Raw genomic sequence first — 118,036 nt, 5'->3', positions numbered from 1 at the left:
ATCCAACAAAAATAAAGTGTATTTTAAATATTATGACAAAAAAATTAAAATAAAAAATTATGTGAAATTTTTTAAGAAAAAAATAAAAAAAAATACACAGGAGTTACAAAAAATTATAAAAATGAAATCAAAATAAGTATTGAAATTAACATAAAATAATGTGAAGAAAAAATTTTAAAAAAATATTAAGATTAATTTTAAAAAATTATTTAAGTTTATATTTTTTTTAATAATGGGGTGTATTTATAAGTTTAAGGGGTGCAAATATCACTCCCCTTTTACCTTCTTTTTTAAAATCTATCATTTTTACCTCTTTTTTTAAACATTGTACCAATTTTGCCCCTGTCACTTCAAGATACTCTCCATGTGATTCTCTTATGTAAGGGTATTTTGGGTATAATACATATAAAAAGATGTATGTTTCAAATAAATATAAAATTATAGGTAAATTTGATTAATTGATGAATAAAAGAGGCATTTTTCAACTTACCCCGGTAAAATATTTGAATTATTTCATATATAACCAAAAAATTGCAAAAATACAGAATAGATTATTAAATATTTTTGAAAAATTGTACTTTGTACCCTCTAAAACGGGTTCATCGATAAACTTTTTATCTGTTTTGGTATTTGAGAGAATTTTTCAGTCCAATTTTTTTATGGTGGTCTACATTGTAATTATTTAGGATATCCTGCAAAATTTAAAAAATTTCAAAAAATGTAATACGCCGAAAATAGGGTTCAAACAATCTATTTCATATGCGTATAAAATAAAAGAATTTCAAATGTAACAGACTGTTTGAATCCTATTTTTTCGATGTGTTAAATTTTTTTAAATCTCTCAAAATTTTACATAATATTTTAACTACTACAACGTAAACGATCATGAAAAAAAATTAGACTAAAAAATTCTCTCATATGTGGAAACATATAAAAGGTGTAATGTAGAAGTATTTAATATTTTTTACGGATTATAAGTTTTCTTTTTACAAAAATATGGATTATTATTTTTACATTGTAGTCTTCTCTTGTTATTTTTATATTATTTGTATGTTGTCTTTACCTTATTTTCTTATTTTTATGTCATTTTCTTATGGTATTTTTTTTTTTTTTTTGGAGTTGCATACATTTGTAATTAAAAAAATCATACAATTAAAAAAAAGATTGTAAAAAATATAGTATATATTAGTAGGATGCATTGTAGAAACAACCGTTATAATAAAAAATACTCCAAACATAAAATTATTTAAAAAAACTACATATGACACCATTAGCATAACATGGGAAGAATTTTAGTACCAACATCAACGAATTTGATCAATGAGTTTGGGGATGCTTTATCCCACCTCTCAATCAACATCATCCCATATCTTTATCACTTTCATAATCAAAATGAAAGAAATATGTAGTTTTATTTACATTGTTTGAGTTATTACAAAATCTCATTTGGAGACCAATAAAACCAATGAGAGATTTCACTTGTGCATTAGTTTGTGGAGGTTACAGATATATTATATATATATATTTGGAATTTTACTCCTCAAAATAAGTAAATTTCCAGCCTTTAAACCAAATCTCAAATGCATACTACTTGATGTTGCTATTTACAACATCTTTACCATCATTGTGTAGCTCTGATCGGTCCGGTGTCTTCTCATCATCGAGTACCAAATCAGAAGGGATTATTTCATCATCGGATGAGGATTTAACTTCGTCACCATCAGAACCTAGATCGGAAGCCAATGCTTCTGACAGCTGATGTGTTTCGGACACTAGGGATGGTGAGGAAGAACGAGAGTTAATGAGATTAGACATGTTCTTCTCGTCTTCCTTCATTCTTTGTGCATAAGCTTCATAATCGAAACTCACTGAGTTTTGCCCCCCAAATGAAGATTCCAACTTATCCATATCGAAAAGCTCTTCCATGATCTTCTGGCTTTGAGGGTTGTTAGAGTATACAAACTTAACTTTCTTGAATGTCTTTGGCTCAATAAATGGTTTCACCATCTGCACTCAAAAAGGTATATATCATAACTTTGTCAACAACAAAACTTTGGACGCACTGAGATATTCATACAAACCATAACAAGACACTATCCCTAATTATCTACTTCTTCAGCATTAAATCACAGCTCAATTAATATCCCTGGAAGTTATTTTGTAAAGAATTATAGAAAAGAAACTATTATGCAATGTTATAATAAAAAAAATGGACGGGGCGACGGGGGAGTGCTTGGCGAAGCTATTTTGCCTAAAACTCCGCTCGAGTAAATACAAAATGTAGATAATATTAGAACTAAATACAAAGATAAAATAGCGGTGTGATATGAAAGTGAAATAAGAAATAAGCACCTTCCAGAAGGACTCGAATATTTTTGGCGGATTGTAGAGGATTCCAAAACCCAATCTCTCGGGGTAGTGATTCTGCAAGACATTTGCTGTTTCCCGAGTTGCCTTTATTGAAATGCTAGAAGTGTTCCAGTTTTGAAAATCGACTAACCATACCATCTGCTCCTGGTCTGACTTTAGATTCATTATTGCATTCTCCATGCAATAGACTAGATACTTGATTTGTCCACTTACAACGTTTGTGTTCTAAAAGTACGAGATAAAACAATCATAATGAGCTCAGAGTTATAGATATGGATATTAATGATAGTACATGATGAACAAAGACAAAAAATGTCAATCTATTTTAGCTACCTGGAAACCAGGTCTCATGATAAGAACAGCCCTTCCGAATTTGTCAAAATAGTTAGCTCTGTAGATTTTTCCGGTTTCAGCTTCACGAGCAATATCTTCCTGAAAAAGAGGGAAGAAACTATTTTGAATAAGCAGATGATGAGTCTCAATAGGCTTATTATTAGCCTACCTATATAATTATTTATAACTTAAATTGCTGTTATGCCTTAATATTAGTCTAACTAGTAAAATTGATTAGGATTATAGAAGCTGAGTTGTCTAATTCTTAACGGCTGAGATGGAATAAGTTAGCTGTGTTAATAGTCCTAAGGTGTTAGTTAAAGAAACAGTCAGAGGTGAGTTAGTATTTTTAGAGTAAAATATTGCTCTTAGGGAGATACCAAACAGTCTCGAAAAGTTTGGAAATTTGTAATTCTTACTTTGATATCAATAAAATGCCTGTTCTCTAATTGTTTCAAGAACTTAATTGGATCAATGGTGTATCAATTGCATTAGCCTTGAGTTTCTATAAAGAAGACCAATGATATTTCATGAGGAGATATTTAGCAATAAAAATAAAGAATATAGTATCATACCCATCGAATGTTTTCGGGTTTGTAGTCTAGCCTCCATTTGATGGTTTGTTTCAACATCTTGCCTGCCTTTGCTGTATTCCAGCTCCGTGCTCTGAGATACCTCAATATGGATGCCTCTGAACAGATATCTGGAAGCTTATCAGCAATAGAACCTATCATCTTTCTGACTTCATTGATCTGCAGAAACTCAAGATCTAATTTTTAGAAATAAGATGACAGTAAATTATGAGGCAATTAAAATTTGTATGATTAGTTTGTTTCATAGTAGCAAAGAATAGTAACAAGTTAAACAAAACAGTGAATTACTACTCCTAATGGAGTTTCTTTACATTTAATTTGCCTTTGTGTGTCACTGTGTTGCTACAATGTGCAATCAACAACAAAAGCAGACAATTGTAACCAACCATGGAAGCATACAGAGAAAGCAGAACAAGAGTAGAACAAAGAATACAACAAGGGGAAACACAACAATCCCACTCCATCATATTCACCCGATATGGATACTGTAATCAGACCCCAGAATAACGCATTGATTGAGATAATTATATCCACATACAATGAGGCTCTTGTTTGCTACATGAAGGGCGTGTTAACAAATATAACATCATGTATTACGACAAGGGAATAGAAAAGGATCAAAATCATAAAATGTGGGAGTCAAATGTACCTTTGCCTGCTGCTCTTCGGTGGACAAGCATTTCTCCATTGAGATTTGATGACACTTTTAGAGAGCCTTTCACGATTATAATGACACTGAAACAAACGATGCTATCCTGTTTCATGAAAAGATGTTAGCATAAATAAAAGAATATGACACCAAGGAATGTATAAGCTTGAAATGAACATTTATCTGTCCCTTCAGAATCTGTTAAGTTTGAACAGACATGAATTCTCAGTCATAACATTCAACTCATTTCAATTGGAGAAAGTTTCTTACAAGGCAAAAGATAATACCATTAAAAAGGTACAACCAAATTCCTTCACTTACCATCTACTAACCAAGCTCATACATCAACCTAAACATCAACAGCTCGTAAAGAATAAACGATTGACAACACTATCGTAAACTTAGCTCAGATACTTATTTTTTTAATTAAACTAGGATCCTCACCTAACCCTGCAATATTTGGGGACCAAGAAACTATACCAATTGCTATGTAGGTAATCAGTAGGGACTCGAACCTCAAACCTTATAGAAGCAAACCACATGCCTGACCATTTGAGCTATCCCTTTTCGGTTTAGCTCGAATAATTTTGTGTGCATTGACCATCAACACTATGACAAATCTGTTCCTAGCAAAATGAGCCATCTTCATTCCATTCCATTTTGACTATGCTAGATTAGGCTTCTACTAGTTAAAATGGTCTGTTCAATCCAATCAATGATCCAAAAATTTAACCCCTTTCCTATCTCATTCTAAATAAGATAAACAGTAAAAATCCCTAAAACCAAATTTTAAATTGAACACCTTTCCATCTCATCTCAACTCTTCCATTCAAAAAACCGATACGAAATTTGTAAACAAACACACATCAATAATCAATTGCATACAACAACAAAGCAATTTGCACTAATAAGATAAGAAAAATCAATATTGTGTCTCTTGTACTTCGTGGATTTCAGGATAAAATTTCAGTGCGCAAAATAAACTGTAAAAACAAACAAGTTCCATACCTGGATGAGATTGAGGAGGAGGTTAGCAGAAAAATCGAAGCTTTTTGAGAGTTGCAATGGTGAATTTGTTGAAGAAAGAAAGGGTTTTTGGATTTTGTTAAGAGCGCCAAGGGAAGGGATTTAAGCATAACAACAACTCGTCACAACTCACGAGTCATGACTCAGTTAGTCTTCTCTACCTAACTCTTCTCCCTATCCTATTCTATGTTGTTTTACCCTCTATTCTCATTTTTAATTAATTTTAATTATTATTAAATGATTCTACAATGTACCCCTTAAAAGGGATGTATTGGTGCACCTTTAACTTGTTTCGGCATCTAGAAAATTTTTTAGTCTAATTTTTTTTTTTCATATTCATGTACGTTATAGCTATTTAAGATATCCTACAAAATTTTGAAAAATTTGAAATAATTTACAGTATAGAAAACAATGTTCAAACAGTCTATTTTACACTCGTATAAAATAAAATAGTCACGCGTGCAACACACTGTTTGAACATAATTTTCGGCATGTTAAACTTTTCCAAATTACTTAAAATTTTGCAGGATGTCTTAATACTATAACGTACATGACCCATATCCATTTTAAGGATGTGCCTTGTAGAATTTTCATACTATTTTATTAGTTTAGGAAAAAGTTATGTATGTATTTATCATATTTAAAAATCACAAGTTATCTGGACCCCTTTTTGACCCATATCTAATTTTTTTTTACCCTAATTCAATTTTGCCATCCCTAATTTAGACTTTATTATAGCATAAATATTTCTATGAATTTTAATTATTATTATGTATTTTGACACTAAATTATTATTATTATTATTCTCTATGTAAACATTTATAACTTGTAATTTCTTGATCTTAGCTATAATGATGAGATTTTTTTTGGTGAATTATAATGATGAGGATTTGATTATAATAAATTTGGATTGGCTTCCAAACATTGCCTATTTTATATATTTGTTGTTGGAAGGGCTATGATCACATTATCATCTCAATTATTTTATGTAATAAATATAGATAGATTTTTTCATAAAATGATTGTGTTTTTTTTTTTAAATAAAATGATTGTGTTTATTATGATTGTACAAGAAATATTAGAAGGCACTTTGTGCTATTAGTGTTCTTCAAATTGTTATATCGCTATTAACCTAATTAAATATTAAGTCTTAAAAAGTTTAATATAATAAATTTTATAGAATATCGCTAACTAATCACAAAACGTCACCTTTAAGTACTGGTACCTAATCCTAATAACAATGTTCTTTGCTTTGAGAAATACTAAAAAATATTAGTAGCACCACTTTAAAAAAAACATCAGTGATGCTTAACATCTTTTAAGTTGTCATATTGCTATTAATGCAGTTAAATATTAAGTCTTATATAATTTTAAATAATAAATTTTATAAAATATCGCTAAATAATTACAGAATAAGCGTCACCTCTAGGCATAACAAGATCATAAAGTACAAGATGCAGGGCGACCGAAGCTCAAGACTCCTCATCCCAAGACTTTTTTTTAAATTATGTTTTTTTAATATTAGTCCATAAAACCCTCCAAAAATTATTAGTAGAAAAATAGTTTAAAAACTTGTTAGAATTTTGTTTTATATTTTGTCCTAAACCCCATAAAAACTAGAAACAGCCCTGCAAAGATGTCAAAATCCAAAACTTCTCAAAACACCATGATCAAGAAACATACCCCACAAAGAAACACAGTACATTTCCAATAATGTCAAAATCCAAAACCCCACCTCACAAATCAGACAATAAACCAAACCAACTCAACAACCATCACAACCACCAAAAAAAGAAAGAAAAAGAATCCAATGGCTCAATACATAAACAAATGCCCAGAAAAATGAAAACAGGAACATACCAGTTTCAGATCAAATAAGATACTTACCAGTTACAAAACATGTAATTTTCGAGTAAAGTTCTAATCTTTTCTCGCGATTGATGGCGTCGATACACATTACAACTCATGTGCTTGAATAGAATTTTCAAAATAATTAAACTTTAAGCTGTCCCAACAGTGTTAGTTGCTCAAGTATTGAGCCAACAGAATATGCAATCAAATGTGAGTAAATATAAGAAACAATAAATTAAACACAAGATTTCAGCAACAAGAAGAATCTTTGGCCTTTCTTAAGCTTGTAAAATTGTCATCTAAGGTAGCTGTTGCCTAGTTTTAAACCTTTTGATCTATCAAAAGAAGCCACTTTTTGAAGCCTGATTTGTTCTCTAAATTTGGCTATAAATTCACCAGCTTTCTTATCAACTTCATTAGAATCTGATGTTGCATCAATGACAGATTCAGCGTCAGCATCTTCTCGCGAGCTTGATAGAAATTTGTTATCCCCATCTTCAGCTTCACTCTTCGCGTCATCTGCTTCAGATCCTACAGAAACATTCTCAGAAGTTTCCTCCCTCTCTCTATTTCGATATTCAGCAGGAACTGTGTTCATTTTCATGGCTGAGGCCTTATCAAGGTTTGGCTTATTGCTTCCACTAACCAGGCTCTCAACACCTTCATGTCTCATTGTTTCTTTCCTCCCTTCTTCACCCTTGTCGTAAGCCTTGGAAGTTGTTCCACGAGATCTGATTGTTCGAACTGATTTTCCCCTTAACGAAGCTTTTGTGGGACTCGACACTTTCCTTTCTGATTTCAGTTCACTCTCTTTGTTACTCAACATGTCTTCTCTTCTACTCTCACTCGGTTCCTGTTGTTCATTCCAGTAGTAATCTTTTGGGCTAGCCAAATCATTTTCATATGAAGAACCAACACTATGTCCCCTTGCGTGAAATCCACTCAATGAAGCTTTGTCATTCACTGGTTTGGGTGGTGATCGGGGGCGTCCAGCAGAAGATCCTTGGAAACTCTTTGTTTTCCTCATACCATGTTTCACTGGCTTTGGTAGTAACCCCCGAAAACCTTTTGGTTTGCTACCATCTTGTTCTCTTTCCGAGCTCGTTACTTCTAAAGCTTGATCATTTATTGGTTTCAGTGGCGAAGGAAAACCTGATGAAGCAGGAGACCATCCATAGCCTTGTGTTTTATTGTCATCATCAACTTCCAATTCCGAGTTCAGTACTTCTGAAACTTCATCATTCATTTTTGGGGGTGAAGGGGAATCTGAACCAGAGGAGCCTTGAGAACTCTTTGAATTTCTTACATCCGAATTCTTCAAGTAGGGTGGTGATGGTGAATTCGAAGAAGTATAAGACCCTTGAAAGCTCTTACCACTATTGCTGCTACATTCGTCCTCAATTTTCGAGTTCATCTCTTCAGAAGAAACCGAATGTGAAGGGGAATCATTTGAAGGTGATCCTGTTTTTCTGAGAGATTCGAATTGAGTTTCATCAACTGAGAGTGGTCTAAAATGTGAAGAAGGACGACGATCACTACAAACTCTTTCTCTCATTCTCCTCCTCCTTCCAGATCTCGGACGCCATGGAACTGGGGAAGGTGATGAAACAACAACAGCTTCATTGAACTCAATGCCTTCATTTTGAGGAGAACACAACTCACCAAAGTAATTCTCTTGTGAATCTTTAACATAACTCTCAGATAACGAACTCTGAGCACTCGAACCCAAACCCGAACCTAATTTATTGAGCTCAATGCCTTCATTTTGAGGATAACACATTTCCCCAAAGAAGTTCTCTTGTGGATTTTTAACAGAACTCTCAGATAACGAGCCCTGCTGAGAACCCAAACTCGAACTCAAACCCGAACCTAATTTATTGAACTCAATGCCATCATTTTGAGGACAACACAATTCACCAAAGAACTTCTCTTGTGAATCATTAACAAAACTCTCAGATAATGAACCCTGCTGAGAACTCAAACTCAAACCCGAACCCAAACCCGAACCTAATTTATTGAACTCAATGCCATCATTTTGAGGACAACACAACTCACCAAAGAACTTCTCTTGTGAATCATTAACAAAAGTCTCAGATAATGAACCCTGCTGAGAACTCGAACTCGAACTCAAACCCGAACCAGAACCTAACTCATAATCATTAACAACATCTACACTTTCCCTTTTCCTAATTCTAGATTTCAAACTCCTTACAGGCAATCCTAAAGGTTTATAATCAGCTACCAATCTATTCTCACCATAATTGGGTTGAGCCACAACAACCATTGATTCACCCTGTAAATACTTTGAATTCCAACCCTGAAAACAAACCCCATTTTCACTAACAGACAAATTGGGATCAACAAACCCATCATCACAATTCGATGAAATCTGAAACATTTTAGACATATCATAATGTAAAGTTTCAACCTTTGGGGATGAAAGATCAGTCTCATCAAACCTAATTTCAACATTATTATTTCTTCGACTAAATAAGCCATAGGAAACGGCAATGCCAATGAATAGAAGGTGAATAAGCTCCCAGAACTTGGTGATAACAGATTCGTTAATAAATTCAGGAGCTTGAGAAGGGAACAATGGTAGAAGAATGATGAGTATGGCAACTAAAAGAGCTTTGAAAAGTAAGTGAGTACATGATTTACCTCCTCCTCCTCTTTCAACTCCTCTTTGTCGTCGTCGTTGTTGTTGATGTTGTTGTCTCATGGTGTTTGGATGAAGAGATGGGTTTAGATCTGAGTATGGGAAATGGGGTTGTGGTTGTGGTTGAGGTTCCTCCATTGATGAGGAAAGTGAGGTTGTTCTGTTAGAGCTTTGGAGTTTGTGTAAGAATAAAGACAAAGGAGTGGAAGACTTTGAAGACAAGTAAAAAACCAAAGAGAAGTGAAATGAAAAAGATAAAACAAAGTAATTTATTACTATTATATATTGTCAATAATAATTATTGGATTTTTTTTTTTGGTGAACAAGAAGTTTCCATTTGCCATTAAAAATACATTCTTACATAAATTATTTTAAATAGGTATAATTTAATGCGGAAATATTTAAGTTTAAGTGTAGTTTATAAATAAATATTTAAATTTAATTTTTAACAGTATTAATACATGAATTATATTTTTAGAACTTTTGAGAGGTGCATATTTTTTCTGTGGAGATGACCCTCATGGGGATCCGTCCCTAATGGGATGGGAATTCCCATTTAAATGGGGAACGAGACAAGGATAAGTATCATTTTTGTGGTTATCAATGCTCGAGTGTGGTTATCAATGCTCTCAATGGGAAGGATTCTTGCTGAGCGCTTGAAAACTATATCTCATTTTGTTCTAAGTCTTCTCCCCTCTTTATTAGTTGTAATTTTGCTTTTATTAGTAGAACCTGTAATTTTGCCGCTCATTATGTGGCTAGATGGGCGTTTACTCATCAGGTATTTGGGTCTATCCCGATTTCGGTTGTACCTAACAATATTTTGTGTAACGACCGAGAGGTCTAACTTATTTGAATCTATGATATAGACGCATTTTCTCAAAAAAAAAGTATCATTTTTGTCCTCGAATGTTAAACGGGGCGAGGACGGAGATGACACTCCTGTTCGACAAGGATCCGTTTAATATTTTTATTATTTTTATTAACATTTTATATTTTTTAATATATGTTTGTATTTTTTTTTTGAAATTTTTTCATGAAAAATCCTTTTTACACACTTTATTACATAATTACCCTCACACGCCTATTGCTACATTTCTACTTACAAACTTATTTTTATTACACATTTACCACTTACTCATCATACCATGCATACACGTGTGCTCTCCCCATGCATCATCAATCAAATCATACTCTCTTCCCTCTCTTTTTTCATTTTGTTTTCATTTCATTTTCTATTCTTCATTTCTGTTCTCTAAGTTCATTTTGAATTCAAGTAACCTCCATTAACCACCCATAATTTATCACGTTTTTCCCTCTTATTTTTGGTTCATCCACGAATTTTCAACTTCCTCTTAGCCCACGATTTAGCAACTGTTTTCCCTCTCTGTTTCATTTTTTTCAATCTTATTTATACCATGGCAATCACTCGGTCATCTTCATCCCCTTCTCCAGTTCTCAAAAAGAAATCAAAAATGGGCAAGAAATCTTTGGCCAACAAATCCAAGGGTAAACGCCCAATCATTGATGATTTTGATTCTGATTTTGAAGCTCCCATGCCGAAGCGTGTGAGACCCCATTCTTCGAAGAAATCGAAGCTGAACTTGGAGGAGCCCACGCTTCCAGAAATTTCTGGGAAAAAATTTCAAAAATCTATTACACATGCTGAAGATCGGACTGAGGTTGGTTTTTAGTTTTATTTTCGTTTCCCCCTTTCTTCCATTTATGCTTTACCCAGATTTTGGCGTTTTCATGTTCATTATGCTTTGTGTAATTTTAGGGTTTCATTTGCGCATTTTGTTTTATGTTTTTAAATTTTTTAGTTATTTATTGTTGCTTTTGATCATTTCATTTGATTCGCTTTTGGGTGTTGTTTCTTTAATTTTGTTTTGTTTTCTTTATTTTCGGTGTTTTTTTGTGCTTACAGGTTATGTGTTTTGTTTTCGTTTTTGGTTTTTCAATCATTCTTCGGTAGTTTCTTTTCGCCTTTTTAATAGTTTATTCTTGGTATGTTTTGATGTGTTTTCGATTTTCATTAGGTTTAGTTGTTTCAAGTTATATTTTAGATTTCAAAACGATTTTCAAATCTTTGCTCTATATTTTTCTATAGTTGTATATGTTTTTTAGTTTGTTTGTTGCTTTTAATATAGTTTTGTTGTTCTTTTTATACGCATTTTTCGATTTCTTTTAGGGTTAGTTGTTTGTTGTTTTTTATGTTTCCAAACGATTTAAGGTCTTTTCTTGTTATTTTCGTGTAGTTGTTTGCCATTGATAGTTTGTTTTTAGTTTGTTTGTAGTTGTATTTCGGTTTTCATCGTTTTATTCAGGATTTATAATTTATCTTGGCCCTTTTTGTTATGTTGCGGGTTTGGGATCGTAAATTTAGTCCTTCGATTTTTACGGATCAAAGTGTGTATGCACCGTTGTTTATTCCTGTGATAAATAATATTAAAAACACTTTATCTCGTTAATTTGCTTTCTTTGTTTCGTCAAACTCGGTTTGGGCATTTTACGGATATGCCCGAGTTTGTTTTTCATCCTGAAGTCGTTCATAGTTTATTACTAAGTGAAGTTTCTGACCTAATCCTAAGGAGTTTTGGGCTAAGGTTATTTGGCCGTTGCATACGGTTTAGTCAAGAATTTTACACGATCTACGGTTTAGATTGTTTCGGTGATTGCAACAAGTTGTTGTTTTCACAGGAAACAAATCAATTGGTAGAAACATGTTTCCGTGGTGTAAAAACTATTGACAACAAAGCCATCGAGGATGCTTTTTTGGGTAGTCGGTGGGGTTTGGATGAGTCTATTGGTTTGAAAATGGCTGTTTTGTATTTCATTCAGTGTTTTCTTCTTAGCAATACTCCTGACAAAGAAGTGTCTAGGTTTGTTCTAGATGTAGTTGATAGCGGTCGGTGGGATGAGTATTGTTGGGGTAGGGAATCATTTGAATTGACAATTGACTCATTCAAAGGTAGGATTGAGCATGGGATCATTATGAAAAATAGAAAGGCAGAGAAGGGAGGCCAATATGATGGCTGATATAGGGCATTGGGATGTCCTTGGGTTTTCACCTTGTTTGGTTTTATGAATGTCGTCCCCGCAATGGTGAACTCTTTCTGTAAGAGAGTTTCATCTTCTATTCCCAGGATTCTGAACTGGAGCAACACCATCGTCACCAAAAATCCAACCCTTCGAGACTTGAAGGGCAAGATTTTTGATTTACCTTTGGAGAAGGTACTTTATAGTTTCTTTACTGTTTTTTTCCTGTTTCTTTTCAGTTTTATATATGTTGTTGTTTTTTGGTTTTTCCAATTGTTTTAATTTTTTTTCATATTATGTTTGATTATGCTGTTCAGTTGAAGATAAAAAACATGCGTCCCTGCGATGAAGAGAGGCGGCGGCTTCAACTTCGACGGTCTATTTCTCGATGAATCTATTGATGAACGTGGTGTAGCGAAGAAATCCTTCGAGGGGGGCTCATCTTCAAAGAAGTCGATTCGGCGAGATATTGATTGGATGAAATCTAAGCCGGAGATGCTCATTCGAATCAATCATCATTGGCGAGGACTTCATTTCGTTGAGGTGTTTTGTTGATTTTAATTTCAAATCCGTAATGACTGTAATTAAGGATATCCAAGAGAAGGTTAATGCCATTCATCGTCGTCCTTCTGACGAGGTATTTATTCTTATTTTATTGTTTAGGTTTTTTTATATTTTTTTTTGTATAGTTTCTTTACTGTTTTATTTAAGTTTCATTTATGTTGGTTGATACAGGGAAAGTCATCGGATGAATTAGTAACTCAAGATTCTGATGATGATCCTGATGATGATGATGATGATGATGCCGAGGATGATGAGAAGCAATTGCCTGATCCAGAAAATATTGATTCCGACTCCGACGATGGTGGTGAGTTGGTTAAAGTTGGTGGGGATGCGATGATGCCGACAAGGCCGTTCTTCTTCGCCGATGTGAATCCTTCGAGGATGTTGGAGGGAGTGATAAAAATGTTAAGGATGTTGAGAAGCCGAAGGGCGATGAGTCTCGATTGAAGGGGGACGATTTCTTTGATGGGTTGAGCCACTTGTAATAGATGATGATCAAGTTGTGTTGGCCGGCTCGAGGAAATGTTGCTAAAATCAATGTAAGTTTACTTTTAATTGTTTTCAAAAAAACTAGGTTTCTTTTTGGTTGCTCATTAGTTTCTAGTATGTTTTGCAAGCTTGTTTTAATGCATTCTTCATTTTTTAGGTCCCCGCACCCAATCCGGATGTTGTTGGTGAAAAGTCGGATGCCCTTCATGCGATGAAGCGAGGATACCGTCTCGATACACCTCTCGTTGGATAAGAGGAAGCGTGCTCCGCCTTGAAATCTCCATTTGTTGATTTCGGGTTCGTGATGTTTAGCACTCCAATGGAGCTTATGTCCTCGGGTTCTCAATCGGGGGATGATAGGGATTTCAAAATGGTGACTTATGTGAAGTGGCCTTTTATGCTCTTAATGATGCTTTTGCGATCCCGTATCTCGAGATTGAGGTAAAATTTGACTTTTGGATTGGTCAAGGATTGCTTAAACATCCCAGGATCGTTCTTTATTAAATCTGTTTTTGTATTATTTTTTTTTCCAGTTTATTCTTTGTTTTAATGCTATTTTTTTGCCGTTTTTTTGTTGTTGTAGGCATTATAATTGTTATGAAGACGGCGCAAAGAAATTTACCCCGGGTTTTAGGCTAGGTGTTGATTATGTTGAGGATAAAACTTGGTTTTACCATTTGGCCACATGCGACATGTTTATGAACGACTCGGTAAAGTTTCCAATTTATTTTGTACTTATGGTAGTTTGTTTTTAGTTTCTTTATAAATGTTTTTTAGTTTTGATACCGCATTTCGGTTTTTTACGATTGTTAAACCTTTTCATTTGTGTTTACGTGTTGTTTTTTTTTCTCGGCATATGAACACCATATTCTATTACCTTCGGAAAAGGTAAGTATTCTTCCGCTGTGACGTTGAATTTCGCAACTACTGATTGTCTTTTTGATGATTCCATCCAAGCATTGTACCACAAATTTAACAAGGCCAAGTCAATGAAGACTAAGATGTCACACATTCACGCCGCCCACCCAATTGCGCATTACATCCGAGGTATGCGCATTCCCCGTTCCAAGCCTTGGTATGAAGCCGATCACGTGCTTTTCATCATCAATTTAAGAAGCGGAAAGTCATTGGGTTTTGGGCGTCTTGACGTGCACGAAAGGACGTTATTTTCGTACAATTCTTTGAGAACCGCGAAGATGAATGCGCGGCTAGGAATGCGATGAAGGCTTATTCCGTGTGTTGCGCCTTTGTTTTTCGATTTACTTGGGTTACGGAAGAATAGACCACAAGTTCCTCGCCTCGATTCGACCCTACCTCCATTGAGAATCGTGGAGCTTGGTGATCTTTACAAACAGAAGAAGTGAGTGTTTCTTTTAAGTTTCTTTTATGTTGTTTTTTAGTTTCTAATCGTTTATTTTTTCTCTATGTTTTTTAATGTTGATTGTGGAGCATATGTTGCCTTTGCCGAATTCTTTATACACGGAAAGGATGTCCCCGCCGTACTTTGACATCGAAGTTTATCGAACCCGACTTGCTTCACTTTTCTACTCGTACGGACAAAGGAAAATTGACGAAAGTATTGACAGCGAGGATGAGAAGCAAACCAAGTCTTCTAAGGCATCTAAATTGAAGAAATAGGATCTTTTAATTTGGTGGCTCTATTATGTTATTTGTTGAATCTATTTACTTGACAAGTTTTAGTGTTGTTGTTTCAATGTAGGTATTATATTTGATTTTATACTATGTAGCTGGTTTAAAACTTTTAGGATATTTGACATTCACTCCTTATAATATCTTTATTGTATAGGTTTGTATTTCCCAAAGTTGTGTGTTTTTTTAATTGTTCAAGTTCTTATCTACGGTCGCACAACTATGGAGAAACTATTAACCAACTAAATACAAACTATTTTTCATTTTTCCTAAATAGTGCTATGAATGTATATTTATTCTTCGTATTCCATTAACTCTTTTCCCTTATTCAAGTTATGTTTTATCAATTATTGTCGGCGCCTTTAAAACTCGTAAAGAATAAGTCATTCGTACTTAATATTTTACAAAGTGGTCGCAATCAACAAAACGATTTTGAAACTATTAAAAAGCTCAAGTTTCAAATTTCATAAAAATGAAATCCCATGTAATTAGAGCATCACGGATCAACTTTGTTTGAATTTGCACACAAAATTAAACAATTCAAATATTTCATATGTATCTATTTTATTGCTTGATTGTTGCATGTCTTTCAATTGTGTCCGTGTTGTCCACATTTGCCGCACCTGTTATGTTTTTTTGTATCCCATTCAGATAAAAACCTTCGTTTCCTTGGTCTTCCAGATCTTATTTTTTGGTTTGGTGGCAGAACAATGATATCTTTTATGTTTTGTGGCACATCCCAAGTTGTGTGATTGTGTACCGGATATGTTGAGCCGCTGTATGTTTCAAGCCATGTTCGCGTGGTGTAATAACCCGAAATGTAGTTGTAAACATTCAAGTTCATCTCTTTTATAAATGAGCGCATGAGCACACGGTAACTCATCAAGTTGGAATCGTTGCAACCGCATGTTTTCTCCTTGAGGTTGATGACCCATGATCCGGTTAGTTCAATGACTTCGAACATGGTCTCGTTTATTGGTTTTACCTGCGGATTAAGTGTAAAAGCTTGTTAATATGTATAACAACGAAAAACAAACTATAAAGAAACTAAAATGCAACTAAAATATTTAACATGTCATTACATTTTTCTGTCAATGATTCCACAAAGTTGTCGACTAATTTCTTTTCTGCTTTGTAGGTGTTAAAAATGTTGTTGTTTTTACGTGCTTTTTTCTCGTTTGTGTATGTCCATTGTTGAATCAATGCTCTCAATGACTCCATCGGTGTTGTGATTGGTAGCTCTCTGTTGCCAAGTTTGCTTTGCATTTAGAGATTCAACAATGTTTGAAGTCATAGTTGAATACTGTTGTTTTTTGCGATGGTATCTTGACCATTTCGTGGTATCCAACTTGTTGTAAATATGGTCTTACACGGATGTCCAAGCTGTCCAACTCGCTCATATGGTATTCAAATTTCCTCTCCGTGTATGCTGCGCAGCCGAAGAATGGTTTATCCAAACTTGCTTGCATTCTTCTTGAAGGTTGCTTTTAGGTTGCTTAACGAGGTGGTATACACAAATAGCAATGTGTGATTTCGGAAATACTTGACAAGCCGCCTTACTTATGCTCTCATGTCTATCTCGAGATCAAAAAGCACGTTCCTCTCTAATCCCATATGTTTCTCTCACTTTTGTGAAAAACCATTGCCATGAGTTGTTGTTTTACGAATCCACAACGGAAAAAGCTAGTGGAAAAATGTGCCCATTTGCATCACGTGTACAAGCGAGAGAGCGTTGTACCTCCATATGTTGATTTAAGGAAAGTTCCGTCAACAACTATTATAGGTTTGCATTTCTTCCATCCTTTTATTGATGCATCCGGTGCGACAAACAAGTACTTGCTCGTTGTCATCCTCTGTTTCCATGTGCATTATTGTTCGGGATTAGTTTTTTGCAACATGTGCAAAAAACCGGCAACAACTGTATGATTCGTTGGCTTTTCCCTCGTAATTCTTCTTGCGCGTGCTCTTTGCTTCTCCATGCTTTCATGTAGTTCATTCTCACCCCATACTTGTGTTTCATTTATCCTCTGATGTCTTGTGGCGTTTGAGTTGTTTTTATGTTGGTGAACCGTGACTTGATGTAGTTTCCAATCAATTTCGTTGTAGCTTGTCTCTTGTCGGCAAATCTGATGTTTAGATCACAAGTGTGTATCACCTTTACGTCGTACTTTCGAATGATGAATGACTTTGTTGGCCCGTTTGGATGCCGCATTAGTGCTCACTTGCATTTTGGATCCAAACAACAAATCTTGTATGTTCTTGCACATGATTTTTTAACTCGAATTGGAAGTTGTTCCTAATTGCATAGAAACCAAGCACACTCTGCAGTTGTTTCTTTGTCTTTGTATATTTGTGCTTCTTTCTATTTCCGGATGATGCGGATACGTGATTAGTAGTTCGTCATAATCCTGTGATTTCGGTTCCTTTTTTCTGTTGTTTTCCGGTTGCTCAACCATTTCCTCTGCCACAAGTTTTGCATAGTCCATGAAGTCAAAACTTTCTTCCCCAAATTCCAAGATTTCTTGCTTCAATTATATGTTGTTGATTTGTTGAGTCTTGTTGTTGCGCATTGTATTCGATTGGTTGGAAGGCGCTTCTATGTGTAATTAATGAATTGTCATTTCCAAAGAATGTTGCATCGATGGTTGTTGTTGGGTTGTTGATGACATTCACACACATTGGGTATGTTGTGAAGCTCGGGGTCTTTCGAGTTTGAGTTGTATGTAGAAATGCGGTGCTTTGATCATCCTTTATCCTCAATGGTCAGGTATCCTTCCTTCACTTGATATTTCGGTTGCAAAACGAGTGTTTTCTTGGTTGCATTCCGGGGCATCTTTGAGTTTCGTTGCAAATCTTCATAGTTACAATTGGCGAAATGTAGTGTCCATGGCTTCATAATTTTCATAATTCATTCGATCATCGAATTTTCCATTGTAGAAGACTAGGAATGGAATGTCTTTCCTTTCCCCGTGTTTTTGCAATGGTTATTAGTCCGAGTCAACGAATTTTTAAAACTCGGTTTTATTATGTTATGAAATAGAGTACAAACTTACTTCTATCTCTGTTCCTTTGTTCAAGCATTGTATTTCACAATGTCCCGATTCCCTGATTTTTGCCATTTTTTTGGTTGTTAATAAACTACAAAGAAACGCGAATAAAACTATTAAGAAACTTCATTTAAATTTTGGGAAGCTAACCATTTCTCAAACTCGTTCGTCCTCTATCTTTTCCACAATAAATTCCCGCAAAAAACGTAATGAAACTATTATTAAATGATTATGCAACTCGTAAACCAACCGAAAAACCACAATTATATCCCCAAAATTACATAGTTCTTACGCATTGTCATTTTTCATCATGTTTATTCGAATCAGATCGATTTACAACTATTATAAAACTAATTTGCTACGATTAACATACATCTTACCTTGTATATATGCTAGCTCTTGGTACTTGTCATATAACACTTCTTCATGATTTCTAAACCATTTTCAAACGATAATGCAACTGTAAGCCAACGCAAAAAAAAATAAAAAAAAGTTATTAGTATCCCTTGTTTCCTTAATCAGAATCAGTTCTTGTTTATTGGTTTTACCATATGAATTGCCTGTTGCACACCATTGAATCAACCAGAATGCAACTACAAATTCTGTGTATCATTGTTGAAAAAAAAAATCAGTTCATACCTTTTTTTTTGGATTTGAGAGAAGCTCCGCATCTTCAATACAGATTTACATTGCTTCAATCTGAATTTTCGACGATCGTTTGAGTGATATTGCACTATAAAAACCGAAATCAAATGTTGAATTTCAGTTTCTCCACGGTTGTCCGCTTTTTTTTAAAAAATTTATGTTTAGATCGTTGGATTTGATCGTTTCCTATTGAAATTCGACGGGATTTACAAATTGTTTTACGTTCGATCTGGTTTCATTATGGTTGCGTGGCCGACTGCATCGATGGAGCTTCATTCATCCTCTCCGTTTGTGACGTGCGAGTACAGAAGGTAAGTGGCAAGTGGTATTTTTGTAATATTTTCCCTTTTGGCCGTACAAATGTTCATTGGTAGGCCCACGATTGTTGTAATATTTTTCCCTTTTTAGAATATTCTGTTTTTTTCCTTTATAATTTTACCCAAAATAATTTATGTTTTTTACGATTCTTTTAGTTTTATATTGTATAATAATTAGTATATTAAAAAATAAATAATGTGTAATATATGCCTTCTATTTTTTAATGTGTAATAATGTCATTTTAGAGACGGATCGCATCTTAGTTGTTTTAAGCTATTTTTAGTTCGGTATCTATGCCTTCTATTTTTGGTTTATTTGTTCAAGATTGTCAATTTATTTTATCTTCTTTAAGTAACATTTCTATTGGTCATGTTAAACGGTTTGCTAACAAAGCCGCGCACTGTATGACACGTGGTGCTTGTTATTGGTCAGGTCGTCGTTTTACTGAGAGTGATGTTCCCCTTGCTCTTCAGTCTATTGTTTTAGCGGATGTTTCTGTCTAATAAAGATTATTTTTTATTCCAAAAAATAAAAATAAATAATGTGTAATATATTAATTGTTATGTAATTTAATATTTTTAAACATGTAAATTTTTTTAAATAAAATTTATTTTTATATTAGGAAATTCCTTGCTCCATTTGGAGATTTCTTGTCCAGTCCCTAATAAAAACAAAATATATGAAAGAAAAAAATCTTCTTAGCATAAGCTGTGGTGAAAATAACGGAAAAAACAACCACCCGTATTTTTATTAAACAAATCCAAATCAGTAAATATATTAAGAAAACGGTAGATCTGTATTTTTTTCCCTCTTAATCCGTAAGTTGCATACTTAATATTTAATATTTGTTCTTTCACTATTTTAACCATATTATTAATTTTTAAATTAAAGTGAATTTAGTAAATTTTTATATTTTTCTCTTATATAAAATTAAAGAAAAAAAATCCATAAAATTTCATGGTAAGAACCACACATATTCTTCTCCACTCTTTTAATCCTATCATCTCATTTCTCCCTAACCAAACAAAGTTTAAAATTTTACTTACTTTTCTTTTATTTTTGGTATAGCTTTTCTCCAAAAGTTGTGTGCCATATTTGAAATTCACCCTTCCTTGGTTGTATTTTTCAAAGCTAATAAATTTTAGCTATGTTTTAGTCAAATCAAGAATTGAAAACATAGAACAATGAAAATCATACTTAAAAATCTTTTTGAAATTAGGCAATTAAAATCTTACATAAGCCTAATCATAATTAGATTTAAAATAACTTAATCAAAATATTACAACTTATGAATAATATATTGATGGGAAAAAATGTTGTATTGCTACAAATTTGATGTGAAAATTTAAAAGCCTGTCTTGATGAATGGTAACAACAATATTTTTGTCTATATCTGAAATTAAAACAACTTGAAGTAACAACAAGGCAAAAGAATTCATAGCAAAACTGAATCTCCATGTAAACATATAACAACATTATTTGGCAGATTAAGAAAGGGGATAAAAAAGGGTATGAGAAGATGCAAAAACCGACGAATGTGGTCTGTTCGGGGAGGTCAAGCAGCACCCTTTTGTTTCAAGGTGATCTTATCCCCGAGACTCAGAGCAATACCTTGCGTTTTACTTCTTATCCTGATGTACCCGCTTAGCTTACCATCGGTTTGCTTTTCGATACTTACATTCACCAAAGCATCCTCCCCGAACACACTCTTTGCGTACAAGTTGGAGGCGAGGAAACCGCACTCCCCTTCCAGTGCAGATCTATGTACATCATTTAGCAGTGAGATCAAAGGTTAGTGATTGTATGAATGGTGGAATGAAACTAAAAGATCGTTTGTAGTTATAAAGGCGAGAACTTACAGAGGAGTCAGACACTTCATGTTTGTGGATTTTATGATGTGGTCTAGAAATTCCTTCTCGCTTTGAATAACGGTATTAACAGCAACCTGGATCAAAGAAATCGTCCACAATAGAATTATTACATTTAGAATCAAAAAGGGTTGGTAATAAACCGATCTTAAAGACCAACATGCTTCAACATACTTATGAAAAATTAAGCTTTCATTAAATGGATGTAAACAATTATTAAGGTAAGAAGAGAAGGTGAGCCATAGAGCACTAGCCATTTTTTTCCTTTCGAAACTATGATCCCCACCTAACCTTACAATATTTAGGAAGCAGGAAACTATAGCAATTGCTATGTAGATACTCAGGGAGGGACTCGAGTCTCAGACTTTGTAGGATCAAACCATAACGCACTAGCCAAATTGGTTAATATAATCCACCAATTCATTCAAATTGTAGGTTAGTTATCATTATAATACATATGAGTAGATAGTTCTTTAAAAAAGGAGAAAAGTCTCTATTTAACACATCAGACAGATCAATTGCATGAAGGAAGTCATCAGATTAATTTAAAAAATAATGTCGAAAAGTTAACGATAATAAATTTAAGAGGAATGAGATATTGGTGTTACCTTATTCTCCCACTCAAACTCAGCCCACATTGTTCGGAACGCCACATCAGCACAGTATGCAGGGGAGATGTAGTCCATGATATCAATATGGATGTCATTGAGGACAATGACCATTCTGTCATGTACATTTGAAGAGGTCTCATACACAATGTTACCAAAAATAACTCCTGTTTCAGTAGAGGATACTTTAATGTTGGCCTTAATCTGTTTGCTTGATTCAGGAGCGAGTGTATAGTTCTGAGGACGCTCTACAAGTTTGAGATCACCCATAGTGGCCAACTCCAAACATAAATTCTGGAGTGTCTCCTTGGTTCGGTTAATGACAGTAACATCTAGTACAATGTCATAATGGTGAACTGTGACATATGCTTCTGCATAAACAGGATCACTGAATCCTGTGAGTTGAATAATGCGATTGAGTTTATTTGCATCATCTCCATCATTTGTGAACTCTCCGGTAGCACGTTTGAGATCATCTTGAACCTCGTCCTCCAACTCAAGCTGGCTCATACCCTGAAATGTCATTTAACAAATGTTTCTTACTTGAAAAATATTAAAACAGATGACCGCAGAGTGTATCAACCCATATAAATAACATAAACATAAAATTCAATATTTAGATTAGATGTGTTTGTAAAACAGTTCACAATATCTAAATGAGTCCGTGTTCGACAAGGAAAGACATGTTAAATTGGGTGCAAACCGAAAATTAAAACTACAAAATCAAATGGGATGATGAATAATATTGAAAGAAACAAAATTTTTAATGCCTTTGAGAGAAAATAAACGAGTTTCCTAACCTTCCTGCTCTTCAAATGGTAGAAATCAATAAGGTCATCTGGTTGTGCATTAGATATTTGAGCCATAGCTTTCAATTCCTCTGTTTCACGACGCTGCTTATCCGCAAGCATTTTCACAAAGCTTTCTCTGCAGGACTGCAGCCATATCTTTCTAGCCTCATCACCCGTATTGCATAACAATCTGATACACAATACAATCCTCTCGTGAGAATCATTATCCATAGGTTGTGGAAGGGCTGAGGATTGACCCAATTGAAGCATAGAGACAAAGATCAACAAAACTTGTGTTGATGCTTTGTTAACTTCAGTTTTTAATGTCTGGACTTCTTCCAGTCTCAAGACAAGCTTTGTCAATGTGCAAGCCACAACTGCCCCAAGAAAAAAGTCACCAGAGAGAATAAGAGATCTCAAATTTCCAATGGAAGCCGAGCCATGGACAAGTGTCGGTGGAGACAGGGCTGTTTCCAGTACAGCACTCTGGGTTGCATAGGTACCATCCGCAAGAACCACGGGCCTCCTAGAGGACACAGTAGTGGAATTCACAGGCTGTGCGGTCTTCTGAGTATCCTGACCCTCAACATCCTCAGAAGCTGTGAAGAACGGTAAATCCCCAAGACATTGCTTGATGGTCGATATTCCACCCTCAACTTCCGAAAGAGACAGACAGTACTCGCCAATAATCCAAAGAGCACAAGCACAAACCCTGGAAGCACGAATCTGGTAAAAAGTATCCAACAACCTCGTAATAATAGAAACACGCAACTTCGGGTTGGTTTCAATAATCTCCCGTACAAAAACAGCCACATCAATAGCAGAACCGACATTGCTGTCACCCAAAAAGTCCATCAAAAGATGAACAACAGTGCTTGCAACCTCAGGAAACTTAATGGCACAAGTATGGATAGCTTGCACCAACATCTGCCTATACTCACCATTCTTCTCATGCTCACCACTCTGAGTCTTGACAACCTCTTTCTTCAACATAAGAACAACCTCATCTACATTTCTATGGTTAATCAAATCAAGCACAATATCAAGTGTCTTTTTCTGAATGTCAACATTCGGACTCGAAAGAGCTCTAAGCACATCCATAACCAATTCAACCATAATCTCCCTATGAGAAGCCTTAAGCTCATTAAGTCTATCAAGCACAATGAGCTTGACATTGTTATCACTCTGAGATAACAGAAGCTGGCAGTAAGTACTGGCCGCGGCCCTAACCGCGGTTGGGGCGGAGGAAAGCGAAACAAGAGTCCCAGCACATTCATAGATAACAGCACTAGAAGGTGCATTCAATAGAGATATAATAATCTTAATATACTTTCCTTTCTCTCCCTTATTAGTTCTACAAACTTTCTTAATCAATTCCAATACAACCATCTGAAGCTGTTCACCCCAATCGATAATCTTATCAATATGAGTAAAAAGATAATTAACAGCACGATCTTGAGCACAAGTAAAGAGCATGAGAAACGCATTATGCTTACTCGAATTATCCTGTTCCGAAGTGAGAAACTTCTCAATAATCTCCGGCGCATCAACCAGCATTTGGTCACCACCAGGAAGACGGTAAACAAACATAACGGCGAGAACCGCGTTACGACGAACATAGGGATGACGGTGCTCCAAATTCTGAAGAATCGAAGGAATAAGAGGCTCGACGATCTCCGGTTCGTTAAGACGGCAAAGGAATCGAAGAGTAACACCACGGATGTACTCATTAGGGTGCTGAAGATTGTTACGAAGATTCTGACAAATAAGAATCATCTCAGGAAGGATTTTACCTTTCGAATCAGTCTTCTCGATGATCTCCAAATACAAAAGGAGAAGCTTCTGCATAGTATGATCTTCAGATGTAAGAACAAAGCGAATAATGGTGATGAAGAGATTAGGAATGGTTTCGCCATTGAGAAGAAGCATGATAGCTTTTTTCATAGCGTCGATCTTGTATTCGATTTCGCTTCCTTGTAAGGCTTCATTGATCTCGTTGGCTAGAGCTGGAGTTCCTTTGTCGAAATGAACGAGTAAAGTACATGATTTCTCCATTGTCGTCGAGATCGAGTAAGTTCACCAGATCTGAAAATCGAATTCAAAGTTTCAGATTTTCAGATCTAGAGTAGTGTTAGCTTAGCTGAAAATTTCAGATTTGAGAGAATTGAAGTGAGAATTGTGAATGTATAGATTTGGGAATGGTGACCATGAGAAGAGGAAGAAGAAGAAGAAGAAGGAAGACAACAATGGAGATCTGGTCTGAGAACACACTCGTTTCTAAACAAGGAAACAGAATAATAAGTAAATTAACTAACTTGGTTTAATATTGTTTTGGGCTTAGGCCCAAGTCTTAAGATGAAGCACAACTGTTTCGGCCCAAATCCAGGTCCAGTCATGCACAGCACAATTATTTCATAAATACTCAAAAATGAAAGTTAAAACGTATTTAGGGATTATTTCATATGTTATTATTTTTATTTTTTTTCCTTATTAATTATGTTTTGTTTATTTGCACTTAAATCATTTTTCTCTCTGTGAGGGGATCAATCTTCACAAGCACAAGTTTCTCAACTTCATGCTGCTAAGACAATTCTCTCTTCTTTTTTTTGTTGGGTTTTTTTGTTCCTTTTGTAGAGAGTAATCCGGGAAATTTGATTTTCTATACTTACATATACCTAATATTTTATTTCTAAACTAATACATATCATCATTAAAAATATATGACCACTTTATCTAAAACCCAAAAATACCCCTCTCAAATTTTGCATACTTTTTTTTAATGCAAAAACATAAAAAAAAAAAAAAAATTAGTAGTTCGATGGGGTCCGATGGTAGTCCGATGGTGGTCCGATGGTCACCTGATGCTACTTTTGTATGTACAAAAACATAAAAAAAAATTAGTAGCAGATTTGGTCCGATGGTAGTCCGATGGGTGGTCCGATGGGTCCGATGGGTGGCCCGATGGGTGGTCCGATGGTGGCCCGATGGATGGTTCGATGGGTAGCCCGATGGGTGGTCTGATGGTGTAAATGAGATGATGTAAATAGGGGTATTTTAGGGATATCATAAAAATTGTCATATTTTACAAATATTAGTTATTATTTGTTTAGAAAAAAAATTTTAACCAAATGTAAGCATAAAAAATTAAATAGTGAGTATGATATGCACTAAAGATAGAAAACGAGATTTTTATTATTTGACTCTCAATAATAAAATTAATTATTATATTTAAAAAATAAAAAATAGAACGAAATCAAATATTTTGTGTAAAATTTTAAAAAAGTAATTAGATAGATTATTGTTGATTGGAAGAATGCCATTACATATATCTTTGAAAAATTAATGAAATTATTTAGAATTTTTATCTCCTAAACTATTAGTTATATTAGGTAGATAAGATAACATTTAACAGAAATTGTTAGCAATCATAAACATTGTATAAGAAAAAAACTATTAAAAATTCTTTTAGCATATATCCAAATTCTATATTCTTATAATCTTACAAATACAAGAGATATAAAATATATATTTAATCTTAACTTCTAAAAATTTACACAAGCTGAGCACTAACATTTATGATTTACCTCCAAACCTTGAGAATAAACTTGGTAAACAATTAAAAAAAAAAAAACCTAATTTAATATGAACACCTCATCCATCTACAACAAGATGATATGAGAACATTGCCAAATAGGGTCCCAAACTAGTAAAAATCATAATAATATTCTCTATAATATCAAGCAACTTGATTCCTCAACTCAACTACTAAACACTACCATTTTCATCATAATCCTGGTTTTCTTTTTTTCGTTTGCGATTGTCTCGCACTCGATTTCACTTTGATCTTTGTTAGTTTCGCTTCGAAATTTTGTAGCACCGGCCTAATCTCAAAGCAAGCTTTTAGATCCGTTTTTATCATTGCCAACATAAACATCTCTCGTTCACTTTGATGAACGATTTTAGTCGAGTTTGATCGACTGACTGACCGACTAATGTTTTTCCTTCAGCAATGGAATTTTTAGATGATTCTACCTTTTTCTGTCTGACATGGATGAGGAGACTATCATAGTGGTTTTTAGTTCATTCATTCATGTCAACTCAATCTTCGATTTTTGCAACAGAACTTGGTAGTTTCAGCTCGAGAAAGAAAGAGCTCGAAACCACAAAAACAGGGTTGCTCACAACTTGTTAATTTCCCTTAAACCAATTCTAACACTTTTATACATCCAGTCGAATTGGCAGCAACAACCATGTTTGATTTCCTTCTCCAACAGACGCTAGAAACGAATTGGCCATTGTCGTCGTTTGTTTCCTTTCCGGAAATGGGATCAATGGAGCCAAACTGGTGAGAAGTAATCGGCATAGGTAGAGATCTATAGTAAGCAAAAACCTGGTGAAAATAAAAAGAAAAATACAGGTAAGAAGATGCATTTAGCAATTGACCAATATTTTCGAGGTAATATGTTCCTAACTAGAAGAAAGTCGATTCAAGTACCTCGTTACTTTCTGAACCGCATGTTATATAACCGTCGTTAACTGACAAACCCACGAAGTTCTGAAAAAAAGAGAACATTTCAAATGGCTCAGGAAGAGATGTTTAGGATGTCAAAGCAAAGTAGCAAACATTAGGGAAAGATTACAAGGATTCTAGTATATATATAAAACCTTTTCATTATCGTGGCCGGTAAGGGTTAAGCTGCAAGCATTTGCAGAATGACTTCTCTTGAGATCCCATAGCTTTAACGTGTTGTCGGTGGAGGCAGAAACAAGGGTATCTGAGTCCAAGAATTTCACATAGCTTACAGCTTTGTCGTGACCAGCCAATACACACCACGGTGTTTTAGCGTATCTTAGATCGTAACAGTAGGTTCTGTAATCTGCAGACCCGAAAGCCAGTAAGTGGGTCGAATGAGCAGAGAACTGGACACAGCAGACATTTGCAAGGCTCCTAATCGTTCCTAAACAGTTTTTCTGCACATAAACAAATATGTATCTTTTTATTAAGGTAAGAAAAGAAAAAAGTGACAGAGTATAGCAGGCATATTTGGCCACAACAGCAGCATCCTTATACATTTTTCTCATTAAAGCTCTATTCGTATAATCATGTGAAAGACTCCAGTAGGAACATTTTCTAATTCCTGAAGAATATATCATACAAACACACAAACAATTTCTTTAGGTGCTAAAATTTACTTTGGTGTGAAAGAAAAAGATCCAAAGGTAATGAACTTTATTCTTGTTATGTAGACACCTTCCTAATTCAATAAACTAGATGCCTCATTACATAAACATCTCTCTATCTCACCTCTCTCTCACACACACATAAAGAGAGAGAAAGAGAAAGCAATAATATATATATATAGAGAGAGAGAGAGAGAGAGCATACCTCATTGATGCTCCACAGTTTCACACAGCAATCATCACTTCCACTGGCTAATTTTGTGGGGTATACTTTCGAAAAGTCGACGGACCATGCTCTCTTCTCATGCTCATTGAATTGAGAGAAAACCTGACCAGTACTAGCATCCCATAACTGAAAATTCAAGCCAACTATTTCATGAGAAAGTTACAAGCATTACTAAGCAAAAACAAATTTGTTAAATCCCCACACTATAATATCTAAAAGAAGAGAAACAAAACACACAAACATCCGCTCTTCACTTGAACACCCTTAAAATATTAACTCATAATTATAGCACAAGATATACAAACCTTGACTGCACCGTCATAATCAGAAGAAGCCATATAGTTTTTGATGTAGTGGTTCCAGGAAACACAGCTGATCTTTGATTTGTTTGACATCTCAATCACTGGATAATGAATATCAACAGAATCGCTAAGGAGAGCATTAAACTCAAATATCTTTATTTTCTTTGAAACTCCAGCAGCTGCAAAGTAGTCTTCATCCCTGTCGAAACTCAAGGAGCATATCACATTCAAAGCATTACTAAATTCCCCATTTCTCAAGACTCCACGCACTTCAAAATTACTGTAACGGGCATACTTGCACAACCCATCAAAAAAGTCTCCCAGGCGGTCAGTTGAACTTGGATTCTGTTCCTCTTCATCTTTTTGTGCCAAATGCCAATTATCCCGATTTTTCAATAACTCATTATCTTCGCGCAATGCTGCATCAGTCTCGGGAAGCTGAACATTGGACCTCATAGAGAAGTACGCATTTTCAAGCTGACTAATATTTTTCATCAATCTTGATTCACTTGTGTTAGAAAGTGTGGACAATTGAAAAAGTTTATCTGAACTGGAAGGCTCTCTGTGAGTAAATACATTTGTCCTTCCGTGCACAAAGGAGTCAACAAGCAAACAAGAATGAGCCAAGTGTTCTTTGGAAGGGTTTCTTCTCACGATTTCTTCAATATCTCCTTCTAAGCACTGTATGCTTTCCACTAACTTATAGGCATCCTTCTGCTTCTGTACTTGTAATGACTCGAGGAAATGCAATAATAATTCTGATTCGCCATCATCCTGCTCAATAGCTAAAGACAACTCCTCTGAACATGGTTCCTGCAATCCCTTAACTACTTCAGATTGCAGGATTTCCCTGTAGTCAAAAGCAACAACCAATGACTGAGAACATTGTACCCAAATTTACCACATGTCCAAGACTTCCAAAACATAAGGAAACAAAAAAATAAATAAATAAATAGCAGAAGCACAGGAATTGACAGCCAAACTGCATATTAACAGAACAAGAATCCAGTTACACAGGTCAAGAGGTTCGCAATTTGCATTATCGTTCATGAGTGACCATAGTAGGGCAATTTTGAAGACTAGTTTCCGAAACAGAGGACTAACTGTTGCACACCTGAAATATATCCTTAATGACCTGAGAGTATGGTTTACTTTTAGTAGCAACCAGAAAGCACATATTGACATTCACCATGTTATGGAATTGGGGATTGGTGGGTATAGAAAAGTTAGTTCTCATATAGTCATATTCTACAAAGAGTCATCTATATATGTGCTGCAAATTTTGACAATTTATCAGATCACAAATCAATACTCAGAGATGAGGAACCAACTTATGAGGATTCTAATATCCTGCAAATTACCATAGCCTAATTGTTAACAAAGCCATTTCAGAAGCTCATATCACAGAAAAGGAATTTAGTAATATTATCAATCAAAATTATTTTCTAATACATCAAGAATATTCACCAAGGCAATATGCCTTAGCAAATCTTAAGAGTTTTATTAAGAAAATATACACATCTCATCTCATCTGAAACAGCTACTATTTCCCATCTTCAAATTTATCATAGACAAGAATTTAGACCTTGTTGTTGGGCGTGATGATGGTTCGGGATGAAGTAGCCATAGACAGAATCCAGCTTCCTTGGGATTTTCTGAAAGAAAACTTGGAGGAAGAATCCTATACCGCAAATCCGACATAGCTGTGGCCAGTGTGCTATCCGAATCAAAATGACCAAGTAACTGAAAGATATGGCCCAATTAAACCCTCAGGGAAAAAACTAATGGAAAATAAGTACAGTAGAATAAAACAGTTCTCTTAGTTGCTTCTCTGAAATTGGAAACATTCACAATGTAGAAAAAAGAGATATCAAGAATAAGGATAAAAAGTAAACAAATGACATGGCTGCTTCCTGAAATGTGAAGCTCTATAAAAGATCCAATTCTTATTGAAATCAGGAAGAAAAAAATGTTCAGTGATGTTTTTAACCTGCTCAAAGTGCAAAAAAGATGTCTACAACCATAAAATTGAGGGGGAAAATTCAATCTCCGATAAAATAAATAAATAAAAGCTGGAATTTATATAACACTGCAACAATAATGAGATTATGCAGTACCTCTATACTTCACATAAAATGAAAGAATCTAAGTGTGCATCTATACTTCACATTATCAGCAGGATATAGATGGTAGATGCAACCAAGTGTGCATCTAAGTGCCTGCGCCTGTACATGTCAACCATGCTTCAATTGAAGAGAAAAAATTTGCTGTGTGACAATTTCCATACCTCAAACAAAAAAACACCCAAAGAGTAGATATTTGATAACATTTTGCAGCTCCTCTCAGTCAGTTCCTCGGGACTTCTATACCACTTCTCTTCCAACTGCTCACTTGCATATGTCATCTGTTCTCTTGCATTAGAGGCTGGGGGGCTACTAGGCTTGCTTTCCGTTCCATGTTTTGTGACTAATTCACCTGATTCACTATAGGTAATTTTTTGCTCTGTAATGCTAATGTGACTGGCATTTGCATTTTCTTGCTTAAAGCCTGAATTTGAAGGAAACTGGGGCCACTGTTTAAGACCTCTTGCATTCTGAATGAACTTTTGTTTCTTTGCACTTGAAACAATTCCAATTGAGGCAAAAGTATTCTGCTCCACTGGCCTCTTCTTCCTATGCAAACTTTTCTCAGAGTGAGAAGGATCTTGATCATTTGCACTATCTAATACCTCTTTCCTGTCAGGTGATCCAACATACTTGACCTTAACTGAAGGCAACAACTTGAAATAAGATGGACTTAGGTTCTGCAAGGCAACTCCCTCAGAGTGAGAATGATCTACAAGTTCCACAATCTGTCGAAAAATATACAGGCGCTCCCCTTTGTTAACTTTAGAGCCCCCAACCTTGAGCCATTCTCTCAAATTGACTCCACTACAATCAGAACCACCAGCCCTAGACCTAGTTTTCAACTCATAGGAAGGTGGATTAACAATTTTGGAATCCAGACCCTTTGATGTGTCAGGAGCTGCCACACTTCCAATACCAAGCCTGGATTTACTCTTTACTCTAGGCTCGGGATGAAAGGCAACTTTTGGCGGGCCTTTACATATTACCCCCTTGCCTTTCAAGGTACTTTTCACAAAAAACTCCGAAAATCCAGATTTAGATAGAATCTTTGTTCGGATAGAACCCGAACCCGGAGCATTACCTAATATCACCCTATTTTCAGAATTTCTAGGTTCCTCCACAACTTCATTGTGGTTATCATCACATGCCTTTTGTGCCAGAAAGTCATTGAAAGATGAGTAACCCGCATCATCCAAACCGCTTGTGGTTCTCTTGCCGTTATCCCTATATGCAATATTTGATTGTGAACTTCCACTGCCTGAACCACTTCCTAATTGGTATAGATGTTGCCACTGGGTTTGTCTAGTCTGCACCCTTCCTAAATTAGCTGATGTCCCAACAATAGTTAAATTAGACCCATTGACATTTCTCACAGTCAATTCTTCCACTGAAACACCAGCATCATCCATTGTGCGAGGACAGCTATCGTACGGGGTTTCTAGTGTATTTACATGGTTTAAACTCTGTACATTTTTACCATCTAACAGTTCTTCAAATTCCTGATGCGAGCTCCTACCATAATCGTTCTCACCTGGCAGTAGCATCTCCTGCGAGTTCAACAATTCTCCTGTTGATTTCATAAAAAATTCGACCTCTTTGCCTTGGAGGTGTCCACATTCAACAGTGCCCAGTGGACGAACCTCCTCCCCCACTTCATCATCCATGCTCCTTCTAACCAAAACTCATTCACTAATTTCGATAAACAAGAGTTGCACTCTCAGTCCAAACTCCCAAACCAACTAATCTCTACACTAAACACTTCTGCACAGGGAAAAAACCACACTGCCAAATTACAATACAAACAAGTTAAAAAAGCAATTATCAAAAAAAATAAAAACATTTTGAAAATATTCATCTTAACATCTTAGCTAGAAAACATATAAACCAACCACAAACCAATAATATGTCTACACTAAAACAAGAGTTGCACTATCAGTCCAAACTCCCAAACCAACCAATCTCAACACTAAACACTTCTGCATAGGGGTAAACCACACTGTCAAATTACAATACAAACAAATTAAAAAAGAACTTCCCAAAAATAAAATTGAAAATATTCATCTTAACATCTTAGCTAGAAAACATATAAATCCAACCACAAACCAATAATATGTCAATTTCAATTTTACAATCAACAAATTTAATAACACAGCTAATAACCATGTACTAACTATCATGATCGATCAATTAACAACAGCAATTCAATCTTCCGGTTGGTTACGAAGAAATACACAATTCAATTTCACAAAAAGAGAACCAACTCAAACACACAAATCACAAAAGAATTCATTTCAATTTCCTCGGCAACCAAACAAATTAAATTAAAAGGCATACCTTTAGGAATTCAATCGGACAAAAAAGGATGAAAAAGCAATGTGAAGGGAGTGAGAAGGTGAATTTACAGAGATGGAGAAACGCAAAAACCCTAAAGAGAAGGGAAAAGAGGAAAAGTGAAAGCAGTGGAGAAAGAAGAAGAATCCAAAAAACACAATCAATAAAGTGATAGATATTAGATAGAAAGATACAGAAGAAGGAAACGTATATGTTATTTACCAGAAACAAAGAAACAAAATTTAATATAAATAAATAAATATATTGCAGCCTCACATTTCATTTTTTTATTATTATTATTATTATTATTATTATTATTATTTTGGGAATTTAATGATTAGAATTTAGAAAATTAATTTTGGAGGAAGAAGGTGGATAAAGAGGAAAGAAACCGACTTCTTTTCTTTCAATAAGAGATAATAAAATAAAATCCATAGAATAAATAAATAGAAAAACAATTATGTCAGTGATTTCTTGGAAATGTATGTAGTGAAGTGAACCTCTTGAAGGGTTAAAGGGTTTTTTTTTAAAATGAAATTTGGGTAGATAATAAGCCCTTAAAATACTTATAAATTAGAGAACAAATAAATGTGACATCAATTCCGTCTTTGTTTTCTATTTATATCCTATTCCCGTCTTCGCCCCGCTTAATCCTGTGACAGTCAGTAGTCCCGTAATCCGTAAGGGGAAACACCGGGTAAGCTGTGCAATCCCACACCGTCTTGGGAAGGTCAAGTAGGATGATTCTGAGACTGTGTAGGTATGGGACTACACAGTTGAAGAGTGCTTAAATGGATTGATTGGTACTACCTATGTCAACAAGGTGCATCTTGTTTTTCGGTAGCCCATCTCGAAAGAACTCCACAGTTAAGCGTGCTTGACCTGGGGCAATTTTAGGATGGGTGACTGTTAGGTTATAATTAACCTATATTTCGGGTCTTTAAAGTTAGCATTATCTCGTCTATTGGTGTCTTTTGGAGCAGTTTTACGCTTGATTTTCATTATTTCAGGTTCCCGGGGTGTTAAAGTTCGAATTCAGTCAAATGGCGAAAAACTGGGACAAACTTGGAAAAAATTGGAAAATTCGGTTCCTGAAGCATCAGTAGTCGCGACCTTCAGAGAGCCAGGTCGCGACCCTGGTCGCGACTTCGTAAGTTAGGCAGAAACTCGGTTTTTCGAGTTTTGCCTGTAGTCGCGACCAGCTTAAATGCTAGTCGCGACTATGTACGGAAATCGCAGATTTGACCTAATTTTGATTTTTCACTCAATTGGAGGTTCACCACTCATCCCTATATAAGGAATACGACATTGAAGGTCAGATCTAAGCAAAAACAGACCTAATAGTGGAGGCAAAGTGGAGAGGAAGCTATCTTGAAGACCCGGAGCGATACCACCTTCTAGTTTCTTTCTTTTACCCTTTTTATTCATCTTTATGTTTGTTTTTATTTCTGAATTAATCATGGATATTTTTAGAGTTATTATGAACTAAATTTCCCAATAAGGGAGGATGATGATTGTTGTTTAAGTTTATGCCTAGTTAATAATTAATTGCCATTCCTTCATCTTATGTGGGAATACTATCTCTATTTGTGTTTAATTTCTTGTGCAAGCTTGATCACCTTTTACATGCTCTATGATCCTAATTCGAAATCTGAAAAGTGAGAATTAGGAATGCTAAAATTTAGATAGTCTAGGTTTTGATATAAAACGAAAGTATTTACATAGCCTAGTGACTAATAGATTATTGCTTAATGCTGATTTTGTGTTGATCTAATTAAGAAGTTAATTAGAGAACATATTATTTAGAACCTAAAAGATCTGAAAAGAGTTAGGTTAATTTATAATCTGTCTTTCACATTAAGATAAGGATAGCAATTAGGCATTGACATAGGTAGCTTATCAACAGGATTCACCTCCCTAATCTCTCATCTTGATTAATCTTCGTTTTATTTTCTCTTTAATTTCTGAGTTATTTACTTTTAAAATTGCAAACTCATTATTTTACCAAATAGAATCATAAGTATAGTTTAGTAGTACTTAATCCAATTCCCTGTGGTTCGACCTCACTTCCGTGAGATACTACTTGATACGTACACTTGCGTAATAAACAGAATAATCGTAACAGTGACCTCTTGGGAAGTTTTCCCAGGAAGCGTGCGAGTGAGGACAAAGCACGCTGAAAATACTCGTGTTGGTCTGTAGGGTCAGTCGTCAATCCAGAAAGCAACCAGAGTGCCGTACTCGTGTATAAGAGCCATCATTCCGTGGGGTGTAAGGACCCAATGGAGGCTTGAAGCGGGGACATTACAAATCCATTCCTCGATGTGTTTGGGGTAAGGAAATTTTCATTGGGTATGAGAAAATAATGTAATGTATTTCAAAAGAGAAATGCTAAAAAGCACTCGTAGTACCGAGCACCTTTATAATATCGTTATTGGTGCAATTCAATATCGAGTCTCACTTATTTTATTTTAATAAATATTAAAAAAAATCGTTAATCAATTATAAAATGACACTTCATCGTGATGCTAGGCACCATAATTACCTCATAACAATACTCATGAAAATAAAAATTAAGATATTGATTTTAAAATAAACAAATATTCTACCTATTAAAGAGTCTTTATTACACATTAAATTAGGGAAGATTAATAGTCAACCTTGTAAGTACAGTAACTTTAATACATAATAATTAGAAAACTATATATCTGAATCAAATATGGAGTGGGTAGTATTACCCCGACCCCATCCCGAACCCACTGTAGATATATGAAATTGCACCTCACCCCGCCCCATTTGGGGTGGGTACCCGCGGGTTAAATTTCCTTCACTAGTCGTTTTTGTAGACTTTGATATTCATTTTTTTTTAATTTAATTTGTTATTATAATTGCGTATGTTGTAATTATTTAAGATCACGTGTAAATTTTATTTATATATAAAGAGAGCTTCAGGTATTATTCTTCATCCTTGCGTTTTTTATTTTTGATACTTAGATATATTGAGTTTTAATTTTTTAATCAGTTTATATTATAATTATAGTAGTCATCATGTTCATTTTTGACAAATTTTAAATAATTTATAGTACTAAATATAAAATTTAAAATAAAGCTACACGTATTATTCACTATTTAAATTTTATTTTTAGTACTATTAATTATTATTTTTTTGAATGAAAATAATCTTTATTAGACAGAAACATCCGCTAAAACAATAGACTGAAGAGCAAGAGGAACATCACTCTCAGTAAAATGATGACCTGACCAATAACAAGCACCACGTGACATACAGTGTGCGGCTTTGTTAGCAGACCGCTTAACATGACCAATAGAAACATTACTTGAAGAAGATAAAATAAGTTGACAATCTTGAACAAATAAACCAAAAATAGAAGGCATAGATACTGAACTAAGAATAGCTTGAACAACTAAAATGCAATCCGTCTCTAAAATGACATTTGACTCGTTATTTTTCTTTATCCAACTAAGTGTCTCTTTGACACTTAGAATCTCTGCAATTTCGGGTCGGCAACTGATAGAAGAAATAGTTGAAAACGCCTCAATTAATCGGCCATCACAGCCACGTGCGACAAAACCAGTCCCGACCTCATTTGTGTCTTCGAAAACCTAGTATTATTAATTATTTAAATTTTTTAAAAAGAGAATCCTTATTATAATTATAATATATTCAGTAATAAATATATATACCTAAAAATTAGTTTGCAATTTCTTTATATATAGAAAACAAAAATAACTACATGTGTTACTTTTGTAAAACAAAAGTGATAATTTTACCAAAAAGAAGTGATAATTTCATATTTCTCTATCTCGTGCTGGAAAAGAGATCCTAATTAAGTCAGTTCTTCAATCTCTTCCTAGCTATGCAATGAATGTTTTTTTGCTGACTAAAGGAATGTGTCAAGAAATGGAGCAGTTAATGTGTAATTTCTGGTGGCGTACTTCGAATAAAAAGGTTAATTGCATACATTGGATGAGTTGGGATCGTTTGTGCATTCCCAAGGATCGGGGGGGACTTGGTTTTCGCAATCTCAGGGATTTTAATATGGCTTTACTGGGTAAACAGTGCTGGAGGCTGCTGGTTTGTCCTCACTCGCTGGCAGCCCGAGTGTTTAAGGCTAGGTACTATCCTTCTGGATCGTTCTTGGATGCTGAGATTGGTTCTAATCCAAGCTTTATTTGGAGGAGTTTATTAGAAGCTAAGCATTTGGTTAAATCGGGATCTCGTGTTGCTATAGGACCTGGTACGGGAGTGAGTATAATGAAAGATCCATGGCTTCCGGACAGCTCTAATCCTTATGTAACCACGGTGAGTCAATCCATTATTAACAAAAATGTTGATTCATTAATGGTTATGGGAGATAGGAAATGGGATGAAGAGATTGTAAGGGATGTTTTCAATAATAGAGATGCTGAAAAAATATTAAGCATACCTTTGTTTTATTCTGCTGGTGCGGATAAATGGCACTGGGGCTTTGATAAATCGGGGGAGTATACTGTTAGCTCAGCTTATAAGTTTCAGCAAGATCAGAAAAATGAAAGCATTGCCGATGTTGATACCTGTTTCTGGCAGCGGTTTTGGAAGATTAAAGTGCCTCCAAAAGCACTTAATCTTGTTTGGAGAGCCTTGACAAACTGCTTACCTACAAGAGTGCAACTTATTTCTCGACATGTGAGTGTGCAAAGAACCTGCCCGAGGTGTCAAAATGCAGCAGAAACTGCTTTTCATGCTCTGCTCTCATGTCCTCGGGCGTACACCTGCTGGTTTGCTGCTGGTTTGGCGTCCGGAGTTGTTGCAGATCAGACCTTTGGCAACTGGTTTGTTGCAGCAGCTGCTCGATGGAATGATGATAATCTGAGGTTAGTCGTGATGCTCTGCTGGGCTATTTGGCAAGCCCGCAATGACCAAGTTTGGAAAGGTAATTCTAGGACTTCTCGTTATATATTGGCATTAGCTGGAGGTAATCTTAATCAATGGAAATACGCTCAAGACAAAACTTTTGTTCCCTCTCAATTCAATTTGAAACCGAATGAGGGGGGGTGAGCTTTGGACAAAACCCGTTGGAAATACGATTAAGATCAATGTTGATGCCGCTATTTTCGAGAGTCAAAATCGTTATGGTTTCGGTTGGGTTGCTAGAAATAATGAAGGAAGATTGCTTTGGGCAAAATCTAGCAGCTTTTGCGGGAATGTTTCTGCTGAGTTTGCAGAAGCTTTGGGTTTGAAAGAAGTGCTGAGTTGGTTGAAGGATAATGATCTCTCAAATGTGGTGATTGAGTCTGATAGCTTGGTAACCATACAAGCGGTTAGGAGTTCAATTTCCTTTTCTTCAACATTTGGTTTTTGTGTCACTGAATGTCAATCGTTGCTTTCAAACTTGTGTGATGTTGATTTATGTTTTATAAAACGATCTGCGAATCGTGTAGCTCACCATCTTGCTAGAGCTTCCGTTTCTTATGCTGATTGTATGTACAGGGAATCTAATGCCCCTGCTACGTTGATGGATGTAATTCGTTTGGATATCTAATAAAGTTTTGCATCTTTATTCAAAAAAAAAAAATTATTATAAAAATTATTATGTAAATTTCCACAATTAATAATAGTGACAAAATTGGCATTTTCCATAGTTCAATTAATATTTTATCTTGTAGTGAACCATAGTTCATTAATATTTAGTTCTAAAGCTAAATAATATAGCTAAATGTTCTATTTATAGTGCTTTAAATATGTGAAATGTATTTGTATAATAACTCACTTCATTTCTTTAACTACATTTAGGTAAAGTGGCAAGTTAAACATATTTCAATGATTTATTTATTTTTTTCTCTTTAAATATATATTTGTTTATTTATTTTTATTATTTAATTAATAAAAATATTTAAAAGTATAATATTTTAATGATATGTAAAAAATATAGAGAAGATAAAATTTAAGGTAAAAAAAAAAGTGGAATTTTAGAAGATATTTTAAAAAGAATTGCTAAATAGTACTATTTATACTTTTTAGGGCTCGTTTGGAACGCCGTATTAGGTGGTATTGTATTGTATTGTATTATATTGAATTGTATTTTATGTAATATTTTTATGTAAAACTATATGTGGCATTAATTTTTATGGACACTTAAATATATAATATTTTAGTATAACTTAAAATTTGACATAGTATTATATAAAAATATAATGTATAATCTAATTCAATATAATACAATACAATACGACCTAATACGGCATTCTAAACGAGCCTTTAGTGTTATATTAATGTTGGTATAATTAAGGTATTATATAATTTAATAAAATAATTTTTAAAAAATATCACTGATCAATCATAAAGTGTTATCTATAAAAAGTACTTGAACCACTAATACTCAGCTGCTTCATTTTAAAAGATAGAGCACTCTAACTCATTCTCTTCATTGTGAAAATCTGAGTAGAAAGACCCTCCTCCAAGATAGGTTGGTTTTCTTCAATGTGATTAGAGAAAATAATCTTTTTTCCCTTAATTTAATCATATTCTCTACATTGTTATATGTATCAGATTTTTTAATGTAACTTTTATGTGTTGTGAACAGATTTTGGATTGTAACAATGGTGAATATGCTGCTACAAAAACATAAAGCCAATCACTTGAAGATAGGCACACCAAGTGTTTGACAAAATGCCTCTAAGAAACTTTTTTTGTGTTTAGTTTTGTTCATTGAAATTTCCTTTCAATGGTGGCCCATGTAACTTGTTCTCGTTTAATCTCCTCTTCACTATTCAATTTGGAACATTTCACCCCCAACAACCCAACTAGAAGTATTCTCTGTCATTTTTTCTCATCTAAAATTTCACCCCCAACAATCCAAAACTCTAATTTAGCTCTAGTCAATTGCCTTATACATACATTCAAACTCACTAAAGCTCAAGCCTTTGCTATCTCAGTTCCTTTCTCATCACTTAAATCCCCTCATAAGCTTCAATCAGCTCACAAGCTTCTCCTAGAACATGGTTTATCAGAAAAACACATTCAATCTTTGATTCTAAGCTCACCCAAGATCTTGTTTTCTGATGTTGATAAGGTACTCAGACCAAAGCTCCAAGCTTTGGGGAAGTTGGGAATGGATGGTTATGATTTGGGCAAGTTCATTTCGAAGAATCCAACGGTATTGGCGCGAAGCTTGGAGAAGAAGTTAGTGCCAAGCATTGAAATTCTCAAAGACATTTTGGGAAATGATGCAAAAGGTAAAGACTTCATGAGAATTTTAAGAAGTAGATGGATTTTGTGGGCAGACCCTCAAAGGTTATTGGCTAATCGCGCCTTTTTAGAGAGTTGTGGCGTCGTTGGGCCTCAACTCGTTTCGTTATTGAAGAAAGAGCCTCGCATTTGCCTTATGCAAGAAACCGAGCTTAGAGAGCTTGTTTGTAGAGTGTTGGACATGGGAGTTTCGCTCGGTTCAACTATGTTTCCCCATGCACTCCATGCAGCCGGGGGCCTAAGCAAACAAACGCTCGAGAAAAGATTCGAGCTTCTTGGTAATCTCGGGTTTTCCAAGGAAGAATCATTGGAAATGTTTAGAAGAGCACCACATTTGCTTAGAACATCTAACAAGAAGTTGGAGTTTGGAGTTGATTTCTTCTTGAACACGGCGAAATTCAACAAGTTAAGGTTGATTCGATCGCCTGCATTGTTGATGTTTAGCATGGAGGGAAGGGTGATTCCTAGGTACAAGGTTTTGGAGGTTTTGAAGATGAAAAAGTTGTTTAAGAATGGTCCTAGTTTTCATACTATGTTGGTGTGTTCTGAGGCTCAGTTCTTGGAAAAATTTGTGTTGAAATTCAAAGATGATGCAGATGAACTCATGGCTGCTTTTAGAGATCATAATAAGTCTGAATTGAATTCACATGAATAAGAATAAGACTTAGAAGTTTAAGGCTTTATATAACTGAAAATATTTATAGATAAAAATATTTTCTCAAGAAAAAAATATCACTTATAAATTATTTTTAGCTTCCCCTTGACCGAGAATATAAGATTTGTTGATTTTTAAATTAATTTTTATTTAAATTAGATTGATTACAAGAATCTTTTGTTAGCCATGAAGTTTAATGAAATTTAGTGGAGTGTTAATTACAATTTTTTTTTTTTTTAAATCTTTGTATTCCAAAATACATATTGAATTTTTTTAATAAGTTTTTTATAGGTGTGTTTATTATATTTAAAAAATTATTATTGTAGATTTTTGAAAAATTTTAAATAATTTATAGTATCAAAAGTATATTTAAATTTTTTTAAACATGTGTGATAAAGTATAATATAAGAAACAAACTATAAATTATTTATAATTTGTCAAAACTTTACATATCATATTGTAACTATAACCACTATTGTTATATATTTCTTTTAAAACAAAAAATATTTTAGAACACGATTTGAGATATAAAGATAAAAACAGATTGTAATTTGCACTCATCTAAAACTTATTCCAACAAAAATCTTATAATTTAAGAGAATTTTTTTACCAAAGAGCCCGTGATAAATGATTTGGTAAGTGGAATAGAGTAATAATTTTAAGAGTATTGTTATTGGGTACCAGTGGTACTTAATACTACCTAAATGTACTAATAATTTTTTAATTTGATAATTATAGACCAAAATAATAAAAAAGTACCCATAAAATTAAATAAATCTAGCAAGAGTAATTATAATGTATGTATAAATATTTTTTAATGATAAATAAACTCTTACAAAATAAAAATTCTGAGTCCGTCACTGCTAGTATTATCTTAAGTTAGATAAGATCTAATACTTAACTACGAATGTCAACAATATTGTTTAAAAGTTATTATCTTAAGGATAAAATCTAATAGTTAATTGCATCTACCATAAGGATTTAGTATATATATACTGGTGAGACGGCGTCGTTTTAGTGAATGTAAAACCCCATAAACCCCTTCACTCTCAATCTCCTTCTCATTCTGCCTTGCATGGTTTTGATTTTGAGTTCTTGGCAAACCCAACAAAACTTCACATTTCCAATCTCAGATTCTCCCAAACCGTTCAGACCCATCTCGTGATTCTCAGAATTTGGGTTATTTCTCAACTATGGTTTCCACAGATTCATTACAAGTTTCACTTTTGAGATAAACTTCTATTCTCTTATGTGCTCTGCTCTCAGGTTCAACAGCTATGCACACCATGTGTTTGAGAAAATGTCTGTAAGAAAATTTGGCTGCTTTTCAATCTAGCGTTTCTGGGTTTTGTTTGCTGAGTTGAACTTTCTTTTATTTCTTGAATTTTTGTGTCTATATCGTCTCAGTGAGAAAATGCTAACCCGTGTTACTTCTCGTTTATTGTACTCTTCACATTTCACTATGAAACATATTGGCTTTAACCCAACTAGGAAAGTTCTCTGCTTTTTCTCTTCTCAATCTTCATCTTCCTTAACCACAAACTCAGACTCAAGTTTGGCTCTGGTTGATTTTCTTATAAGTACTTGCAAACTCACCAAAGTACAAGCTCACTCCATATCTGAATGCTTCCCATCAGTTAAGTCCACTGATAAGCCACAATCAGTTCATAAACTTTTTCTGGAGTATGGCTTGTCTGACACCCATATAAGGTCTACTATTATTGGTTGTCCCCAAACATTGTTTGCTGATGCTGATAAGACACTGAGAGGAAAGCTTGAGGCTTTGATTGAGTTGGGAATGGATGGTGATGATTTGGGCAAGTTTCTTTCTAAGAACCCAACAGTGTTAGCTCGTAGTTTGGAGAATAAGTTGAAGCCAAGTATTGAACTTCTTAAGGATATTTTGGGAGATGATGCTAACAGCAAAGATTTTATGCGTATCCTTAGATGTAGATGGATTTTGTGGGCAGACCATAATAGGTTGTTGGCTAATAGGACCTTTCTAAAGAGTTGTGGACTTGTTGGTGCTCAGCTCGCTTTTGTTTTTAAGATGGAGCCTCGTATTTGTCTTATGCAAGAATCTGAACTTAGAGATCTTGTTTCCAGGGTGTTAGATATGGGAGTTCCGCTAGCTTCAAACATGTTCCCTCATGCCCTCCACGCAATTGGCGGTTTGAGAAAAGAGACAGTTACTGAAAAGTTGGACTTGCTTGTAAGTCTTGGCTTTTCCAAGGATGAATCTTTGCAGTTGTTTAGAAGAGCACCTCTTGTTTTAAGAACTTCAGAAGAAAAATTGAGGTTTGGAGTCGATTTCTATTTGAATACAGCTAAGTTTAATAGGTCAGTGTTGATTCGATCACCATGGTTGTTGATGTCTAGTATGGAGAAACGAGTGATTCCTCGGTACAAGGTTTTACAAGTTTTGAAGCTGAAGAGGCTGTTTGTGAAGGAGCCTAGTTTTTACACTATGCTGCAGAAAACAGAGGGCCAGTTCTTGCTGAGCTTTATATCAAAGTTTCGAAATTATGCTGATGAACTTTTGGCAGTTTACGAGGGTTATAAGTCAGGCTCCATTGGTAGTTTAAAAGAAGAAGAAGAAGAAAAATCTACAATGGCTCTGATTTAGCTGATACTCAAATCTGTAGAATGGTATGAGAACTTATTCTTTCCATTCCTTTCATCAACAGAATTGAACTGAGTTGGCTTGTCAAAATCTCTGTTATAGGTTTTTGACTGAAGAGAACAAGAAGAGAACACTCACAAACCTCATCTCAGTAAGATTTTTTCCCCTTGTATTGATTTCTTCATAATTAGTTGATAGGTAGAGTGGTAAAAACAAATTATGAGGAAATTTGGGGAAAAAAGTCTGTCTTATATTTTTTATTGTTTCATTCTATTTTGTTTTTCCATGTTATATGTTTCTAGAGTGATGTGCTTATATGGTAGAAAATTCTTATTTAATGATCCAAGTCTCAATTGCTTTTTGTGAATTTACTTAAATTTGTTTTGACAGTTAAAAATAAAGATAGTTCGAAAATGAATAAAAAGACATTGTTTATGAATATCATTGAACTAAAAACTTAACTACCCTTGAAAGTTTACTTGATAATATTCTTAAGTCTTTCCTAAGAGAGAAAAACCATGTTCTTCATTTTCTTTTTGAAAAAAGAGAAAGAGACCACTTGTCTTAGACTGGCCTCCCCTTGATATATATTGCAAGCCTTACTTAAGGCGGAGGAAAACCATGGTAAACAAACAGGAAGCAAAAATAAAAACGAAAAAAACTGTAGAAAAAATTGTGACAGCAGTCACGAAAACCATGTTCTTCATTTTATTTCTATAGTTAATAGAAAAGCTCACATTTTCTCTTATTTCTTAAGGCGATAATTAGGAATAGCCACTAGATGTTTAGCCCTAGGAGTAGTCAAACCAAACTCTTCACTCATATCCAGCTCCGAAGCCACCATACCATCAGGTAGTTCCCAATCAAAGCAGTGAACAAGCTGAGCCACCATCAACCTCACCACAGTTAGACCGAGCTGCATTCCAGGGCAACTTCTTCTTCCAGACCCAAATGGAATGAACTCGAAGTTTCTACCTTTGAAATCTATGTCACTTCCCGAAAACCTTTCTGGGATAAACATTTCTGGCTCATTCCAATACTTGGGGTCTCTCCCAATTGTCCAAAAGTTTATGATCACACGTGAGTTTTGGGGTATGTTAAAGCCATTTACTGTGCAGTCTTCGATTGTTGCATGGGGAATTAACAACGGTGCCACTGGATGAAGCCTCATTGATTCCTTTACTACCATGTCTAAATATGGCAAGTTTTCTAAATCTGATTCTTCCACCATTCTTTCCATTCCCACCTTGTTCTTAAGCTCTTCTTGGAGTTTTTTCATTGTTGTTGGGTGCTTTATGAGTTCTGATATTGCCCATTCTACTGCTGTCGATGATGTATCAATTGAGCCTACAAGCACGTCCTGCATAAATAAAGTTGAGTAAGACTATTGAGTTTAGAAAATAAAATAATAATAAAAAAAACCTTAAAAATATTATTTTTTCTAAATCTACATTATTTTTTTTTTAATATTTGGTATGAGATATAGAGTATTAAAAAAAAAATACAAAACTCAAAAATGTACTTAAAATCCAACGCCATATTTAAAGAAAAATCAAAAGCCCTAAAAGTATTGAAGAAAACATATTATTATTTTTGGAAAAATTCCTTGATGTTAAATTATTTAAATCATTTAAATTGCATGAATTTATAAGAGTACTCACAACATATGTTTTAAAATAGAGATTCTCTAAAATATTTAAAGAGTTTAACAAAAAACACGTTACATCAGATGTTCTAAACTTCTTCTCTATTTTAAAACTTCTTTAAAATTCATTATTCATGCTCTACTTTTATAGAATACTATTCATTGCTCTAAACATATTTTATCAATTGTTTCAGTTTTGAATTTTTCTTTTTATATAGGAATATGTGTAAATATTAATATTAAATGTTTGAAATAAATAATATATATATTTTTAAGGTAAACCAATACATGTTAAAATAAAATATATTAAAATTTGAAAAAATAGAGTTTTAGTGATGTATTTTAAAAAAGTTGATGTTTGGTGTAATGTGTTTGAGGTAAAATAAAGAAAGTAAGATTTTAGTGATGTGTTTTAAAGGATAGAGTAGAGGACATTGAATTAAAGAAGACCTACCAAAATTATAGCTTTGATATTTGGTCGTTCAATGCGATACTCAGACTCTTCAGATCCCATAATTCTCAACATGACATTGACAAAATCTTTGGCTTCATGATCATCTTTAGCCTTGGATTGAATATGCTCATCTATGATCCCCTCAAAGAATTCATCAAACACTTTCTGAACAACCTTCATTCGCTTTGTCAAGCCCTGCAAGTCAAGTGGAGCAAGGAAAGGAATGTAATCTCCCAAGTTAGGAGTGGCACCCAAGTACATCAACTCTTTGATAATTTCCTTAAAACCCTTAGGATCAAACTCTTCATCAGAGTACTTCTTCCCAAGCACCATCCGACAACTCATATCGGCATTACACACTGCAATCTTGGCGCTCAAATCGACTGCCACACGATTAGTAGTAGCCTTTTTTATGAACTCAATAAAATGGCCAATCTCTTCTCTTCTCATAGCTTTGAAAGTGCTTATCTTGAGACTACTTAGAAGCTCAAGGGTGCACATTTTTCTCATGTCGCGCCAATAAGAGCCATATTGAGCAAATGACAAGTTCCTTTGCTCCCAACTCATGTGCTGCGCAGCCAAGTGAGGCGGTCTATTGGCGAAAACAAGATCATGGGTCTTGAGAAAAAGCTCGGCAGCCTTAGAGGAGGACACGACAATAGTGGGAATTAGGCCGAGCTGCATATGCATAATCGGGCCATACTTTCGGGACAACCTTTGCAAATCGCGATGAGGGTTTTTGCCTAATAGGTTTAAGCTTCCAATTAGAGGATACCCTTTTGGACCAGGGGGGAGATTCTTCTTTTTCTCCTTGCTTTGTTTTCTCAGAACATAACTAACTATAAAGAATACAAAAGCCAGTACTTTCCATAGCCAATTAGCCATTTTTTTTGGTGTCAACAGTTGTGGGAAATAGGTTTATTCAAATGCAGAGATTTTTCATAACTTCAGAGTCTAGGTCCCATTGTTTTGTTGGGATCAATAATTGCCTTTTTTTTTCCATTATTGTATTTGTCCTATTGAAGTATTATATTACTTATTGTTGTAATTTTTCTTTTTGAGTTGACACCATACAGAAAATTAATGGGTAGATATAAAGTGTAGGAGTAGGAGATGCTTTCATGTTTTTGAAATAAACAAAATTAATAATTACAGAAAGAGAAAAAAGAAAGAAATAGTTGATAGATACGTAAATCTAACTTTATATTAAAACTTGCAAATTGTACAATGTGCTATATGTGTGACAACACATTTGTATCAAATAGTATGACAAAATTTTGAGTAAAAAATAAGTGGTGTATTGACAAAAATATCATACTTTAAATTCTTTGGCTATGATGATGACATAGGTGTAGAGCTATGATGCTTTTTCATATAGATCTTGTAATACTGATGACATTGTTAGATTATTAACGCTTTAATGGTGATTACACTATAGGGTAAATATTATTTTGAATTCTATGTTTTGCAAAAGTTACCGATTGAATTTTCTATTTTGTTAAATAACAAAATGAACTTTGAATTTTTTAAAATGGTAAAAATAGGAACCTGAACTCAATTTTCAACATTTTTTTTATTAATATTACTAACTTGAAGACAATTTCTAGCACGAACAGATGTAAAAAAATCTAACTAATTTTGTCATAACACCTCAAAAATCAGTTTAGAGTCCTATTTGTAGTGTACCATTTTAGAAAATACAGAGTATATTTTATCATTTAACAAATAAAGGGTCTAAACGATAGGTTTTACAAAATACATGGTCCAAAATGTTAGCTGGAAACCCCCACAAAACTTCACATTTTCAATCTCAGATTCTCCCAAACCATTCTGACCCATTTTCACATTTATTTCTCATCTGTGGTTTCCAGAGAATCATTACAAGTGATACTTTTGGTATAAACTGCTCTTCTCTGCTGTTTGAGAAAATGTCCATAAGAAAATTTTGCTTCACTTCTATGCGGATAAACTCTTTGGTAGTTTATGAGGGTCATAAGTCAGGCTCCATTGGTAGTTTTGAAAAAGAAGAAGAAGAAAAGTCTACAATGGCTCTGATTTAGCTGACACTCAAATCTGTAGAATGGTATGAGTGAACAACAGACTTGATTTGAGTAAGATTTATTTTCTCACTGTATTGATTTAATCATAATTAATTGATTGTTAGAGTGGTAAAATCAAATTATGAGGAATATGGGGAAAAATGTTAAGTTTCTTATATTTTTATTGTTTCATTTTCATTTGTTTTACCAAGTTATATGTTAATGATCCAAGTCTCAATTGCTTGTTGTGAAATTAAAATTACTTAAATTTGTTTTGCCAGTTAAAAGTAAAAGGGATATTTGCGGCGAAACTACCTTAACATTTACAATTGTTACACATATGATCATAATAAAAAACAAGTGGCACCAAAAGTACCTTACCTTACGATTTTGTTGCAGTTGTACTATTTTTTAGTTGTTAAGTACCAATTAAGCCCGTTAAGTGTCACCTCAACAACACGTGGCGACATATTTCTTTAACTTATTTAATACATAGTCCAATAATATATCGCCACGTGTTTCTGAGTTGACACTTAATGGCCAAAATATGGTACGACTGCAACAAAATCATAAGATAAGGTACTTTTGCCACCACTTTTTTGATTAGGATCATATGTGTAACAATTGTAAATGTTAAGGAGGTTTTGCCACAAATATCATAAAATTGAAAATAGCTTGAAAATTAATAACACATTGAACTAAAAACTTAACTACCCTTAAAGAGTTTCCTCAAGTATTTCTTAAGATAGAAGACCTAGGTTCTTCGTTTTTATTTCGAAGGGCAATTAAAAAGCTTAAAATTTCTATTATTTCTTAAGGCGATAGCTAGGAATGGCTACTAGATGTTGAACTCTAGTAGTAGTCAAACCAAACTCTTCACTCATATCCAACTCCGAAGCTACCATTCCATCAGGTAGTTCCCAATCAAAGCAGTGAACAAGTTGAGCCACCATCAACCTGACCACAAGCAGACCAAGCTGCATTCCCGGGCACCCTCTTCTTCCAGACCCAAATGGAATGAACTCGAAGTCTCTCCCTTTTAAATCTATATCACTTCCCGAAAACCTTTCTGGGAAAAACTTTTCTGGCTCAATCCAACACTCGGGGTCTCTCCCAATCGTCCAAAAGTTTATGAGCACACGTGAGTTTTGTGGTATGTAGAAGCCATTTACCACGCTGTCTTCGGCGGCTGCATGAGGAAGTAACAATGGTGCCACTGGATGAAGCCTCATTGATTCCTTTATCACCATGTCTAAGTAAGGCAACTTTTCTAAGTCAGATTCTTCCACCAGTCTTTCCATGCCCACCATGGTTTTGATTTCTTCTTGGAGTTTTTTCATTGTTGTTGGGTGCTTGATGAGTTCTGATATTGCCCATTCTATTGCTGTTGATGATGTATCCATTGAGCCTATAAGCATGTCCTGCATACCCAAATTAACTCACATCAGTTTGGTATTGATTTTAGAGATCTTTACTTCAAAAGAAATTGTGTACTGTTTATGGCTTTATACGTACATAAGAGTATGCATTTATTACGATAAGTACTTGGTATATATAGACCTTTAATAGTAATTTTTTTTAAATTCAACCATCATTGTAAAAATGTTAAAAACATGTCAAAATGTTAAAAAAGAATACCAGAATTATAGCTTTGATATTTGGTCGTTCAATGCGATACTCAGACTGTTCAGATCCCATAATTCTCAACATGACATCGACAAAATCTTTGTCTTCATGATCGTCTTTAGCCTTGGATTGAATATGCTCATCAATGATCCCCTCAAAGAACTCATCAAACACTTTCTGAACAGCCTTCATTCGCTTTGTCAAGCCTTGCAAGTCAAGTGGAGCAAGGAAAGGAATGTAATCTCCCAAGTTAGGAGCGGCACCCAAGTGCATCAACTCTTTGATAATTTCCTTGAAACCCTTAGGATCAAACTCGTCATCAGAGTACTTCTTCCCAAACACCATCCGACAACTCATATCGGTATTACATGTTGTAATCTTGGCGCTCAAATCGACTGCCATCGTAGCATTTTTCATGGAGTCAATAAAATGGCTGATCTCTTCTCTTCTCATAGCTCTGAAAGTGCTTATCTTGAGACTACTTAGAAGCTCAAGGGTGCACATTTTTCTCATGTCGCGCCAATAAGAGCCATATTGAGCAAATGACAAGTTCCTTTGCTCCCAACTCATGTGCTTCGCAGCCAAGTGAGGCGGTCTACTGGCGAAAACAAGATCATGGGTCTTGAGAAAAAGCTCGGCAGCCTTAGAGGAGGACACAACAATAGTGGGAATAAGACCGAGCTGCATATGCATAATTGGGCCATATTTTTGGGACAACCTCTCCAAATCGCGATGAGGGTTCTTGCCTAATAGGTTCAAGCTTCCAAATAGAGGATACCCTTTTGGACCAGGAGGGAGATTCTTCTTTTTCTCCTTGGTTTTTTTTCTTAGAACATAACCAACTAGAAAGAATACTAAAGCTAGTACTTTCCATAGCCAAAGAGCCATTTTTTGGGAGGGTGGGGGTGTTAACAGTTGTTGGAATTGATATTTATTCAAATCTAGAGATGCTGAGATTTTTTTCAAAACATTTGAATATTAAATATGTTATATTATTGTCACTACAACAAAAAGTACAATAAAGGTCTTACAATACGACAATATCTGATAATAAAGCTAGTGCTTTCCATAGCCAAAGAGCCATTTTTTGGGGGAATTGATAGTTATTCAAATGCAGAGATGCTGAGATATTTTTCAAAACTTGAGTCATTTCCATTGTTTTGTTGTATTGTAAGACCTTTTATGTACTTTTTGTTGTAGTGACAATAATTTAACATTTAATATTCCAATGAGGACAATAATAAAACATTTTAGAGCCCTTTTTTCCTTGAAATTATCAATATCTTCTTTTTGAATTGATACCATAAAGTAAATTAATGGAAAAATATAAAGTAGACTAGGGGAGGAGATGCCTTCATGTTTTTGCAATAAACAAAATTAATAATTACAAAAGGAGAAAAGAGAAAGAAAGAATTGACAAAATGTGCACCACAAATTTGTACAATATGCTATATATGTGCACCACAAAATTTGTACCAAATAGTATGACAAAATTTTCAGAAATGAATGAGTAGTACTTTAAATTCTTTTGCCAAAGGAATGATAAAAGAATCATTTTGTTTTTATATAGATAGTATAATAGAGCTATGATGCTTATTCATATAATCTTGTAATAGTGATGACAATATTAAGTTATTAAAGCTTTAATGGTGATTACATTATGATTATTGTTACATCAAACCAAACATGACATTATTCTTAAGTTTTCCTAAGATAGAAAACCAATGATCTTCATTTTATTTTTAAGTGTGATGAAAAAGCTCATAACTTCTATTATTTCTTAAGGCGATAACTAGGAATAGCCACAAGATGTTTAGTCCTAGCAGTAGTGATACCAAACACTTCACTCATATCCAACTCCGAAGCTACCATATTATCAGGTAGTTCCCAATCAAAGCAATGAACAAGCTGAGCCACCATCAACCTCACCACAATTAGACCAAGCTGCATTCCCGGGCACCCTCTTCTTCCAGACCCAAATGGAAGGAACCCAAAGTCTCTACCTTTGAAATCTATGTCACTTCCCAAAAACCTTTCTGGGAAAAACTTTTCTGGCTCATTCCAATACTCGGTGTCTCTCCCAATTGTCCATGTGTTTATGATCACACGCGAGTTTTGGGGTATGTGGAAGCCGTTCACCGTGCAGTCTTCGATGGGTGCATGAGGAAGTAACAATGGTGCCACTGGATGAAGCCTCATGGATTCCTTTATCACCATGTCTAAGTAGGGTAAGTTTTCTAGGTTTGATTCTTCGACCATTCTTTCCATTCCCACCGTGGTTTCGAGTTCTTTTTGGAGTTTTTTCATTGTTGTTGGGTGCTTGATGAGTTCTGATATTGTCCATTCTATTGCTGTTGATGATGTATCCATTGAGCCTAAAAGCATGTCCTGCATAACCAAACTAACCCATGTCAGTTTTGTATTTTTAGAGATATTTACATTGAATACATTTTATGGCTTTATATAGAAGTGTATCATTTTTGGAAAAATTCCTTGATGTTAAATCACTTAGGTTGGATGAATTTCTAGGAATACCAAAATTATAGCTTTGATATTTGATCGTTCAATGCGATACTCAGACTCATCAGATCCCATAATTCTCAACATGACATCGACGAAATCTTTGGCTTCATGATCATCTTTAGCCTTGGATTGAATATGCTCATCAATGATCCCCTCAAAGAATTCATCAAACACATTCTGAACAACCTTCATTCGCTTTGTCAAGCCTTGCAAGTCAAGTGGAGCAAGGAAAGGAATGTAATCTCCCAAGTTAGGAGTGGCACCCAAGTACATCAACTCTTTGATAATTTCATTAAAACCCTTAGGATCGAACTCTTCATCAGAGTACTTCTTCCCAAACACCGTCCGACAACTCATATTGGTATTACATGCTGTAATCTTGGCGCTCAAATCAACTGCCACACGATTAGTAGTAGCATTCTTTGTGAACTCAATAAAATGACCAATCTCTTCTCTTCTCATCGCTCTAAAAGTGCTTATCTTGAGACTACTTAGAAGCTCAATTGTGCACATTTTTCTCATGTTGCGCCAATAAGAACCATATAGAGAAAATGACAAGTTCGTTTGCTCCCAAGCCATGTGCTTCGCAGCCAAGTGAGGTGGTCTACTAGCGAAAACAAGATCATGGGTCTTGAGAAAAAGCTCGGCAGTCTTAGGAGACGACACAACAATAGTGGGAATTAGGCCGAGCTGCATATGCATAATCGGGCCATATTTTTGGGACAACCTTTGCAAATCGCGATGAGGGTTTTTGCCTAATAGGTTCAAACTTCCAAGTAGAGGATACCCTTTTGGACCAGGTGGGAGATTCTTCTCCTTTTCCTTGGTTTTATTACTTAGAACATAACCAACTAGAAATAGTACTAATGTTAGTACTATCCATAGCCAATTAGACATATTTTTTGTTTGGTGTTCATAATTGTGGTAATTGATTTACTTAAATGTAGAGAAGCTAAGATACTTTTCAACACAAGTGGAGGTCAATTAACGCTATGATAAAAGATTAGTTTATTTATTTTCCCTTTCATTACACCTCTATTAGAATAAGATTATAAGTAGACAAAAGAAATTAGTGGTTGAGAAAAATTAGTGGTTTAATAGTACATGAATTGATTATGTACTATTAAACTAATATGGTTTAATATAAGTAGACAAAAGAAATTAGTGGTTTAATAGTACATGAATTGATTATGTCTCGTTGTTTTGGTTTTGTTTCAAATGTTTTATATGTTTGTGATATAGCACTTGTAATCATGGTATTTCTCTGCCACAAGTGAGGCTTTCTATATTTTTCGGGGGAGGGGTCAATCTTAGATAATGTCGTCTCTCTTTTTCAAAAAAAAATACAAGCCAAGCTGTAAATATGGATGGGCTAAGTGCCAACCCATCAATAATATGTGTCGTGTCGTGCCAAATTTTTATGAGTAATGATATATGTATATACACAATTCACGCACAAACTAGACATATTTATTCTTCGCATTTATCTTTGACCTTTTCTATTATTGAAGAATATGTCTATTAGTTTCGGATTCCATGTTAATCTTTCTATATGAACCTAATCTTTATCTTCATTCTTCTTGAGCTGTTCCCACTTAGAGGAAACCCTTTTAGAGTTGCGAGGCAGCAAATAAGTAAAAAACTTAGATTCATATGTGACAAGTAATTTTAACTAATGATCTTCTATCAAAAGTGATTTTTTACACAAGTATGTGCCGTAGTAGTGTATAATTTATGTGTACATATTACTACATAATTTTTATAAGGTATGCCCGACACTACCGTAGGCCTGGTTCATTCGTGTGATTTGTGTCGGGCTTTAAATGGTCGTTTTTCTAAAATGGTTTTGTTTGAGTTCTTATTCGGATTCTAATTCAATCTCTACTTTTTTAGCTTTGCTTTTATAATTAATAAACTAATTACTAAACTATGTATATTATCAATTGTTAATACATATTTTTTTTAATAATACTTTACACATAGTACTTAAATTTTCAACTCAATTTTTTTGAACTAAATTAATACTTAGTTTTAGTGTTAATACTTTGTATTTATTACCAATTTAATTTACATATAATTGATAAATAAATATCAATTATTAATTGCTATTATCTAATAGCCAAGTTTTGAATGTGTTGTACTTTTAGACGAGTCTGTTCGTGCTAATAAGTCGTGTCTTTGAGTTTATTATGTCATGTCGTGCCAACAGACTGTATAGTATAGAGCAAATGACAAGTACCTTTGCTCCCAAGACGTATGTTGCAGCCCCATCAAGGTGGTCTAGTGGCGAAAACAAGATCACGAGTCCTGAGAAAAAGCTCAGCAGCCTCATGGGAGAGGACACAACAATAGCGGGAATCAGGCCGAGCCGCATATTGGACCATATATTTTGCATATCGCGATAACAATGTTCGCCTAACATATTCAAACTTCCAAGTAAAGGATACCTTTTGGAACATGATGGAAATTCTTCTTCTGATTCTCTTCAATATTTAAATTCAAAGAATACTAAAGATAGTAACGCACATAGTCACTTATTTTGGAGGTGTTTGAGAATTGTGGGAATTGATTCATTCAAGGATGCTGAGATACTTTTCAAAACTTGAGACATTAGTATTTAGTCCCATTGTTTTGTTGGGACTTGGGATCAATAATTGCCTATGTAAGACTTTTATCATACTTTTTTGTTGTAATGACAATAATAAGACATTTTAGAGTCCATTTTTTCTTTTCATTAGATATATTTCTTTTTGAAGTGACAGATTATTTGATATTTTTCAGATTAACAAAATTAAAAATTACTAAAAAAGAAAAAAGAAACATACATATAGGTAATTCTACGGTGCACTCTCTATAAATAGATGTACCGATACACTCTTTTTGTATTTTTTATATTCAAAATTCTATTATGTTTGGAAGTTGGATTTTGGTGGAGAAAAGAAAATATAAAAGAAAAAGTATAAAAAATGATAAACTCTTCACTTATATCCAACTCCGAAGCCATCATACCATCAAGTAGTGTTCTCAATCAAAGCAGTGAACAAGCTAAGCAACCGTTAGCCTCACCACAATCTGACCAAGTTGCGTTCTCGTGCACCCTCTTCTAACACACCCAAAATGGAATGAACTCGAAGTCTCTACCTATGTCACTTCCGAAAAACTTTTCTAACTCATCCCAAACTTAAGGTCTCTCTCAATTGTCCAAACTTTTCTAGGTCAATTTTTGCGAATCGCGATGAGGGTGTTTGCCTTCCAAGTAATGGATACTTCTATTTTTCTTCTTCCTTGGTTTTCTTCCATAGAACATAACCAACTAAAAAGAGTACCCTAAAGTTAGTACTTTCCATAGCCAATTAGTCATTTTCATTTGGGTGTTTAGAACTAAAGGAATTGATTTATTCACAACATGGGACATTAGAGGCCATATTTTAGTTGTTGAGATCAATAAATACCCATGTAATCTAACAAAAATTAATAATTATAATAAAATGAAAAAAAATATAATTGATATTGTACATATATTTAACTTCAAATTAAAACTTCAAAACTTTTGATAAGACTTATTTTGGAGCTGAGAAAGCTTCTGAATTAACATTGTATTAATTAAATAGAGGTGTTTCTTATAAGATACCAATTAATATATATAGGCATATTATTTCAAAGGAATTATTATGTTAATAATAATAAACATAGCTACTTGTACAAATTTTTAACATAAATGACATCATGTAATATCTTCAAAGATTAGCTTTATTGAAATAAAAGCATTAGCATCACCAAAAGTCTAAACATGTTCTTTATTTTACTTCAAAAGGGTAATAAAAAAGCCTCACATTTTTTTATTACTTCTTAAGGCGATAACTAGGAATAGCCACAAGATGTGTTGACCTAGGAATAGTCAAACCAAACTCTTCATTCATATCCAACTCTGAACTCACCATACCATTAGGTAGTTCCCAATCAAAGCAATGAACAATTTGAGCCACCATCAACCTCACCACAATCATACCGAGCTGCATTCCCGGGCAACTTCTTCTTCCCGATCCAAATGGAATGAACTCGAAGTCTCTACCTATGTAATCTATGTTATTTCCCGAAAACCTTTCTGGGAAAAACTTTTCTGGCTCATCCCAATACTCGGGATCTCTCCCAATTGTCCAAGCGTTTATGAACACACGCGAGTTTTTAGGTATGTGGAAACCATTGACCGTGCATTCTTCGATGGCTGCATGGGGAAGTAACAATGGTGCTACTGGATGAAGCCTTAGGGTTTCCTTTATTACCATGTTTAAATAAGGCAATTTGTCTAAATCCGATTCTTCCACCATTCTTTCCATGCCTACCGTCGTTTCGAGCTCTTTTTGTAGTTTTTTCATTGTTGTTGGGTGTTTGATGAGTTGTGATATTGCCCATTCTACTACTGTTGATGCTGTATCCATTGAGGTTATAAGCATGTCCTACATAAACATAGTATTTGGTTTTAAAAATTTTGTCGAGTTTCAAATTATATTCTAATGAAATGTTATAACTAAATAGAAGTACACAAAAAAAAAGTCAAAACACCAAAAAGTATCAAATATGACAATAACAACAATAAATAATCATTAATATTATATCATAATAAAATTATTTTTGAATAATTATAATATTTATACATGTGTTACAATTTAGAATAAATTATTAATTCTACATAAATAAATTTATACACTATATATTATTAGCATGAGTTTGAATACTATTTTTCTACTTTATAGAAAATATACACATTGTGACTTTTGTTATTTATTGTGTATGAACATATAATATATATATATAAATATGTATATATATATATATTTAGGGACTAAGAAACTATAAGAATTATTATATAGGCACTCAAGAAAGACTTGAACCTCATACATGATTATTTGAAACAATTCCTAAAGGAAACAATTTTAAATACACCATTGTAAGAAATGTTGAAAAATATTGTCATTTTTGTATATATATTCCTTGATGTTAAATTACTTTAAAAATCACTTATGTTGCATATTTTTAGGAACATGTCAAGAACATTTTGAATTGAGAAAACATACCAGAATTATAGCTTTGATGTTAAGCCTTTCGATTCGATATTCAGATTGTTCAGAACCCATAAAGCTCAACATAACATCAACAAAATCTTTGGTTTCATGTTGATCTTTATCCTTGGATTGAATATGTTCATCAATGATCACATCAAAAAAGTCATCAAACACTTTGTTAACAGCTTTCATTCTTTTTGTCAAGCCTTGCAAATCAAGTGGAGCAAGAAAAGGAATGTAATCTCCCAAATTAGGAGCTGCAGCCAAGTGCATAAACTCTTTGATAATTTCCTTGAAACCCTTAGGATCAAACTCTTCGTCGGAGTACTTCTTCCCGAACACCATTCGACAACTCATATCGGTATTACATGTTGTAATCTTGGCGCTCAAATCGATTGCAACCCCGCCATCATGAGAAGTAGCATTGTTTTTTATGAACTCGATAAAATGACCAATCTCTTCTCTTCTCATAGCTCTAAAAGTGCTTATCTTGAGACTACTTAGTAGCTCAAGAGTGCACATTTTTCTCATGTCGCGCCAATAAGAACCGTACAAGCCAAAGGATAAGTTCCTCTGGCCCCACGACAAGTATTGGGCGGCCTGGTGAACCGGTCTAGTGGCGAAAGAAAGATCATGAGTCTTGAGAAAAAGCTCGGCAGCCTTAGGGGAAGACACAACAATAGTTGGAATTAGGCCGAGTCGCATATGCATAATCGGGCCATATTTTTTGGACAACCTTTCCAAATCTCGGTGAGGTTTTTCGCCTAATAGGTTTAAACTCCCTATTAGAGGATACCCTTTCGGGCCAGGAGGAAGATTCTTCTTCTTCTCATTGGTTTTATTTCTTAGAACATAACCAACTAGAAAGAGTACTAAAGTTAGTACTATCCATAGCCAATTAGTCATTTTATGTTAAGTGTTTAGAATCATGGTAATTGATTTATTTAAATGCACAGAAGCTTAGATACTTTTCACAACTTGGGAAATTTGGTCAACTTTAAGTGGAGGTCAATAAACGCTATGTTAACAATTTTATTATACTTTTCTTTGTATTGACAAAGAATAAGAACATTTTTTAATCCAAAAATTTCTTTTCAAACGTAGATATAGTACAAATTACACTACCATACCATTGTAGGGACACACACCAATTTTATCCATATATTTTCACACTTAGAAAATATTTTTTCATAACAATTGATTCTAAATTAATTATTTAATAAATATAATTATTTTATATATGATCAATTTTGATTCACCAACTAATTTCTTTCTCAATTTAATTTTTTAATTGATTGTCAAAATATTTTAACAATTTTGATAACCTTACTTATACAAATATAGTCTTCAAAATAATCAATTATACGCTATAAGAAAATAAATATACAAATATAACTAATTATTTAAGTTTGATGTTTAAGTATAATAAATTATTTAATTTTTTTAAAAAAAATAGGTAAAATACTTTAATTATAATATGCATTGTTATTTAAGAAAAAATATATACAATTTTTTATATTTAAAAATAAATTACACCATACTTATTTTTTTTTTTCAATATATATTATATAATATTAATATTTTTAAACTTAATATTGATAGTTAAATTTTTTTAGTACTGATAATACTCGTTAAAATGTATTCCATAAATAATATACATATAAAGTTGAGATATAATTTATTTATAAGTTCTAAAAAATAATAAATATCTCTACGTTAAGGTGAAAATAATATTCCTACCTTAAAAAAATAATGAAAACTAAAGTTTGTATTTTCCATAGCAAATAGGCCATTTTCTTTGGGTATTGATTTGTTCAAATGGAGAGATATTAATTTGGATTAGAGACAAGAGTTTTTAGTCAATAAAAGCTCATGTAAACTTTGAATTGAAACTTGAAAAGTCAACAATAGTGGGTGGTTGCTTTGCTAAAAATAAGAATAGATAGACATTTTTTTTTTTTAATTAAGTAGAGTATATTTTTATTAATTCTATTAACTAATGATGAATTTTTTGACTTATAGCTAAAATATTTTAATCAAATTGTGATTAGAAAAATAGTACTTGAAAAAAGATTAATTAATTAATTTAATTTTCTTCACCATCATTACAAGTAGTATTATTGTGATTAAGTGAAAATTAAAATAGACCTTTTTGATAAAATATTATTTTCATTAAGAGATTTATTAAAATTTTATTTTCAGACACAGTAATTATGTTAACTTTAATTTATTTGGATATAATACTCATAGAAAGAGGTATATTTAATTTTTTTTTTTTTTTGAAAATAAATTTGGTTAATGTATAAAAAAAAATGACGAAATTGCATTGTATACCTATTTTACTTTATTTATTTTAATTTTTACCTTCATTTTCATATTCTTTAAAATATACCTACTTTTATAGATAATTTCTCATTATACCCCTTAGGTTAATATAAAATATGTGCTAGACTTAAGTGGAGAATGATAGTATATTAGGAAATTTACTCAAAAAAAAGTTAGTATATTTTAATGAAATATAATATGAAGGTATTTTTGATTAATAGATACAAAAAAGAAATATTCATCAATTTATCCCTACAAAAATGGTATTCTTCAACTTCTCCCATTTCCTCTCGTAATAAGGCCCATACTTCTAAACTAAAGCCCAGCCCAGCCCAAACTCATTTCTCTCCTCTCTCACCTCTTCACGAACGGCAGAGCCACAGAGACAAAATTCCTCTCTCTCTCTCTCTCTCTCTCTTCTTTCTCTCTCTAACTCTTCTCTCTCGCACGGCGTCGACGGCGAGCCCGAACTCTCTCGGCCGGCGCAAGTAAAGGTAGTTTCTCTTTCTTTCTTAAAGAAAACAACAAGCTCTTCAATATGTTTGGATTATCTGGTCTGTATGGAATAGATTAGATGATTTGATTTTGTGCATAATTCTCCTAAAATAAATAATTAGTATAACTATTTTGTCTCAGATTCTAGACTCCAATCATGTTTAGCTGAATATTATTGTAGATTTAAGGGAAGAAAGAAGAGACAATAGTTTTAGTTTATTTATAAACATTTTTGTATTGTTATTAAGCTCATAAATATTATTGATTTAGTACTCATTTTCTCTGGTAAAAAGATTTGCAGTTTTCAGTTTTTAATTTGTAGATTGACTGTATTGGAGGAATTTTGAGTACCACTCAATCTAAGCAACTTCATAAATTGGTAAATTATTAAAATTTCCAAGTTAACTTGAAAAAGTAAAGCCAAAGCCTAAATGCATAGATATTTGAATCTTTTGGCAACTCTATTTCAGTTATATTGGAATAAAAATTTGGGTCTTACCTTTAGAAGTGATTGCAAGAATCTTTTGGACACTAGAGTTTCAATCATTTGTGATTTGAGTCTCAACTTGTTTATGGGATTTAGGCTCTAACTTATGACTTATTAGTTTGCTTCTGCAACAATCTCCCTTAATCTGTGTTTTTTTCCTTTCTTCCATAGGCTAGAGAATAAATTGTTTGATATGTTTATTATATATATTTGTGTTGTATGGCTCTTTGAGTTTATATCTTTTTTTGTGATTGCATTGTTCTATATAGTCTCTCAAGTTAATAAAAGTTCAGAGTGTGACTAGGACTAGCTCTCTAATAGTAATGCTCAACCATGGTTTTCCTCCGCCATAAGTGAGGCTTATTAATAAATATCGGGGAGACCTCTCGATATGTGGGTCTATACCCTTTTCTAATAGTAATGCTCTGCAGTTTTCAGTTTTTTAATTTTATAGCAGAATTTTAATTATAATCAATATTGGAGGAATTTTTAGTATCACAACTCACTCTAGCTAACTTAATAACTTGGTTTGGTTAATAAACCTAAATGGATAAATAATTGAATCTTTTGTTCACTCTTTTCCCTGTAATAATGTTCACATTGTTCCACCTATTTCAGTTATCATTTGATAGATATTTGCATAAAAATTTAGGTCTTACCATTAGAAGTGATTGCAAGAATCTTTAGCTTCAAACATTTGTGATTTGTCTCAACTTGTTAATGGCATGTAGCTCCAACTTATGACTAATTTACTTAGTTTGCTTCTGCAACAGTCTCCCTTTACTTGTGTTTTGTTTTTTCATAGGCTGGAGAATAAATAGTTTAATATGTTTATTGCAAAATGAGTGATGTTGGATATATGTATTATCTATATCTATAATTTATGGCTCTATGAGTATATCTTTATATATTCTTTCAAGTTAATAAGTGTTCAGATTGTGTACTAGGACTAGCTGCCTAATAGTAATGCTATGTTTACTCTATGAGACTTGGAATTTCGATTGATGTATATATACTAATTTACAAGTATTCTATATATACAAAAATTGAATTAACTTGTCTATCTTATATATAGTTCAGACTGGTGGTGCGTGGTCTTGAAATTTAACAATCTTCAAGAAAAAATGGCTTTGGCAAGCTTGGCTAGAAGAAAGGGTCACCTTCTTTCTAGAACATTTTCCAACCAGACCTCTGAAGTTTTTCGGTGCTCGATTTCTCTTACCTCCTTTGCCAGGGGTTTCGCCTCTTCGGGATCCGATGAGAGTGATGTTGTGGTCATCGGCGGTGGCCCTGGCGGCTATGTGGCCGCAATCAAGGCCGCTCAGCTTGGACTCAAAACCACCTGCATCGAGAAGCGTGGGACTCTCGGAGGTACCTGCCTTAATGTCGGCTGCATACCCTCTAAGGTATTTGTTTTTTCTTAGTTATTTTTCTAATTCGTTATTATTTGATTGGTTTTGCAACTTTTTCTCAGATCTATTTGTGATAGTTTAGTTTTCGAATTAATCTAGTATTAAAGGGAAATTGTGAAGCTTGTGAAAGAGAAAAACAAAATCAAAAATAATTTTGATTGTGCTGTTGGTTGAATTTTTGTGTATGCAACATGGATGGTGATTTCTGATTAGTTGGTATAACTGCATGAATAGTTATTATCATTGCTATTTTTTTGACATGGAACATGTTCACTTGAAAATCTTAATGCTGAATGGAATGAAATGGAGTTGGAAAAAGGGGTAAAACAAAATAAAAAATTTGGGCTTATAGTTCATAAATAGATGTATTTTGTTTTAGTAGTGATTGAAAGAAAATTAATCTTTCCAATTTATTGTTTCTTTTCGTATTTTAGGCACTTCTACATTCCTCCCATATGTACCATGAAGCTAAGCATTCTTTTTCTAATCATGGAGTGAAGTTTGCTTCTGTTGAAGTTGATTTACCAGCTATGATGGGTCAGAAGGATAAAGCTGTTTCTAACCTTACTCGAGGTATCGAAGGCTTATTCAAGAAGAATAAGGTTACCTATGTAAAAGGGTATGGTAAGTTCATCTCCCCTTCGGAAGTTTCTGTAGACACTATTGATGGTGGGAATACCATTGTCAAAGGAAAGAACATTATTGTCGCTACTGGTTCTGATGTAAAATCTTTACCTGGCATTACAATTGACGAGGAGAGAATTGTCTCGTCAACTGGAGCTTTGGCTTTGAAAGAAATCCCCAAGAAACTCGTTGTCATTGGAGCTGGATACATTGGTCTCGAGATGGGTTCTGTATGGGGCCGACTTGGCTCCGAGATAACTGTTGTTGAGTTTGCCTCAGAGATTGTCCCCTCCATGGATGGAGAAATTCGGAAACAATTTCAACGTTCCCTTGAGAAGCAAGGGATGAAATTTAAGCTTAACACAAAGGTTGTTGGGGTTGACACTTCTAGCGGTGGTGTGAAGTTGACACTCGAACCGGCAGCTGGGGGTGAGCAGACGACTCTTGATGCCGATGTTGTTCTTGTATCTGCCGGTAGAACCCCATTCACATCTGGACTCGGTCTGGACAAGATAGGAGTTGAAACCGACAAAGGAGGGAGAATTCTAGTTAACGAGCGATTTGCAACAAACGTAAGTGGTGTTTTCGCTATTGGTGATGTCATTCCCGGGCCAATGTTAGCTCACAAGGCCGAGGAGGATGGAGTTGCTTGTGTAGAGTTTATTGCTGGTAAAGTTGGTCATGTGGACTACGACAAGGTCCCTGGTGTCGTTTACACTCACCCCGAGGTTGCATCAGTGGGAAAAACCGAGGAGCAAGTGAAGGCACTCGGTGTTGAATACCGCGTTGGAAAATTCCCTTTCCTAGCTAACAGCAGGGCCAAAGCAATTGATGATGCTGAAGGACTCGTCAAGGTTTTGGCCGATAAGGAAACCGATAAGATTTTGGGAGTTCACATAATGGCCCCGAATGCTGGAGAACTCATTCACGAAGCAGCAATAGCATTGGCGTATGATGCATCTAGCGAAGACATTGCTCGGGTTTGTCATGCTCATCCAACGATGAGTGAGGCATTGAAGGAGGCTGCCATGGCTACCTATGACAAACCCATTCACATGTAGATCTTTATAGAGAAATCAGTTGCTTCTTTATTCTTGCGATTTTTCGGAAATGAGTTGCCAAGACTTTCCACAACCAAACCAAGTTTTTTTTCTCCTTCCACATCAATTTGGGGTCAAGAAAGATGAATAAATAACTCTTCTATACTGTTTTTCTTCTGAGGGTTAATAACAACATAGAGAGAAGAGTATATTTACTTATTATTCGTTAATAATTTATACATTGAAATCTTCATCATACAAAAAGGAACTTATGGAGAGTTTTAGAGGGATGAGATTAAGATATATTAATATGGGTTCTATGCTAAATTTTTCTATTTAATTAGAAAATATTATATCTCATTTTTATAATTTATGACATAAAAAAATGTTAGTCGGAGTTATATGTTTTTTTATATTTACATAATTGTGATATAGTATAAAAAGAGTTAGTTTTTGAATTAGATCAAAATATAATGTTTTAATATTTTTATAACTGATATTTGTAGTTAATTTATCTTAATTACTAAACAAGTGTTACATATTAATATATATTTTTTATATTGAATACTTCTTTTAAGTACTCAAGCATTTGATAATACACAACAAAATTAAACCCATCATTAAATTGATCTAACATAGAGGGACTTATGATATTACAAACTTTTCTTTTAGTAGTAACTTCAATTGTCTATGTGTGAAAAAGTAGAAATTTTTTAATACCACCAAGAGTTTACTTAAGAAATAAAAGCTAACATGTTGATATTTTTTTACTTCTTAAGGCGATTAGTAGGAATAGCCATAAGATGTTTAGCCCTAGGAGTAGTTAAACCAAACTCTTCACTCATATCTAGCTCACAAGCCAACATGCCACTAGGGAGTTCCCAATCAAAGCAATGAACAAGTTGAGCCAACATAAGCCTAACCACAGTCAAACCGAGTTGCAATCCCGGACAACCTCTTCTTCCAGATCCAAATGGAATGAGCTCAAAGTCTCTACCCTTTAAATCTATGTTGCTTCCCAGAAACCTTTCTGGGAAAAACTTTTCTGGCTCATCCCAATACTCGGGATCTCTCCCAATTGTCCAAATGTTTATCATCACACGCGAGTTTCGCGGTATGTGATAGCCATTGACCGTGCAGTCTTCATTGGCTGCATGGGGAGCTAACAATGGGGCTACTGGATGAAGCCTCATTGTTTCCTTTATCACCATGTCTAAGTAGGGTAAGTTTTCTAAGTCCGATTCTTCCACCATTCTTTCCATGCCCACCGTGGTTTCGAGCTCTTCTTGGAGTTTTTTCATTGTTGTTGGATTCTTGATGAGTTCAGACATTGCCCATTCTATGGCTGTTGAAGATGTATCCATTGCACCTACAAGCATGTCCTATACACATATCACCAAATTGAAGTTAAATTAGACCAATTTTCATCTTTTTAATTACATGAAAAATAAAATAATATATATTTTGTACTGATTTATTTATTTATTTACAAATTGTTTATGTATTTACACATTGAAAATAAGTTTACTTTGAAATTTTATATACGTTCAAGATATATATTTGATATAAGATACAATGACCACATTGTAAATTGTGTGTTTTACAAAAATTATTGATTGAATTTCTATTTTGTTAAATGAAAAAAGTAGAACTTGTATTTTCCAAAATAGTAAAAATAAGATCTTGGACTCAATTTTTCAACAGTTTCTTTTTTTAATATATAACTAACTTGAACAATTTCTGGCACGAACAGATCAGAAATTGTAATTAGTTTTTTCATAACACATATAGATTATGTTATTATTAAGATTTATTTTGACAAAAAAATTAGTTTAGAGTCTTATTTATACTGTTTTGGAAAATTTAATTTTTTTTTTGGTTATTTAACAAAATAATGATCCAAAAAATAACTTTTGCAAAACACATAGTTTAAAATAGTATTTAGTCTTTTTGAACAAAAATTTCAAGAGATCGAAATATGATTGATTAAAAACACTGAATCCCAATTTAAATAAATATAATTAGTTAAATAATTGCGATAATTAATTTTTTGTAAGCATATTTTGAGTAGATGTACCACTATAATTTTTCAAATCACTTAAAAAGTTTAAATCATTTAACTACAAATGCATAATATTTTCAAAAATATAACAAGAAAATTGAATGTGAAAAGTACATACCAAAATTATAGCTTTAATATTCTCTCGATCAATGCAATATTCAGATTGTTCTGACTCCATAAATCTCAACATAACATCAACAAAATCCTTAGCTTCATAACCATGATCTTTATCTTTGGCTTGAATGTGCTCATCAATGATTTTATCAAAGAATTCATCAAACACTTTCCTAACAACCTTCATACGTTTTGTCAAGCCTTGTAAGTCAAATGGAGCAAGAAAAGGAATGTAATCTCCCATGTTAGGAATGGCACTCAAGTGCATACCCTCTTGGATAATCGCCTTGAAACCCTTTTCATTGAATTCATCATCGGAGTACTTCTTCCCCAACACCATCCGACAACTCATGTCCGTGTTGGTTGTTGTTATCTTGGCGCTCAAATCAATCGCCTCGCGATTTGAGGCATTAATTTTTGTGGACTCAATAAGAAGGCTAAGCTCTTCTCTTCTCATGTCTTTAAAAGAGTTGATTTTTAGACTACTTAGTAGCTCGAGAGTACACATTTTTCTTATGTCGCGCCAATAAGAGCCATAAGGAGCAAAAAGTAAGCTCTCTTGCTCCCATGAGATGTGCTTGGCCGACTCATGAGATGGCCTAGTGGCAAAAATAAGATCATGGGTTTTGAGAAATAGCTCGGCGGCCTTAGGAGAGGACACAACAATAGTGGGAATTAGACCGAGTTGAATATGCATGATTGGACCATATTTTTGGGACAATTTTTGCAAATCGCGATGAGGGTGTTCGCCTAATAGGTTTAAGCTTCCAAATAGGGGATACCCTTTTGGACCGGGAGGAAGATTCTTCTTCTTCCCTTTGGTTTTCTTCCTTAGAACATAACCAAATAGAAAGAGTACTAAAGTTAGTAGTACCTTCCATAGCCAATTAGCCATTATGGTTTTGTGTGTTTAGAAATGAGTATTGAGATATTTATCACAACTTACAGAACATTAGAGGACAAAAGTGTTTAGTTGAGAGATCAATAAATGCCAATATGTTTCCTATGTAAGATTTTTATTATATCTTTTTTGTGAGGACAAGAATACATAAGACATCTTGGGATTCAATGTTAATTTTGTTTTCTTTCTTTTTTGGTATATCTTTTTTGTTCAAGCCGGCACTTTGATGATGACAAGGAATAGATAGGATATGAGTGGAGGAAATCCCTTGATAAATTTTCACATGAACAAATTAAAATTACAAAAAAGTAAAATAATTACATAAAATCACAAACTTTTTTTCAAAAAAAAAATATTTTTACGTTCAAAGTTTTTTTTTATATATATATTTTTACAGTATTCTTTAAAAACACAAAAAAATAATATGAAAGTAACAAGAAAACAACATCAAAATAACATAAAAAATAATAAACAAATAATAAAAAATTAATAATAAAATAACAAAAGTACAATATAAAATTATACTAAAAGTTTGTATTTTACATAAATAAAAGTTAAAAAACCGTAAAAATATTAAAACTCCTAACAGACTATATTTTTTTATAATTTTTTTTTTTTTTTTGTATTTTTATGTTTTTTTAGAAATACATACATACTCAAATACTCAATGCAATTCGTGTTTAGGGCCCACTGAACTTTGGCCCAGCCACCTTAGGGCCCAAAAGTAAAAGCTCGAGTGTTTCTATGTTGTGTTATTTTTATAAAATTTGTGTAGGTAGGTCCATCTATTTATTATTTATTTTTATTTTATTTTGATAAAAGAGAAATTTCATTAAAACCAGAAGAAAAGGACCAACCCTGAAAACCAGATTAAAACCACATTGCAAGGAGTACATACACGGTTAATAGCTATAACCTACAATACTCTAAAACAAGATTGAGTTGTGTATCATAATAATTAATAAATTTCATATTTTTGAATTATCAAACTTTTTTTTTTGTTAATAAAAGTCAACGTAGTGTCATCAACAAAATTGTGCATTAATATAATAAGATTTGAAAATAATAATATAAAATATCTAGATAAAATGAATAAAATCTAATAAGAATAATTATAAGAGTGACACGTGTCATAATGATTTTAATTAGTGATATAGTGTGTGAAACACAACCAATATTTTATCCCACATCGTGGGAGTATCATATATTAGTAAGTGTATAAATACGTGTGAGTTTAAGGAGTTATCGCCGGGTCAAGTAGCGTGGGCCTGTGACCAAGCGGGGCAATAAAATGGTGTGGATGCATGCCATGGCGTGGGCTGAGAGCACTCGACCGAGTTCGATGAACCCAACTCAACAGAGTAGGGTGATTCCATCTAATAACCAATCACTTAAGCCTCTCACACAGAGCACTCAACCGAGTTCGATGAACCCAACTCAACCGAGTAGGGTGATTGCATTCTAATACGAATCACTTAAGCCTCTCTCTCCACGATGCAAACCTCCATTTTTGCTCTTTTTTAATTGCCCAACTCAACCAAGTAGGGTCATAGAAATACAATAAGGAGGCTATCACTTAAGTCTCTCTTATTTTTGCTCTTTTTTAATTGCCCAATGCCCACCCGAGTTTTCGTCCCATGCTACAACAGGAGGTTGTGTTGATGGGGTTGTGGTTGGGGATTGTGCATTGTTTATTCTTAATACCAAACAACAGTTACTATCATCTCCTTCCATTCTAAATTCTCCAAACAATTCTTATTTTATAGAAGACTTCAAGTACAAGTATAAGTTTTAGGGTTATCATGGCCCAAAAGTTCACGTTTTAGACAATCATTCTTTTATAATAACTTTGTTTTTTGGTAAATCATTTTTGAAAAATAGTAAAAGTTGAAAGGAGAGATAAAGAGATGGAAAGGGGAGCGGGGAGCTTCTCTTGGGCGTACTAGTAAGGAGGGATCAATGAGAGAGAACTCTCCCCTTAAGTAATTACACTTTAAATTATAATACTGGTTTGATTTAAAAAAATTAAAATGTAAAAACTGTGAAAATGTAAAAAAAAAATTCCGTAACATTGTAATTCTTTTACATAAAAAAAAAAAAAGATGTCTTGTGTAATATCACTATAATGATTATATGTTTAGAGTACATTGTACAAGCAACAATAGACTAAAAAAAAAAAAAAAATTCACCCAAAGTCAAATTATCCCACATGGGAAAAGTGATTAAATTTATAGTAGTATATATAGGATTTGAGGTTAGTGATGACACAGCTGGGTCTAGTAACGTGGGCTTGTGACCAAGTGGAGCATTAAAATGGTAATTAAGAACATTGCCATTGTTGTGTTGGGGCAATGACTTATAGACCCATAGATGGGAACACTGAGCATATATCCCAAACACTAACTACTTTGGTTCTCTTTCTCACCTACTATTCAACCTTCACATTCCTAGGGTTCCTTTTCCACGTTGCAAACAACCATTTTTTATATTTTTGTCCCGTGTTTCCCGACAATAAAAGTTGGCTAGTAAGTAAGCTCAACCCTGAACTAAGACAAGCTACGTTCGTGCCTAGGTCTTCCCCAAACCCGGAGCTCAAAACAAGTATGGTAATATGGTATATGTAAAAAACAAAAAGATTTGTTTTTTTTTTTTGTTATTTGTATAATTTTGAGTATTAGGCCCATATATATCCATTTTTCTTAGGTCTATTTATTTTTATATTTTTTTGTGTCGTGTTTGAGTTGAGCTTACACTTTTTTGGATCGTGCCAAAAAAAAGTTGGCTAGTAAGCAGGCTCGACCTTGAGCTAAGGTGAGTTACATTCGTGTCTAGTTGGGATAGCAGTATAATTCACGATTATAAGTACCCATAGTTATTCGATTCGAACAAAAAAAAGAATAATCGTTCAAATAGAAAAAATAACTAAATTTGAAATAACCGCACTACACATATACGAGTATAGTGCGAGTACAATATTTGGACCATCTCAATATATACATATTTTGAATTCTTTTAATGATTATATACATTTAATTTATTATATTTATCTATTATCATATCATATTTTTAATTTACTTCTTAAAATTTATCAAATTTATGGTTATTGTAGTTTTTTTTTTAATGTTTTCATGTGTCTACTTAGTATTTTTTAATAATAAATATACAGGTGCGATTGATAATCTAAGACCACATATAAATTTTAATAAATTCTGAATACTTTACAGTGTTGAAAATAGAGTTCAAACAATTACTTACTACGTGTATAAGAAAAAATAGTTAGACGTGCAAAAAAATATATAAACCTTATTTTTGTCATAGTTAATTATTCAAAAATTTCTAAAAATTTACCGGCAACCATAAATAATTAAAATGTAAATGTTAATGAAAAAAAATAAACTTAAAAACTCTCTTAGATGCCAAAAATTAGGGGTGTGCATAAATCAATCCAATCCAATTTAATGACAACCGACCGATCCAATCACAACTGACCGCCAAATATTGGATATCCAATTGTGATCGGATCGGATTGGATGTTATTTTTGAATATCCAATTGGATCGGATCGGATGTTGGATGGAGTGTCTAAAAATCCAATACATCCAACATCCAATTAAACTAATTAGTACTTTCATTTAATTTGAATGAGTAATTAGATTATATAATGTTATACGTAAAATATATATGTATACATAAAAATTAACATTAAAATTTTACTCTTTTTTTCTTGGATTGGATGGATTCAGTCTAATTCAATACATATTGAACCTAAAATATTGGATGAATCCGATCCGATCCATAAATACTAGTCTAAAATATTGAATGAATTAAAATTGAACCAATAAATATATATGAAATACATTCAATGGATAAAATCGATCCAATCCAACATCCAATGGATGTTGGATCGATTGGATGACTGAAATCAATTGGATCGGATCGGATGGTAAAATCTAACATCCAATATATAATTGGATCAGATTTGGATGGGCCTAAAAACATTGGATGTGATCCAATGGACACCGCTACCAAAAATAATAGGTCTACCGAAAACTTAACTAAAAATATATAATGTTTAGTTGCATAGTACAAGTAATAGTGATTTGTAACAATAGAGATAATCTTTCCTTGTTTTGATAAGAAAAGCTCCTTTTTTTTAACCAAGTCAACTACAACTCATTCTCTTTCTCTCAAGTGTAAAGTAAAGATAGAAAAACTCCCACATGGTGATGAAATAGAATGAACATATAGGTGTTTATAATAGGTTGAGGTTAGTGAGTTATTGCCGGGCCTAGTAACGTGGGCTTGTGACCAAGTGGGGCATTAAAATGGTGAGAATGCATATGGCGAGGAAATGGGGAGAGAGGGAGAGAAGGGGTGACATAATATGGTGATGAGGCTGCAGCCATTGTTGTGAGGGGTTGGTCTTTCACTTTATACCATTGGCCAAATGGGAGAGAGTGAGAGGCTCTTCTTAAACAATCACCAGCAACAATGGTTCTGCTTTGTCGGCTATTTCACCCCCTCCATTCCCTGAGCTCTCTTCCACGTTGCAAACAACCATTTTTGTCGATTTTTTGTTACTATTTACTCCTTCCATTCCCTGAGCTCTCTTCCGCCTTGCAAACAACCATTTTTGTCAGTTTTTTGGTTGTGTTGTGTCGCGTTTGATTACTTAAGTCTATATCTTTTTGTGTCGTGTTTGATTACTTAAACCTACATCTTTTTGTGTCGTGTTTGAATTAAGCTTATTAGGAAAGAGTTAACTATGATTATGTGGGGCATTTGGTCTATGATTATGTGGCCTTTGGCGAAGTGAGTCCTAAGCGCAGGCCTGACTCATCTTAGCCCAAAATCGCCCTGTCCCACACGACCCTATACTTTTTCGTACCGGACCAAAATGCTTGCTTCATATGCTTCTATTTTGATTGTTGTTTATTTTGGCTTTTATGGTTTGACATTGTAATAAAAGGCTCAAAAACATGGTACCACCTTGTAGCTAGCTAAATGTCTTTATATATTTTCTAATTTGGCTCTTTGCTTTGTGTGGGTTTTCTCTCTATGTATCAACACCTTTTTGTTAGAAGGTTGGTGTTGTTTATATTTTAGATTAAGAATAGAAGCTTGGTCCTGCTCCTACTACTCTCATAGTCTCATATAGGTTGCACATACAACCATTATTTTGTATTTGAACAAAATTTAGATTAACTTGGAAGCTTTTGTTGTTGGAGATCTTTCTGTTTTTTGTATTGTCAAAAGGTTAGATAGCTTTTTAGATTAATTAGGAAGATTTTGTTAAGAATTTTCTTCACTAGTATTACCAAGTAATAAAACAATAGAGAAAGTCTTATTTTTTTTTATACAAGTCAAACAACCCATTATTTTTTTTTTTTTTTGAGAAATAGCTCGGCGGCCTTAGGAGAGGACACAACAATAGTGGGAATTAGACCGAGTTGAATATGCATGATTGGACCATATTTTTGGGACAATTTTTGCAAATCGCGATGAGGGTGTTCGCCTAATAGGTTTAAGCTTCCGAATAGGGGATACCCTTTTGGACCGGGAGGAAGATTCTTCTTCTTCCCTTTGGTTTTCTTCCTTAGAATATAACCAAATAGAAAGAGTACTAAAGTTAGTAGTACCTTCCATAGCCAATTAGCCATTATGGTTTTGTGTGTTTAGAAATGAGTATTGAGATATTTATCACAACTTACAGAACATTAGAGGACAAAAGTGTTTAGTTGAGAGATCAATAAATGCCAATATGTTTCCTATGTAAGATTTTTATTATATCTTTTTTGTAAGGACAAGAATACATAAGACATCTTGGGATTCAATGTTAATTTTGTTTTCTTTCTTTTTTGGTATATCTTTTTTGTTCAAGCCGGCACTTTGATGATGACAAGGAATAGATAGGATATGAGTGGAGGAAATCCCTTGATAAATTTTCACATGAGCAAATTATAATTACAAAAAAGTAAAATAATTACATAAAATCACAAACTTTTTTTCAAAAAAATTATTTTTACGTTCAAAGTTTTTTTTTGGTTTTTTATATATTTTTTACAGTATTCTTTAAAAACACAAAAAAATAACATGAAAGTAACAAGAAAATAACATCAAAATAACATAAAAAATAATAAACAAATAATAAAAAATCAATAATAAAATAACAAAAGTACAATATAAAATTATACTAAAAGTTTGTATTTTACATAAATAAAATCTAAAAAGGGAAATTTACATGGTATACTAACTTTTGCCATTTTTTTACAAAAATACTGTCAGGCGGTATTTTTTATTTTTTTACTGTGTTTTTCTATAAGTTTCATACTGCAGTATACTGTGTTAAGTTTTCACTGGTGTTCTACTGGTGTTTTATTGGTGCTCTACTGTTGTTTTGAGTTGTTCTGCTTTGTGTTTTACTGGTGTTTTATAAAAACACAGTATTTTTGAAAAAAATTCCGTGTGATAGTATTTTTGTAAAAGTTAACCGAAATTCCAGCATTTTTGTAAGTTTCCCTCTAAAAAAACCGTAAAAATATTAAAACTTCTAACAGACTATATTTTCTTCTTTTTTTTTTTTTTTTTTTTTTTGTATTTTTATGTTTTTTTAGAAATACATACATACTCAAATACTCAATGCAATTCGTGTTTAGGGCCCACTGAACTTTGGCCCAGCCACCTTAGGGCCCAAAAGTAAAAGCTCGAGTGTTTCTATGTTGTGTTATCTTTGTAAAATTTGTGTAGGTAGGTCCATTTATTTATTATTTATTTTTATTTTATTTTGATAAAAGAGAAATTTCATTAAAACCAGAAGAAAAGGACCAACCCTGAAAACCAGATTAAAACCACATTGCAAGGAGTACACGGTTAATAGCTATAACCTACAAAATACTCTAAAACAAGATTGAGTTGTGTATCATAATAATTAATAAATTTCATATTTTTGAATTATCAAACTTTTTTTTTTTTTTTGTTAATAAAAGTCAACGTAGTGTCATCAACAAAATCGTGCATTAATATAATAAGATTTGAAAATAATAATATAAAATATCTAGATAAAATGAATAAAATCTAATAAGAGGGACACGTGTCAGTTTGGTATAAATAATGATTTTAATTAGTGTTATAGTGTGTGAAACACAACCAATATTTTATCCCACATCGTGGGAGTATCATATATTAGTAAGTGTATAAATACGTGTGAGTTTAAGGAGTTATCGCCGGGTCAAGTAGCGTGGGCCTGTGACCAAGCGGGGCAATAAAATGGTGTGGATGCATGCCATGGCGTGGGCTGAGAGCACTCGACCGAGTTCGATGAACCCAACTCAACAGAGTAGGGTGATTCCATCCAATAACCAATCACTTAAGCCTCTCACACAGAGCACTCAACCGAGTTCGATGAACCCAACTCAACCGAGTAGGGTGATTGCATTCTAATACGAATCACTTAAGCCTCTCTCTCCACGATGCAAACCTCCATTTTTGCTCTTTTTTAATTGCCCAACTCAACCAAGTAGGGTCATAGAAATACAATAAGGAGGCTATCACTTAAGTCTCTATTATTTTTGCTCTTTTTTAATTGCCCACCCGAGTTTTCGTCCCATGCTACAACAGGAGGTTGTGTTGATGGGGTTGTGGTTGGGGATTGTGCATTGTTTATTCTTAATACCAAACAACAGTTACTATCATCTCTCCTTCCATTCTAAATTCTCCAAACAATTCTTATTTTATAGAAGACTTCAAGTACAATAAGTTTTTTTAAAATGGTTCACATGAAATCCGTTAATTACTTCTATGATGACCAAGTGGGGTATTAGGATGATTGGGATGACCTTGGCGTGAACTGGGTCAATAAGTTTTAGGGTTATCATGGCCCAAAAGTTCACGTTTCAGACAATCATTCTTTTATAATAACTTTGTTTTATTTTTTGGTAAATCATTTTTGAAAAATACTAAAAGTTGAAAGGAGAGATAAAGAGATAGATAGAGAGATGGAAAGGGGAGTGTGGGGGAGCTTCTTCTCTTGGGCGTACTAGTAAGGAGGGAGCAATGAGAGAGAACTCTCCCCTTAAGTATTTACACTGTAAATTATAATCCTGGTTTGATTTAAAAAAATTAAAATGTAAAAAAAATTCCATAAAATTATAATTTGTTTACAAAAAAAAAAAAAAAAAAAATTGATGCTTTGTGTAATTCTCCCTATAATGATTATATGTATAGAGTACATTGTACAAGCAACAATAGACAATCATTTTTTTTTAAACCCAGTCAAATTATCCCACATGGGGAAAGTAATTAAATTTATAGTAGTATATATAGGATTTGAGATTAGTGATGATACAGTTGGGTCTAGTAACGTGGGCTTGTGACCAAGTGGACCATTAAAATGGTAGGGCCACACTTGGTGTGGAAGTGTTTTTATAAAACACCAGTAAAACACAAAGCAATAAATGATAAAAGTTAGTATATTATGACTTATAGACCCATAGATGGGAACACTGAGCATATATCCCAAACACTAACTACTACCTTTGGATCTGTTTCTCACCTACTATTCAACCTTCACATTCCTAGGGTTCCTCTTCCACGTTGCAAACAACCATTTTTTATATTTTTGTCCCGTGTTTCCCGACAATAAAAGTTGGCTAGTAAGTAAGCTCAACCCTGAACTAAGACAAGCTATGTTCGTGCCTAGGTCTTCCCCAAACCCGGAGCTCAAAACAAGTATGGTAATATGGTATATGTAAAAAACAAAAAGATTTTTTTTTTTTTTGTTATTTGTATAATTTTGCGTATTAGGCCCATATATATCCATTTTTCTTAGGTCTATTTATTTTTATATTTTTTTGTGTCGTGTTTGAGTTGAGCTTACACTTTTTTGGATTGTGCCAAAAAAAGTTGGCTAGTAAGCAGGTTCGACCTTGAGCTAAGGTGAGTTACGTTCGTGTCTAGTTGGGATAGCAGTATAATTCACGATTATAAGTACCCATAGTTATTCGATTCGAACAAAAAAAAGAATAATCGTTCAAATAGAAAAAATAACTAAATTTGAAATAACCGCACTACACATATACGAGTATAGTGCGAGTACAATATTTGGACCATCTCAATATATACATATTTTGAATTCTTTTAATGATTATATACATTTAATTTATTATATTTATATATTATCATATCATATTTTTTAATTTACTTCTTAAAATTTATCAAATTTATGGTTATTGTAGTTTTTTTTTTAATGTTTTCATGTGTCTACTTAGTATTTTTTTTAATAATAAATATACAGACGCGATTGATTTTGAGTTTAAAATGCATTTAGAATGATATTTAATTAGATTTTGAAAATAAATTATTATAATTATTTTTTATGATCGTGTATGTTGTACTAATCTAAGACCACATGTAAATTTTAATAAATTCTGAATACTTTACAGTGTTGAAAATAAAGTTCAAACAATTACTTACTACGTGTATAAGAAAAAATAGTTAGACGTGCAAAAAAATATATAAACCTTATTTTTGTCATAGTTAATTATTCAAAAATTTCTAAAAATTTACCGGCAACCATAAATAATTAAAATGTAAATGTTAATGAAAAAAAAATAAACTTAAAAACTCTCTTAGATGCCAAAAATTAGGGGTGTGCATAAATCAATCCAATCCAATGACAACCGACCGATCCAATCACAACCGACCGCCAAATATTGGATATCCAATTGTGATCGGATCGGATTGAATGTTATTTTTGAATATCCAATTGGATCGGATCGGATGTTGGATGGAGTATCTAAAAATCCAATACATCCAATTAAACTAATTAGTATTTTCATTTAATTTGAATGAGTAATTAGATTATATAAAAATTAACATTAAAATTTTACTCTTTTTTTCTTGGATTGGATGGATTCAGTCTAATTCAATACATATTGGACCTAAAATATTAGATGAATCCGATCCGATCCATAAATACTAGTCTAAAATATTGAATGAATTAAAATTGAACCAATAAATATATATGAAATACATTCAATGGATAGAATCGATCCAATCCAACATCCAATGGATGTTAGATCGATTGGATGACTGAAATCAATTGGATCGGATCGGATGGTAAAATCTAACATCCAATATATAATTGGATCAAATTTGGATGGGCCTAAAAACATTGGATGTAATCCAATGGACACCGCTACCAAAAATAATAGGTCTACCGAAAACTTAACTAAAAATATATAATGTTTAGTTGCATAGTACAAGTAATAGTGATTTGTAACAACAGAGATAATCTTTCCTTGTTTTGATAAGAAAAGCTCCTTTTTTTTTAACCAAGTCAACTACAACTCATTCTCTTTCTCTCAAGTGTAAAGTAAAGATAGAAAATATCCCACATGGTGATGAAATAGAGTGAACATATAGGTGTTTATAATAGGTTGAGGTTAGTGAGTTATTGCCGGGCCTAGTAACGTGGGCTTGTGACCAAGTGGGGCATTAAAATGGTGAGAATGCATATGGCGAGGAAATGGGGAGAGAGGGAGAGAAGGGGTGACATAATATGGTGATGAGGCTGCAGCCATTGTTGTGAGGGGTTGGTCTTTCACTTTATACCATTGGCCAAATGGGAGAGAGTGAGAGGCTCTTCTTAAACAATCACCAGCAACAATGGTTCTGCTTTGTCGGCTATTTCACCTCCTCTATTCCCTGAGCTCTCTTCCACGTTGCAAACAACCATTTTTGTCGGTTTTTTGTTACTATTTACTCCTTCCATTCCCTGAGCTCTCTTCCGCGTTGCAAACAACCATTTTTGTCAGTTTTTGGTTGTGTTGTGTCGCGTTTGATTACTTAAGCCTACATCTTTTTGTGTCGTGTTTGAATTAAGCTTATTAGGAAAGAGTTAACTATGATTATGTGGGGTATTTGTTCTATGATTATGTGGCCTTTGGCGAAGTGAGTCCTAAGCGCAGGCCTGACTCATCTTAGCCCAAAATCGCCCTGTCCCACACGACCCTATACTTTTTCGTACCGGACCAAAATGCTTGCTTCATATGCTTCTATTTTGATTGTTGTTTATTTTGGCTTTTATGGTTTGACATTGTAATAAAAGGCTCAAAAACATGGTACCACCTTGTAGCTAGCTAAATGTCTTTATATATTTTCTAATTTGGCTCTTTGCTTTGTGTGGGTTTTCTCTCTATGTATCAACACCTTTTTGTTAGAAGGTTGGTGTTGTTTATATTTTAGATTAAGAATAGAAGCTTGGTCCTGCTCCTACTACTCTCATAGTCTCATATAGGTTGCACATACAACCATTATTTTGTATTTGAACAAAATTTAGATTAACTTGGAAGCTTTTGTTGTTGGAGATCTTTCTGTTTTTTGTATTGTCAAAAGGTTAGATAGCTTTTTAGATTAATTAGGAAGATTTTGTTAAGAATTTTCTTCACTAGTATTACCAAGTAATAAAACAATAGAGAAAGTCTTATTTTTTTTATACAACTCAAACAACTCATTCTCAACTCTCTCTATATATATCTAAGTGAAAAGTAAAGAAAAAAGTTATCCCACATCGTAAAAGTTATCACCTGCTAATTGCACCTGAACTCAATATAGTCCATGTTGCAAACAATCATTTTTTGAGAAAGTTTAATGGCAAAAACTACCAGGTACTACACTTTGGTGTAAATAATGAGTGTATAAATAAAGTGTGGGAGTAATATACATTAATGAGTGTATAAATAAAGTGTGAGATTAATGAGTTATCGCCGGGTCCTAATGTTAGAAATTACTGGTTTTTTCTAACATTTTTCATATCAAATATAGAAAAATATTAAAGGATATCTATTGTGCCGAGCACCCGGCTTCGGACCCCGAATCCCAACTCAAGTCTTGAATTTAGATTCGGACTTAGATCCTATAGACTCAGATTGATTTGGGTCAGAATCGGTAAAGATAATATAATTTTATACGAACTATAATATAATATAAGTCAATATCAAATATATATTTTATACTAAATAATATTAAAATATTCTAATACAATATAAAAAGGTAAAAGGTGTACCAAATAAGTTTAGTTATTTTATTTTTACATTTTTAGGTATTACACCTCACTTCATGAGATGCTCTAAAAATGCTTTTTTTTTCAATACTATATATTGACATAAAAAATTGTTTATAAAAGTATTTTTCTAATGATTTACTTTTCTGGTTGAGTTAATTAGAGTAGAAATTTATTTGGTTTAGTCATTGGTTATTTTTCTTTAATTTTGGACCATTGGAGTGAGTATTGGATTCCACCAAAGGTTAATAGTATCAAGGTTAATGTGAACGTTGCTCTATTTGATGGAGGACGAAGCCATGGTCTTGGTTTAGTGGCTCAAGATTCAAACAGCTTGCTAATTGAGGGTCAGACAAGGCTAGTTCATGGTGTGGTCAAACTGATTCTTACACAGACTTTAAGAATCAAAGAAGTTCTCAACTGGATAAAAGAAATGAAGTGGCAACAGATTAATGTGGAATACTGTCTATGTGTGGGGAAGTGTAGGATGAATTTACTTTAAAATGCAACACCAAACAAAGAAAAATTATTTCATTTTTATTACATTCTATTTCATTACCTCCAATCAAACTACATCTTTAGTTCTCTAATATAAATACTAAGTAATATTGATTTGTAACAACTCATTCTTCAACTTAAAAGAAAAGATAAATATAAAAAAAAATCCCACATGGGAAAATAGAATGAATATATAGGTGTTTATATTAGGTTGAGGTTAATGAGTTATTACCGGGCCTAGTAACGTGGGCTTGTGACCAAGTGGGGTATTAAAATGGTGAGGATGCACATGGCGTGGTGGAAATGAGGGAGAGGTATGGAAGGGGTGACATAAGATGGTGAGGTTGCAGCCATTGTTGTGAGTATTGTGAGAGGTTGGTCTTTCACTTTATACCATTGGCCTAATGGGAGAGAGTGGGAGGCTCTAGGGGTGTTCATAAAAACCGAAAAATCGAAACCGACCAGACCGTAACTGAATTTTTCGGTTCCACGTCATCACCGAATTCGGCGGTCGGTTTCGGTTTTTTTGACACGGTGGTCGGTTTCGGTTCTTGAAATAAAAAAATAGTTTAACCAAAAAACCGCCTAAAACCCCCAAACCGAAAACTGCCAAAAACCGTACGGTCGGTTTTATACGGTTATAATTTCTAAACGGTCGGTTACGGTTTTCGTAAAATAAAAACCGTAACCGACCGGTCGGTTATAAAATTTTAAAAACCGACCATAACCGACCGATTTTCACCCCTAGGAGGCTCTTCTTGAACAATCACCGGCAGCAATGGTTCTGTCTCGCCGACTATTTACCCCTTACATTCCTTGAGCTCTCTTCCACGTTGCAAACAACCATTTTTATCGTTTTTCAGTTTAAATTAAGCTTGTTACGAAAAAGTTAGCCTTGTTTTAAGATTATGTAGTATTTTTAATGTTTTTGACACTGAGTGAGTCCTATGCACAAGCCTGACCCGTCTTAGTCCAATTATTTTGATCATCTTGTGTAGGTTTTATTTAACAAATTTAGATTTGAGTTTTTCTTTTATGTAATTTTATCATTCTTTGCTAGCAATGTCTTGGAATGGAAGAAAATAATTGATATTACACAAATTTTTTGATGGGTTGTTGGTTAAAGATAAAGTTAAAAATCATCTTTTCCTATATAAGATTACAAGAGAAAAAGACATGTATTGTATTGTTAATATAGTTTCAACACCCCAGAGAATCCCACATTTAAGATTCTATTGTTTCCATAGACAAAGACAAGGCTGGCATTATTATTATCACTTAAAAAAAGCCATATAATAAGATGCTCTCATAGCATTCTTTCTAGATGAGATCTATATTATATATAGAAACATCATCATGTGAGGGGTAAATTGAGATATATTTGAAAGCTATTTTCTTAGATTTAACCTCAAAAAGTACTTCCACACCGACACAATAAAGAAAAAAGAAAATCAAAATCAAAACTTTCTCCACCTACACAAATTGAAATAGGTCATAATTAATAATGCTTACTCAAATATAAAATCTCACTTCACAATTCCACTTTTCAACTGGTACACTGAAATGAATCTTTAGCTGATAAATTATGACTAAGCCCATCAAATCAGATCACTGAACTAGGAACTCTTACATTATAGAATGCTCAAAATCTCCCCTCTTTAAAAATTTCTAGTCTCTTTCCTTACAAGCCTCCAAATAATGTTCGTTTCATGTTGTGGGTGCTTATCTCTTTCTTGCCTTTCTAAAAATGAAAAGCATGATTTGGTACAAAATTTACTTACCTGAATCAATGATGATGATGATGATGATGATGATTACAGGATGCCCTCGGCCTGAAGTAGTATAGGATGTTGTTTCAACACAAATTGAATATCAATATTTTGTCCCAATCTAATAATCTTGCTAATTTGATAGACACCTTGGTTAGTAGGAGAGGGAATAATTGTCATTGTATTGATAACCTGCTGCTAAATACTCAAACCAGTAGCTAGGAACAGTAGCAATCAATAGAAAGTAACAATGGAGTAGTAGATATTGTGGGAAGCTATTATTGAAGTATAGGAAACATAGTAACACATGAGACAAAGTCTCGTACAATGGTGGAGAGCAAAAGCTCTCCATTGATGCAGAGATTTCACTCAATACTTTGCATACCCAATTACCCATTCTATTCTACTTACCTAATATTTTTTTGCTTACCTATTTATACTACCCTATTCTCCAATAAATAACCATCTCAATACAATGACAATTATACCCTCTCATACTAACTACGGTGTCTAAAAATAAAATAAATTGGATTCTAAACAATCTAAGCATAAATCATTTCAATCTCAGACTCTCAAGTCTCTCAAATTAAAGTGAGCAATGAGTTCATGTTATTGCTAACTGACAAGATAAGATAAAAGACTAAATTATTACTGGAATATATCAAACTATATTTATCTTAAGAACCATTTCATGGAACCACATTATGAAAACAGATAAATCTAGTATTATCGTCAATCTTTCAAGATTTACAATTCAAAATATATAAGAAACAGAGGATTATAAACAATAATCTAAGCAGAAATTAAAAGTGAGCAATGTAGAAGAAAGTAAGAACATTTCTCTGAAAATTGAATTTAGTTCATATTATTGCTTCCCATGTCTAATAATACAAACTAGTAAACAACAAACAAACATAATAAAATTTGCTAAATACAACGAATTAAGAACTTGAGATAAACATTACTAAAGAACAACACAAAATTAACTATATTTTCTCTTAAGAACCATTTAATGGAACAACAACATTGTAATGAAAATGATATTAAATAAAGCTACAAGTATCATCAAATCAATCAATCAATCAACTTGGGTACTCATTTGAAACCGAAACCAAAAAAAGATTGAAAATTGAGAGTGAGAAAGAGATAAGATAGATACTGATTGATGATTGATGATTGATCATGGTTGTTGCTGAGCATCCATGTAACCAGCATCAACAAGAACTTTTTCCCTCTTAGCTAACTCAATATCTTCATCTACCATCATCTTCACCAATTGCTCAAATCCCACTTTGGGTTTCCAACCAAGAACTTTCTTAGCCTTAGAAGCATCACCTTTAAGATTATCAACCTCAGCTGGTCTAAAATACCTCTTATCAATAACAACATGATCTCTCCAATTCAAACCCACATTCCCAAAAGCCACTTCCAAAAACTCCTCCACAGTGTGAGAATCCTCAGTAGCCACAACATAATCGTCAGGCTTCTCCTGCTGAAGCATCATCCACATCGCCTCAACGTAATCGCCAGCAAAACCCCAATCCCTCGAAGCCTGAAGATTCCCCAAGAACAGCTTGTTCTGTAAGCCGATCTTGATCCTTCCAACAGCGCGAGTAATCTTACGGGTAACGAAATTCTCCCCACGCCTCGGCGATTCGTGATTGAATAGGATTCCGTTACAGGCGTAGATCCCGTAAGCTTCTCTATAATTCACGGTGTACCAATGAGCCGCGCATTTCGAAGCCGCGTAAGGAGATCGAGGATGAAACGGCGTCGTTTCGCTCTGAGGCGGCGGAGTAGCTCCGAACATTTCCGACGATCCAGCTTGGTAGTAACGAATATGAGATCTGCCCGTAGCTGAGATGTGAGATCGTACGGCCTCGAGGAGACGTAATGCGCCGGTGGCGACGACGTCAGCGGTGTAGTCAGGGATCTCGAACGAAACGGCGACGTGCGATTGGGCAGCGAGATTGTAAACCTCGTCGGGACGAACAATGTCGAGCCAACTACGGAGCGAAGAAGCATCGGTGAGATCGGCGTAGTGAAGCTTCATACGAGCTTTGTGTGCATTGTGTGGATCGATGTAGATGTGATTGATTCGCTGCGTGTTGAAGTTTGATGATCTTCTTATCAATCCATGGACTTCGTAACCCTTGTCGAGGAGAAATTCAGTCAGGTAAGATCCGTCTTGACCGGTTATGCCTGTAATCAGAGCAATCTTACGGTCTGGAGCTTCGCCGCCGTTGGTTGTGGTGGCGGATTCCGATTTGTGTGTGTCGTTGTTTTTGGACGCCATTGTTGATTTAATTTGAGCTTTTTTTTTGGTGAAAATGAGAGAAAATTGAGGAATTTAAGCAGAGACGAAGACAGATCTAATAGCTGAGACGCGGTTTTTTTCGTTATTTTCTGTTGACGAATAAGAATATGACACGTGGTAAAATGAGGGTGTTTTAGTAAATAACTAACAGAATGACGATTTTATCCTTGGTGTCGTCGGTGAGGATGACACGTGGGTGCTGTTGTATAGAAAATTGAGGTATTTATTTAAGCTGAGACGAAGAGAGATCTAATTTCTCGAGAGCATAGCTGAGACGTGGTTTTTTTCGTTATTTCTTGTTAACCAATAGGAAGATGACACGTGTTGGAATAAGGGGCTGTTTAGTAAATGAAAGAGAGTGAGTTGACGATTTTAGCCTTGGGGTCGTCGGTGAGTACACGTGGGGTACGGTTTTCTTTGTATAGTTTGTCCGTGTGGTTATTTAACTTAGGGTTATTTGCGGCAAAACCTCTTAAAGTGCACGGGTTTTTGTAACTAACCCCTAATTTAAAATTTTGGTGGTAAAACTACCTAAATTACTAGTCCGTTAGCAGTTAGCCCTTTCCATCTATTTTTGGCTGTTAAGTGCCAGGTTGGAATGTCCACGTGTACATAGTGTACACGTGGCACAATTTTATTAGTCCACGTAAAAATTTATTTAAAAAAAATAAAAAAATAAAAAAAAATTATTTTAAAATTAAAAAAAAAAATTAAATAATATTTTTTTTTTCCTTTCTTTCTTTTTCTTTTTCTTTCTTTCTTTCTTTTCTTTCTTGCAAACAATCTTTCTCGATCCCCCTCTCTCTCAGCACTCGATCCCCACCTCTCTCAATCTCAGCCATCACTCTCGCTCTATCACTCTGCCCAGACCACCGCCCACACCACAACCACCCTTACTCCGCCCAGACCACCCTTCCTCCACCCAGACCACCACTGCCCACCACAACCGAACTGCCCACACCACCAAAACCACATCTACACACCAAAACCATCACCGAAACCTCTTTTTCAGATCCAAACAAAACCCCACATCCAGATCTAAACACATCAAAGAGACCTCAGATTAAAGAGAAATAAAATCGCAACTAACGGAGAAAGAAAATCGCAAGGGCGAGAGAGAGGGCTTACTGAACACGAGGCTCGTGAGGTGTGGGGTTCTGCGATGGGGCTCGTGAGAACGGAGATCTGTCGATCTCCTCCTTGGTGTCAGACGAGGCTTGTGAGGGTGGAGGACTGTGGTGGCCGCCCAAGGGGGTTTTGAAAACCCTAGATTGAAAACGAGAAAGAGAGAGGAGATCGAGAGAGAGTGATGTAGAGAGAGAGGGTTTGTGTTTGTTTCAAACGAAAGAAAAAGAAAAAAAATAATAAAAAACAGAGAGGAGATCGAGAGAGAGGAGATCGAGAGAGAGTGATGTAAAGAGAGAGGGTTTGTTTCAGACGAAAGAAAAAGAAAAAACCAGAAAAAAATAGAAAGAACAAGAAAAAGAAAGAAAGGAAAAAAAAAAGAAAAAAAATTATTTAATTTTTTATTTATAATTTTTTTTTTAATTTTAAATAATTATTTTTTTTTATTTTTTTATATTAATTTTTTAGGTGGACCAATAAAATTGTGTACACGTGGACATTGCTATGGTGGCTTTGAAGGTGGTCATTGTTATGGTGGTAGAGGCCGAGGTTGTGGGAGTGGTCGTGGCTTCCGAGGTCATGGAAGAGGAGGTTATGGTGGTGGAATTATGCACCCGCTAGAGTTAGGCGGTGGTTACAATGATTACGGAGGAGGTGCACCTATGCAAACCCGAGGTGAGGTTTTATATATTTGATATCATCTTTTTTACTGACAGCGAAAACTAAGTAACATTTAACATGATATTTTTTTTAGGTGACACACCTACTTTAAGTAGAATAATTTACTCAAAAGTTCTTTTATCTCCATCTGCGCACTGACTTGTTATACCCTCAGATCCATTCTCAGCTATTCAATAAATTAAATATCAGGTAATTGAACACTAATTTGTTACAGTCATTTTTTCTTTCATTGCTCTTTTCTTTTGTAGGTAATATTAATTTTTAAATTTAATTCATTTGAATATGGTATTTTATTATCTGGGAACATTATATGTTCCATGATTTACAATGTGTATGCATTTATAGACGAATTTCTTTTAATAATAAAACTAATAGTAATTATAAATAATTGGCAGTGTTAGTTATGGCAACGGCAAAGACAAAGAAATCTAATAAGTTTTCAGTAAATTTCACCATTGGTGGAGTTGCCGCTGTGATATCAAAGAGTGCATCGGCACCAATTGAAAGGATGACGCTTTTGTTGCAAAATCAAGGGGAGATGGTCAAAAGAGGACAGCTGAGGACACCGTACATGGGAGTTGGTGATTGCTTTCAAAGGGTTTTCAAAGAAGAAGGTTTCTTTTTTCTTTTTGGAGAGGAAATCAAGCTAATGTCATATGATATTTTCCTACTCAGGTACGTCTTTTTGGTCTGTTGTTTTATTTATGTAGTTTCTCCTCTTTAATATGTTTTTTTATTCATTGATTATGAATTGTTAGTATGTTTTTTACATGAATAGTAAGTCTATATCGAAGATTTGGAGCTTCAATAATGGAGATTACACTGTACCGAGACATGTACTTTGGAATATATGACACCATGAAGTCTCTCATTTTGGTTTGTCCTTTAGAGGTAACCATTTCAAATCTTTATTTTAAACTTATTATTTGCTATCTATGGAATATGTTAAACGATCCTCTGATAGAAGTTCATTTGGTAATATATTTTTTGTCAATTATTTATTGTATTACTTTATTTTTCTTTTTTTAGAAAATAAAGTGAAATATTTTATGATATTTATAACTAATTAAATTAGATGACATTTAAAAATACAATCGGTATATATCTCATATTAGTGTTGATTGTACATGGTTTATATAGTGACATAATACAATGCAATCAACAAGAGAATTAGTTACAGTTGAAACAAACAAGTAAAAGTTAATCCATCACTCATAATTCTTCTATTTCCTACCATTATCCATGTTATTAGTTTATTAATATATTCGAATTTCTTTGATCTGTTATTGTAGGATTGGTTTCACTTCTTTTATTCATCACACTTATTGAAATTGTTGCTACAATTAATTTGTCACTGTGTATTTTATTTGCTTCAGAATTTCTATCCTCGAAGGTAAGTATTTTATTTATTATTATTCATGTTTGGTTAATTCGTTCCTCGTAGAAAGATTAGAAATTACACATTATGTATTTTATAAATTCTAATCTTTAATAAATTCTACTTGAATTTAAGATTACAATAATAAAACATAGGTAAAAGTCAATGGGCATTGTTGGTGATTCTTTCTATTATCTAACACTAATTGTATTTAAAGAAAATAGAAAATTATTGTAAGCTCACTTTGCTCAATGACCTATTTATGCATTTTGGAGTGCTATATTATATATTGAACTTGATGACAATTCAAAGAGCCTATCTGCTGTTATGTTCACAGATATTTTTGAGCCGTAAATGAAACTGAATACAAGTGTTCTTAAAGTTAACTTTAAAATTGCAATTTTTTTAATCTAATTTTATTTTTAATTTTTTTGTCATACGATCTAAAAATTAGACGGCCGATTATTTAGTTTGTTTTTCAAATTTTAATTTTTGTCGTGTTTCTAATCGAGGAGATATACCAATTTAATTGCAGACTATTATTTTAACTAATTGCTATTAATAAAATTGTATGATTTATTTCAAAACAAAAAATCACACTTAATATTTTTTGTTTTTCAAAAGATTTTCTCACAATATTTTATATTCATTTAAATACCTTTTTTAATTTTATTTATATTGTTTTTATTTTTTTTTAGTTAAATTCTATATAATTTTTTATTGTAATTATATAAATTGGATTAGATCTAAAATATAAAATCTGCACTTAGTCCAGATCAAATAACTATAAGTAAAATAATACGGACTAGATCGGACGAACACTAATCATGAGAAGAAATCTAGCTCCGTAACTAAAAAAATGTAATACATAAAGACTTTACCAAAAAAAACAGCAAGAGAATGTATTTTTCATTGAATTAAAACTTAAACACACAACAAGATTCAAGCAACACACTTACACTAGGGTGCCCAACACTATATCAATATGGCATAACGATATGCCTGCTTGCTCGTGTCATAAGGTGGCACTTAACATTTCTCCAAATAAAATGGTAAAAGAAAAGAAAAAACACACACACACATTGAACTCCCCATGTGTCTTACATGGCTGGTCACACAATCTATAACATAAGAAGTGATACATCTTCATGGAATTTTCTCTTTTTCTCCGTCCTCATCATTACATGGCTCCCAATAACTCTTGATGAAGATCAAGACAAAACAAAACATAGAAGCACAACTGATGAATCGATAGTTGGGCCAACTGTCATCGCCCATGTTTTCAATACTTGTGTCCATAGTCAATTGAACAAAAAAGCTAAACATCCCAAGTTGTGGCTGCGGAGGAACAACACCTTCAGATGATGATGATAATGTCAAGGCAAGAACAGCAAATGAAGCAGCAGTATAGATATCGTATACATTCCTTTGTGATTCTACCTCTCCTACTCCCTTGTCTACTCTACAATGCTCCTTTGAATGTAGTCTAAATCTTGGGTGTTTGCTCATGAAAACAAGCAAAGAAACCAATGACAAAATCGAACATTTAACGAATACTTTAAGGGCCAAGCAATTATCACACTTGTTAACCAATTTGCTGATATACTCGGGTAGCCTGGTTAGAAAATAAGCAAGACAAAAGGAAATGGCAATAAAAATGGAAGCTTGCCAATACTCATTATCTTTAAGATACTCCCTAAAACAAGGGGACAAGAAAAGGCAAAGAACAGCCAAGATTGCAGAGAACAGTTCCCCCATGATTAGCCATATGCTCCTTTGGTCAGTGACAATTTGGTCAATGACAATATAATGTTGTAGGAAAAACAATACACAGCACCAGAGAAAAATCACTAAAATAAACCTGAGATTCGTAATGGTTTCCATAGAAGTCTCTATCAACAAGCCTATGAAAGCACTAAACAAGCCGAGTTCTATGTTGTTGGGTTTTTTTGATGATAAAAGCAAGACCAGAAGTGGTAAAAGTGCAAAGGAAACTAGCATGAATGAATTACTCTCTAATATTTCCTCAGCACAAGAGTTAAAATGAAAATCATGATGATTGTACTTGATAAAAAACGTCACTAACCAAAAATTTAACTGGTAAACAGATTTAACAACCGGTTTGAGTAGATTGTCAATGGAAGACTTTCGTACCCAGTTCATCAGCCTTAAGGACAAACCCACATTGACTATGAGGAAAGCAATGCCAGGAGCAATTTCTAACATCCTTGAACCTCTGCCAGAGCTAAATTGAAACTTCAAGAACGAGCTGTGGTACATACAGAACACACCAGAAAAGATTGAAATCAATGAGATTAACGCAACAACAACAACGGAAATATCCATGGACAAAAAATCTCTCTCGTTCTCGTTCTTCTAACAAAGATTATGTAGGTGTTATTAATAACAAATACCAATTAATAAAAGTAAATAAAGAGAATATTTGAGATTAACAAAATTTTAAAATAAAAAGTAAAAAGAACATTTGAACGCGGCCTAACCTTCATGATGACTATTGTAACAAAGCTCTTGCTATTCACACTACACCAAAATATTAGTATTAATTAGTAGCACTTCAAAAGCTAAAAAACTCTATAATATTTTATAATGCCTCTAAATTAAATCTATAGAAGCATGCTCAAAATGTCAATAAAATAAAACATTTGAACGCGGCCTAACCTTCATGATGACTATTGTAACAAAGCTCTTGCTATTCACACTACACCAAAATATTAGTATTAATTAGTAGCACTTCAAAAGCTAAAAAACTCTATAATATTTTATAATGCCTCTAAATTAAATCTATAGAAGCATGCTCAAAATGTCAATAAAATAAAACATTTGAACGCGGCCTAACCTTCATGATGACTATTGTAACAAAGCTCTTGCTATTCACACTACACCAAAATATTAGTATTAATTAGTAGCACTTCAAAAGCTAAAAAACTCTATAATATTTTATAATGCCTCTAAATTAAATCTATAGAAGCATGCTCAAAATGTCAATAAAATAAAACATTTGAACGCGGCCTAACCTTCATGATGACTATTGTAACAAAGCTCTTGCTATTCACACTACACCAAAATATTAGTAACGCTTCAAAAGCTGAAAAACTGTATTATATACATATAAAATGTAACAATTATTCCATCTCAAAAAAAAAATGTAACAATTATTCTAATTAGTTATTGAAAAATGTGTTTACAAAAATAAATAAAAATTGTAATTAAATGTAAACACTATGTTTATATTATTATTAATTATTAATCTAATATATTTATTACGATAATATTTGTAATGATGATATGTTGATATATAATGTATTTATTAAAATTTAAATATAAATTTATAAATAAAATATGTATATTTATTATTTATTACCATATATAAACACATTATTATTATTATTAGTGTTTTTAGTATGTTTTCGGAGCTCAAAGAAACCCAGAAACTCTTATTCTGCAAGCAGTCAGAGGGGACAAAAATTAGATAGCTGAAGCAATCAAGAAGGTTTTCTCAACGGAGTTTTCAATATTTTTTTCTTCTCTATTTTCTTTTTTATTCTTAATTGATATGTGTGAAGTTGTTACGATAAACAAGAGTAGTTAAACAATTTATTAGGGTATTGATGGATATTGTTTGACATTGATTTATGGTTTTAATGTGATTTAATTTTTTCCTAATTTTCTATGTATTCTACTTTATTCGTACTTAATTACTTTTAATTGCACGATCACCAATTAAATATTTACGATTTGATGCGAAATCTGAGAAGTGAGTGTCAATTATGCTATAGTGAAATAGGAACAAATTTTGATATAGGACGAGAGTACCTGCGTGGTTTGGATAACTTATAGGGTTTATGTGTTTAATGTCTTTTACATGTTTAATTTATCACGAGAGTAAAAAATTTACATGTAATTGAGATTTTATATATCTAAGAAGACTATAAATTACTTTAGTAAACCTGCTATTGCATAGAATTTAGTAATAAAGAATTGAATCATGTTAGACCATAATAGAAAGATACAATTGAAATCAGTAACTCTACATTTTAATCATCGTTAATTTACATTAATTTACTTGATTCCTGTTTTTATTATTTTTATTATTTTTTAGTGTTTATGTTTTCTCTTAAATTTGATATAACTAAATAGAAGTAAAAGTTTGATTTTAAAGTACTTAATTATAATTCTTGTGGGATCAACCTCACTCTTTGTGAGTCTATAACTCGATAACGATACGTATACTTACGTGTTGAAAATACCATAACAATTATATAATTATCTTTTTTTTTTAATATATATATTGTAGGAATTTACTTGGTGAAATTCCAAGTTTAACCTACACCAACTCAAGCTCACAGTTAAAAACGACAAGGACAGAATTGTCCTTTAAATCAATTAATATATCAATTCACACGACAACCAAGATTTGGTCGTTTCCACTTGCACGACAAAGGAACTTGTCGTTCCTTACCCGCACGACAGATCGTTTGATCAAAACGATCTGTCGTTCTTACTCGAATAAAACCAAGAGAGTTCAGAGCAAACCCTAGCTCATTTCTCTCTTCGAACCTTCGAGAGTTTCAAACTCTCTCTCTTTCTCTCTGCCTTCTCTCTGGTTCTCAAACCCTAGAACCAGAGATCTCCCTCGATCTCTTGATCGATCTAACCCAGAAAATCACCCCAGAAACAACACACACACACATACATTCAAATATCGAACATAGATCATTAGGTTAGGGTTAGAAAATTAACACCAGAGATTATAGAGGTTCGCCCTAAATCAGGGGTACGTCCTCTTTGAGCTCGCCTTGAAGACGATCTACAGATCTGCACTATTTGATGAAGATTGATACAAAAGGTGAGAAATCCAAGTCACAGAACTTTGACTGGTATTTCAGATTGTCTCTCTTTTTCTTTCTATGTGTTTATCTCTCTGTATTTTCTTATTTCTCACTCACTAACACTTTTTCTTTCTTTGCATGAACTTGGAACACTGAGGTTTGGAGTCAAGCTTCCGGATACCGGAAATGCGGGTTCGAGTTTTACGGTATCTCTCCACCGGAGAGATGCGGTATGGCTCTAGTACCACTTTAAATACATGTAGATTTAGGGTTGATCATAGATCCGGAAGTTAGTTACAATTTCGGTTGTAACTAACAACCGAATCTTGATCCACAGAGGCGAAGCCACATAGGATCTGTTTTTGTCTTTGTATTCAGTTGTGATTTATTTGTATTTTCTCTTCATCTTGTAAAACTGTAATAATAAAAATTACAGTGAGATCTAATTTAACAATTTCCACCTTAGATCTCTTCTGTAATGTTTATTATCATAGTTCTTCGTCCTCGTTGTCTTAGCTCATAGTGGTAGTGGTCATCCACCACTTTACCAACCCCTAACAAGTCCAAGCAGTGCTTGAACTTGGTTAAGGGTAGCACCTTAGTACCGATATCAGAAGGATTCTCTTCAGTGGGAACTTTCTCTATCTGTACAACCTTCTGTGTCACTTTATCTCGTATAAAGTGATACTTAATTTCCACATGTTTGGTTCTGTCGTGAAAGACAGGATTCTTACACAAGTGGATACAACTCTGGCTGTCTGAGTAGATTATAGGTTCTTCATCTAGTAGTTTAAGTTCTTCTAGTAGTCCTTTAAGCCAAATAGCTTCTTTAATAGCCTCTGTAACAGCTACATACTCAGATTCTGTTGTAGATAATGCTACAACAGGCTGTAGTTGTACTTTCCAGCTGATACAATTCCCCCATAGAGTAAAGAAATAGGCAGAGGTAGATTTTCTACTATCTCTGTCACCTGCATAGTCTGCATCACTGTACCCAGTGATCATTCTGCTGTTGTCCCTCCTTTTGTAGTTTAATCCTACTTCAGTAGATCCCAATAAGTATCTTAGTAACCATTTCATAGCCTCCCAGTGTTGTTTACCTGGGTTAGCCATGTACTTACTTAGTACACTAATGGCATAGGCTAAATCAGGTCTGGTGCTAACCATTAGGTACATCACTGATCCCACTGCACTAGAATAAGGCACTTCACTCATAGATTCTTTCTCAGCTGGAGTTTTAGGGCATTGGTCTTTGCTTAGATAGTACTGATTGGTCATAGGTTGCTTAGTTTGCTTTGCATTAGTCATAGAGAAATTCTCTAAGACTTTCTTAATGTAGTTTTTCTGATGTAGCCTTAGTGTTCCATGCTCCCTGTCTCTAGAGATGTTAATGCCTAGGATCTTAGCAGCCTTGCCTAAGTCCTTCATCTCAAATTCTTCCCTTAGCCAACCTTTCATTAGGTCAATCCTGGTCCTTTCCTTGCTCACAATGAGCATGTCATCTACATACAGCAGTAAGTAGATGACTTCATCAATCTTAGTGCCCTTGTAGTATAGACATGTATCATAATAGCTTCTAGAGAACCCTTTCTTGATCATAAACTCATCAAACCTTTTATTCCATTGTCTTGGTGACTGTTTAAGTCCATACAGGGACTTAATCAGTTTGCAAACCAAGTCTTCCTTGCCTTTTTCCTCATATCCTTTAGGTTGTTGCATGTAGATTTCTTCCTCAAGTTCCCCATGTAGAAATGCAGTAGTTACATCCATTTGATCAACTTCTAGGTCAAATTGAGTAGCTATGGTAAGTATAATTCTGATGGTTTTATACTTAGCCACAGGTGAGAATATCTCATTAAAATCTATCCCTTCTTTCTGTGTAAATCCCTTAGCCACTAGTCTTGCCTTAAACTTCTTAGGATCTGTCTCAGTGAGTCCTTCTTTGTGTTTGAAAAGCCATTTGCATGATACTATGCTCTTTCCTTTAGGTTTCTTTACTAGTATCCAGGTTCTGTTCTTTCTCAGAGATTCCATCTCTGTATCCATTGCCTTGGACCATTTCTTGGCATCTTTATCAGTCATAGCTTCTTCATAGGTCTTAGGTTCTGTCATTTCCACTCCCATAGCACAGAAAAATGCATAGGCTAGCACTTCTTCCCAAGCTGTGAAGCTGAATCTCTGTGTAGGTCTAGGAACCCTTCTAGTTCTATCTCTGGTCAGTTGGTAGTCTTGGATTTCCTCATTTTCTTGTCCTTCTTCAGTAATAGGTTCCACCTGAATGTTGTCATCCTGAACTTGGTCATTTCCTACCAAGTTTTCATCTCCCTGAGTATTTTCCACCTGTTCTGGTTCCACCTGAACAGTATTAGGTTGAGTGTTCCTTGTTTGCATGTCCACAGATGTGCCTGCAGGGTTAGTGTCTAGAATAGGACTAGATATTGCATTATTATTAGTAATACAAGGAAATAAATCTTCCTTAAAAACAACATCCCTACTGTTTATAGCTTTAAACCCTTGTTTCTCTCTTACCCATAGTCTGTAGCCTTTAGTGCCTTCAGGATAGCCTAGGAACACACATTTCAGAGCTCTAGGTTCTAACTTACCTACACTCTGATGTGCATAGGCTGCACATCCAAATACTCTTAAGTTTGAGAGATCAGGAGGCTTACCTGACCAGATCTCCTCTGGTGTCTTGAATTCAATGGCACTGGATGGACTTCTGTTCACCAGGTAGGCTGCTGTTAACACAGCTTCTCCCCAAAATCCTTTAGTGAGTCCAGATTGCAATAATAGGCATCTGACCTTGTTCATCAAGGTCCTATTCATTCTCTCAGCTACCCCATTCTGTTGAGGAGTAATTCTCACAGTTCTGTGCCTTTGAATTCCAACGAGCCACAATACACTGTTAAATTCATCAACCGCAAAACTCTAAGCCATTGTCAGTTCTTAGGGTTTTAACCCTTTGATTAGTTAAATTTTCCATTAGGGTTTTCCATTGTATGAATTTAGATAAAGCCTCATTTTTATGTTTAAGTAAAAATACCCAAACTTTTCTAGAATGGTCATCAACAATAGACATAAAATACACATTTCCACCATGTGTTGGATTTTTCTCTGGTCCCCAAAGATCAGAGTGAACATACTCCAATATGTGCTTAGTTTTGTGAATACCAGTTTTAAATTTTAACCTATGGTGTTTACCTAGGACACAGGATTCACAGAAATCCACTTTACTTACTCTGTCCTTACCCAGTAGCCTTTGATCACTCATGATCTGTAGGCCTTTCTCACTGATATGCCCCAGCCTTCTGTGCCATAGAACAGCCTTTAGGTCCTCTGGATTGCTAGTGACTGCATTGTTGCAGTGAGTCACTGGTTCTCCATCTAAGTAGTATAATCCTTCATGTTTGTGGCCTTTGATTATTGTCATAGCACCCTTACTTAGCTTCATTGAACCTGCTTCAATTTTGCTAACAATACCCATGTCATCTAGAACACTTATAGAAATCAAATTTCTAGCAAGATTAGGAACATACCTTACACCAGTTAGAGTTCTGACAATTCCATCAAACATTTTAAAACTGACATTACCTGAACCTTCTATATTGCATGTATTGTTATTTCCCAGAATTACTTTGCCACCATTAGAATTTCTGTAATCAGTTAGGATTTCCCTAGAATTTGTCATGTGAAAGGTACACCCAGAATCCAAAATCCAGTCATCTTTGAAAGATGTAGATGCAACATAGACTTCACCACTATCATAGCCATCTGAGTAGTTTGCTTCTTGTTGCTTGTCATTTTGTTGCCTGTTTTGATCTGATCTCTCTGGAAACCTTCCACCTTTCTTGTTCTTGTATTTGTTGTTGTAGAAATAGCAGTCTTTCTTGTAGTGTCCAGGTTTTCCACAATAGAAACACCACCGTAGAATCAGGAATCTCTTGATGGTGATCTATTCTTCCCTTTGTTTGAGTTTCTATGATGATGTGCACTATTACTTCTACCCCTGTTATGGTAGGGTTTCTTGTGAGATGGCCTTCCCCTACTTAGGTTCATTTCACCATGTCCAGAATTGGATTTTTCACTCTTCATCTCTAAGTCTTTAGATTTTAGGGCAGAGATGACTTCATCAAGTGTGATTGAAGTCCTTCCATACTTGATTGCTGTCTTTACCTCTCTGTATGAATCAGGCAATGAATTCAAAATGATTATTGCCTGATTTTCATCACTTAGAGCTTCATTCTCTCCTGAATTTGCCAATTCAATGTGCATTCTGAGAAACTCATCAAGATTCTGATCTAGGGTTTTAGTGTGACTCATCTTAAACCCAAAGATCCTTTCTTTTAGGTAGATCTTGTTAGTTAGGGATTTTTGTTGAAACTGCTCTTCAAGTTTCTTCCAAATTTTAGCTGGTGTTTCTTCTTTATCAACCAATCTGATAATGGCATCAGAAAGGTTGAAAATTATGATTCCAGTGGCTGTTTCCAACAGTTCTTCTTGTTGAATCTTTGAAGTGTTTTCTGGCCATTCAATAGGGTCTTCAAGAACCCTAAGTAGTTTCTGTTGAGCCAGCAGGGATCTGATCTTTCTCCTCCAGATCCTGTAATCACCAGATCCATCAAAACGATCAATGTCAACTTTGATATTGCTCATGTTAGAAAAATCAAAATTAAATTGAGTTGAGTTTAGAAAGATTTGTTTATTATCAGTTTGTGGAATTTCCACAGGTTTCCCACTGTCCACAACTTCTTGTTGTATTTCTTCTTCTTCTCCCAGTCTTGATCACTTTCTTGATTCTTTCTTGAGTTGATTTAAGCTTGAACCAAAGCTCTGATACCACTGTAGGAATTTACTTGGTGAAATTCCAAGTTTAACCTACACCAACTCAAGCTCACAGTTAAAAACGACAAGGACAGAATTGTCCTTTAAATCAATTAATATATCAATTCACACGACAACCAAGATTTGGTCGTTTCCACTTGCACGACAAAGGAACTTGTCGTTCCTTACCCGCACGACAGATCGTTTGATCAAAACGATCTGTCGTTCTTACTCGAATAAAACCAAGAGAGTTCAGAGCAAACCCTAGCTCATTTCTCTCTTCGAACCTTCGAGAGTTTCAAACTCTCTCTCTTTCTCTCTGCCTTCTCTCTGGTTCTCAAACCCTAGAACCAGAGATCTCCCTCGATCTCTTGATCGATCTAACCCAGAAAATCACCCCAGAAACAACACACACACACATACATTCAAATATCGAACATAGATCATTAGGTTAGGGTTAGAAAATTAACACCAGAGATTATAGAGGTTCGCCCTAAATCAGGGGTACGTCCTCTTTGAGCTCGCCTTGAAGACGATCTACAGATCTGCACTATTTGATGAAGATTGATACAAAAGGTGAGAAATCCAAGTCACAGAACTTTGACTGGTATTTCAGATTGTCTCTCTTTTTCTTTCTATGTGTTTATCTCTCTGTATTTTCTTATTTCTCACTCACTAACACTTTTTCTTTCTTTGCATGAACTTGGAACACTGAGGTTTGGAGCTGAAGCTTCCAGATCTGGAAATCTGGGTTCGAGTTTTCTGGTATCTCTCCACTGAGAGATCTGGTATGGCTCTAGTACCCTTTAAATACATGTAGATTTAGGGTTGATCATAGATCTGGAAGTTAGTTACAATTTCGGTTGTAACTAACAACCAGATCTTGATCCACTAGAGGCGAAGCCACATAGGATCTGTTTTTGTCTTTGTATTCAGTTGTGATTTATTTGTATTTTCTCTTCATCTTGTAAAACTGTAATAATAAAAATTACAGTGAGATCTAATTTAACATATATAGTAGTCCTTATCATTAAAGCCCAATAATTTTGTAAAATATAATTGCTACTATTTTGAAGGTCTTTCAATGTTTGAATGAATATTTTTTAAGAAAATTTACATGGTATACTAACTTTTGCTATATTTTTATAAAAATACTGCTAGGTGGTACTTTTTACTTTTTTACTGTGTTTTTTTATAAGTTTCATACTGCATTATACTGTGTTAAAGTTTCAATGGTGTTCTACTGGTGTTTTTTAGTTGTTCTACTGTTGTTTTGAGTTGTTCTGCTTTGTGTTTTACTGGTGTTTTATAAAAACACAGTATTTTTGAAAAGATTTCCATGTGACAGTATTTTTATAAAAGTTAACCCAAATTTTAGTATTTTTGTAAGTTTCCCTATTTTTTATTGCAAGATAACATTAGCATATTTATGAATTTTTATTGGATTACATTCAATATTTTTATTTTAAGCCTATTCAAATTCAATTAAATTATATATTAGATGTTATATTTTATCATTTGATTTAATCTAATTAATTTCAATTATCCGATCGACTCAACATCTACCAGATTGAATCAGTTCTATCCATTGAATGCACTTCTTTGTATATTTATTTGATTGATTCAAATTATCTATTATTTTAAACCTAGTATTTCTTTTGTAGGATTAGATCCATTCAATGTTTTAAATTAAATATTTATTGGATTGAATTGGATTCACTTATTTTTTTTCCACATAAAACTTGATTTTAAGTTGCTTTCCCATAACAATGTCCAAACAATATTTTTCGAAAATAACATAAAAAATAAATAAAAATTATAATTAAATGTAAACACTATGCTTATATTATTATTAATTATTAATCTAATATATTTATTATGATAATATTTGTAATGCTGTATTTTTTTAACTAAATTGTGATGATATGTTGATATATAAGGTATTTATTAAAATTTAAATACAAATTTATAAATAAAACATGTATATTTATTATTTATTACCATATATAAACACATTATTATTATTATTAGTGTTTTTAGTATGTTTTCGGAGCTCAAAGAAACCTAGAAACTCTTATTCTACAAGCAGTCAGAGGGGACAAAAATTAGACAGCTGAAGCAATCAAGAAGGTTTTTTCAACGGAGTTTTCAATATTTTTTTCTTCTCTATTTTCTTTTTTATTCTTAATTGATATGTGTGAAGTTGTTACGATAAACAAGAGTAGCTAAACAATTTATTAGGGTATTGATGGATATTGTTTGACATTGATTTATGGTTTTAATGTGATTTGATTTTTTTCCTAATTTTCTATGTATTCTACTTTATTCGTACTTAATTACTTTTAATTGCCTGATCACCAATTAAATATTTATGATTTGATGCGAAATCTGAGAAGTGAGTGTCAATTATGCTATAGTGAAATAGGAACAAATTTTGATATAGGACGAGAGTACCTGCGTGGTTTGGATAACTTATAGGGTTTCTGTGTTTAATGTCTTTTACATGTTTAATTTATCACGAGAGTAAAAAATTTACATGTAATTGAGATTTATATATCTAAGAAGACTATAAATTACTTAAGTAAACCTGCTATTGCATAGAATTAAGTAATAAAAAATTGAATCATGTTAGACCATAATAGAAAGATACAATTGAAATCAGTAACTCTAAATTTTAATCATCGTTAATTTACATTAATTTACTTGATTCCTGTTTTTATTATTTTTGTTGTTTTTTTAGTGTTTATGTTTTCTCTTAAATTTGATATAACCAAATAGAAGTAAAAGTTTGATTTTAAAGTACTTAATTATAATTCCTGTGGGATCAACTTCACTCTTTGTGAGTCTATAACTACGATACGTATACTTACTGTTGAAAATACCATAACAATTATATAATTATCTTTTTTTTAATATATATATATATAGTAGTCCTTATCATTAAAGCCCAATAATTTTGTAAAATATAATTGCTACTATTTTGAAGGTCTTTCAATGTTTGAATGAATATTTTTTAAGAAAATTTACATGGTATACTAACTTTTGCCATTTTTTTAATAAAAATACTTCTAGGTGGTACTTTTTAGTTTTTTACTGTGTTTTTTTATAAGTTTCATACTGCATTATACTGTGTTAAAGTTTCAATGGTGTTCTACTGGTGTTTTTTAGTTGTTCTACTGTTGTTTTGAGTTGTTCTGCTTTGTATTTTACTGATGTTTTATAAAAAACACAATATTTTTAAAAAGATTTCCATGTGACAGTATTTTTATAAAAGTTAACCCAAATTTTAGTATTTTTGTAAGTTTTCCTATTTTTTATTGCAAGGTAATATTAGCATATTTATGAATTTTTATTGGATTACATTCAATATTTTTATTTTAAGCCTGTTCAAATTCAATTAAATTATATATTAGATGTTATATTTTATCATTTGATTTAATCTAATTAATTTCAATTATCTGATCGACTCAACATCTGCCGGATTGAATCAGTTCTATCCATTGAATGCATTTCTTTGTATATTTATTTGATTGATTCAAATTTATCTATTATTTTAAACCTAGTATTTTTTACAGGATTAGTTCCATTCAATGTTTTAAATTAAATATTTATTTGATTGAATTGGATTCACTTAGGTGGCGTTTGGTAACACTTTTTTAATCAGTTTTCTATTTTTAAAAGTGGAAAAGTGAAAATATTTTTCAAAAACATGTTCTATAAAATTGTTTTTACTTTTCAATTTTATAATTAGAAATCAAAATTTTAAAAACAAAAAATAAACACTTTCAATATTTTTTTAAACAGTATTTTTTCTTAATCAATCTTTTGGATTACAACCAGACCCGAACCCAAATCCCCTCCTCACGGCCTTGGCGCTGAACCCGGCTTCTAACCCGAACCCGAAGCCAACACCGGATCTTGACCCGACTTAAACAAAATCAAAAAATGAAAATGAAAATGAACTTTACAGAACACACTTTTGTTTTCTGTTTTTAAAATTGAAAAACAAAAGTGGTTACAGAACGCATTTTTGTTTTTCAAAAGCAAAATTTTTAAAAACAAAAATTTTACTTTTATTTTGTGATTAAAAAATTAAAAAACAAAAGTGTTACCAAACGGCACCTTAGTTTTTTCCACATAAAACTTGATTTTACGTTGCTTTCCCATAACAATGTCCAAACAATATTTTTCGAAAATAACGTAAAAATAATATTTTGTAGTTTTGTAAAAAAAAAAATCTACAATATATATAAGAAAAAAAATAGATTCGTAAAAATATAAAAAAAATTATCATTTTTATATATTCATGAAATAATCACAAAATCATTGGCCCTTATTTAAAACAAATGTTATATTTAAAAAATTACTACAAAAATGTATATTTTTATATTTTTAAAAGGAAAAAATTGTTGGGGCTTCTGAGGTAGTTGGGCCGTAGGCACAGACCCAACCCATCTTAGCCTTGGGCTTTGGGATGGCCTAGTCCATCTTTGCATGAAAGAGTTTCGAAAGAGGACGTACCCCTGCATTTAGGGCAAACCTCTATAAACTCTTGTGTTTGTTTTTCTTATCTCTCTCTACTGCTTTATGTTTGATCTTGTTTGTGTGTATGTTTGGGATAAATTTCTGGGAAAGTTTCTGGGTAAATCGATCTGGTTGATCGAGAAGGATATCTGGTTTCCAGGGTTTGTTCGTAGGAACCAGAGAGAGAGAGAGAGTTTGGTTCAAACTCTCGAAGGTTCGATTTGGCAAAGTCTGAGCTATGGTTAGCTCATTTGCCTAGTTTTGTTTCAGGCAGAACGGCAAATCGTTTTGGCTTAAACGATTTGTCGTGCAGGAGAGAACGACTTGGTTTCTTGGTCGTTTGGTTTAATTGTGTTTTAATTTTTCTTGGTCAATTTTGACCTTGTTGTTTTTGACATACATTGAGTTGGTGTGGGGGCATTCTTGGAAAACAAAAAAAATCCTACACCGTTATTAATATAATTAAGTATCGGATCTCATATAATTTAAGAAAATAATTTTTAAAGAATATCGCTAATCAATCGTGTAACACTACTTATAGAAAGTGTTGAGATCACTGGTTCTTACTAGCAATGCTCTAATACTTGTTGAGAAGTTCTTTTTAATTTGAGTGCATTATTAATTGTCTTTTTTTTTTTTATTTACAGAACTCAGCAAAAGAATTGTAAAGAGCAATATTAATATATATATGTTTTTTTTTTTAATTTGGTCAATTTTATATCCAAAATCACTAATGCATTGCATTAGTCTTCTTTTATTTAATTAATCACCTCATTTTAGTTTTCAAGTTTCGATTGTACCCTTAGATTTAGTGGGCCTTGGAAAAAATTATGAAATAATTACATAAGGCACCATTTTTTTGTAAAATATTTACAATTTTACGTTCAAAGAATGTTTTTTTTTTTTACATTTTTACGGTTTTCCGAAAAATAACACGAAAATAACATAAAATCAACAAGAAAACAATATAAAAGTAAAATGAAAATAACATAAAAAAAACAACAAAAAATAACATACATATAACACAAAATTAACAATAAATGTACAAAATTTCAACATAAAAGACCGTATTTTATGAAAATAAAATCAAAAAAATCGTAAAAAATGTTTAAAATTCCGTAAAACCGTATTTTTGTTGTTTTTTTTTTTTTTGTTATTTTTGTGCATTTGTGAAATTAACCCTATTGAGATATGTACACAATACTTAAATATAATTTTTTTTATATATATATTTTTATGGACTTTTAATTTTTATTTATTTACATTTTCATGAATTTATTTTACAGGATTTTACGTTATTTTATTGTAACAGCAACGCTAAAATAATATATATTTTTTTTCCATAAAAACTAAGAAGAGTCTCTATAGTTTTGTAAAAAAAAAAAACTGTAAAAAATATAAAACTTAGTAAATTTTTTATATTTATGAAATAATCACAAAATTATTTGACCTAATTTAAAACAAATGTTATATTTGGAAAATTACTACAAAAATGTATATTTTTGAAAGGAAAAAATTGTTGGGGCTTCTAAGGTAGTTGGGCCATAGGCACAGACCCAACCCATCTTAGCCTTGGGCTTTGGGATGGCCCAATCCATCTTTGCATGAAAGAGTTTCTCAAGGAGAAGCCTAAAGACATCATCAAGCAAGTATATATACTATATTATAAAATAAATGTATTTTATTGTTTTATTTATTTATTTGAGATATAATTCTTTTTTTTTTTCGAAAATGATTGCAATATACAAGTGGTGTGGGCTATATTTTCCACCTTAGTGTATATTAACACCAAAATATTAATAGTTTCCAAATATTGTAGGGCTATATATATTGTGTCATGTTCTTTCTCTCTTGTTACTTTCATACAAAGCTGTAAGAGAAAATGAAAACACACTAACAAACATTTCAAAACTACCTCTTTTGAAGTGGCTTCCAAATTATCTTTGGCCAAGCTCTTTTGGTTGATGTTTTTAAATCAGAACTTGTGTATATCTGAGAAAAAAGTATATAGCTCCAATTTGTATAGATAGAGTCATTAAAAAGAAAGGGTTTTTTTTTTTTACAAAAATATTGAATTTTCGATAAAAGGTTACAATTTTACTGACACGCGAAATTTCTTATAAAAATATTATTTTTTTTATAAAATAACTGTAAAATAACAAAACATAACAGTAAAACAATTAAAAAAACAACTGTAAAATAATAATGAAAACTTAACAGTATAAAACTTACACAGTATTCTTAAAAAAAATTCTTTTCTATAGTAAAAAAGTCAAAAAGTTAAAAATTTTAGCATATATTGTAAAAATCCTTAAAAAGAATCTCAAAATTAGATTGAATTTTGTTCAAGAGAATAAGTTATTATGACAAATTGATTATAAAAAAATAGAAAAGAAATGTAAGTAAGTTTAGTGGGGTTTCTTGTCTATTGGATTGTAAATGGTTAGTTTGATTAATAGAAAGATTATTTTTTGATGAAAAAAAAAAAATCAAAACTAACTAAGCCAATTTGTTTGAATCTCTTCCAATTAAAGATGTTGTACATTATTTATAGAACAAGAAGAAGAAATAAATAATGTATATTTATACATACTATTTCTATATACACATATAATAATAGTGAGTGATTGTCATGTGTCTATGTATTATCATATTCAAAGTAAATTGACATTTTTGTCTCTCACTTTATTTGGTACTAAATTCAATTTGGATATTTTTTTTTTTAATTTTTTACAACAACTCTAAAACCTTTCAAAAAAAGATTATGAAAATGTTATTATAAATTAATAACATTAAAAAAAGAATATTTGTCTAAATTATATTATTATTATTATTATTATTATTATTATTATTATAACAACTATGCTGCTGGCCCTTGTTAGGTAGCAATAAAAGACCAAAGATTGTCCTTATTCTCAACTCCTAGCTTTGATTTTACCAAACCAATTAAAAGAGTCAAGAGAAAAGTTAACTAGAAAATAAATAAATATTTAATAAATACCCAACAAACACAAAATCACAATAATGTCAAGAATTGTTGAGATTAGTTTGATGAATAATTGTTATATATACATGTATATCATAAAGTCTTTGATTATTTAACAACTTCAACAAGTAGTAACAAGTTTCTTATTTATTATTACTTGTAATTTTTTTTTTATTAAAGCGTTTATATATTACAATGTTTTATGTATTAAAGCGTTTATTATTACTTGTGATTATTGTTTAAGAACATCTCCTACATAGATACAAGTGAAATAAGTGATAAGTGATGTAAAAGTGAAATGTGGCTCACTTAGTAAAAAAAAAATTTGCTATTAATAAATGATATATCAAAAACTAATGTAAATTTAACATATTAAATATTGTGGCCACAATTATTATGATGCTTTTTTTTTAAGGTAGGTATATGATGCAAAATTTGAAAAAAAAAATCATTACTCTTTGACTTTCTAAGTACATTCATGCTATTTTTAATTATCTGATTATTATATTTAGCTATAAAATTAAATTAAAAATATTTTACATTTATTTATTTTATTATTCTGAATAATAAAATTAATGACAAATTATAATTTTTTATATATTTAAAAAACAAAAATATATTTCTTGCATAAAATAAGAATTAATTTTTAACTTTTCATCAAATTTTGCAATTATTACAATATTAATAATTGATGCAACAATAAAATTAATTTTTGTGCAAAAAATATACCACAATTTCAATTACTTTTTCCTTAAGCATTAGACAAAACACATTTGGCAAACCTAATTTGAAGATGATGATTTTAAGATTCAAGAAACTATGAAACTCCCAATTTTATTATTATTATTATTATTATTTTCATTAAACAAGTAAAAATGAACACTTTTTTGCATGTGGAGGTTGACAAAGTTTACAACTTTATTTGTTAGGAGTGGTTGGTTCAGAAAGTGAATTATATAAACATTTAAGGATGTAAGGCTTAGCAAACTTCATATTAAATATTTCATGAGTCCTAAGTGGAATTCCATTACCAAATATAAAATATATGATTATTATTAATTATGTCTCCCAATACATACAATAATAATAATAATAATAATAATAATAATAATAATAAAATACCATTATAATATGTGCCAAAGGATATTGTTAGAAATTAGAAAAACAAAAAGTAATCAAATCAAAGGAAAAGACAGATTGGTCCCCCACAAGTGCACCCCCACCACCATGTTCTAATTTTTCATACTTTTGTATTGTAAGATTCACAGCTTAATTAAAAGACAATTGGATGGTTGGAACATTTTGGAAATTTGTATTGGACCCTACTTTTCTTTTTTTACAAAAATATTATACATATATAGTACCACTAAAAATAAATATACCCATATACCTTTTTGTGTTTTAAAGTGAGATCATTTTAATTTTTTTTATATAAACAGTGTCTGTTATAATTATTTAAGATAATTTATAATATTTAAAATTTTAAAATAATTTAATGCACTAAATTTTTTAAAACTTATGTATTATAAATTATTTAAAATTTCTTAACATAAATTTTTTTAAATAACTACAATATAAATCATTATATAAGAAAAATGTATTAATATCACAACTACTTAAATATAAAATAAATGAAGGGAATGCACCCTAAACTTATAGGACAACACATATTCACATGGACGAAATTACCCTTCTCATGTGATTATCCTCCTCTTAAATTGGATTTTGGTTATAGAATATTATATTTATATAAATACACATAAATTTACACAATAATATTTTCCTATTCATGATTAAAAAAAAAAATTGTATTTTGGAGATTAGTTTGAAGGACTTTTTGGAGCACCTTTGTGTTACATCATGGGCATATTTTATGACCCAAAGAACATTGGTACATGGTACAAACAATATAATAGTTAGTTTTACTAAACTTTTCCACTCATAACCTTTTCAAGTTACTTTTTTTTTGGGGGGTGTGTGGAAAAGAACAATTACTTTACAATAAATTCAAGACATAAAAGCCTAATCTTTTGCACTTTCAAAGTTGAATTGTAACAAGTAGAAAAAAAAAAGTAACAACATTTACTAATCAATATTCACATAAAAATACAATCTTTAACTACCCATAATATCCAATTTAAGATATATGACATTTTATTATTACTTCTTCTAATTCAAAACATAAAATCAATAACTTTAGTTATATTAAAAATTGTTATGATTACTTCTTGAAGTGTTGATTGTTCTTACTATTGAGGTAATAATGTCAACATTTGAAAACTACTAGTATAGTAGTGGAACATCTTATGATAATATCTATTATGTTTTTTGCAATCATAGCCAATAGTGGCACCACCATACCACTCCCATGCATTTGCATAGATTGTTTAGTTGAAGAAAAAGGGCATTTTAGTAACATCAACTCTCATTCCTACTTATGCTAAATGAACATTATATTTGCACCTAAAAAAATTAAATAAGCACCCCTATACTAAAAATGAAAAGATAAACACTTATTTTTTTTAAAAGAAGTTATTTCACTAGTATTTTGTATTATTTTTAATTTTGTTTTCATATATTTTTTAAAAATAGTGTATATACTTCTAATTTTACTTTAGTATAATTTCATGTATTCTATTTTCAAAATATTAAATTACATTCTAGAACATTTTTACAGTACACCACTTAAAAAGAATAGACTGATACACCTTCTATTTATTTGAATATATTGAAAAAAAAATTAGTTTAATTTTTTTATAGTCGTGTAATTTATAATTATTTAAGACATTGTACAAAATTTTGAGAAATTCAAAATAATTTACAATATAGAAAACAAAGCTCAATTAATGTAATTCACAGGTGTATACAATAAAAAAGTCACACATGCAACAGAAATAGACTGTTTAATCCCTATTTTTAGCGTGTTTAATTTTCTAAATTTCTCAAAAATTTTACAAAATATTTTAAATAACTACAACAACACAACTATATAAAAAGAATTAGACTACAAAAAATTTCTTAAATACCAAAACAAATAAGGATACATCAATACACTCTTTTTACCGTATTCATTGTAGTCTTATTATATTTTATTTTTATTTTAAACATGTATTTTTTAGAATGTAAAAAGGAAGAATAATTTTAATGAGAAATGATAAAAGTCCGTAGCACCTTTCTCGGTATTATCGTTATTGGTGTAATTAAGTATCAATTTTTATGTAACCTAAGAAAATAATTTTTAAAAATATCGCTAATCAATAATAAAGTGCTATCTATAAACAAATGTCAGGGAAGGTCCGATAAGACTACTCAATTTTACTATTTATATTTGATAGATTAATATATATATTTAATACAAAATAAAAATAATAAAATAAGATGTCTTTATAGAATTACAGGTCCATACTCTAAAACCATGCCTTTGTCTACCTACATTACATAGAGCTAAAAGCTATTACTATCTCCTTCACATGCTTTCCTTTGATAAAAATTCAATCTTTTCTTTTTTTGAACAAGATAAAAATTCAATCTTTAAACAAAGAAAAAACCAAAAGAAAAAGCTTTCTCACTCTCATTGGCTTAGATTTTGAGTAACCTCCACACCTTCTTCATTTCTCTCTCTCTCTCTAACCCCATTTATGTTTTTTTCTGGTTCTCACAAGATTCTATTCTACAAACAAGATAATATCATCTTCTTTTTTCTCTGCAAAGTAATAACAATAATAATACACCCAAAAAAACCCAAATGCTTATTCTGTATTGTGTCCAAATTTTGAGAGATTTTGTCAATGGCTACTGACACCATCACCAGATTTATCCAAAACCAACAAACCAGTAATAATGAAGAAGAAGTTAACAGACAAGAGATTCAAGCTGCCATTGCTAAAGCTGTGGAGCTTAGAGCTCTTCATGCTGCTCTGATGCAGACCACTAATAATAATAACACTAACAACAACAGCCCTTCTAATAATCTCAAGCTTCCTTCTTCTTCTTCTTCTCCTCCTCCTCCTAATCCTCAGTTCTCTGCTCAAGATTATCCTGTTTTTACACCTGTAAGTACTACTAATCTCTCTTTTTTGTTATTAACTTTGTTTTTAAACAAATTCTGAAAGTAAAGATAGAAACTTTTTGTTTTACTTTTTAGTTAGTTTCTAAAGTAAAGATTGAAACTTATTTTTGGTTTTTCAGTTATGAAGATGAAACAGTATCTGGGTATCAATAAAATGACCCAAAAAAGTAGCACATTATCTGAAATTCTGGTCATGTATAGGCTTTTCTTTTTCTTTTACCTTTTTTTTTTTGTAGAGTTATGAAGATGAACCAGTATCTGGGTATTAACAAAATGGAGTGTTTTGTAAGAAAAATTATTAGCAAAATAACTTTTTAACATTTTTTATTAGCAAAATAATTATGTTTGCTTGCACAAACAACTAAAAATTACACTATGCCATCATAAAAATGACTGTTTTGCTTCCATAAATTGTTAGTTTGGAAAATTTCCCTTTCATGTAGAGTTTTTTTATTTTGTTTTTAGAGTTGTGAAGATGAACCAGTATTATCTTTGTATCAACAAAATGGACCAAAAAGTAGAACATTATCTGAAATTCTGGTCATATAGAGTTTTTTCTTTTTCTTTATAGTTAGATTATTAAAGTAAAGAAAGAAACTTTTTTTGTTTTGTAGATTTATGAAGATGAAACAGTATCTGGGTATTGATAAAACAAAGGAATTAGATTTGTCTAATTAGTATTATGCATTGTTGTTGTTAGATTAGCTGTATTATATTTTAGACCTTTTCTCCTTTGGAAACCTGTCCACTTGTAAGAGCTATATATTGTCATTGTATGCACCCTTTTTTCATATATGAGAATATATCACAATTGCCCACTTTTCTCTCATCAAATCCTTTGCTACACTTTATCTGAAATTCTTGTCATGTGGAGCATTTATTTTTAATTCCTTTCTTTATAGTTAGATTCTAAAAGTAAAGAATGAAACTTTTTCTTGTTTTGTAGAGTTGTGAAGATGAACCAGTATTTGGGTATCAACAAAATGAGGGAAATTTGCCAAACTAACAGTATAAAAATGTTAAATGAGCAAAATAACCATTTTTATGATCGGATAGTGTAATTATAGTCGTTTCTAATTTTTTATAAAATTATTTTGCTTATAAAATTTTTCATAATGACTATTTTCAATGGAAGTTTTATTTTACGAGAACGTATCTGGCTTAATTCTTCTTTTGATGATCGATTTAATCTCTGATCAAAAAGATATACATTGGTTATCTTTTATCTCTTCAAGAAGTTTAGTAATATGCATAACCACCTTATTGTTACGATGGGGAGAAGAACCTATGATTAGCTTTTCGGATGTAGAGGCTAATTTTATATTTTGTTAGATTTTAAAAGTAAAGTAAGAAACTTTTTGTTTTTTGTAGAGTTATGAAGATGAAACAGTATCTGGGTATCAACAAAATGAACCAAGAAGTAGAACATTATCCGAAATTTGGGATGAGTATGGATTAGGAAGTGGAACTGGTGATGAAACAGTTTTATCAGACTACAAAAAAGAGAATTCTTGTTCAAGAAAAGGGTTGGTTAATTGTGACACAACAACAACCAACTTAGAGTCTCATACATGTGTAGCTGAGGATCATAAATCTATGATAGGAACTTCTTGTGCTAACCATATCACAGTGCTGCAAACCTCACCTCTCCAAAATGACATGTTCAAGTCAAGAAGGAGAAACAGTTTGGGAGATTTCAACGCTGTTTCGTCGTGTAATAGATGCAGGCCTGCAACTATAACTTCGGAATCTGATAGTGGAGGTGGAATTAAGAACAGGAGGACTTCCAACATTGTTGTTCCCTTGACAGACTCTCATTCCTCGATGCATTCGCAGCCTAAGAATCGCGGTGGTGGTGGTGTGATGTCTTGGTTGTTCCCTCGGTTTAAGAAGAAGAAGAACAACAACAAATACGAAAACTCTCCTAATCGAACTGAGTCTGAAGATGTGTCATCTCAAGTGTTTAGAGAGTCTGGGATTTTGTCAATTGAGGCACTTAGGAAAGAGCTCATTGAAGCTCATGAGAATCGAGATGCAGCCTTAATGGAAGTTTCTGATATGAAATCTTCTCTTGGGGAGTTGAGGGAGAAGCTTGAGTGTTTGGAAACTTACTGTGAAGAGTTGAAGAAAGCTTTGAGACAAGCAACACAAGGTAAGAACTCCCCTGCTCCTGAAAACCTCAGAAACTTTCCGAAAAGAGGAAAATCTGAAAACTTGATGCCTGTTAGTGAAGAAGTAATGGTAGAAGGTTTCTTACAGATTGTATCAGAAGCAAGATTATCAGTAAAACAATTCTGTAAAACACTTGTGATTCAGATTGAAGAGACTGATACAATGCTTGTTGATAATCTCAACTTGCTTCTTCAACCATATAAACTTTCTCTCAATTCAAAGTACTCAAAAGCAGTTCTTTACCATTTAGAAGCCATTATAAACCAATCACTCTACCAAGATTTTGAGAACTGTGTGTTTCAGAAGAATGGCTCACCAAAGATTCTTGACCCTTATCAAGATAGACAAGCTCAATTCGCATCATTTGTCGCGCTAAGAAACTTGAGTTGGAATGAAGTGTTGAGGAAAGGTACTAAGTATTACAGTGAAGAGTTCAGTAAGTTTTGTGATCAGAAGATGAGTCATATCATAACAACACTGAATTGGACTAGGCCTTGGTCTGAACAACTTCTTCAAGCGTTTTTTGTGGCTTCGAAATGCATTTGGTTGCTTCATTTGCTCGCCTTTTCGTTTAATCCTCCATTGGGAATACTGAGGGTGGAAGAGAACACCAACTTTGATTCACATTACATGGATGATATGTTGATGGAAAGGCAGAGAATGAATGGCCCGAGTCGTGTTAAGATCATGGTTATGCCTGGGTTTTATGTTCAAGATCGGGTTTTGAGGTGTAAGGTTCTTTGTAGGTACAAGTCTGTAACATGAAATGATTTGATTTCGAAATTCTCTGGTTTTTTTCCTAATAAGGTTACATTTTTTTAGTGAAGTTTGTAGCTTTATTTTGAAGTTGTTTATATATGTTCAAAATGTTCATCACTTGAATTTCTTATTAGAAAATAGTAAACTTCATTTCTTCATGTATGTATGTATAGACCATTTCTTACTGTCTAAATTTTCTTTAATTTTTGATTTTTAATTGATTTATTGAGGTATTTAAGCTCTTCATATGTGCTTGTTTAGTTGGGTTTTGTATTTTTTTTAGCTTTTATGTTAAGAAAAAACATGTTTGAAAGGCATGGAATAGAATGCTAGTATGCTAATTATATATAAAATTTAGTATTTTTAAGAACTGATTTTTCTTTGTTTTTTTAATTATAAGTTTATAATTGATTTTTTGAATAATTGTGTGTTATTGGAATCAGTTGTATTTTAATTTATGTCTCAACTAATTTTTATTTAAGTCATTTTAGAAAAATAGTTTTTGAATTATTTATTTCAAAAATTGATTTAAGGAACTAATTTTTAATTTAGTTATTTCAAGAACGATTTTTGATTTAGTTAATTCAAGAAATCGGTTTTGATTAATTTAAGCTCTGTTCGGCAACCATTTTGTTTTTTGTTTTTTTTTTAAATTTCACTTAACAAAATCTTGTTGTTTGTTCACGGTTTTTGATTAATTAATCAAAAAAATGATTTTTTAATTCTTATCGAATAATACCTTATTTAATCTAACTAGTTTTTGTGTGTAACTTGTTATCTTGTTGCTCTATAAACTAGTTTCTTTGTCTCAAATTTTTAACTAGTTGATAAATATAACCGGCTTCTTTATTATATATTTTAAGTTATTGTGTGTTATTTATTTTGTTACGGAATCAGTTTAGTTTAAATTTATGTATTAGTATTTTTGGAATTGATCTCTATTGTTTTATAATTATAACCGGTTTATGAGATATTATATGTTATTCGTCTTTACTCAATTTGTTGTGGAATTAATTTTTTTGAATTTATATTTTAGTATTTTAGGAACTAGTTTCTTTTTTATTTTTTTTAATTATAACTGGTTTGAGTTATTCAGTGTAATTTGTTTGTATTCATTATGATATAAAACCGGTTCTATTTTAATTATAATCAGTTTGAGTTATTTCGTGTTATTTATTTTTATTCATTATAACACTGTTATAGAACCAATTTTATTTTTTGTTATAACTGGTTTGAGTCATTTTGTGTTATTTATTTTTATTCTTCATGTTATAGAATCGATTTTACTTTAATTATAACTGGTTTCAGTTATTCTGTGTTATTTACTTTTATTCATGAGAAATGTAAGTAAATGGTCCTATTTCTAACTTTATAGATAGTTAATGTCAATTTTTTAAAATAATAAAGCAAATGTCATTTTTTTACTTTTTAATACCTTAAATACCCTTCATTATATAAAATGTATTATATTATAAAATGTATTATATATTTTATTCCTTTAATAGAAATTATAAAAAACAATAGATCAAAACCTCTCTACTGAATTTTTGTCAACTATTTTTTTTATTATATAAAAGGTATTATATATTTTATTCTTTTAGATTTTGCTCCTGTTGTTGCTGTCTAATATGTTATTTAACCATATAATTAGTTTTTTATTAACATATCGTATGATATACAAACAATATACCTTAAACCAATATACATATATCACAAACTTAAACTAATATACTATTAAATGAATTGTTTTCCACAATATACAGTAGCATACAAAAATTATATACCACAATCATAAGCAGATATACCATAGTAAAAAATTAATATACCACCAGCATAGTGAAAAAAAAATTATACAAAAAACTTAATTTAATATTCCACAAGTTTTTTTTTTCTTGTTCTTTCCTTCATGAAATACCAATGAACATAAAATCAATATACCTCAGTCAAATATAACTATACTTCATACTTAAATTAATATTTAATAGTTTTTTTTTCTTTATATCCTTCACGATATACATATCACATACAAACGATATACCTTAGACCAATATAAATATATCATAAATTTAAACTAATATACTATTAAATGATTTTTTTTCCACGATATACAATAGCATATAAAAATTATATTCTGCAATCATAAGCATAAATACTATAGTGAAAAATTAATATACTACCAATATAGTGGAAAATATATATACAGTAGAACCTCTATCCAAGAATACACTTGGGACCAAGTAAATTATATTCTAATTGAGAGGTTATAACTAAATAGAGTTACACTAGAAAAAAAAAATTAAAAAACTAAAAAATATCAATGTTACAATAATAACAATAAATAATCATTAATACTATATCATAATAGAAATATTTTAGAGTAAATATAATTTCATATATGTATTATAATTTAAAATAAAATTATTAATTTTACATAAATAAATTTATAAAATACATGTATATATTTTATTAAGATGTAATTATTCTTATATAGAGGTATACTTTGTTAATACGGGACTTAAAAAATGTATAACTAATTACAATTTAGAGGTTATTCTTATTTATAACTGGCCCAAATCGGGACTTGATTTTTTTATAACAAATTAGAGGTTATTCTTGAATAGAGTATTCTTAAATAGAGGTTCTACTGTATATATACCAAAAACTTAATTTAATATTCCATATGTTTTTTTTTCTTTCCTTCATGATATACTAATGAACATAAAGATAATATTTCCTAGTGAAATATAACTATACTTCAAACTTAAACTAATATTCTATATTTTTTAATTTCCGTCTTTCGTTCATTATATACCATAACACATTAAAATAATATACTACAATCTTAAACTAATATACTACCTTTCAGTTATTTCAAAAAAAAATATATATATATATATATACTACCTTTCAGTTTTTTAATATATTATTGCACATAAAAACGATATACTATTGTGCAAAATAACTATACCAAACACTTAATTATTCAAGGTTATAATTGTAATTTTATCATCAAATTTTTAACTAAAAGGACATTTTGTTAATTTTTTAAAAAAGGGACATTTATTAACTTAATTGTTAGATTTAGGGCCATTTTGCATCTTGGCCCTTTATTCATTGTTTTATAGAACCGGTTCTATTTTAATTAAAATCTGAGACATTTAACTCCAGTGACTTTTCTGACGACGATGACAAGTCTGGTGACTTTTACGATGATTTTTTCGACAACTTTTATAGTGACCATAACTTTTTGGGGCTTTTTCATTTTTACACTTCAAAATGCTTTTTTTTTTTTTTTGGCATTTTTACGGAATTCTACATAGAAACTCCTATTGCAACTAGCGTTGCAACCTAAATTGCAACAAAAAATCGTATAGGAACCCCTACTGCAACTAACGCTGCAACCACTTTAGAAACCCAAACCGTAAATTTGAAAAAAAGTTAAAAAAAATAGTATATGGGGTAATTTCCCTAACTTTTTTTGGTAATTTTTCCAACGCCGATGAAGTTTTCAGCAACTTTTCCTCAATACCTATTATTAGAAGTTTTATCAAATTTTATTTATGGTGTTTTCTTTGTTTCCCATATTTTAAACTTTGATTATTCTTTAATCTCAAATTTTTTTATATTATTTATTTATGCCATATAAAAGTAATCTTCATTTAAATTTTCCATATTTATGAAAATTGCCCAATTCAAATACATATCTTAATATGACGAATAAAATAAAGAAAGAAAAAAAAATTAAAGATTGATATTCTTTGAATAAAAATATATGTATGCCATACAAAAAAAATTAATACACAATCCAAATTTGTTTATTTTATTTTTTGAATGGTATACCATAGTACACAAAATGTATATATTATAATACAAAATATATATACCACCGATAGAAAAATTTGAGTGAGACTTTGGTCATTATTTGAGAATAATCGTTGTAATTTGAAGATGTGAGAAAACCAGAAGAAGAAAAAAATGAGTAGAGCTTCATCGCCTTCTATTGTTTGAAATTAGAAGAAAATAATTGTATCGAGCGAATGAATCGAATAAATAGATGAGGAAAGAATATTTTATAACCTTTTGAGAGGAATCGCTGCAATTTACCAATTTTTTTTTTTGAAAAAATCTAAACTAACCGAAAAAATGGAGGAGAGAGAAGTTTCGTCATTTGGATTTTGGAACATAGTTTCTGTGTCTATTTAGAAAATGAATACAATGTGAATAATACCTTTATATAATTAAAGGTATTTTAAGTACTAAAAAATTATAAAGACCATTTGTTATATTATTTTTGAAAAGAGATATTAAACTTCAATAATAAAGAAAAAATTACTAATTCCCTTTTATTTAGTTTTCACATGTTCAATATTGTTATGGCCTTTGAAATAGGAGTGAACATTTAGAAAATTGAAAAAATTGTTTAAATCCACTGTTGGACTAAAACTGGCCCACCTCTCCCTCAGTCGGCCCATTGGGAGCATAAGGACTAATACCCTTATCATTACCTGTTGAGCCCGTGTGTTGTGTTAAGTTGGGGTCGGCCCCACAAGCTGAAAGTAATGCTCCCTTTGGCCCATTTGGTCCAATTTCCACGTTCGGCCCACAAGAGACAGCAAAAACATTGTTAATATTATTATTAATTGAAACCGGCCCAGTAGAAGAAAGAGCCGGCCCAATTTCCTTTCCATTAAACCCAAAACCATCTCCCAGAAACCAAACCTTAGCCTCGTGCGATTGTATTTGAACGTTGCTCTTATTTATTTAAAAGCTGAGTACAGCTCACCATTACTTCCTCTTTTTTTTTTGACCGTTGTTAATTTAACGATTTAAGTAAAAAGAAAAAAATAAACGGTCAAAAATAAAAGACGACCGCCACCCCGGTGATCAACGTTCGATTTCGATTTCGATTTCCCCAAAACCCAACTCTCCTTCCTTTCTCTTCACCACCATAACCCAAACCCTACCTGACCTTAATCCTTGAAGAATCAACTGCTCTTTCTGTTTTCTCTCCAGTCTCGATTCAACCAGAGAGTGTTGTCTATGGGTGTTTGACACTGATTTTGGCAGGGAAGTGAATGGGAATGATGATCAGACTGTTGAGGCCATTGCAGACTTTTTTCTCAAAGAAAGGTGACACCTTTTTTCAAGTTTCTGTATAAAGGCTTAACCTTTGATGCTTACTGTCCCATGTTCTCTTATATTATAGTGAATGTAATGTTGATTCCTTTATAAATTGCGTTTATTATTTTGTTTCTTCTCTTTTTGATTGCTGTTAGCTTTTGAAAATATAGAAAATAAGAGGGAAGACTTGTGGGTGGGATAAGATTAGATTTTGGGTTAATAGAACAAAACCTTTATTTACTGTGTAATTGTTTTCTTAATGCTACTTAACCTTCTTAGAGAGTGGAATTATATTACTTTTATGAGGTTTCACAAGTAAGATTGCTTATGCTTATATGATTATTTATGTGACTAATTAATTGCTCAACATAAACTTGGCTTAGACAATATCATTCATAACCACGAATAAGTTAGTTAAATGCCTTTACTTATATACACATACTATACCTATGCCATGATCTGAGTTCATCTGTTGTGAGACTTAGTTTAAGGCCTTTAATTAGCTATTTGTATACACATACCATGATGTGACTTGTTGTGTTCTGTTCTGTTGTGAGAGTTATTCTAAGGCATTTAATTATCATCTCATGCACTGTGTCAGTATTTATATATATATATGCATAAAAGAGATGTGTTTCAAATGTGGTTTCAGTAAGGTCATCGTGGCAGTGGGGACGGGGTGGATGAGCACTGCGAGCGAGAATGTTGGTCGGTCTAATTCAGATAAGTTTGTCTAATTTCTTATAGTTAAAACTGCAACTTTGTCTGTCTATATGCCTTAATTAGCTCTTATTGCTTTCTTTATTAGCTCTTACTTTCATAATACTTGATTGAATCTACTGTTTTGTTGTGCTTTCTACCTAGTGTGCTTATATATATATATACATATATATTACTTCTAGGTTTGATGATTAATTTAATATAATTATCTCATAGTTTTTATTTGGCTTTCTGTGATTTTTTCAATTAGGATTGAATTTTCATTACTTTTTTCCGTTTCTAAATAAAAATATCACTCATTTAGCTTAATCTTTTTATTCCGTTACTCCTAATTCTAATCTTTTAAAATAAAATTTTCATTCCGTTAGCCAAATTATGTGTTTTCTCAAAATAATCCTTTTATTCCGTCAGTTAAATCATTTTTTCCTAACTCTAATCATTTGAAATAAATTTTTCATTCCTTTTAGTCTAATGATCTATTTTCTCAAAATAATCTTTTTATTCCGTTTGTTAAATCATTTTCTCTTAAATCTACCTTTTTCAGTTCTCATTCCTTTATTCAAATTCCCTATTTTTCCAAAATAATCTATTCTTTAGTGAAATCATTTTTTAACTCTATTTTTTCCATATAAAATTTTCATTCATTTAGCCAAATTCTCTATTTTCACAATATAATCATATTTATTCCTTTAATAAAATCATTTTCTCTTAACTCTACTTTTTCCAAATAAAATTTTCATTCCTATACCCAAACTCTTTATTGGCTAAATAATCTTTTCATTAGTAATATAAATCTATTTTTCCAATTAAAATTCCATTCCTTTAATAAAATTCTCTATTTTCTTAAAATATTCATTTTATTCCTAGCTTTTATCATTTTCAAATAAATTTTCATTCTTGTAGCCAATAACTTTATTTTTTCAAAATAATATTTTTATTCCTTTAAAACATTTTCTACTAACTCTATTATTTTTAACTAAAACTATCATCCTTTACCCAAATTCTTTATTTTCTAAAAATAATATTTTTATTCCTTTAGTAAAATCATATGTCCTAACTCTAAAACAAGTAGTAGCTAGTTTTCTTCATTTATAATTACATAATTTCTCTATCCTCCTTTTGAGAGGGATAACTATGCATTGTAGGGGCTTTCATTTGCTGGCCCTACTGGCTAGTGGAAGAAATCTATCCTTAACACACCCACTGGTTTTGGATATAAAAATTGTTCTGGTGTTGATAGTTGTTGAGCACAACATAAGGTGTTCATGCTCACCTTAACAAAGCATGGAGGATTGATCAGAATATGTGAAAGTATGCACTGTAGGGGCTTTCATTTGCCGGCCCTACTGGCTAGTGGAAGAAATCTATCCTTAACACACCCATTGGTTTTGGATATAAAAATTGTTCTGGTGTTGATAGTTGTTGAGCACAACATAAGGTGTTCATGCTCACCTTAACAAAGCATGGAGGATTGATCAGAATATGTGAAAGTATGCACTGTAGGGGCTTTCATTTTCCGAATGGACACGGAAGTATGGAGAATTGATCAGAATATGCAAAAGTATCCACTGTAGGGGCTTTCATTGTCCGAATGGACATGGAAGGTTTCTCTAAGAATTCGCTGGCCCTACTAGCTAGTGGGAGAAACCTATCCTTAACATCCACTGGTTTTGAATATTAAAATCATTTAGGTGTTGATAGTTGTTTAGCACAACATAAGGTGTTCATGCTCACCTTAACAAAGCATGGATGATTAATCATAATATGCAAAAGTACTAGATTGATTGGCTACGAGATCACCATAACCATTGATGCAACAACTTGGTTATATGGAACAATGGAATGGACACGGAAGTATGGAGGATTGATAAGAACATGCAAAACTATGCACTGTAGGGGCTTTCATTGCCCGAATGGACATGGAAGGTTCTCTAAGAATTCGCTAGCCCTACTAGCTAGTGGAAGAAACCTATCCTTAACATCCACTGGTGTTAATAGTTGTTTAAAACAACATAGCATGGATGATTGATCACAATATGCGAAAGTACTAGATTGATCGGCTACGAGATCACCATAACCATTGATGCAACAACTTGGTTATATGGAACAATGGAATGGACACAGAAGTATGGAGGATTGATCAGAATATACAAAAGTATGCACTGTAGGGGCTTTCATTGTCC

General features: G+C 32.7%; 14 protein-coding genes across 22 annotated transcripts; 4 read left to right on the top strand and 10 right to left on the bottom strand.

Annotated features, from left to right (window-relative positions):
• Positions 1-1,312: 1,312 nt before the first annotated feature.
• LOC115723091 (uncharacterized) lies at positions 1,313-5,214 on the bottom strand. Of its 2 annotated transcripts, none has more exons than XM_030652508.2 (6): positions 4,954-5,214; positions 3,946-4,051; positions 3,279-3,455; positions 2,704-2,802; positions 2,353-2,595; positions 1,313-2,007 (listed from the first exon to the last, which is right to left on the bottom strand). In XM_030652508.2, the coding sequence occupies exons 2-6, from the start codon at positions 3,982-3,984 to the stop codon at positions 1,588-1,590; spliced, it is 978 nt and encodes a 325-aa protein (XP_030508368.2). In that variant the 5' UTR covers positions 3,985-4,051; positions 4,954-5,214; the 3' UTR covers positions 1,313-1,587. The 2 variants fall into 2 exon arrangements, with proteins under 2 accessions (XP_030508368.2, XP_060960352.1); XM_061104369.1 differs by having other exon boundaries at positions 3,279-3,630; positions 3,770-4,051; positions 4,954-5,156.
• Positions 5,215-6,876: 1,662 nt separating this feature from the next.
• Positions 6,877-9,736, bottom strand: LOC115722735 (uncharacterized). The gene has a single exon (XM_030652026.2). The coding sequence runs from the start codon at positions 9,617-9,619 to the stop codon at positions 7,118-7,120; it is 2,502 nt and encodes an 833-aa protein (XP_030507886.2). The 5' UTR covers positions 9,620-9,736; the 3' UTR covers positions 6,877-7,117.
• Positions 9,737-20,510: 10,774 nt separating this feature from the next.
• On the bottom strand, positions 20,511-24,794 carry LOC115722998 (coatomer subunit beta-1). Its single transcript, XM_030652395.2, has 4 exons — positions 22,510-24,794; positions 21,710-22,222; positions 21,093-21,178; positions 20,511-20,993 (listed from the first exon to the last, which is right to left on the bottom strand). Exons 1-4 carry the CDS (start codon positions 24,553-24,555, stop codon positions 20,789-20,791), a joined length of 2,850 nt encoding a protein of 949 aa, XP_030508255.1. The 5' UTR covers positions 24,556-24,794; the 3' UTR covers positions 20,511-20,788.
• Positions 24,795-26,002: 1,208 nt separating this feature from the next.
• On the bottom strand, positions 26,003-32,965 carry LOC115721945 (protein SPA1-RELATED 2). 2 transcript variants are annotated; one of them, XM_030651053.2, is made up of 8 exons: positions 32,670-32,965; positions 30,497-32,096; positions 29,795-29,952; positions 28,213-29,059; positions 27,887-28,033; positions 27,166-27,471; positions 26,996-27,055; positions 26,003-26,890 (listed from the first exon to the last, which is right to left on the bottom strand). In XM_030651053.2, the coding sequence occupies exons 2-8, from the start codon at positions 31,997-31,999 to the stop codon at positions 26,699-26,701; spliced, it is 3,213 nt and encodes a 1,070-aa protein (XP_030506913.2). In that variant the 5' UTR covers positions 32,000-32,096; positions 32,670-32,965; the 3' UTR covers positions 26,003-26,698. The 2 variants fall into 2 exon arrangements, with proteins under 2 accessions (XP_030506913.2, XP_030506912.2); XM_030651052.2 differs by having other exon boundaries at positions 30,497-32,117; positions 32,670-32,896.
• A 6,017-nt stretch (positions 32,966-38,982) lies between these two features.
• On the top strand, positions 38,983-40,734 carry LOC115722113 (uncharacterized). The gene is made up of 2 exons (XM_030651234.2): positions 38,983-39,133; positions 39,251-40,734. Exon 2 carries the CDS (start codon positions 39,392-39,394, stop codon positions 40,568-40,570), a length of 1,179 nt encoding a protein of 392 aa, XP_030507094.2. The 5' UTR covers positions 38,983-39,133; positions 39,251-39,391; the 3' UTR covers positions 40,571-40,734.
• An 839-nt stretch (positions 40,735-41,573) lies between these two features.
• On the top strand, positions 41,574-54,219 carry LOC115721921 (uncharacterized). 6 transcript variants are annotated; one of them, XR_004012720.2, is made up of 3 exons: positions 41,574-43,219; positions 43,296-43,344; positions 53,690-54,219. XR_004012720.2 is itself a non-coding variant. In XM_030651027.2 (2 exons), the coding sequence occupies exon 1, from the start codon at positions 41,985-41,987 to the stop codon at positions 43,194-43,196; it is 1,212 nt and encodes a 403-aa protein (XP_030506887.2). In that variant the 5' UTR covers positions 41,574-41,984; the 3' UTR covers positions 43,197-43,219; positions 43,296-43,570. The 6 variants fall into 6 exon arrangements, 1 of the variants encoding a protein (XP_030506887.2); XR_004012718.2 differs by adding an exon at positions 47,164-47,375 and having other exon boundaries at positions 41,574-43,344; XR_009684589.1 differs by adding an exon at positions 47,164-47,403 and having other exon boundaries at positions 41,574-43,344; positions 53,733-54,219.
• LOC115721919 (cytochrome P450 71AU50-like) lies at positions 43,722-46,291 on the bottom strand. The gene is made up of 2 exons (XM_061104365.1): positions 45,293-46,291; positions 43,722-44,553 (listed from the first exon to the last, which is right to left on the bottom strand). Exons 1-2 carry the CDS (start codon positions 46,175-46,177, stop codon positions 43,939-43,941), a joined length of 1,500 nt encoding a protein of 499 aa, XP_060960348.1. The 5' UTR covers positions 46,178-46,291; the 3' UTR covers positions 43,722-43,938.
• LOC115721920 (cytochrome P450 71AU50) lies at positions 47,974-50,024 on the bottom strand. Its single transcript, XM_030651026.2, has 2 exons — positions 48,970-50,024; positions 47,974-48,752 (listed from the first exon to the last, which is right to left on the bottom strand). The coding sequence occupies exons 1-2, from the start codon at positions 49,843-49,845 to the stop codon at positions 48,138-48,140; spliced, it is 1,491 nt and encodes a 496-aa protein (XP_030506886.2). The 5' UTR covers positions 49,846-50,024; the 3' UTR covers positions 47,974-48,137.
• On the bottom strand, positions 50,297-52,389 carry LOC133031083 (cytochrome P450 71AU50-like). Its single transcript, XM_061104366.1, has 2 exons — positions 51,493-52,389; positions 50,297-51,345 (listed from the first exon to the last, which is right to left on the bottom strand). The coding sequence occupies exons 1-2, from the start codon at positions 52,375-52,377 to the stop codon at positions 50,731-50,733; spliced, it is 1,500 nt and encodes a 499-aa protein (XP_060960349.1). The 5' UTR covers positions 52,378-52,389; the 3' UTR covers positions 50,297-50,730.
• A 985-nt stretch (positions 54,220-55,204) lies between the features above and the next one.
• On the bottom strand, positions 55,205-57,541 carry LOC115721992 (cytochrome P450 71AU50). Its single transcript, XM_030651104.2, has 2 exons — positions 56,556-57,541; positions 55,205-55,937 (listed from the first exon to the last, which is right to left on the bottom strand). Exons 1-2 carry the CDS (start codon positions 57,447-57,449, stop codon positions 55,323-55,325), a joined length of 1,509 nt encoding a protein of 502 aa, XP_030506964.2. The 5' UTR covers positions 57,450-57,541; the 3' UTR covers positions 55,205-55,322.
• Positions 57,542-59,186: 1,645 nt separating this feature from the next.
• LOC115722513 (dihydrolipoyl dehydrogenase, mitochondrial) lies at positions 59,187-63,327 on the top strand. 2 transcript variants are annotated; one of them, XM_030651738.2, is made up of 3 exons: positions 59,187-59,362; positions 60,931-61,256; positions 61,697-63,327. In XM_030651738.2, the coding sequence occupies exons 2-3, from the start codon at positions 60,975-60,977 to the stop codon at positions 62,945-62,947; spliced, it is 1,533 nt and encodes a 510-aa protein (XP_030507598.2). In that variant the 5' UTR covers positions 59,187-59,362; positions 60,931-60,974; the 3' UTR covers positions 62,948-63,327. The 2 variants fall into 2 exon arrangements, with proteins under 2 accessions (XP_030507598.2, XP_030507597.2); XM_030651737.2 differs by having other exon boundaries at positions 59,188-59,362; positions 60,926-61,256.
• Positions 63,328-63,587: 260 nt separating this feature from the next.
• LOC115721965 (cytochrome P450 71AU50) lies at positions 63,588-66,125 on the bottom strand. Its single transcript, XM_030651087.2, has 2 exons — positions 65,107-66,125; positions 63,588-64,308 (listed from the first exon to the last, which is right to left on the bottom strand). Exons 1-2 carry the CDS (start codon positions 65,995-65,997, stop codon positions 63,694-63,696), a joined length of 1,506 nt encoding a protein of 501 aa, XP_030506947.2. The 5' UTR covers positions 65,998-66,125; the 3' UTR covers positions 63,588-63,693.
• Positions 66,126-81,167: 15,042 nt separating this feature from the next.
• On the bottom strand, positions 81,168-82,713 carry LOC115722287 (GDP-mannose 4,6 dehydratase 1). The gene has a single exon (XM_030651456.2). The coding sequence runs from the start codon at positions 82,624-82,626 to the stop codon at positions 81,511-81,513; it is 1,116 nt and encodes a 371-aa protein (XP_030507316.2). The 5' UTR covers positions 82,627-82,713; the 3' UTR covers positions 81,168-81,510.
• A 23,721-nt stretch (positions 82,714-106,434) lies between these two features.
• LOC115722882 (IRK-interacting protein) lies at positions 106,435-110,170 on the top strand. Its single transcript, XM_030652233.2, has 2 exons — positions 106,435-107,064; positions 108,453-110,170. The coding sequence occupies exons 1-2, from the start codon at positions 106,801-106,803 to the stop codon at positions 110,016-110,018; spliced, it is 1,830 nt and encodes a 609-aa protein (XP_030508093.2). The 5' UTR covers positions 106,435-106,800; the 3' UTR covers positions 110,019-110,170.
• The last annotated feature ends 7,866 nt before the right edge of the window (positions 110,171-118,036 follow it).

Source organism: Cannabis sativa, chromosome 9, assembly GCF_029168945.1.
Source record: "Cannabis sativa cultivar Pink pepper isolate KNU-18-1 chromosome 9, ASM2916894v1, whole genome shotgun sequence".
In the NCBI taxonomy this organism is placed as follows: Eukaryota; Viridiplantae; Streptophyta; class Magnoliopsida; order Rosales; family Cannabaceae; genus Cannabis; species Cannabis sativa.
This window is presented reverse-complemented; position numbering and strand designations above follow the sequence as displayed.

What these genes read in the sequence shown, in the direction of transcription:
- LOC115723091 (XM_030652508.2), bottom strand. Translation starts at nt 3,984, where the DNA reads ATGGAGAAATGCTTGTCCACCGAAGAGCAGCAGGCAAAG. An exon ending in CCGAAGAGCAGCAGGCAAAG is followed by an intron (nt 3,456 to 3,945) that starts GTACATTTGACT and finishes GAGTTTCTGCAG; the next exon opens with ATCAATGAAGTCAGAAAGAT. An exon ending in AACCCGAAAACATTCGATGG is followed by an intron (nt 2,803 to 3,278) that starts GTATGATACTAT and finishes CCTCTTTTTCAG; the next exon opens with GAAGATATTGCTCGTGAAGC.
- LOC115722735 (XM_030652026.2), bottom strand. Translation starts at nt 9,619, where the DNA reads ATGGAGGAACCTCAACCACAACCACAACCCCATTTCCCATACTCAGAT.
- LOC115722998 (XM_030652395.2), bottom strand. Translation starts at nt 24,555, where the DNA reads ATGGAGAAATCATGTACTTTACTCGTTCATTTCGACAAAGGAACTCCA. An exon ending in ACCATTTGAAGAGCAGGAAG is followed by an intron (nt 22,223 to 22,509) that starts GTTAGGAAACTC and finishes ATGACATTTCAG; the next exon opens with GGTATGAGCCAGCTTGAGTT. An exon ending in AGTTTGAGTGGGAGAATAAG is followed by an intron (nt 21,179 to 21,709) that starts GTAACACCAATA and finishes TCTTTGATCCAG; the next exon opens with GTTGCTGTTAATACCGTTAT.
- LOC115721945 (XM_030651053.2), bottom strand. Translation starts at nt 31,999, where the DNA reads ATGGATGATGAAGTGGGGGAGGAGGTTCGTCCACTGGGCACTGTTGAA. An exon ending in TCATCACGCCCAACAACAAG is followed by an intron (nt 29,060 to 29,794) that starts GTCTAAATTCTT and finishes TTTTGACTACAG; the next exon opens with GGAAATCCTGCAATCTGAAG. An exon ending in GCGGTTCAGAAAGTAACGAG is followed by an intron (nt 26,891 to 26,995) that starts GTACTTGAATCG and finishes TATTTTCACCAG; the next exon opens with GTTTTTGCTTACTATAGATC.
- LOC115722113 (XM_030651234.2), top strand. Translation starts at nt 39,392, where the DNA reads ATGGTGGCCCATGTAACTTGTTCTCGTTTAATCTCCTCTTCACTATTC.
- LOC115721921 (XM_030651027.2), top strand. Translation starts at nt 41,985, where the DNA reads ATGCTAACCCGTGTTACTTCTCGTTTATTGTACTCTTCACATTTCACT.
- LOC115721919 (XM_061104365.1), bottom strand. Translation starts at nt 46,177, where the DNA reads ATGGCTAATTGGCTATGGAAAGTACTGGCTTTTGTATTCTTTATAGTT. An exon ending in ATATCAAAGCTATAATTTTG is followed by an intron (nt 44,554 to 45,292) that starts GTAGGTCTTCTT and finishes TTATTTATGCAG; the next exon opens with GACGTGCTTGTAGGCTCAAT.
- LOC115721920 (XM_030651026.2), bottom strand. Translation starts at nt 49,845, where the DNA reads ATGGCTCTTTGGCTATGGAAAGTACTAGCTTTAGTATTCTTTCTAGTT. An exon ending in ATATCAAAGCTATAATTCTG is followed by an intron (nt 48,753 to 48,969) that starts GTATTCTTTTTT and finishes TTGGGTATGCAG; the next exon opens with GACATGCTTATAGGCTCAAT.
- LOC133031083 (XM_061104366.1), bottom strand. Translation starts at nt 52,377, where the DNA reads ATGTCTAATTGGCTATGGATAGTACTAACATTAGTACTATTTCTAGTT. An exon ending in ATATCAAAGCTATAATTTTG is followed by an intron (nt 51,346 to 51,492) that starts GTATTCCTAGAA and finishes TTGGTTATGCAG; the next exon opens with GACATGCTTTTAGGCTCAAT.
- LOC115721992 (XM_030651104.2), bottom strand. Translation starts at nt 57,449, where the DNA reads ATGACTAATTGGCTATGGATAGTACTAACTTTAGTACTCTTTCTAGTT. An exon ending in ACATCAAAGCTATAATTCTG is followed by an intron (nt 55,938 to 56,555) that starts GTATGTTTTCTC and finishes ATGTTTATGTAG; the next exon opens with GACATGCTTATAACCTCAAT.
- LOC115722513 (XM_030651738.2), top strand. Translation starts at nt 60,975, where the DNA reads ATGGCTTTGGCAAGCTTGGCTAGAAGAAAGGGTCACCTTCTTTCTAGA. An exon ending in TCGGCTGCATACCCTCTAAG is followed by an intron (nt 61,257 to 61,696) that starts GTATTTGTTTTT and finishes TTCGTATTTTAG; the next exon opens with GCACTTCTACATTCCTCCCA.
- LOC115721965 (XM_030651087.2), bottom strand. Translation starts at nt 65,997, where the DNA reads ATGGCTAATTGGCTATGGAAGGTACTACTAACTTTAGTACTCTTTCTA. An exon ending in ATATTAAAGCTATAATTTTG is followed by an intron (nt 64,309 to 65,106) that starts GTATGTACTTTT and finishes ATATGTGTATAG; the next exon opens with GACATGCTTGTAGGTGCAAT.
- LOC115722287 (XM_030651456.2), bottom strand. Translation starts at nt 82,626, where the DNA reads ATGGCGTCCAAAAACAACGACACACACAAATCGGAATCCGCCACCACA.
- LOC115722882 (XM_030652233.2), top strand. Translation starts at nt 106,801, where the DNA reads ATGGCTACTGACACCATCACCAGATTTATCCAAAACCAACAAACCAGT. An exon ending in ATTATCCTGTTTTTACACCT is followed by an intron (nt 107,065 to 108,452) that starts GTAAGTACTACT and finishes TGTTTTTTGTAG; the next exon opens with AGTTATGAAGATGAAACAGT.